The sequence below is a fragment of the Lepisosteus oculatus genome, chromosome 22 (assembly GCF_040954835.1).
Source record: "Lepisosteus oculatus isolate fLepOcu1 chromosome 22, fLepOcu1.hap2, whole genome shotgun sequence".
Taxonomy (NCBI): Eukaryota; Metazoa; Chordata; class Actinopteri; order Semionotiformes; family Lepisosteidae; genus Lepisosteus; species Lepisosteus oculatus.
The window spans coordinates 4,491,551-4,603,752 of NC_090717.1; the positions used below are offsets into that span (position 1 = coordinate 4,491,551).

General features: G+C 36.6%; 1 protein-coding gene across 5 annotated transcripts; it reads left to right on the forward strand.

Annotated features, from left to right (window-relative positions):
• The first annotated feature begins 2,088 nt into the window (after nt 1–2,088).
• On the forward strand, nt 2,089–104,013 carry ksr2 (kinase suppressor of ras 2). 5 transcript variants are annotated; one of them, XM_015366388.2, is made up of 22 exons: nt 2,089–2,912; nt 17,788–17,928; nt 19,201–19,351; nt 28,522–28,557; nt 28,874–29,378; nt 47,851–48,032; nt 60,045–60,114; nt 63,868–63,951; nt 66,383–66,450; nt 67,725–67,745; nt 68,057–68,175; nt 69,184–69,352; nt 70,045–70,086; nt 70,535–70,601; nt 73,297–73,345; nt 73,756–74,123; nt 80,170–80,266; nt 80,429–80,562; nt 88,250–88,384; nt 89,478–89,607; nt 90,286–90,419; nt 98,900–104,013. In XM_015366388.2, exons 1-22 carry the CDS (start codon nt 2,736–2,738, stop codon nt 98,904–98,906), a joined length of 2,886 nt encoding a protein of 961 aa, XP_015221874.1. In that variant the 5' UTR covers nt 2,089–2,735; the 3' UTR covers nt 98,907–104,013. The 5 variants fall into 5 exon arrangements, with proteins under 5 accessions (XP_015221874.1, XP_015221875.1, XP_015221877.1 ...); XM_015366387.2 differs by lacking the exon at nt 98,900–104,013 and having other exon boundaries at nt 2,090–2,912; nt 90,286–92,570; XM_015366389.2 differs by lacking the exons at nt 67,725–67,745; nt 98,900–104,013 and having other exon boundaries at nt 90,286–92,570.
• The last annotated feature ends 8,189 nt before the right edge of the window (nt 104,014–112,202 follow it).

Genomic DNA, 112,202 nt, shown 5'->3' on the forward strand with positions numbered 1-112,202 from the left:
AAAATAAAAATAAATAGCACAGCTTGATATGGAAGCGTTAACGTGCATGCGTTAAGCAGAAGGGATTTAATCATAAAACCAACAATATCCTCAGAAGAAGTCAAAATCCGTCCTACCAGATTAAATACAGAAAACTCGTGCGAGGCAAATCCCCCACCGATAATAATAAAATCGTATTTTTGATCCCTTTTCCACATCTCTTTGTTTCTAAAGAGTAAGTAAAGGCTTTTGACACAACCCCCCTCCCCTAAACCCAACCCGCCCCTGTAGTTAATTTCTCCACTTATTCCTCAGTGCAACATAACTGAATATAGTTAGAATTTTACAGTGGCTTTGCTTAATGACCTTGACACATAGTGCTTTAATTTAATACACGGTTTCAGATTAAAATGTTAATACAATATTTTATCTTATTTTTTATTTTAAAATTGTATTTTATATTTACCAGTGAATAATAATAAAAGAGATTAAGTTCCTTGCTGCTTTGTAAGACAATGCCTCACAAAAAGGTTCTTAGGTTCTGAGATGAGCTATTCTATTTTATCTTTTTCCAAGGGGGGGTTGTCTCAGTTGTACATTCATAATAAGTGTGGTTTCGCCTCACTCTGCAGGTGACAGTGATAAAATGTCAAAAGAATTTATAGCAGGAATAAAGCTCCCTCATTTGGAGTGACATGTTTATTTTGTGTCCCAAAATGTTTATTCCTCCTATCCTTCAAATACGAACTGTCGCACTGTGTCCACTGAAAAGGGAACAATACTGCACCTGTCCTAAACTGTGTTCTGTAGCCTCAATCACACAAGTTTGGCATCTGTTCTACAAAAAAACACAAATGATCTATTATCTTAACACAGCTGGGAATGACAAAAGCAGGCTCATTTTGGGTGAAAAAAACAATGTATCATTATTATTCATTTATCCAGAACAACTTGCATTTGTACAGGTAGACATTTTACTGAAGCTTCTCCCCAATCCATTTTCTAACCACTCCTTCCAATTCAGGATCGTGAGGGATGAGAAGCACTGGACGGGACACCAGTTTCCCAAAAAGCCAATTAACCTACCAGTATGTTTTTGGACAGTAGGAGGAAACCCACACGAACCCAGGACCCTAGCACTGCACTGTGCCAGTGTGCAGCTGAAATACGTAACTCAAAGGTGCAATGGAAATACTCCTGGGATATGAACCTACAACACTCCAGTTATGAATCCTAAACACTACTCCTCACTGCTGCACAATGGAATGCCAACACACAACATTACATACTCTATGCTTATTTGTTTTCTTAAAATAAGACATTTTCCTAGGGTTAACACTGTTTATATACGATTTTGTCTTTGTAGCCAATACTTGTATCACATTCTCTATTTTCCCTGTAGTTTTACCAGTATTTGTTTCCCTCTCATAACGTTTCATGTACATATAGAAGTGAATCATTTTGAAGTTCATCAAAATAAACGTGACACCTAGTTTTTCAATCTAATCAACAGAACCACATTCACAGAACAAAAACTCAAGTCCAATCAGTTCTGTAGCCATAATGAGGTCAATATCAATTACCACTGTAGTATGAAGTGATGTTTAATTACTATTATTTTCCAAGACGTAATGACAGCGTGGAGAGATGCCACTTCACGCTTTGTAAATGCGTCCAAATTAATTTTGATCTAGACTATCTAGCTAAATATGTTGCTACAGTATGTATTAAGCCGCCACAATATATTTAAATTCTTAATGGCAAATCGATATAACTACCATACTAACATTTCAAATATATCACCCTAGGTATTCAGCTGGATGTGTTATGTCAAAACATCTAAAAGAGAGCAAACAAGAGTTTAAAACAAGAAACTTCACTGGATATACAGTAGGTGGAAAAGCAGAATTAAAAAAAAAACACCGGATTGATTACATTAATAAGGTTGCGTGCAAATGAACTTGACGTCTCTCCTCGGAGACAGAAGTATGTGCCAATAAAACTATTCTTGTCCACAAAAAAAAATCACTTGACAACTACAGTAAATTTAGCTCAAAGGTTGGAGAGTTGAAACAGTGAGCTCACTGCGATGAGGGAAGCCTTATATCTCGCGAGAACCCCGCTCCTCTCCAAGCTCGCTCGGTGCTGCTGCCTCTGTCGCCGTTGCTGCTATTGCTGTGGATTTGATTGACAGGCAACATGTCGGTGTGGAAGCAGAGAGCCGGGATGCAGCTGTTGGCACGAGAGACAGAGAGCACCTGCACACAGTGCTTACACCAATAATATTAAAACGCCGTCTCGTCTCTGTCCATTGTGCAATGCTGAGCTAAATACTTACTCTTACTTATTTAAGCGTCCAAATACTCCATGGAGCCAGCTGAAGCAGACGCTCTGTTTTAAATGTATTTCTCCTGAATTTCTGTTATATTGTGTCTGACTGAGCCCTCAACATCAGTACCGCTGCCTACCTGAACTGCTCTGATGAAACCAAGCAGTTCCACTTCGGCAGGAGATAAAAAAGGAAGACTACAATGGAGTCGCCGTCAAAATAATATCTTTTTAAACAACAGCAACAACAAAAAACCATTTTGATTAATAAAATTAGTTTAATTTAATTTATTTCGGATTTAATTTATTTGGGAATTCTTACTGCATTTTTTAATCATTGGTGGGATTTTTTTTTCTCCCATCCGATTCTTTTGTAATTCCGACAAAATAAAACCAGAGTTAGACAAGGGGATCCGTGCTCGCAAACTATGGATGAGGAAAATATGACAAAAAGCGAAGAGCATCATTTGAGTTTGCAAAAAGCCTTGCAGCAGTGCGAACTGGTGCAAAATATGATAGACATCAGCATCTCCAGTTTGGAGGGGCTGAGGACCAAATGTGCCACATCCAACGACTTGACACAAAAAGAAATAAGAACCCTGGAGGTAAGCTTGAAATTAACTCGTGTTTTCATTATTATTGCAACCAAATTCGTGCGCATTGAAGACAGGAGGTGCTTCTGCTTATTCATTTCTTCATTTGCTGTTTTTCCCAGTAAAATAGTTCAGTGGATGGCTTTTAAAATCCCGGTTTTCGCCCTTTTGTGCCGATATTTGTTTATTTATCTGGGTTGGCGTGCAGTGTAATAAATTAAGAAGCTGCAGTCAGCCGATATGAGCTTGCGCATTCTGCAGGTGGTGGAGAAAGGTGGATCGAGCGTTTTATTTCTAAGCAGATTTTCTCTGCAAAACGCTGAGGCCTGAATTGTTTCTAAGCATTTTGCAACACAGACGACCGCATTACCTCGGCTGTACAGTACGATCTGTGGCAGCGATCCCAGTACAGCGACGCTTTTTTTTCATTTGTATTTCTTTTGAAAGGTTTGATTTTTTTTAAATGGTCGTTGACCCATTTGTAGCAAATGAGAGGGAATCCTAACAAAAACCCAGCGTTGCGTAATAGATGTGGCTACTGGTCGTGTGTTTATAATGTTGAAGCTGTGTGTTTCGTGAAAGCTTTGTAAATATTAAAGGAGTGATGCATTCATATTACACATGTTCTTGTCTGTTATTTAAACCTGCGATTCCCTAATGGCCACGTCTGTAGGCGGGGAATTTTAAAACATTCACAGGATTGAAGCGGGGTCGTGTGTCTCTGTACTTGGAGTGCATTTGTTTTACCACAGCTGGACAAAAATGAGGAAAAAAAACATTCTTGTATTTTTTTTAAACGCAACAGATATTTTAATGATCAATACAATGTGAAATATTTCTTAATATTTTTAGTTTTTTTACCGACCCCCTCTTGTACGCAAGATACAGCTTTTGCCGTTTTCAGATGTAGCAGAGGGGAGTACCCTCCCACAGGCCCCGTTTAATCAATGCCCTGGAAATGTAAATAACTTTAAATAACTTATTTTCATGCACACTCCGAACTTTTTAGCTCATGTTCATCATAAATGATACTCACAATATGTGACATTCAGTAGGATTCGTATTCATGTTGTAAACTACATGGCTGACTTGGTTTACACAAATACGTTTCTGAAGTAATACTAAGTAAGTTATGAAGCGTATAAACTCATCTCTTTTTATGATTTTCCCCGAATTATTTAAAAAAACGTTTAATTGGACAGAGTGTTTGCTAATGTAGTCAGAATACAGTTCTAAAGTAATGGTACAGACTCACTCTGGTTGTGGTCCAGTTTTGGGGTATTAATTTAAGTACAGTAGTTATCATCTTAACTGTACCGATTTATCAAGGATATTCATCTATGGAAGAAGTTCAACTTCAACAGCTGGATTGTGATTCTCAAAGTTTGCAGTTGCGCACATGCCATTAACTTATTTGGCTGCATTTCCACCCATTTTCACATCTACATCTACAGCAGGTATTTATTACTCAGTCTGGGTGCAGTACCTTGATCAAGGCTACAACCATAGTGCCCGGCCTGGGATTTGAACCCACAATGTTCCAGTGTCAAATACAGAGTCCTAACCAATACTCCTCACGGTATGCACTAATTATTTGTAGTTTACGCAACATCCACTGTTACTGTATTTGTGTTATCAAAGATAAAACGTATAAGAATATATTCAGTGAAGGTATACGTTTCCAGGGTGTTTTTTCCTTGTTTACAGCTTATTAATGTACTTTTAAGATGTTATTATGGGAATTATGAAACAAAGGGGAGGAAGATGGTATAAAGGAAAGTGAAATCACTGGAATTTTACAGTATGCGTCCTTTCTTGCTTGCTTTTTTCTTCATGCTGATTTCAGATGGCAGAAGTTACGTGTTTGTGAGTTTTCTCCTGGTACATGTACAAGTTTTAGTGTTTAAGTTGCACAGTGAGGTTGTTCACTGTATTGCTTTGTGCTTTAGTTATGTAACACCTTTATTTTAGTTAATACCTTATAGTTAATCACACTAAACTCTACTGCTTTGTGTAGTTTGCACAGAATGCTTAGTATATAACAATAGTTTGTAGTTTGCACAGATATTATAAGAGCTTTTTTTCACTGTAGCTGATTATTTCTTGTAGAAACATTAAAAGAAAAGAGCCTTTGACTATATTTTTATAGTAGCAACAATAGCAGTATTAGAAACTGAAAAGCTAAGGGAAGGATTGAGGCTAACAAAGCAACAAATGAGAACTAAAAAATTCAAGAAAGTTTAGATCTGTTCGCAAAACAGGTAGCTCAATGTTCAAAATATGAACATGACAAAATCTATATTAGTCACAGAGTCACAAATCTGGGCCCTGATATCCACATTTAAGAAGGGTTTTAATGGTCTCTTAATTTTAAAAAACTTATTTTCCGAACTGAGGAAAAGTGTTACATTGTTCCAGATAACAGAGAAATTCGCACACTTTGACACCCATTCACTTGTCTTAAACTGTTCATTTTTCTTAGGAAAGTCCAACTGTCCTCGTGACTCTACAGAACCTGGATTGGGCACCCAAAGGTCCAACACAATGTTGGTGAAAGCATAAAGCAATATGTTGTATTTCTTAAGCTACTATACGATAAAAGGTATCTTAATTGTTTTGAAACAGGATGCGGATTTCTATTTTTCTGTGTGTTTGTGTTGAAGTGAAACCAGCCTTTTGAAACTTACCATGTGGAGAATCAGGTTGTTACATGAAAGGCAGGATTCATTGTGCTACAGCGATAAAGATGGTGCCGGGACATCATGACAATGGTTCCTTCTAAATTGCTGGTGTTAAATTGTGTGTGCTATAATGTCAATTTAAGAATGGTTACAAGTGAGAGGAGTCCATTTGGTTCCTAGAAGCTAATCAATCTGAAGACCTCATTCAGCTGTTTCTTGAAAGAAGCCAGGGTCTTGACTTCAAGAACAAAGCTGGCTAGCTTATTGCAGATCCCCCCTTTGTGTAAAAAAGTACAGTACCTCACGTGCACAGTTTCAAAATACACAGCCCTGTAGTTTCCACCTATGTCTTCCAGTTTGCATATTGTAAATGAGAATACTGAAGTGTATATTAGCAGTGCCCCAGCTAGGATTTGAACCCACAGTCTCCTAGGTTACACATCTAAGGTGCCGGCCACTAAACCACACTGCTGTTGACAATGTAGGGAGGAATAATGAATACTGCTGAATGGCACAAGCCTTTTAGAGTCCCCTGCCCATGAGATATACTTTAAGATATACTTTTCACAGTAGAAGAAAACACATTTATTATTATAGAGCTTTTAGACTTCAGCCTGTTGTAGTGATTGTTGGCAAACAATTGTTCAGCTATAGGGTCTTGACCATGTATATGTAGACTTTATTGAAGCCATAACTTGTGCTACCAAAGTTAAAACGTACAAGAAAATATATATTTTCAGTGAAGGTATAAAGCTTCTACTTACTTTCCCGTGATTCAAAGTGGTGTTGAATTTAGGATTTCTCATCATCAGTCCATCAAGGCTTTCTTGTGTTTCCTTTCACAGTCCTTAAACATACTAGTAGGTTAAATGGCTTCTGGGAAGATTGGCCCTAGGTGTGAGAGACTGTGTTTTGTCCAGAGATGGACTGGTGTCCTGTCCAGGGTGTACCCTGCCTACCAGCGTCACCAGTTGATAAGCCTAAAGTATGATTACTCACAACAAACATTTGGGGGAGCAGAAATCTTTAGACGATCCTATGTTTTATTCCCATTTTATTTCTTATACATACTGTAACAGAGCCACTGTTGAGTTTTCATTTTGGAGAAGCAATAGGATGGTGATTTGAGTTAGGGGGCAGACCTGTGTCAAGCGGGTGTCAAGGGAAAAAAAGAAGATTGCATCCCTGAGTCTAAAAATACACACGAGGAATTGATCTGTGCTTTCTGTTGCATTCTGTTACAATTATACATCTAAATCTATGAACCAAACGATTAGTGTAAAGTACAATAAACAGATGGACTGCGGACCTAGATCACACTTGTCATACCAAAGCATGTGCTCAACTTCTCTCAGCTTAGATTTTAAATGGAAATAAAATGTCATTGGTTGCTACATACGAACTTTTTTAATAATTTAAAAATGCTTATGTGAGAAAAGATGAGCCAAGTTAGTCCAAGAGCCAAACAGATCTGGCACTGCCCCAGTTCCAAGACATTTGTGTTTGTCCTGAGGTCCAGGGTACTCTGCATATGTCATCCAGCTTGCACCAATGATCTAATGATTGCCAGTGACTGCAACAAGCCTCCCTTGGGAATTTCTCCCTCGAAAAGACAAAACTGTCCAAACATGGTCCCACAATGGAGGTGCAAGATGAGTCTCTGAGCCTCTGCAGACATCATCCTGCAAGTCACATAAAATCAAGTTGTAGTCTGCGTAATTAAGTGTTTATAAGGCAGGATGTCAGGAAGGTATGACTGGGAGCCCTGTCTGCCCTCTCATCTTTGTGGTGTTTTTATTTTTTTGTGAGTTTGAATGTGTTATCTGTGAGATGGCATTGTTGTAATGGTCCTATCTCTACTGCCATTCTCACAAATGGAAAGGTGCTTTTGAGCTGTTTATGGACCTTACTGGTAGAGCTTTTAATGGCCAAAGAAAATGGTTTAAACAAATTGTACTTACTTCAGTTAAGCTGTGGTGTATGCAGAACTGTAAAGGGAGGCATCAACGTGTAATTATCTCTGAGCACAATCTTGACAAGGTTGGTCATGCAACTGTACAGGCATTTCCTATTGAAACGTAACTACTGTAAATGTATTTTATAGGAAATCAAGCTTGCTGTTTTCTCTTTGCGGATGACTGGAGATATGCTTGGTTACGTTTGTGAAATGATGAGCAGACACCGCAACTTTGGTTGGCTGGTGGTTTCCTATGTGTATGATTTCACTTTAAGCTTCTGTTTTGAGTCTTTAAATTGTTAAGAGATAAAAAGAAAAGTCTTGTCTGGTTGTGTTTTCTGCTTGGTTTTCTGGTTGAGACCCTGCAATGCTCTCAGGCCCAACACTGTGTGTGCTGTCAGGCAGCAGACCTTTTAATATAAAGGGGGAAGAAGATCAAAGCTGCAGACAGTGGTCAAGTAAGATGAGGGTGTTTTGCTGTCTGTTGAACTTCTGATCTACCTTCAAAATGCTGCAGCAGCTCAAAGCTGGAAGGTTTTGTAGTTTCTCTTTAGAAGTAGAGAGTTAAACTAAACAGTTGCATAGAATGATGTTACTGTCAACTATCTGTAATGAAACGCAGTAAAAAAATCATAGAACCCGGGTGAAGATGTTAATCATGAATTTACCTTTCTCTTTTTTAATCATTTTATTATTTATTTTAAAAGTCTCCTAATTTCAAGAAGTTGCAGATATTAAAGGTGCACGTTTCATACTGGCCTGTCTTCGTCAGCCTTCTTCATACCAAATCTGCCTTTAATTTATGCCCATTTGTACAAGTGGGATTATTAGGCAAGTAATCTAAATTAAACACAACAATGTACAACAACAGTGTCCCTATCCAGGATTTAAATCTACAATCTTCCAGTTCTGAGACTAGCAGCATCACCTTTCTCCGCACTGCTGTGATTGAAAGAAATGTTAAAGCTTACATTATGTGACCCAGGCATGCATGTGCTTAGGAAACTGTATAACAGATCATAAGGTATCTGTGGTCTTATGAGCAATCGTCCCATGATTAAGCAACTGTTTTTTTTCATTAGTTATCAGCTTGTAACTATTATAAAGTAGAAAGTGGAAAACATGTACCGTGAAACAGTGGTAGAGTTTGATATTTTTCAGAACTAGTTCTGTTCTACACAGGGTGGCACAATGGCAAGCCGTTAGGGCTGCTACTACACAGTACTTGAGTCTGAGTTGAAATAAGGCTGAGGGATCTTCTGTGTGGAGTTTACTTATTTTCCATGTGGTTTTTCTTTTGGCATTCTGGTTTCCAGTCAACTTCTAAGACATGTTGGTTAATTAGTGAGTCTTAATTTTCTGTCTGTCGGTGTGTGTGTGTTTGAAGTGGCCACTATGTGGCCTCTGGGTAGACGTGCTTGCTGTAACCCTTACAAGGAATAAATTACATTCATTTTATGCAGACACTTAAGCAGCAGGGTTATAGAGAGAATCTCAATCTGATTTGACTGGTGCTAGTTCACGTCTTTAAAGTTAAACAAGCGGGATTGGTGGCAGTTAACTTTATAATGAAATTCATCATGACACCATCATGACATCATCATCAAGGAAGAAAAGCAATCCAATTTGCACAGCACATATTCTTTTTTACAATCCTGGCAAGACGTGCTTCTGATGGCAGTATTTCCTGAAATATTAAACAATGGAAGGATGTACTTAGATGACACTAAAAATTATATTTCTTTTTTTTTTAATTGACTCATTAAAAGTCTTTGGAGAGTTCTACGTAAGTGTAGACTTGCTCATATACTTTACATATGCTGCCGATAAAAAGACATGAGCACTCTGAACCCTGAAATGCTTATGAGAGAGATAAGTAACCAGAATGTTTGTGTTAATGCCTTCTTTGCTGACCACCTAGTAAAATCAACATGTTGAGATTGAAACCTGCAAATTTGTGCAATATTTAATTTTGGTTTGAATACATCATTTTTGGATGTGTTTCTTCCTATTCATGTGCTCAGTAACTTAACCTTGTATTTTGTGTTGAAATAGAGACCTGAGCTGTAGTTTATATATTTTATTGTAATTCAAATGTTTTAATCAAAAGCAATATACTGTTAGAATCCGCCCTCGGTAACTGTGACCCTTGGTCCTGCTCATACTCTAAGACAATACAAATATAATGCCAGTGAAGACTTTTGTAAAAAAAAAAATTCTACTATCTATATTTGCATCTAGGTTCTCTGAAGTGGACAGTCACTCTGTCTAGGAAATAGTCACACCTTGTCCCCACTTGCCCCTACTGTCTCACTACCAGTCTCTAGCATTGGATGTTACTGAAAATGAATAAACTCATTGACTTTTCAGGAAGGATGCTTCCTTTGTTATACAAGGTTTCTTTAATTATTTCTAGGAAATAAATATTTTTAAATATTTATGTTTCACTATTAAACAATAGCAAATAAGCTCAAAGGTTAGGTAGAACTATTTTGGTTTGCAGCAAGTACAACAATGTTTTTGAATTGTTTTTTACTGTTCAAAGGTTATAAGTTTTTCAGTATGATCCCAGCAGCACAATGTCTCTGATGTCAGAAAACGTATGCTGGCAGTTTTAATTTGTGTAGCGAAGTTCTAAAAAAACGTTTTGTTGTATATTTCCCACTGTTTGCTGATAGTAGTTTTCTAAGTCTGTTTTGCAGAATTTGTAGCTGGAGACTGTGTTTATTTATATTAATTCATGTAATATTTAAAATATGGACTGAATGTGTATACGTGTAACATTTTAAAAAAAAATAGAATGTTTACTATCATTTAGCGGTGCCGCCCTGTCTTGAACACTTTGTTCAATTTAAACATATAAGTATATCAAGTAAAAGGACAGCATACAAAAATGTATGCATAACTCATTTTTAACTTTAAGTGTCCTTTGCAATTGTTTTTTTACTGTGTCTAGACAGATCCAGGGAATCTCGGATTTTGTCTTTTCTTACTGGCAGTTTGTGGATGAATGCGTGCTCTTTACCCTGTAAACACAAACCACAAATGTACAATACTATTTCAATAAAAAGGCATTTGATGACCCCTGGCAGTTGTGCAGCTGTATATAGCAATATTTTTAAATTGAAGGATGTTCCTCTTCCAGTAAATTATGAAAGGGGAATAGATTAAAAGGCATTTTATTGAGCTATCTGTTTCTGGGACTATAAATGTAAGCACAATGTCCAGAGACATCAGACAGTGCACTTACTTACTGAGTTAGCTTCTGCCTGGTTGTCTTTCACTTGCAGATAAAGATACCATCTGAGCATTCATCCAAATTCATCTTTAATAAGGACTCAAAAGAGATTTAAATCAAGCAGACTCTCCCATGTTCATTGTTTTACCTCTTATTTATTATTATAAAACAATGTCTGTGTGTTTGTGAGTGTTTGTGAGTTCAAACACATTTTAATTGTGAAATCACTGCCTTGTTTTCAGTTTTGTCTGTTTTTGTCAAAATAAATCTTGTACAGGAAATTGGTAAGAAAAGCTTTTTTAGCTTAAAAGTTTAATGTTCTGAGAGTTGAACTCCCTTTGGGACTGTTCCACCTGTAACCAGCTGAGAACTGTGTGTGTGTGAGAGAGTCATGGAGATTGGTGCTTTGCTACTCAGTGTGACTGTCTTTGTGGATAAATGAGCTGAGCAATTTTATATTTACTTTACTATGTTATTTTATTAATCAGAACAAACTGTATACAGTACTATGTATGTATCTCCTAGCATCCAGCTGTACTGTACATTCCTAAAAAATACAGATGTAATAAAAAGTACACTCCTTACAGAGATGCCATAAATATGTTTATTGCAACTATGTCCAATGATATTAGTTGCAAAAGCCCAGGCCCAAGTCCAGAGTAAAAGCTCAGGTAATGGTAATAATAATGATGATAATAATAATAAACTTTATTTTATATAGTGCCTTTAAAGGTGGCTCCTCAAAGCGCTTTACAGAAAAACAACAGCAACAACAACGATGAAAAAAACAGCAACAATAAACAAGTACACAAGATAAACACGATGAGGATGTGTGGTACTAAATACAGTAGGAGCAGAGGGGGTAAAGAATGGACCCAGTTAAGTAGGGGCTCGTCTAAAGAAGAAGGTTTTAAGTCTGGGTTTGAAGGAGTTTAGAGAAAGTGACTCTCTGATATCCTTGGGGAGAGAGTTCCAGAGCTTTGGGGCATTACAGGGGAAGGGCTTGTCAACCATAGAGTGTAGATGGGCATGGGGGAAAGACAGGAAACCAGAATTAGAAGATTGAAGGTTGCAAGGTGGGGAGTAGGGGGATAATAGCTCAGACAGGTACTGAGGTGCCAAGCCATGCAGAGCCTTATAGGTGAGCAGGAGGATTTTGAAGTCGACACAAAACTTGACAGGAAGCCAGTGCAAGGACTCCAGGACAGGAGTAATTTGATCACTTGCACTAGACCTGGTCAGGATTCTGGCTGCCAAGTTTTGGACATACCGGAGTTTGTTCAAAGTGGATTTAGACACCCCAGCGAGTAGAGCATTACAGTAGTCAATTCGGGAGAACACAAATGTGTTGATCACATTTTTCAGCCACAGTTAGTGATAACATAGGGCGTAGTCTAGCCATATTCCTGATGTGAAAGAAAGATGTATTGACAATATGCTGCACATGGTGGATTGTATGTCAAGCCTGAATCAAATATCACCCCAAAGGTTTTTCAATTTATACTGAAGCTCAAGTACAGAACCATCTACAGATAGGGTTACGGGATTGGCTTTACTAAGTTAATGGAGGGTGCCAATAAACCTGACTTCAGTCTTGTCACAGTTAAGATGAAGGAAATTTTGAGTCATCCAATTTTTATGTCAGAGATGCAATTAGAAAGAATAGAGACAGCCACATTAGTGTCAGGTTTGGTATGCATGTACTGTATATTTGAGTATCATCAGGATAGAAATGATAGTTGAGGCCATGTGATCTTAAAAGCTAACCAAGTGGAAACTTGTAAATGCTGAAAAGTAGGTTGCCAAGTATTGAACCCTGAGGAACACCAGACTTAACAAGACCAATTTCAGACCTAAATCCGCCAAACACAGTCTCAAGATGAGAAAGTAAGATATCATGGTTAACAGTGTTGAAGCAGCACTGATATCAAGAAGAATGAGAATAAAAAGAGAACAAGAATCAGAAGCTATTAGAAGATCGTTAGTGACTTTGACCAGGGCAGTTTCTGTGCTGTGAAATTGTCAGAAAACAGATCGGAGGGGTTCGAAACAGTTATTTGCAATGAGGTGGTTATGTAACTGAAATGTGACAGCCCGTTCTAGAATTTTTGCAAGAAAGGGGAAGCTGGAGGTGGGGCAAATTTTTTTAGATTGTCCAGAGCCATGTTAGGCTTTTTGGCATGGGCGTAATGGCAGCAGTTTTGAGGACCGTTGGTACAACACCAGTGCTCAAGTATTCATGTATTATATTGAGGACAATAGGGCAGAGAGAACTGAAACAAGGCTGAAATAAAATGGAGAGAATGGGATCTAATATAGAGGTGGTGGATTTCATATGTGAAACCAGTTCAGTGAGGGACGCAGAGTCAGGATGAGAGAAGTTGGAGAGGAGTTAACCAGAAAAGTTGGACAAGCAGGGAGAAGGTGTGGAAATTATATGCATTTCGGAAAGAATGTGATGCAGGATGTTGTCGATCTTGGAGCTAAAGAAATCTAAGAATGTGTTGCAAAGTTGGGATGAGGCAGGTAATGTGATGGGGCAGTAAGGCTTTAGCAAACTGTTGATGGTGGAGAAAAGGTGTCTAGGGTTGTTATGGTTATTTTCAATGATGTGAGAGAAGTAGGTGGATCTAGCAGACTCTATCGTATCCTGATATTCAGACGTAAAGTAACCTTTCCAGGCCTGATAATGTACATTTAGGCCAGAAAGACACCACCGACGCTCAAGTTACCAGTGTGCTCAGGTGTATTGTTAATTTAAGATGTTGTATATTCTAGCTGTTGAGAGACATTAGGAATTGACAAATATAATATAAAGTACAATGATTGGTCCCATCACCTTTAAGATTTACATTTGCTTTTTCAACTCCAAATTAAGCCTCAGGTTGGTCAGATACAACTGTCATGGCCTTTATACATTTTCCTTACTCTAATGCTAGGAGGATAAAACAGAAAAAACATTACTGCTGTATATAGCGTATGTACTATATATAGTGTATTTATTCAAATCCGGCATGTGTATTCAACATGATAACTGTTAATAAAAGTTCCTGTTTTTATAAATATTGTTTTAATCTCTGACTCTAGGCAGTTTACTAGATTGAGTTTGCATTTTGTGTTATACAAGTCCTTCAGAGGTCTCAAACTAGTATAATGGATTTACTGGATCTGAATACTCAGGGTAAAAATAACTTTGTTTACTACGCAGAGAACGAGGGGCCTGAATATTCTAATTAAAATTAATATTAATGAAATGTCAACAGCAAAAAACAACAACCTTTTGTTCTCTGCGTGCTTTTAAAGAAAAAGGATTGCCTCTTTTGGAAGTTTCAAAACAATATCGGTGGTATTTAACAATATAGAGAGTATTTATTAATGTCAGAATCTGAATGCTCCAGTCTTTCCACATTATTAATTTATTTAGTTCTTGATAGTCAATTTAGTTCAGAGCACCATGTTGTATTTTGGAAATGCAATACACATAAAAGAGCAAACTGCAACTGAACGGTGCTATCATTTCTTTAAGCGTACTGACATTTTCTTATTCATTGTGCATGAAGAAAAAATTTTACAGGCTTGAAATAAATAGTGTTTTGGGAATAAGTTTAGGACCGTTACTGAAGTGTGCAGTGGAAAAGTTTTCTGAATCTTTGGACTTGTAGTATTGAGTGATATACCAACTTACATGTTTTCTATAAACATTTGTACTACAAGATATGGCCTCATGGTCAATCTTGAAGTACTAATGATGGTAAAAAAAGTACTTTAGTAAGTACTGTTCCCTTTGCATGTACAAGCTCTGCAGTCACGAATTATCTATATCTTCGGGGAAAAAGTCAACAGCCTTACAGGTAAATTCCCTTTTGCTTGAAGCTTATTAATCTTTCATGTGCCATTCTAATTAAATTTTAATGTGCTCTAAACCAGTTAAGCAAAAAACAAAAATGAATGTAGAAAATAAAATATGAAAAAGGAAAGATGAGTTTTTAGTAAGAGGTGCATTTCCCCCTAGATGCTGGGACTACACTCTGACCAAAGGGCTCTTATTCAGTCTGCTACTGTACCTTTGATTGTGAAACCTCACTTTCTCTTTTTCTAGTACTGTATTTATTAAAGTGAAAAAGGTTAAAGGGGAGGTGTATTCTTTATCCATAGTACTTAGGAACTAAATGTGAACTTAGAAGACAAACTTGTTTACTTGTTTTTCCCCTGTTTGTGCCTATTTGAAAAATACATTTGTGTGAAATGTAGACAAAACTGCTTTCGGCACCTAGTAGTCTAAGTGTCTTGTTTCTAGGAGTCCTTTCATAGAAATATGTTGTAGCCCATGCCAGGTAAATGTGTAAAATGACATGCATTTCTTATGCTGGTTCTGTCTGGGGTGTTTGTTTTCTGTCTGCTTTGAATGTCACCAAAAATGTCGAAAAAGTACAGAACTGTCCCAGCATGAATTGTTTCTTCAAAACATTCTCACAGCTGACTGCAGCAAAGTGTGTGAAGGCACTGTCCCCTCTAGTACTGTACAGATCTCACACAGCTGCTTTCTTCAGAATATCAGAAAGGCCACAGATGACAACAGGATATTTGGCCATAAAGCTCACCTGGGTCTGCTTCTCTTGTCTTACTGCTATTGCAGGTTGTTGCTAGGATCACATGCCCCCCAAAGTACGAAATAAATTCAATGACCTCATTCCCCCAGCCTAGAAATGAACACAGGACCCTGGGACAGGTCCATATCATGTATGGAACATGCAAGAAATCATGCACAGTAAAAATCAAATAAAAGCTATATTCATTATTTTGTACTTAAATATTCTAGTACCGATTAAAAAAAAATAAAACAGCTGTGGCTTATTGCATCACTTTATTGTCTGTGACATACCTGCACATATAATACTGGGGTAAGTGATCCATTTTTACAATACATTTCAATTGTAATAGTTCAGCAAAGCTTTGAAGAAAGGGTTTTTTTCTTTGGTGCCTAATACTGGAACTACATTTTTGGCAAATTATTAAATGATCTGGGGGGTTTGTGACTCCTCGATACCAAAATTACAGACATTCTGTAAATCTAATTAGGATATATTACTTTTAAAATTAAAAGTAATTCTGCTATCCTCTATTGGATTGTGACTTATTTAATAGGAACAGATGATGATTTGTAAGCAAATTAATTAATATTTTTGATTTACTTTTGTTATGTGATGCTGATAAAAAGGCAAAACATGTTTTTTTGCATTTTTTTACTTTAGAACTATTGTGCTTTCACTCATGCTAGACAATTCAAAAGTTTTTAAAGAACAATGTCAAGAGTATTATGGTCTGTAACCTAAGCTCAGCAGATCCACACGGGTTTTATAAAGGACTGCAGCACTAAGAGACCAGCTGTCATCTGTTAGGAAAAATAGAACAAAATGAAAAATATTTAGTCATCAAATTGCATTGCCCTCTGACTCATGTGAGTTTATTATTGCCACAATTGTTTTTTTCCAAATTCAGAAATGGATTTATTGTCCTTTTTTGTATTCTGTGTATGAAATGCCATGGATTTACTGCAGTGGAAAGTAAAATTAGTCCTGACTCTAAGCATTTACAGCAAATTACATTTAAAACCTTACCTTCCTGACAAAAATATTAAGACTGTAGAATATAAGCAGTAGAGTACTTTGTGTTTCACTCATTTACACAATATCAGATCCACTGATATCCAGACGGCAGAAAGACAGTCTCTGAGGTTTCGGCTGCTCTTTTTGTAGCTTAACTCTCCTTTTTTCAAGATTCGATACCAGCACAACAACCAGGTATATTCTAAAATGAAGCTTACTTTTTTAATAAATAATATATTCCTCTTTTGTATATTCATTCCATTGTGCAAGGCTAAACACCATATCAGTTAGTACGTCTTAATGCTCAAGAGCTTAATGTGAGAAGTTGTAGTCCGGAAAGTCCAAGTTGTAGTGACCAATGTTCGGTTCCAGTGAAAAGTAACTTTGCCATTTCAGTCTTTTGTTTTCGATCTCTGTCTTTAATTGTCTATTTTTGTAAATTGTTTGTGGGTTAAATCATTAGAAAGAGAAAGAAGCCCCTTTTGACATAAACTACTAATTCAACATTGCATTTCTGGCTAAAGACTGGTATTACATAGTGAATCCAAGAAAAACTCACCTCCTGTGTATCGGTTACGTTACTACAGACTAGTTTGCTGTTGTCTGGATGTTTTCATTTTTTGACAAAATTTATGTTTAAAAACAGGATAAAAAGAAAAACAAACTAACTGAGTGGAATGGTAAGAATGTGATTAGAATGGTAAATTGACCATTTTTGTTTAAGTAGTTGATTTTTTAGATAATTTCTTAGAAAACTTCATATATTGTACAGGGTTGAAACTTGTAATATAACTGGTATGTTATAATTAATCACTTTTGCTCCTGATAAATTAATTTCACTAGATATTTTTATAAAGTACAGTACTGTAGTTCATACTGTGTATATTGTGTGTGCCAGTGTGTTGGTGGTAGGCTTGATACTGTTTTAGTCGGGGAAGAATTAACCTGTATTCTTTTAGGGTTTCTGGCTCCCTCTCGTGGTTGGAAATCTTCCATACAGTTTTGACTTCACGCAAAGTTGGTTTCAATATGACAAGTGCTTTCTGATTCTTTACCAACAGCCATAAAAACCCAAACCAAGATGTTGCATGCAATTTTTTTAAAGGCTTGAATCTTAAAATATTTTGATTTTCACTTACCAAAATGCTTTTTTTAATGTGACCTGCTACAAGAGTATTTTCCCCCAAATGCTTTACAAGCAGTGTTGAAAGGAAGTGCTTATCACAACAGCTGAAAACAAAAAGCCGATGAATACTAAACCAGAGCACATAGAGTATATGTTCTGGGAATTGAAATGGGAGAACACAACACAGCCTGGAAATGCAGAGCTGACGTATGTTGCAGCAATATTGCTGCTGTGTTGCATCAGTGAGTTTGTCCCACACTTAATTTCTGTGTATTTCAGGGCAAGCTGGTGAAGTACTTCAGCCGACAGCTCTCCTGCAAGCGCAAGGTGGCCGCACAGGAGCGCAGTGCTGAGCTGGAGGGGTTTCCTCACCTCCTGCACTGGTTCCGCATTGTGGACATGCGGAAGGAGGTCATGGAGGTAATGGAGCAGTAATCACCCAGCTTGCTGTGCAGATTTGCTCCATTTTCTTGACAAAAACCAGCTTTTACACACCTGCACATTGCAGCTGTCTCGTTCTAGAGCTGTTTCACTCATCATGAGAGCCAAGGATGTCCCATTTATTAGCTGTAGAGGGCGATCTACAGCTTTGGTATTCAAAGAGCTGCGCCCTTTACATTTGAATAAGCTGAACAGGTTCTCACTCATATTCAGTGGATATCAAAAGTCTACACACCCTTATTGGAATTTCAGCTTTTGTGATGTAAAGGCTGAAATCTAGACAAACCTTTTTTCACCTTTCATAAGATCTTGTAACCAACAATATTTAAGTGAAAAACAAATGGATCGCTTTTAAGAATAATGATTTAAGATAAAATAAAACCTCCAATGCCTTGGTTGCATAAGTGTGCACACCCTTTAGCCAATACTTTGTGGAAGCACCTTTTTGCTTTGATTACAGCAGTAAGTCTGTTTGGATAGGTCTCTAGTAACGTAGCCCACCTGGATTTTACAATTTTTTACAATCATTTGTTTTTCACTGAAATCTTGTTGGTTACAAGATCTTGTTACAGGTGAAAAAAGGTCTGACATGATTTGTCTTGATTTCAGCCTTTACATCAGCAAAAGCTGAAATGTCAATAATGGTGTGTAGACTTTTGATATCCACTGTATATCTGTACAGGATGGATGTGCACTATAGTCATTTACACGCTCTCCTGTGTTCCCCATGTTGCATGAGAAGGTCTTCTCTCACACTTCTCTGCCCTCTCTTACACTGTGAAGAGAGTAAAGCCCCTTCAGTTTGGGACTTCCCATGTTGTTCTGTCTGGGGGAATCCCTGTTTGACTCCTTTCGGTTAAGCCTCTTAATTTAAAGAAACACAACACTCACAAAAGAGGAATTACAATAAAAGACATAAATGATACATACCAGAACTCTTGACGAAAGATTATGTGTTCCTGGGAATTTCCGTCATTCAAAACAAAACCTTCCACTTACAGTATTTGTAGAATTTTCCAAGGATAACCAAGACTGTGGTGTTGGCTGCCGTAATGCTCAGGTGTAAATGTCTGCAAGTTTGAGAACATTACATACATTTCCATTGATTCTTAAAGGGTTCAACAAAATTGTCCTGTTGGAATAACAGCACCACAGCTTTTCTGACATTTACCTGGTGGACACTAAGGCTGAGTTTGGGGGCCAGCGTGAATGACGGGCTCTGTCCACTGTCTCTCCTCTGTGTGGCTGCAGGAGATCACCCCTGGCCAGCTGACGTTGGAAGCTCTGCTGGAGATGAGCGACGAGCAGGTGTGTGAGACGGTAAAGAAATATGGCGCAAACCCTGAAGAGTGCGCTCGGCTCAACGCGTCCCTCTCCTGCCTAAGGAACGTCCATAAATCAGGTAAGAAATATTTTGCCACTGTGTGTTCACGAGTCAGTTGTGAATGTTTGGGCTGGAGAACTACTGTAAGGGCTTAAGTGGTGGTGGAGGGGAGTCCCCATTACCTGTAAAGCGCTTTGAGTGGAGTGTCCAGAAAAGTGCTATATAAGTGTAAGCAATTATTAATTATTATTATTATTAAGGACAGAAGATTCAACATGAGGAGTGCTGAAAATGAACATGAAGATGCTGTCGGAGGTTCAGTGGAGCCCATCCATGGCCCTTTCTTGCACTGTTTTCAAATTATGGGGATAATTTCAAATTATCTCCTGTTAATCTTGTGCATGCGCACCCAGGTATAATATATATATATATTCAAGTTTTGCATTTTTGTCTTTTGTCAAAACATTGCAGGACTAGTTTAAAAGGATTATAGATTTGTTCCTGGCTAAAATGTTTTTTGTTAACATGGCTTACATGTTGAAACTTGTCCTGGTACATATTCTTACCATTCAGCAAGCACTTAAATAGAACTGTTTTCAGTTCTTTATAATAAGACGAACTGAATAAGAACAATAATTCCACTTATACATATATATTACACTTATATAGCACTTTTCTGGACACTCCACTCAAGGCGCCTTACAGGTAATGGGGATCCCCTCCACCTCTCCACTTGGATGATGCGACGGCAGCCATAGTGCATACAGTACAGATTTAATCAATGTTTTTGAGAAAAATATGATTTATTTTAATCATTATTTTAATTAGTATGAGGAGTGTTTGACAGTGTCTTTCCCACCTATGTCTATACATTTTTATTTAATAAACAATAAGAGCTCTTTAAAAAGTAGGAATATTATCAAGTTGAAACAGGTTTACTCACTATATTGCTTGAAAACGTCCCGCATAAAGAGATTGTGAGACTATATCCTGATTGCAGAAAACAAATAAAATAGTTTCAATTAAATCTTCAATAAGCTTAATCGAGCAAGAGGTTAATTGGGATTAAAACGTAAATGTAGAGAGGTTCACTTCAGTACCAGTACTTGGAATCATCGCTTGTATTTATACTTCATAACAGCAGAGGGCAGAAGCGGCAACTGTATCACTAGAAGGCCGTTTAGTACTGTATTTTGAAATAGACACAACTATAATTCAGATGCAATACCCCTATACTGCCAGCAGATGGAAGGGTAACCTTTTAAATATAAAAAATGCTTTATTTACATGGTCTCAGAAATAGAATTACGCATTTAACCTTATTTATGATCTCAAATCACCACTCAATTTGATCATTTATTGTTTATAGTGTATTCATTGAAAAAAGAGAATGTAAGTGTATTATTTTTTAGAAATATAATTGGACAGCTGCATGCTTTAAGATCACTGCAGTCTGCTTCTTATAACATGTTCTTTTATATCTCATTGTGAATTAAATTAAATCTCTTTTTACTGCTTTGCTTATTATAATAAGCAAAGTTTGATGCTAACATGATTGAGGTAGGTGATTTAAAGGTTTATTTTACACAGCACTGTGAAGGTGGTGTTGTTAATAATGGCAACAGTCTGAATAAGTAATGTAGAAAAACTAAACATAGGACATGAGAGGGGAAATTGTTCATCATGTTGTCTTCACAACAACTAATACAAGTTGGCTACCAACAGCTTGTCCTAGTTCAAACATATTTTGTCATTATGCCTTAAATGCACACCGTATTCTTGTGAATTTAACAAGTAGTGTACATGTTATAATGCTTAAAGTTAAAGTCCACAAAATATTCTCGCAATAATATAATATATTAATCCAGTTATGTGTGTTTGAATAATAAACCATATTTCATTATTACTGCACCACAGACTGCTTTTTTTAATAACAAAGGGAGAAAAATAAAGAAATCTTATTGGTTCATTGTAGTAAGAATCATCCCTAGAAAAATATTGAAAAATGACTTCAGTTCAACTGAATACATTTTAAATATTTATATGTGGCCTTTTTCAATGCAGTATGTGAATTAAATATAATTATTTTTTGATTTTATTAATTAATAGAAATTAATAAAATTGAAAGAGATAATGTACTTTTTACCAATTTACTTTTCTAACTAAAGTCTAAGCTGTATTTCCTCACTGGTTCAATTTTGCAAACAAATAAATGTTGCTTGCAATGAAGGTCTTGGTATTTTATGGCAATATAAGATGCTAAGAATAAAGGGGGTATTTAAAAATCCTCACCTTAATTCCAAGTTCCTTAGAAGACTGGCATGTTGGAGAATAAATGTGACAGTTGGGGCACCATCTTTGATAAAGATGTGCCCTGCTTGGAGACGATGATCATTGATGTAGACACGCTCTGGGAGAGTTTTGAAGTCTCGGCCAGCAGTTGCAATATTTTTTTTTACAAAACTGGGCCACAGCCCATGTGCTTCAGTAAGGTACCCCTGTGAATAAATCCTACTCGTGCTTTGCATTTTTCAGAATAAGTGGATGGATGTTCCAGGCTTTGCTGTCTGTATTTTTGTGACCCTGTGTTTGTTTGGGGGAAAAAAAGAATTACGACAATGGACTGGCATCCCATCCAGGGGGTCTCTTCCCCATTATTGCCAGGATAGGCTCCGGCTTCCCACGACCCTGAATTTGATGAAGTGGGTTGCAAGTGGATGGATGGATAAACATTTTCCAGTAAATGTAGCTTGGAGTGTGTGAAATAAGTTTGTGTAGCCTTTATATGTCTTTCCACCTTCTTTACGATGCTACCTACAAATCAGTTATTGCTCTGCAGCAAATATTGTCCCCTTATTGTAGACACAAACAGCACCCATGACATTTACACCACCTCTTATGGTCTTTTTTTACCTTCCTTGCAAAACGCTGTGCTTTAGTGCCATAATTATTAGTCTTTCTTTTTGCTGTAGTAAATTGAAGGAGAATGTCATATTCCTCCAAAGAATGCTCTCATCTAATTTTTTGGTCTTTAAAATTCCTCATGAAGCCCAGAACATCCTTTAACATCCCCCCAAACATTTTAATTTTAAAACTAATTGGCAAAAATGACCATCTATAATGGGTTTACCCTCAGTGGGGAATTTGTGTATGAGGTCGATGGAAGGGCTGGATTTAAGCCATGCTGTTAGTGGAGAGTGGAAATATAAATCTCTACAGCTGCTAGGCCTAATTTCAGATGAGCAAATATTTGAGCTTTATTTGAACCAGTGTTGAAGGTGTTCACAGCAGAGATCCTGCCATCTGCACTAATGACATTGTAGTGTATTTGCCTTGTGATTCAACGTTATAGACTTTGTGGAGTCGGTCAGTACTAATGTGCCTCATCTTTCCCCCCTTTCCTGAAGATCTGAATGTAATTAGGTAAAAAAAAACATTCATCTAATGCATAGCCAAGTAATTTGGTTTAATGAGGGATTAATGAATGTCAGACTTGCTCATATTTCAAAGCTTTAACATCCCAGACACTTCAGTACTAACCAAAAGAACTAATTGTACGTGATCCCTAACAATACTAACAAACACAATGAAATGTTTTAGAATTTAAAATGGAGAACTGCGTCAAATCAAATTCTTCATTCTCTTATTATATCTGCTCTGAAAGCCATGCAGTTTTGAAAAAGCAGCATTCTGAAATTTGACATAATCTTCTGCAATGTAAGATTCTTACAGTCTTTTTAAAGCATGCTCTACAGTGATAACAGTGTAGATATAATACTCTACAATCTAGAGTGTCAATTTTCAATCTTGCAGTCTCTACTGTTATGTAGTGGTAATAATAATTCTCTGTATTCATATATAGCATTTTCATTCTCAAGAACCTCAAAGTGCTTTAAATATCCTGTATGGAAGAGCAGCCAGTACCTGGGTCATGTGCCAGCTGCTCCACTAAACAGCACATTAGGTAGAGATCAGGTGAGAAATTGTTTCACCAGTTTGATTAAGAGGAAACTTTTAACACCCTTTCAAAAAAAAGTGGCTTTTTTCATGACCCTCATACAGCATAGTGTCTTGTCCAGAGCAAAGAGTGCCACCTACTGATCCCCCAACACTACCTACAAAAGCAACTTGACTGCTGATTATACTGTATATGGCTGCAAGGTGACACCTCTTCTGCCACTAATAATAATAATAATAATAATAATAATAATAATAATAATAATAATAATAATAATAATAATAATAATAATAATAATAATAATTGCTTACACTTATATAGTGCTTTTCTGGACACCACTCAAGGCGCTTTACAGATAATGGGGATCCCCACCACCACCAGTGTGCAGCCCCACCTGGATGATGCCACAGCAGCCATAGTGCACCAAAAACACTCACCACACACCAGCTATTAGCGGGGTGGAGAGCAGAGTGATGAAGCAAGTTCATAGATGGGGATTATTAGGAGGCCATGAATAGTAATTTCCCATGATGGGGAAATTTGGCCAGGACAACTGGGTTATACCCCTACTCCTTTCAAGAAAAGCCCTGGGATTTTTAATGACCACAGAGAGTCAGGACCTTGTTTTTATGTCTCATCCAAAGGACAGCGTCTTTTACAGTAAAGTGTCCCCGTTACTGTACTGGGGCATTAGGACCCACACAGACCGCAGGGTGAGCGCCCCCTGCTGGCCGCAGCAGCAACCTTAGTTTTTCCCAGGAGGTCTCAAGAACCAGACTCATACCTGCTGAGCTCCAGTGGGTTGCCAGTTGGGAGTTTCAGGGTGATATGGCTGGGTGATAATAACCATAATAATAGCAATATTAGAATTTCATTTATAAGTGCTTATCAAGAAACTCAAAAGTGCAATAGTACAATAGCATTCATGTAATACACAATGGGAGAAAAAAGAAAAGCTTAAGAAACTGAGGAATGAAACCAGTAATAAAACAAAATTAAGACCATAAGAAAGGTTACAAATGAAGCCCATCTAGTACATTTGGAACACAGTAAATAAATGATCAAAGGATTTTATCCAGCCTTTCCTTGAAAAAGTTGGATAGTTTCACATTCCAACAGTCACAAATCATACTAGACATAACCTTTAGTGAATTTTGGTTCGTGTTGTGCGGTAGTTTAATAATATTTATATTGTCTTACCTACTTCTATAAAGAAATCAGTCAGCCTGTATAGATTCTACCTTTGGTCATTACATTCTTTGTTATTTTCAAAGAAACCAGTTTTTACGTCAGAAAAGTCAATAACAAGATCTCTGTTGATTCTGTTCATTTTCACCACATAATGGCAAAGTTTACAAACAGAAACAGCTTTTCATTTGTGAATTGGTGAATACATGTCGGAATGATTTTTGTCCTATGAGTTGTAAAAGCTTGCATTTTTGCGAGGTGAAGGGCAAGCCCATTAAAATGACAGCTTTTAAATTGATTACTTCAAAGTGGTCGCATTTTAACCTTTTCTGTAATCCTTGTATATCACGTCAGTAATTAAACCAGATAAAGGCCCAAGACATTTCACTGCTGATAAAGGAACAATGGCGTCGGCTGTAGAGTAATTAAGTGTCATCATTGTTGCAAAGCTGTTCTTTTGGGCTTTTTCTTGTATTTATAGTTTATCACTAATTAGCATCTAGTGTACCTGGTAGCAATTAACATAAATCATTCTATAAATGTGTAACCATAAATCTTTTTGACTACATTATTGTTAAATTCAGACTTAGCTTATAACTTCACACTTAACCGGTGGGTTTCGGTTTATAGCAGTGTAATGAATAATACCAAGCACTCTTGTGGGCCATGCTTTGGACCATAAAATAAAAGCTCACTTTTCACTTTATTCATGATGATCCTTCTAAATCAAGACAAGTCCTTATGATCTTTTTATACCACTTCTTATATACTGCTATACTTACACTGCTAATTTCTGTTATAACGATCAGCTAAAAAACCTGAACAACAGAAGACAAACTGTAGAGATATTGTTTGTATTTTGTAGTGAAATAAGGATCTACTGTGTATGAAACAAAGTACACCTCTAATTAATGAAATCATGGACACAGTGTAATTGTTTTAAATAAATTATTTGTGTGTATTTATAAAACAGGTCTCCAAACAAGATCTTGCAGTCTGACTCCTCCAAAGCTTCTTTGGAAGTATCTGATGTTCTACTCAGAATAGTTTGATTATGTAATTTGATCACATTTCCATTGCTCGAAACTCTTGGTTTAAACTGGCTTAGCTTAAATGGCCTCTCTCCTTGACATCTTTTGTCTTGAGGAAAAAATGAGGCACTTTGCATGTTATATCTGTTTATTGCTTTATCTCTCAAACGTCTTAAAATGATATGGCTCAGACACTTAAATTTCTTCATCATTAAGCCCTCAAGCCTGCACATTATTCCAGGGCTGTGTGAATGGGCAGTTAACTTGTCAAATGCTTTAATAAAATTTGATGTGATCTTATAGATTAAAAAACAGATAAGGGGCTAGAATATTTCGAGTTGCCAACTGTAAGCTAGAACTCCACAGTCCTTACTTATGGGTGCCTGGAAGTAACATTTATTCTGATTGCAGTCATTGTAAGACTGGGTATTGCAATATCATTCACCATCTTGCCATTTGTCATTTAAGTGTATTGAAAAACAATAAATTGCGTGCAATGAGGTGGAGCAGCATCTTCATGCATATATGTGAAGACTTCAAAAGAGTTGTGCCATAATATCATAAGGAAAATAATAAAAAATAAACAATTCAAGAACAGAAGGCAGTGTTACTTCCCACAGAAAATTTCTCTGTTCAACAAATAGTTTTCAAAGTTTTGTGGCAGTATATCAAGGGTGATTGCCAAATTAGTTCTGGACACTTGCTAATTATACTGTACCTCTACATGAAATGTTGAGAATGTGAAGAATTCTCAATCTTTTCTTTTAAAGTCATGATGGGGTCAGAAAAATGTGAACTAAAAGTAGTGGGGTGAGTAGAGGGAGAGAGGAAGGGTGACATACTTTGTCATTAAAGGAGAAAAAACAACTTGGATTTCAAGTATTCTGTTTTTTCACTGCTGCTAATTAAAATGCTCAGATAAGCATCATCAATTATGAAAAGTCAACCAGTTAGGAGCATGTCTGGGGCCTCTTCTCCAGCTGCCTTGCACGGGCAAGACATCAGGCACTTGAGTTTATTTATTTCAGCGAGGGGGGGAGAAAAAGACATCTTCTGCAAGAGTGTTGCTTCAAGGGAATGTCACTGCCCTAGTGGTAAACACAACTCATTTCTCGAGAGTGCTTCATTAGGGCCTAATGGTACCCACAAAATTCCCTCTGCAGTTCAACATGAGTCACCCCCTCAAAAATGTTTTATTCAGGAGAACTAAACAGTGATGTCCTCGTACAGCTTATTAATCAACGTGGAGCGGAGGGAAAGTTGTACACCTGGAGACCGCCGGAATGAGAAGCCACAAGAGAGTCGCCGTGATTTTATGCAGGATTTGGAGTAGGCCGTGCGAAAGTGGAGCCTGAGGAAAGGTCACAGGTGTCACCTCACACCAGTGCTTCACAGGGGAGAGTCAGCCGATGAATTGTCACCTGTACGGTGATGGCCAGGCAGATAAGGATCACCACACCTCGTGAGGACGCATATCAATTCTCCATCTGCGGCCTGCAAACTTGTTCTTCAAAGAGACACTCCTTCAGCACCAGAGAAGTGCCCACATTCTTTAAAGAAACATCAGTGTGTTCAGGATTAGTATATTCTTAAAGACTGCAGTAAGAAATCCTTTGTAATGGGAGCAGGCTAGATAAAATATTTTATTCTATTTATCAGTGCTGACAAGCCTTTTAAAATATATCCCTCACAATTAGCGTAAACTAAGTGGTAATCCTAAAGTGAACAATTATAACTTCATCTGGCCTGGTGTACTCATGAATTAATGAAGAACATGTGTCCTCTGAAACAGAATGTTTTTTTCTTTTGCCTTTTTCAAACACGGTTCCTGAAAAAAGAATTGTCTTATTACAGTACTACTACAGTCTTAATACAGACAGTAGAGCTCTCACCCTAATGTTGTATAAAGTACAGCCTAGTCCACAATATAATAATATACAACAAAATTGGTAGAATTACCTAGTCCCTGAGTGCAAGTATCAGCTCACCTTATATAGTATAACAGAGCTTGTTTTCCAATGAGAGTCAATGTAGACTGGGTTCCTCTTGTAAAAGCTTGCCAAGATCAAAATCCAGTGCTGTTGGGGATCTCAGCTGTCAGTGTCATCTTCACTGTTGATTGCGCTAGGTAGGCCTATTATTTGAATTGTGCATCTTCCTGGCCGAGATGACATTAAGATTGTCTCTGGAGGGTAACTCGTTCAAGCAAATTCTTCAATGTTTGAAGAGTAATTTTGCAAGGGGCCCACCTGAGAATCTGGGGATTAAGAACAGGTTCATGCGTTTTTTTTATTCAACAAACTTTTCCTATAACATAGAATAATGCTTTGTTAAATGGTTCGACATGGATGCTTTATGTTAATCAGTAGCTTTCTGTAAAATTATAGTGAAGTTGTTAAAGAATACCTCACAGAATTGTATCAGTAAATACTAATGACATGAGATTGTTTTACAAGGCAGTTGCTGAAGAAGATTAGTTCTATGTGATTTGTGTTAATCATCTGCCTACTTTACATTGATTTACGTGTGTTCCAATTTCACATTAACACAGAGAGCTATAATTGTTGTCATATAGAATATGAATCAAAACATTAATAGGATTTATTTTGATCATTTTGAAATTATCCTGATGATTGAAACATAAAAATATGATTTTATTTTTCCCTCCAATTCCTACAATGATCACACATGTTTTTTTTTGCAGAATCGTAATATTTTCCTTAGCTTTATGACAGAGTTAAGTAGATTAATTTTGTCATTCAGGCTTAACATACAGACGGAATTAAACATATTTTAAAAGAAATTAGAATTTGATGTTTTCATGGAAAAGAATGCAACCCTCTTACTTGTGTTAGAACTTTTATGTTCCTCTCCTAGTGTCAAACCATGAATGCGTTATATCTAGAATTTATCTTGGCCCATGATGTTTACACTGTACCAGATTTCGAATCTTGGTATTGAAGTCAATGTTTCCCTTTTGGTTATTTGTTTACTTTTTCTTTTTATGTTTTTACCTGAGTACATCAAAGTAAATTCAAAATCTTAAAAATGTATTTTTCATTTTTTTCGAGAACAACTTGAGGACGACAAATTGCACAAAAATGGAGGTGATGTATATTTTTTTGACGATTTTCATGTTTTTTTTTTTGTGCTATTTTGGCATTTTCCCATCGGGATTGTAGCGTTTCTTGTCGGCAATCCCATTTTCAATCTCCCATTACCTGTTCATTTATTCATCGAGATTGTTGGATGGTTGTTGTTCTCAACGTCACACAGCCTCATTATTATCTGTATCTTATTTGACACATTTGACACAAAGTCCAGCAGTTCTGTCATTTTCCATTTGCAATTGCATGTGGTGTGAATTTGGAGCGACAGTTGTTCGCTCAGGAGTGAACAGATGTTATGCCGTTGCATTCACAGGAAGTAGCCACTCCAAGCAGGACTGGATCATCCAGTGGCCAGCATCTGAGATGGGAAAAGAGAACAACCCTGTGTGCCAGCCTGAGCCCAGCCAGTGGATTCGCTTTCACCTTTCCCAGAGCCCTAAGGTCCAGTCCAAGTACAACCAGCAGTACGGCCACAGCCCTCAGACGCTGGCGACCTCATACACGCACGTAGACCGGCTCACAGTCGAGGCCCACCTTGGACTCTTTGCACCCCTGGAGGCAGGGCATCGCTCTTTGCCCCCCTCGCCTCGGCAGAGACACTTTGCCCACACCCCCCCGAGAACCCCCCCCGTTGTGACGACGATGACGCCCCCAGGCACACCGCCCGTCAGGAGAAGGAACAAAATGAAGGCCCCGGGGACCCCGCCTCCTGCCTCCCGCAAGCTGATCCACCTGCTCCCAGGGTTCACGGCTCTGCACCGCAGCAAATCCCACGAGTTCCAGCTCGGGAACCAGGTGGATGATGCACAGACCCCAAAGTAAGGCAGCCCCGTCTGCTCCCTCCCATCTGCGCCCATCCGCATTTCACCAATGCACGCTACTGAGGCAGATGCACACAGTCACGGGCATCTCGAACATCTAGGGGAACCGCAACCAATTTCTCAGACCGGTTATTACATCTTAGTAACACAATTATTTAATTGAAAGTATCGCAAAATTTTACAAATTATGAGCTAAACACAAAAACACAAACTTTGTGATGGTAGTGGAAGTCACCATGTTGTCGCGAACCGCCGGTTTCCTCAAGAGTTTGTGCGAATTATGATGAGACGTAGCCCTTCCTGCTCACTAGTCCCTGTAATGACTAATATAATGTGATGTACGAGCAAATAAGTAAAGGTTGTGCAGCAGGCATTTCACTGCAAAAAATGTTCCAACACACAGTTAACAAGTACGTTTTTGTCTGCAAAACTGTCTCAAAGTTAAGAGCAGTATTTTTATTGGATTAAAAGAGATGTATTCACAAGCCTGCTTGCAATAAGGCACTGCGCATACCTGGAAATTTGGTCTATTTTGTGATGTAAATTGGAGGTTTTATATATATACTGTATATAAATATAAAAACATTGCAGTTCCCCTTTAAAGAGTGGCATGTTCATGGTTTTTAACCTTTAATAATTTTTTGCCGTCATTCTGTTTGTATTTTCACTTTAAAACCTTTATACAATACTAGGTCATCCAAAACTAGCAGACATCAATATACTAAATGTATATCTGAAAAATCAATATCAATACATATCATTATAAAAGTAATTTCTCTCATTTCAGAAGAGGAATGTAGATACTGACATATTCCTCTTTCAAAATGGGAGAAATTACATTTTAAAAAGGTGGTGTGAAAACGAACGGAAAAAAAGGACTTAATGCAGTAACCAGCTCCTGGTTTCCGAAGTGCTGTTGTCTGTGATTGAACTACAAGTGTTATAGAATTTGTTTTAATGTATGTGCCAGAGGCCAGAGTGGGAGCTGAGTGAGATACGCAGGTGAAGAGAACAGGCCCTGGAGGAATGGAAGCCATTTTTATCATGTCATTAGTGACATTGCCCTAAGATTGCCCACATGAAACAAGGCATCCCTTGTTGCAGCCATCTGTTTTTTTTCAGTGCTGCCATTCATAGTCCTGAAGAGATGCACTGGGACAACTCAGGCAGCATAAAAATTGATTACCAGTCCCGGTGCCTTAAGACACTACAGACAAACGTTTCTGCACAGTCATATGTGACTTCACAGACAACACTTTGAAGATATATTCTTCACATTACAAATGAGACGAAAGTCAGTTGACAACATATAATTTTTTATATGGTTATATAAAAAATATATGTGGTTATATATAGGTTATGTGCCTCAAAACAGTGAAAGATTGATCGAAACAGAGTGATTTCTTACAGAAGCTCTACATTTTGTTTCCTTTCTTATAAGGGAACTTAAAAGTTACAAGTATCCTTGCTTAGGTGAGCAAAGCAGAAAAATCCTTGTCTGGTAAGTATAGTGGATGATCCACTCTTGTGGTACTGCTTCAGGGAGTTTGGTGCATAAACTCTTGACATGGATGTGATCAGTGTTCCAGGATGATTTGTGATTATGAGTTTCTTTGCCATTTCCCCAGCTTTCCAGATGAAATTAAAAAAAAAAATCACAGCTCTCTTTGACCTCTACCTGAACTATGGACATTTATAATAATAGTGGCTACCCACCCAAAGAGAGTTCCCTGCTCTCTTGTTTACCAAATTCTAAGCACCAGTATATACCAATATACTACCAATACACAGCAAACACACAAACCCCCATGTGAATATTTACTTACTCTTTTCAATCCAAACCATTTTAAAAAATCTAATTAATCACAAAAAGACTGGACAGTTTTTACAGTTTTGATCATTTTTTCCCATTATTTATTTAAAATGTATGAACAATAATTTAATAATTTCCCCTCTGTTAAATTAACGTATTTGTACTCAAGTTCAGCACATAATGTTGAATTCGTGAATCTGCTGACAATTGTCCTCTGAAAGGCATCTGTTAGTTCTTTAGATTTCCTCCTATGTGTTTTTGAAAATGTTTTGGGTTCTTGAAGTGTGATAAGAAAATACAAAAATATATTTTTTTACTTATTCAACATTAATTTTGTTGGTTCGATAGTAGTGTACAAAATACTATTTCCCTGCCACTGACAAGCTCTTGGTATGCATTGCTACAGGTTGATTTTTCACTGAGGCCTGACAGGTAGCCCTTTAGACCTTATGTGAAAAAGTTACATATCATTAAAGAGCCCCATCATTTTCACGCTTAGCTTTGTCTTTCATTTGTGATACTGTAGGTTTCAGTTAATATAATTTTCACAGTGTACCCACAAAGCATATATTTTTAATAGCAATAATGTGTTACTGCAGAAAACATTGCTAATGTGGATTAATGCATTTCTACTCCAGGGGAAAGAATTGCTGTAATTCATTCGCATACATTGCTAAAAATTTAATTTAAAGAATAATAAAACGTTTTACTTTCCTTTGAAGGTTTAACAAAATAAACTTGAAACAAAGCAACGTTTTGAGTCCAGGAGTAAATTGCTTTTATACAGTATAGCAGAAAAGATTCATATTAACTAAAATTTTGGCACAGATTCAGAAAAGCCAGTGTTTTTTTTAATTATGTTCATGCTGTAATTAGTTCAGTTTTTTCCAGGAGTCACTTTGTGCTTGTGTAACCCGATTTCTCCCAACAATACATACTGTTCTTTATATTCTTTGCCTGAATCTTCGCATTCTTGGAATAGATGCTCATGTGTAGCTTCAGAACAAAGCCGCATTTATTTCTAGCTCTCCATTCGTCTCTTAATTAATGAGACTAATGTGCAAGTCTCCCTTAGCCTTTGTCAACCTTTGGCATCTACATTTCTTTATAATGAGGTCTCTTATTACAATAAAAGCACACAGAATATTAGTTTAAATGGGGCATTTTATTTTTTAGTTACTTTGAATGCAACATTAAACACAAAATTAAACAGCTTCCAGTCCAGATAAACATTGTAAATATAAATATCATACTTTCGTATACCTGTTTATTTAACTTGATAAATGTATGTATACAGAACTCCTTTAAAATGTGCTACATCAGCATTTTTTACAGGAAGTAAAACATTCAAAACTCAGCTTTGTGACTCTTTAAATTAATAGCAGTGTTCACATTCTCTGACTTTCTATCAAGAACAATAAACCCTAAGATAGACTCAGGTCTATGACATTCCCATTCTAAATGAGAATATTTCAACAGATTTTGGAACAAATATTTATGTAATATTTACTTAACCATAGTATTAAATCTCACAAATTCATGTGTTCAAATAACACAGACTGCATTCTTTTCCACCTCCTTATTTGCTGTTCTTAAAGGGGTTGTGGCTTTTAAGAATTTTTTATAAGAATTTAAGGTATAATATTCTCTCTTGCTCTCCTCAGCCATCACTGAAGTGAAATGTCATCCTGCATGGTGATTTTTTAGAGTTATTTCAGTATCGGTCATGGTGACAATGTAAGAAAATCACCAGAGCAATATGAGATCAGTGCACTGCATTCTATCAATTGAATTAATTTTCTTCTTTCAAGGAATGAAACATCTTATGCTTAACTGCAGTTAAACTGCGTTTAATGTAAAATCAAAAACAATTTACATGAAAAGGAATTAGTTTCTAATGTGCAATACCTGAGAAAAAGGAATAGCCCGTTTTTGTAAATTCTTTCACAATTACTCTTTTTTTAGCAGCAGCATTCTTGGAGCAGAACAGTGCTTATTTGGGAAATTTTACTTTGCTCACTGATAACAAAGGCCTTTATCTGGTTTTCTGCCTACAGGAAAATGGGAACCTGCAATGCCTAATGAAATAGGAATTTTACTCATTAGTTTTCTTTTTACTCCTCTTCAAAGGAGAGAAAGACCTATCGGAATGAAATACATTTCATAGCTACACCTAACCTGTAACATTATGATTCATTAAAAAATTGAGATTTCTGTTTTTTTTTAGTCATTTCAAAATGAAGGGAACTGTAGTTTATTAGGGGTACTGCTTTTATATAAATCTGAGAGGCAACTTTTGTTTAATTTCTCCTTGCATTATATGAGGATTTAAAGCTTTTCTGTATATGATGCCCAGAAAGAATTGTTCAAGTCAATTAAATTCAATTCGATTCAATTTATTTGTATATAGCGCCTTTCACAACAAGGTCCTGTTGATTAAGAAATACTGTAAACCTTCGCATAACATAGCACTTTTAAAACCATAGTTGCTTTATTTTTTTACAACTGTGCATGTCTTTAGGCAGGAAACTGAATCCTCAGAATCCTTTGGTAAGGTTTGGTCATTTTTAGAATTGTTTATACATCCCTAAAAATCCTAGAATGCATCTGTTTAAATAACATTCCGTCAAAGCTATTAAAATATTGATAGGGTTAGGGGCCCCATGAATCACAGTATGTAAAGCCAATATACAGAATCCCAACTGCGGCTTACTATAGACTACGTTAGTATTCTCTTAATTTTCTGAGTTATATGTGGAGTGTACACTAAATGGAAGTTTTTAAGTGAAGTTTGGGAGGGATGATGACAATCAATCCACTTTCACCCCAGCTGTTCTAAATAATTTCTTAGTATATAAACTTAAACTACAGAAACTAAAATTATCCTGCAGCTAGGATCACACCTTTCCCTTTCCCTCAACGACAGACTCATTTTCTTCTAAATTCTCTTTATTCATTGTAGGATTCATTTCACACCTCTCTTCACCTCTCCTGACTTCACACTACCTGATTGGTCACTCCGTCTGTCCCCTGCTCCCACCTCCTGCCCCTCCTCTCCCGGCTTCTGCTGCTACATTACCTTTGCTTACTGGCCTGTCTTTCTCACACCTGAAGAAGGCTCCACGGCCAAAACGTTGTGTTTTCTTTCTTCTCTTTTCACCATGGAATAAACCTATTACTTGTTACTTATATCATACGCAAATTCCTCTTTTTCACATTTTGTCTGATTCACCCGTTCCACTCCATCTCCACCTGTGATTCCTCCTCTCTCTGCAAGGGGTTGCATCCCCCTCGTTCTTTGGACAAATACTCAGATATACATCCTCAAATGCATCTAATTCTTGGGTGTCATTGTTCCCAGTGAAACTCATTTGGAATGGCCTGGGTTAATCAGGTACACATTATATATTTTCTGTCTCCGTTCTTGTATGTCAGTTTGTAAATATTACTTCTACTCATGTGACAGCAACATGCGTTACTTATCCCAGTACTTTGGAAATACAGATATCAAGAGCACTGTGTGGAGTTTTAACTGTGCACAGTTTATACAATGCTATGGTAAAACAAGCTGCCTTCCAACTGTTGTTCAAGCTTGGATATTCCTGTTTTAAGAATTCATTAGCAGACAGAGACGTAGGCAAGTGTGTAACCCACAACCACTTAAACTTTTGAAACAAATAAAAGTGGAGTGTCTTGCATTCATTTAATTATTTTGTTGTACGCTATCTGCTCTTGTAATCCTAGTGCTTTCCTCAACATATAGTAAGTGCATATTAATGAAGCTCAATTGGTACGCAAATGAGGATGAACATTTTTTACATTTCATGGTATTGGCTAAAGACACCACCTAATGCATGTCATAATAGTGTTTATGATCCTTTTGTTATGTAAAGGAACAGATCAAGAGTGAATATTAAACAATTTTAGAAATTCTTATAATTTGTAACAGAATAACACTGAGGGATTCTGTATTGCCGCTGGACAGTCAAACAGTTGTGTGTAGGTTCAGGTTAAACAACCGAATTTTGTGTTTCAGCCAAATCTTTGCAAGTTCCTTTTTTACCATAGGGTAAACATAGAGTGAAGAAAAAGAACAAGTAAAACTGTCTGATTTATTGTGCCCAAATAGGCAGTTTGTGTTCTTTAACTGTTAAAAAAGTAAAGACAGCAGTTCTTTGCTTTGTCTTCCGATACGTTTTAGACAATGCAGAGAAAACAAAAACTTATGGATGCTTTCAATGATCTCTAAAATATATTTTTTTGAATGATTAAAAGAAAAATGGAAAAATACAAATTAATCACACTAATAAAGCAATAAATGCTAATCTGAGCATCATATTACTCTTGTATGAAATTCTTACATCTCCAGTGTTACAGGCTATCCTATATCACTTGTAGGAATGACAACTCCATTTATATACACTTCCATTTTTTTTTATTTGGTTACAATATATAATTTTCTGTGTCTTTAAAATACTTTCTAAATATTCCTTTTTGATTTGCAGTGATATTTCATCATGAATTTGCTCTCAGACAAAATTTGTAAAGGATTGTGGATTCTGTATGTTCTACATTCAGCTTCAAAGGTTCTCTGCAAGATATATAAAATTACATTTTGTGGAACAGTCATATTAACATCTGTTGAATTCAGCTTCAGGGAAACTACAAAGCAGCTATCAACTACTGCTAATAAGATTTTCAGCAAAGAAGCGCTAAAAGCAGGAAATAGCTGGTATTAATTGAAAAAACAAACACTGATCTTTTGAATTACTTCAACCAATACTTCCATAGAAAAATAATATACATATACTGTATATAAAAGTCACTGTTAGTGATTTCACAAAATACTGATCTTTCTCAGAAAAATACCTATTTTGCTCATAAAAAATAAAAGTTCACACGTCTCACAATTTTTAATGCTCTTCAAGAAACATGGAAAACCTTTTACAGCACATTAGGTTCGGCGAACTATAGTGTAGCATAATCTTCCCTAACTGAGTTAAACAAATGGTCACATCTTACACATCTTTCCCTTGGTCTCAGATCACATTTTCCTTAAAGTGCCTACAAGGTGATATGAATGCAGTCACAGTCCTCCTGGGTAGTTTCTCAGCTTCTCAGTTCCATCTCAAAGCAGTGTGGGAAGAGATTAAGGTAGCTTTAATAGATTTATTTTTTGATCCAGGTTCCTGCAAGCAATTCATAGCTGCTGTATATAATCTTGATAATATCCTCCTAAGTATGATTTGTACTTTATATATCTTCAGGTGTGAATTTTGTGGAATACAAGAATCCTGAAAAATGTTCCCATATTTACTGTATTACAAGGGTACTGAAAGCACTTTAAATGTAGATCTGCCTTTGTACTTTTATTATTGGAGTAAATAAAAAATTTGACCTACCTTTCTGTTGCTAATCACCGATTTTGTATATGATGGTGACTTTTTATTTCCTATTTAACCCACTGGGGAGATACCGTTGTGAACTGGTCTCACAGCTTATGAGTGGTGGGTGGGCTAAATCTTAAATTTAAAATGGGCTTTGGTTCATTTCACACACATTGTCTCACGTGCCTTAATAATTGCTGAGACAAAGCTGAATAGAACATCCACTCATGCTAATAAGACTGGATAAACTTAAAAAAGACAAAATGCAGTAGAAAGATGCAAATAGATCTCCCCCTGTTGAATTTGATTTACAGAATAGATTTTTAAAAATGTTATCCTTGCTTCAATTGTGTGTTCATCATCAACTTTCTAAACTTTGGCTTTACTAAGATTAAAAGCAGCAGACAAGCGTATGTTCAGACACACCAGGATGCCTCCTGGGGGCTAATACAGACCTTATTTTCCCTGCAAAATCCACAACAGAGTGACACATGACAGTTTTTACTGAAGGATTCGGATTCTTTAACCTGACATATTCGTTTCCTCCTTCTGGGGGAATTACAGGAATAGATGCAGGCTGTCAGACAGGTCATAAAAAATAGTTACATTTTTGGAAGGGAGAGCCATTTAGCAGAATGATGTGAGTGCACGCAGTCTGCAGCAACATGACACTTCATACCAGTTAGAGTCACTTGGTCGTGTTTGATGCTCCTAAGGAATCGCATCAATGTTAATTACTGCATTGGCATTCAGTCTTTAATAATAAGGCAGGGTAAAGGGGTGTTAACATGTGCTACAAAGAACCTAATGCCTAACACACTCTATTCCCTTTAATGAAAAGCAATGCTCCTCAGCACGGTTACAAAATTGAAGGCATGATTATGAATTTATATGAGTGTTTAGGTGTCTGCAATTTCGGTGTCTGGAATTCTTTTGTTGCCTGTGCGTAATTGATATATTAAGCCCCAATGCCTGTGGAAATGACAGATGTGTTGTTAAATATGCAACCAGAGGGACTGAAGTGGGTACAGTGAAGTCATCCATAACTTTGGATGGGCAACTTGAGAATTTAAATAAAAATTAGTATTGTTCTATTTTTTCTATCACTCCCCCCTCATTTTCCTGCAAACCCAATAGCTACTCCTTAGTTACCCCAATGTTGTTAAAGCCCCTGCCATCCGTACCACTTGCATACATCTGTAGTTCCGTACATGTCCGTATTTCGGACGTTTTTGTTCACTTGACTGTAGTTGGGAAAGATAAAGATTTTCCACAAAAATATTTTTACCTCTTTTCTTACATTTTAACATTTTCTCAATATTTAAAAAGTTGTAGTTGCTTCAGACACATTTTCATAACTTACTGATTTTCAGCATGCACACTGAAAGCACACTTTTACTGTGCTTTAAGACCCAATGAAAGTAATCATATTTTAAAATAATAAAAAACTCATTTGACACTCCACTGAAAAGCCATTTTCTCTCTGCACAATATGCAGTGTTCCTATTGCTTATATTAAAGAGTGTTGTGGTGTGCTGAAAATATGAGCTTCATTTACCTGAATCCCCATATATTCAGAAATGAAAAATGTCAGCATAGCATTTACTCATCTAAATTATTACAGTGCTCCCTGGTGAACCCAGATTTGAAGAGCACCTGCCACATTTTCCCTGAATATACTTCTGTTTTTTGGCTTTATGAATACATGATGCTGCTTATGCATACAATTAGTCAAAGTTTAAGTGGCTATGATACTGAGGCAAAATCAATAAACCCCATGCAATTAAAAAAATAAAACATCATGTTAATTTCTAGCATGTTGAGAATTTGTAGACAGACTAAAAAAATTGTATCACTGCAAATCTCCATCCACACATCCTTTACTTTTATGTAGCTCAAGACTTTGAGCTTAAAATCATAAGAACGGGCACAAAAGCGAAGATGGCATTTGACTGATCTAGCCTGTTGCTTGGTAGTAGGTAATAGGTCTGTGGAACATTCAGGTGTTTAATGAAAGAAGACAGAAAATGGAAAAATATGGCTGGGTAACTGGAGCCAGACTCTTAGACCTTTTGTTAAACTCCTCTTCTGAGTTTGAAATGCATCTCCCTGTGGTCTCTATGTGTGCCCTTTGATTCACGTGACACTGCTGGTTCTAAAGAAGTTAATTGAGTAACTTCGTCAATGCCTTTGAGGATTTAGAGGACTTGTATCATGTCCCCTCCTAATCTTCTGTGTTCAAGACTAAAACGGCTATGTTCCTTCAGCCTATCAGTGTAGGACATTCTTTTAAGCCTAGGTACATACTGCAAATATACATACACTTCTCTAGACAGATGTCAGAACAGCAATATGTTTTTTGTGACATGGTGGTCAAAATTGTACACATTATTCTAAATAAGGTTTTACTCGTATTGCATTGTACCACTGTGCAGTTTTGACATTCAGTAATATCCTTTGATTTAACACATTTACAGTAAAAATACTTCTATTTATACAATCTGTCTGGCATTTTATTGCTTTACAAAATAAATTATAAATACGTATGCCTTTTTCATAAATAATCTTCAATCACACTGCTGTCCCACTTTGTTTATATAGTTTGCATGTAATGTACTTGTACACTTATCTACATCAGATGTGTCCTGCCAGGTGTTTGCCCAGTCTTGAATTTGGTCTGAGTCTTTTTATATTTCCAGTGCAGCTTTCACAGTTTGCTAATCCTCCTTTTTGTGTTGTTTATTACATCTTGTTACACGCCATTGTATCATATACTATATACTAAATAGGAACAAATAATAGGTTTAATCCATGCTGAAAAGGGAAGAAAGGAAACACAACATTTCGGCTGTGGAGCCTTCTTCAGGTGTAAGGTGTACTTCATATTGATAGATTAATGTATTGTGGAACAGGACGTAAATTGGTTACTGGCTGGCAACTTTATTGAAAAAAATCAAAAATATAAAAAGTTGTCACCATAGCATCATGAAAAGTACAAAAATCTAAAAGCAGCTTCTGTATTCTAGCTCATTTGATCCCGATGTTTAAATTTCAATGTTGAGTCCCTCAGCTGTAACGAAGTGATGAGCAGGGATCTGTGAAAAAACTCTCTTCTGACGGCAGCACAGCTCATTCAGATGTGACAGAATTTCAAAATGAACCTTCTGAAAAATAACTACACAAGCACTCAGCTACAAAGAGCCAATTATGGGCATCAAACTTCAAACATCACCCAAGCTCATGTTCCTCTTTACTACATGAGAAATCTTTATGTGCAAGACAAAGTATACCCAAGACAGCATGTCTAAATAGCCAAATGGATAGATAAAAAATTAGGATAGTTAATCTGAAGACCCACAGAGTCATTGTTGGGTTATAAATACATCGTGTTAAGGCCTAATAGAAACAATGTCCAGAAGAGATTATTCCTATTGAAAGGTTTTAGTAACTTAAGCCTATATGAATATAAATGTGAATGTATTTGAATAAAAAAATGTATTCCTCCCTTGAATTACTTCCTTCTCTTTAACCGTGGCTGAAACATTTAATAAACTGACCCCTTACTGAGCCACTAGAAGAGTATAAGCCACCCTTGTAACTGTAATGCATCATATCATGAAGCACTAACCCAGCACTCAGCCAACCTCCTGTGGCAGCGGTTTCTGTCATCTTTCAAAGATGTTTAGCTTTAAATACATTCAGAAGCAGAACTGAAAGCTTTGTAAAATGCCCTTTTCTCTGACAGGTTTGACATTGGAAGAGATCCCATGGGAAGTGTGTTTTTACAAAAAAAAACAAACGGTGCCAGTCATTTAAAAAAAAATAAAGATAGAAAAAATGATTCAATAATTCCTAATTTCCATAAATCTTCAATTGGTCATTACCACAGATTATACCCAGCAGAGAATTGTAAGATTCTACAACTGGACATTCTCCATTTGCAATCTGCATGAAGGAATTGAAGTGACTTTTTTCAGAAAAACATATTCTCCTTTATTTCCTCAATTTATTTTTTTAAATTAATTTTGTCTAAATTGCAAAAGTAAAGTATGGATATCAGATAATCACTGATGATAATTGATCAGTAGCTGAAGAATGTGTACTGGGACTTGAATGACTGTGTTTTTGAGCACAGGAATACTACTAAAGTAACTGTGGGGCACGTTAAAAATGTTGTGGAATTTATTGGAAAAGTAGGTTAACATTTAGATATTTTAAAAATAATTGTATTATTTTGGAATGATGCTTTATGATATTATATAAGGTTATAGTTATTCTGTTTGGAGTAGTTTCTGCCAGGAATGTAATTCCTTCACTCAAGGCTACAAATGTTTATTTTCACTCACTTTTGGTCAGTGTCAGTAACTACAGTCTGTTGTTATTTTTAGGTCTTTGAGCTTAACAAGGGAATTATTTGAAATGAAAGTGTAATGCAATGTAACATGAATAAACAGGAAGCTAATTCATAGCATTTACTGTAGGCTTTTTTAGGCATGCTAGATGACTCACTTGATTGAAATGAAATTTCACATTTCTGTGAACCTTTGATCAAAGCTAATGGACACTATTTTGGTGAGTTGATGATTCCAAGTCAATTGCAACCCCCTCATTGGTCTTTCATATAAACATGGTATTATGAGATTTGGTTTTTAAAATGTATGATTCCCCCCATCCATAAAATGTTTTTTCTTTCTTCAATGTTTGAATGTCAATAGCTTTCTATGGAGAAATAACACTTAAGTGGAAGAGTAAAAGCGAATTCAACACTGTAACATTCACTCCTAATTGTTATTTGCTACTCTGCAGTGTTATTTAAAATAAACATGTTTTACATACAGTACAGTATTTAAAGAAGCTATATCAAAGTGTTAAAAAAACTTCACAGTAGGTGCAATTAAAGCTGAAAATGGCATGAGATGAAAGGATACAAAATGCAATATAGATATTTTTTGTGAACAGTTTCTTAAAGCCTCAACCAAAGGTGCAATTACATGAAATTTAATTGTAGATTAAAAAGGTTTTAAAGAAGACAATAAAGAGTCTTGTGCAGTAAGATAAAAATATAAATCAATGCTTGTGACCAATACCTTTATTTTCATTATAGTCTTGATTTGGGGCTTAAATTGTCTTCAGTTGTTTAGAATGCTGATTTTTAAGAATCATGTTAAGGAGTGGTGAGTTCAAGTGCAGCCTGAATGCATGCATGCCCAGGGTTTCTGCTAAGTATTCCTGTCTAAGACTTCAAAATCCCATTAGCTTTCCCTTAAGAGTACTTCATGAAGTTTGACAAATGCATTTAGGGAGGCAAATAGAGACTGAACCCTGCATGACACCTAAAGCAATGGCATTCAAACACCAGTAAGGCAGAAACAGGTACTGTACTGTGCTGTAACGTCAGTGGTACAAAAAGAAAACATTATTTTTATGAAAGAAGTTAAAATTCTACAGATCGTAACTTAAAATTCAAGCTGACATTACTATTACAGCATTGAAATACATTTTGCTTTCCTTTTATATTGAACACCCTAGTGGATAGTGCCCTGCTTTTAGCCAACTACAGTAGATTTACAATTTTTAGGTGCCTGGACAGATTTAACAGTATTACCACTCCAACATTGAAAACCAGTATTGGAATGTTTTTGTCTTTGTACCCATGGCAGTGTAAGTGACTTTAGAACATTAGAGCAAAGCTCTTGGTTTTTATGTGCAATAACTTGCAATTCCAAGTGAGTGCTGTGACATCTCAGACGTGACGTAACTTTTGCTGGGATGAAACATTATCGTTAAGCATCCGCAGTGAAAAAATGGGATTTTGAATTTTTCAGTTTTGGCAATCTTTAGAGCTTGGTGGGAACACATCACTGTCTGTGATATGTTAGTTACCTGTCTCTGATACATTTCACTCACCAAACAAGTTTTTGCCTTTATCTCTTGGTGATCTATGTCCACTTCATTGCTTTTTTTGTCAAGTCCTCCCAGGATGAGAGGCCCCATGTTCAAATACAGTAGACGGCCCAGGTACTTCTGTAGTATTGGCATTTGCAATGCTAGTGACTTCTGTATGTTTTTTACATAGTGGAGTTGAACAATTAATACAAATGTCTTAACCTTAGCTACAGCATACAGCATAGTAAAAAAAGGGACAGAAATGTCCTATTGAACTGTTTATTTTGTCCAGTACCATTAGATAATACTGTACTTCAACACATTGTTTAATTACAGAGGTCAGGCTCCTCATTAAAAAGGTTTTCCCTGAATATATAAGAGGAAAGCACACTTTTTAGAGAGTGTGGCAGAATTATGTTCAAAATCAAGAGTTTTGTTTTGATGGAAATGTCTTTTGTTAAACATGGTGCCTTTTAAATTAATATTGCAATATCAGCAGTATTTGAAATTCTGTTAAGATATGTGGAATTTTAGGTACAGTAGATATCCAAACCAAATGGGCTTCCTATTTTCGGGATCATAGATATTGTGGGATTCATTTTTTTCAGTTTTCCTTTGAAATTGCTGTGAATCATTTATACCACATGTCAACAAAGAATTCTGAAAGCATTGTATGTCCTTATTTTGTTATCCATTTCTTTACTTTGAGAATTAAAGTGTTGCGAGGTGTTTATGAAAGCCTTCAAGATGGTAAATTTACGGTAGGAAAATATAATTAAAAGACAAACATAGTTATTATACAGGTGCTAGACGTTTTTAAAACCACAGACTGTGTTGGGCAGATGGGTTTAAAATCTATCAATGATGTAGGTATCTGTACATCCACTTAATAAAATTATTACTTGTTAACTGAGCATACAGTGACCAGGCTTAGTCTTCACTGTTTATAGATACTTCTAAGACTTTGTGATTTCTGTGTTTGGAATTCTTAACTAAAGATCGGGTCAAGGACAGACCCCAATTCACTCCAATCACCCTAGTGTGTAAATTTAGGCACGCAGACCAGCATTTCTCAGAATGCATCAAGCTAAAACTCTACTATCATCCACATTATGCAGAAATCCGTTGGTTTAGAGTTAGGGGGTCCGACTCTCACATTCTCATTCAGAGGATGATCAGGTAATCGTAGCCCCAAAAAAGTGGGTTATATCCAAACATAACAATACATTACCTTCCTGATCAGATCACGTTATTGAGGTTTGTTTGATTCTGCTGGCTGGGTTCTTAAGTATCTGAACTCAGTGCTTCCTGACACTCACAGTCAGTCAAGGAAATGGTCTCCAGATACTGGGGTTTCATTTGTTTAAATCTGACAGGACAGTTTTGTTCCGGTAAGGGAGAGATATTTTCTCTTATGGTGGCAAACAATGAAATAAATTTGTCCATCATGCTATCTTTTTCTATCAGGGTACTTATCCATCACTTGCAGTAGAAAGAAAGATGGAGAAAGATAAATGGGCAAAATTAGATTTAAAAATTTACGTAATGCAGTTTTATCTGAATTGTAGTCAGAACAATTTAGCAAAAAAACTGATACCCTCAGCCTGCTTCCTTATTGTCTAAGTTTTTTAAAATGAGTCTGCTACTTACAAAGTATAATTGCATGAATAAAGTTGAAGAAATAACCCAGAGGCATAAAACTAACAAAGACTTAATATGCTGGATTCCTAAATGAGCTGTCTAGGATGAGCTAAGCCTCAAATCTTGATCAGGATCAAATAAACAAGCCTGCTTATCTAAGAATTTGTTATTTAAGGGAATATAGGATGTAGAAAAAATGTTAACCTTAACCCTTAAAAGTTAAAAATGCTAAAGAGTAAATGAGGAAATGACTCCATTATCTTTGTAGACTACACATATGAAAAATGCAACTAAAGGTAAGGCATTTTAGTTCCTGTCTGTATTCTAAAAGCTCCCTTTTTTCTAGTTTTTCCACTCTACTAAAGGTAGCTACTAAATAGCTACTAAAGCATCACCCGTATATTTTTAAGTTGAATTTGAAGGGAATAGCAATTCAATATACTCGGCAACTGTAGGGCAATGGAAATTTTACAACTACAGAGCATTGTCTCTTTGCAGGTTGCAAAAACTTGAACTATACCTGTATATAATAATAATAATAGCTGCTTACACTTATATAGCGCTTTTCTGGACACTCCATTTAAGCGCTTTTACAGGTAATGGGGATCCCCTCCACCACCACCAGTGTGCAGCCCCACCTGGATGATGCGATGGCAGCCATAGTGCGCCAGAATGCTCCCCACACATCAGCTATCAGTGGGGAGGAGAGCAGAGTAATGAAGCCAATTCAAGATGGGGATTATTAGGAGGCCATGATTGGTAAGACTCAGGGGTTACACCCCTACTCTTTTTGAGACACGCCCTGGGATTTTTAAAGACCACAGAGAGTCAAGACCTTGGTTTTACTTCTCATCTGAAGGACGGCGCCTGTTTACAGTATAGTGTCCCCGTCACTATACTGGGGCATTAGGACCCACATGGACCGCAGGGTGAGCGCCCCCAGCTGGCCCCACTAACACCTCTTCCAGCAGCAACCCTAGTTTTTCCCAGGTCTCTTCCATCCAGGTACTGACCAGGCTCACACCTGCTAGCTTCGGTGGGTTGCCAGTTGTGAGTTGCAGAGTGATATGGCTGCTAGCATTGAAATACAATCTGGCTTGAAGTGATATGGCTGCTGATGTTGAATTACAATCTGGAAGACACATATAGAAACCATATAGACACATATAGAAAATATAAAGGCAAAAACATTGAGAACAAGAGGTACTTTTCTATGCAATGAGTTGTTGGTGTCTCAAACAGTCTCTACCCAGTCATGTTCTTAAAGCTGTTCCCCTATCTTATTTCAAGAAACAGTTAACTCAGAACTTTTGATCACTTAACTACTAACAAACAAATGTTCTTATGTGAGGAACATAAGTGAGGAAGTATTTTTCAAATAATGTGAATATGCTTTGTTAAATTCAAAAGACAAACAGTGCTTTCTCTAGTTTTATGATATGCCAGACATAAGGTGCAAGACAGACCAAGGTATGAACTACTGTTGGAGAGAAAGTAAAATATTTGTTAATACAAATACAGTATACGGTACAATAATACAGTATAATTTCAGTATCTACAGAAAAACATACTTTATTTGCCAAGTGGCAGAATGCACAAGAAATTTGTTTTGATGCTGCAATCAGCCTTTCATCTCACTATTAGGATTCTTACACAACCACTGCTTTACAACATACAAGCATATTACACATACTTGCAGACTGTTACAAACATGATTATGTAAACGTCTGCTAGACGAACATTGCATGGCTGAAGGATACTAACTATTCCTGAAACAGCTAGTAATAGGCCTGTACAGTCTTCCAGATGGGAGAAGCTCAAACAGGCTGGGAGAGACTGATCATCAACAGTAAACTTAGGTTCCCTGGCTTGTCAATTATACAGTAATTCTTTGTTAGACGAGCTTAATATGTTCCTCAAAAACTGCAGGTAAGGTGAAAACCTGTATAACAGAAATTAAATTCCCATTACTTCTCTTGTAATAATCTCTGATTAGTTCCAGAACTCAAACACCCAAACCCTATGTTAATATACAGTAGCACAGTATAGTACCTGAGTATGAAAACAGCACATTCCTGATAAATCAATCAAGTAACATGCTTAAGGTTACCAATGCATAAACAATAGGTAGAAAAGCAACAACACTCCAGCTCATTTGTGGTACAGTAGTTACGTTATTGTAGTCATTAGAACATTAGGTATTATCCTGTACTATATACACTTAAAGCACACAAACCTTTTTTACAATCAAGTAGTAATGTAATAAAAAATAAATACCTCATATTTCTTGAAACAAAAAAAATATAAACTTAACATCTGAAAAGATGAGAGAAAAGATTAATCTTGGCAGTGCTTTATGAGAGCTGGTAAGAGTGAAAATCTGCTCGTTCTTTGAGTAAACAGGTAGGAATTGCTACTACTCGTATAAAAGAAACCCCAATAGTGGTTGTTTATATACTGGAACAAGATGACAAGATAGAGTGGCAAGAGATAGTATTGTAGATCAAAGCAGTGGTTTTATAAACTGTAAATTTCCAAAACCAACATCACTTTTTGATGCACCTCCAAACCATACTGTGACAGAAACTCTTCGTACTTGCTCCATAATTATACAGTGAGACCGGGTCATGGTAACCTGTACTATAATGTACGAGATATACAGGCTTTTATATTTTCATCTGTATACATCTTCTTTTTGGGGTTATTATTAGTGCTTGTAGTGTATTTGAAAACGGATACTTGTATCTAATTGATGTATTTTAATTAAGCAATACATTGCTTCATTGTAATAGTTAGAGTAATAATAATAATAATAATAATAATAATAATAATAATAAAAGACTTCGGTTTTACGTCTCATCTGAAGGACGGCACTTGTTTACAGTGTAGTGTCCCCATCACTATACTGGGGCATCAGGACCCACACAGACCGCAGGGTGAGCAACCCCTACTGGCCCCACTAACACCTCTTCCAGCAGCAACCTTAGTTTTTCCCAGGAGGTCTCCCATCCAGGTACTGACCAGGCTCACACCTGCTGAGCTAATACTAATACTAATACTAATAGTAATACTAGTTCTTTGTAATAGTATTAAAACCTGGTCTTCCAAATTCATCTCCTACAATGCTGAGAAAAATAATTATCTTACAAGAGCTGTGGAAAATGGGCTGGTAATTTTTTTTTTACTATGGATTTGTACAATTTGGCAATAGAATATTTCCTAACAGTTGAATTTTCTAAGGTCTTGACGGTCTTTTGTAAAAGAACAATGTTAAGGTCAGCAAAGATTGTGAGTGCTAATCAAAAGCAAGCAGTGAAATGGGGCCAGGGCATTGTAAATATGGCCAAGGACAGTTTGACTGAACCTTCTCCAGTCAGGTTAAACTGTTCTCGCAGGCCATGTGCTAATTAAGCTTTCAGCATTGTTGTGTTTCACATTGGAATGAGTCATGGTGATATGAAATAACAGCTCTTAACCACCTGAAACGTGAAATTACATCTTTACCAATTGTTACTCAGATAGTGAATTGCTTAACTCTTTAGCTTTTGGGTTTTCAAGCAGATTGTTTACTTACAAAAACGACTGCACAACCTTATATGCCTTATAGCTGCTGTACCCCAATCTTGCTTTATTCCTGCATTCAGTTCTGTGATGTTCATGTAGCTTTTGAAAAAGAACATGCGATATTTCATGTGGTTCTATCTAGTCATGTGGTTGACACGTTGTTTAATTTTCTGTTTAGAGCGAAGAAAAAGAACAAGCCCCTGAACCTCAAGATTCACAACACTGTTGGAAGCTGTGAGAACATTCCATCTCAGCGCTCTCCTCTGCTCTCTGAGCGCTCCCTGCGCTCTTTCTTCGTTGGCTACCCATCCTTCCTTCCCTCCACTCCCCCTGTTCACACCGAAACCACGTTCTCTGCAAGTAAGTCCCCAATGAAGTCCTGGCTTCTCTTTTCTCTTTGCATTCTTGTCCAGTAGACCTTTGGGTGAATGGTATTTTTATTTAAAAAAATGATTTCACTCTTCAAACTGTAATTCTCTAACTCTTTTAGGCTAAATGTGCTGCTTTCTTCTCTAGAAACTAAAAATAAAAAATAAAAATTTTAGGAAAACAGTATATATCAAGCATGGGGGTTAATTTTATTGGGAAACAGTCCCTGATGAAGGAATTTTTAAAGTTTTCTAACCGTATGTTTTAGACCACTGCTCTGAAGGGTACATCAGTCTCAATAAGGGCAAAGGTCAAAACAGAAAAGTTACACGTTAGATGTTATCTTGGACCTATTGGACTACTGACGTGAATGGAAAAATAGGACCATGCTTCCCGAATGTATGCTTCACTCTTCTGAATGACTTGCTGTGATGTATGCGAAAACTTGTACACATTTGCATTTCTAATCATTTTCTGTGGCAGCATGCCACTGCGTCCAACCTGCTAGTCTGGCATAAGCTTATTACTACACTACGGAAAACAATAACATATCTTCCTCTCACAAAACAAGGCTCCGATGGCAGGCGATGTGAGCCGGCTCTGAATGATAGAGACAGTATCAAAACTAAAATACTGTCACTGATTCTTCAGTAACAGTGGAATGTCATAGACCTGGAGTAATACACTCTAAATGACTCAGTATTTTTATCTCACCATCTGGATTCATGTGATGACTCCAGTTTTGGATGCACCAACCTCCTCCCTTCCCCCTCTCTCCCCTACACGTCCCCTCCATCAAACCAGGGAGCAACTTCGGCAATTAATCTTTCACAAGACAAGAAGCAGAACCGCGCACGTGGATGTGAGTGTGTTGGTAATGATGCTGTTTATTGAAAGCAGCCAAGTTTTGATAGCAATAATACTTGCAAAAGCATATGTGCAAAAAAAGCACAAGAGAGTGGAAATGCACTTGCAAAATCTAATTTTTAACCATCTCTGTTGAGAAGAGGCTTTGCTGATTAACTTGTGTCAATCCATTTATTTCTTGATTTTCATCTTTTTAATAGGATACATTCCAGCCTTGCAGACTGATATTAATTTACATGCAGTAAGCCTGTCTGAGCTTTCTTTATTAAGAAATCATCACTGAATATATTTAGCGATGTCAATGAAATTCCTGCAAAGCTCTCTGTAAGACTATCAAAGCATTGTACAATCCATAATATGGAAAATTGCCCCTCAATGTAAAAAAATATTTCTGAATGTTAAACAAAGGAAGCCTTAAATATCAGACTCCCTATATGTTAAGTCACCTCCATGGTGACCTAATAAATCATATACAATTCCCACATCTATTAGCACCTAAATGCAAATAACTGTAATATGATTCGCATATTGAGTTTTATCCGGGTAACTCACTTGGCTGAGTAGAATGACAACCCACCATTAGGATCGGGCTCTTGGACCCCCCAGGTCCCTTTAATGAGGGATGAGCCACTCTCTAAGGGTGAACATGAAAAAGCAAACACAAGTGAGTAAACAAGAAGGGTGATATTTATTTGAAGATAAGCAGAAGTAGGTGTGACCTAATCACGAACATTGTGAAAGACCTTCTTCCTAAAAGTGAGAAGAATGATGTATTGTGAAATGCCTGTAAAACACATCCTCCTGTAAGTCAAGTGTTACGCCAGTGTGCAACCCCCCCGTATGCATTTTAGGGTGAAGGAAGAGTTTACATTAGTAACTTATGTTACTTACCGAGTTGTATTAGTAGTTACTGTTTTACATTTAGGAGCTCTTTTACATGCTGTGGTTGAAAAGCCTTCTGTTGAAAACTACGAAGATAGAGATTAAGATGAATTCTTGTTGATACAGAGACCAGCAGCAGAATAATTTCATTCAGCAGTGTAAGTACTCTAAATAACATTACCGAACTGCAGGAGTTTTCTCTTGGGTACCAGTCAGATTCACAACAGCATTTACCAGCCCTGTTTGTTCCATCAAAGCGTATAATTTGTCTCTGCTTGGACTGTTCATGGAAGGCATCAACACCCTTAATCTACTAAACCTTTTGGCCCAATAAACAATTTTAAAAGTCTGTCTGGAATCGATTCTGATTTGCATTACCCTGCCTACGATGCTTAACGAGCGCGTGATTAACATGCATTGAAGCCATGGGATTATGATTAACTTCATTCACAATCCCATTTTCAAAAATTGTATTCATCTGGCACCGCTCTGTCAGTATGAACGGGGTGAAAATGTGCAAAAGGGGGACCGCGCATCATTCTTTAAAGATGATTGCCTGGGCTAAGTTTGAAATCAAGCAACAGACGTGTTTAAACAACATTACTCTCAACATTTTCGTAATAACACAGACAACATTTAAAGTATTGGTAGAATCATTTGTTTCAAGATTTCATGTATATATTTCACGTGCGTATATGTATTTATATACACTTTATGTATGTATTTTATGTAATTCAACATGTAATTAAATGTATAGATTCCACCTACCTATGTATTTATTTCAGCCAACATACACTACATTATGGATTAGAAATATTCCTTCCAAGTGTTTAGTTTCCTTTATTATTTGTAATTTAAGCCCCATACCATCTTTACACTTACAAATTACAAACCCCATCATAATTTGCGATTTGACAGATTTCCTTTGGAAAGAAGAAAGCTTCTTGCCATCAAGATCTAACATTTCTTTCATTTGAAGGTAACACTTAATTTGGTCTGGGCTTAATTTATTTTAGAGATTCATTTACATTGTTTACATTTGTTACAATTAATATACATTGTTAATATCACAGAACACCCTTGATCTTCTAACGAGGGTGCTTCCTTTTGTCTGTTGCCACTAAACACAATCTTTTAGATGGGATTGACTTCAAAACTGAATTCAGTCACAGCAGTGGGAGACAGGAACACTGTACAGGTGGCCTTGAATAGTTTAAATCTAAATTTTCACTGACAATGAGAAATACCTGCTTTTGTGATTTAGACACTGGAGCACCTGTTGTGGCTGGATAGCCTTAGGACAGAAGAACACCTGTTGCATTTTGTGTGTAGCTGTCAGATCAAACAACAACAAGTAAGACACCTGACTACATTATCCTGACTGGTTTCCTTCTGAACTATTTTGTCTAAATATTTTTTTTTCTTTTTGCTTCCAAGGACTAGTAGACTGCCAAAGGAGCAAGACATTTTATGCATGTAGAAAAATGTTGAACAAACATTAATGTTATTTTTCTTTAAAAAGTAAAAGGTTTGTGAACATGTAAAGTCTTACTTCAACTAAGTGGATTGTAGAGGTGCATCTTCATCTCTCACTAAACTATAGTAATGTTTTGTGGTGACGGAGAAAATCTGCTTCTGATTTATCTTGCGCAAGTATTAACAGAAAACAGTCCAACAACTGTTTGCAGCCGAAAAGTGAGTAAGGACAAATATATTGCTTTTGCAAACATGTTTGAGTTAAAATCATTGCAGAAATGCAATTTTGAGAAACAGGTTTCATTGTTTGGAAAACCTCCCCCAACTATTGACCCAAGCCTTATATTTTTTCTGGGCTTATACGTGTTATTGAGATTTGATCCAATATATAGATTCCAAAGGTCTTAATAAACACACAACTGCATTTGAGACAAATTGAAAATGATTAACCTGGGAATTTTCCTTGGCTATCATAATACATCTTTGTGACCTTTGATCTCATATTCTTTAATAAGTGGACATTGATTAACTTCATTATTACGCACTTTTTTAAGAGACTGCTTTTTTATAACATTCTCTCTCTTCACATAAATAATGATGACAATGTATATCCGGTGTTATCACAAAAATATTGTGTGTGTTTCAGTACTTAGTCGACAGAAAGATTCATTTGAAACAGTAAATCTTATGAAAGGCTTTTTGTGTAAAGTAGGAAACTACTAAGCATCTTATATGTAAAATCAACCAAATTCAACAGTAGAAAGTATCACAACAAAGGAATCTTTGTTTCATAAAATATGGATTTATGCCTGCAGATTCTCATGATTACATCTCAGAAGTATGGGATGCAAGGCAGGACTACATACTGGTCAGAATGCCCACGGCAGAGTACTTACAAACACACTGCTACAAACAAGCACACAGGGAGTCCCAATCCAGAATCAAAACTAGAACACATAAACTGTGAGACAGGCAGTGCCAGCCACCACTGTAATGTGGCATTTACTTAAATTGTGATTAAATTGATCATTTGTAAAGGCCAAAGCAGATGTTTATTTTTTATGAGAGGCGAGTCAGAAAACAAATACTTATGTGCTTTAAATTCTAGTCAGTTTAATTTCTTGTGTCAAAGATTACTGATTTTTCAAAATTACTTGTCTCTGTATTTCAGAAAGATTAAAAACCCTATGGTGTATGGTTACCATAGTGACAGAACCTGCTAAAGCTCCTTTATCAGAAGAATCGCCCAAGAAGTTCTTGTAATAGTTAAAAGAACAGTTTGATACATAAGATGACATTCATAATTCCTCGGGAATATATGGGCCTTTCTTCCAGACTGAGTACTTCTGTGTAAGCCGTAAACTATCATACTGTGCCATCTAAAAGAGCATGTGTACTTGGAGACAGAAATGAAATCTGATCAATCTGTGAATTTGTATTTAGTCTTGGTTAATAAAAGGGTAAAAGACAATAAGGACAGCTGATTTAGCCTCTTTAGTTTGCCTTTTTGAGTTTCATAATTATTTTTTTTGTAAACAGCATTTCCAGGAGCATCTTGTATTGTTATTTGGTCTTATTAAAGACATTGATGGAGCTTTTGTGATTTTCCTCTTCTAACCTTTAAGCATCTTCAATATTCTGGAGCTCAGTGTATCTTTTTATTGTTTATTTACCTACTGTATGTTTCACATTGCAATGAGTTTTCAGTCTATGTTGTGTATCCTGAACTAAAGTTTAATTGTTGAAAGTTGTCAGGAAAGCTGACAAATGACCTCAGCTGTCATTTGCCCGTGGTGAAGAAGAGAAAAAAGGTTTGGAATGATAGACAAATAATGATACCTGCATTGTCTTCAAGTGCCATCGCTGGGGAACACATTCTGTGCCCATTGTCAGTAGAGCAGGGTCGGGACTTCGGCAAATTTAACATTCACAAACTTGCTTATTTGCAAATTGGTCTATCCAACGGGCTCTGGTGTGGAAGAAAAGGAGAGTGGTACAAAACCGAGCTGAAGGTTGTTAACTGCAGCTTTGAAATTAATGGTGCAACAGTCTACGATCTCTGTTGGCAGCTCAGCGAACGGCAGGCAGGAGACGACTTCACCGGCACACGGAAAGTTTGTTTGCCCTTTTCAAGTGGGGTGTGTTAATCATGGAGCAAGGAAGGCAGAGAGAGAAAGAACAGGCAGCCACTGGATGCAGAGAGTGGATTAGTGTTGCTTATTTTTGCTGATGACTAAACTGTAAGTTTGTGATTACTGTAGGTTTCTTTTAGTTGATCAGTCTTATTTTAATATGCCAACATAGTCATGATCTATAGAATTCAAAAACATTTATAGGCTATGTCAGGATTTTTGTCTTCGTGCTTGAAGATAGGGTTGTGGGTCATGACTTTTTCACAGAAGTCATGCACATTACTAAAAAGAAATCTATCACTATTCCTCGCAATAGTGAGGGAGGGTTTGGACATCCTTATCCTCACAGCTAGGCTGCCATTCTCTCAGCTAGGCAATTTACTCCAAATACTCTCTACATATTTTGTCTCTATCTCATTTATTAGGATCTAACCAAACTACTGAACTTGCTTTTAGCAGAAATGCTCTTTTGTCTTCATTTTTTGCTGCAGCTACTATATGTTAATTTTGAATCTGGTCTATTCGGCCACGATATAGTCTTAAGTTAGAAGGAGGTGGAATTCAGTCAGAGCAGGCTTTTAGCTAAAAGATTTATTTCTGATAATTTGGCATTATGCAGAAAGAAGCCTCTTGATGATAGGTTTGGTGATTAGGATGTGTTGCCAGTTGAGTTGCGTATGCATCGCTGTAGTAACTGTGATTGTGCAAATAATTTGGCTTTTGCTCCCTCATGGTTGCGAAAACATACACAAACCATATAATGTGCTGTCATATTGAGCAGCATGTGATTGAATCTTCAAGGTTTAAAAAACCTTCCCTCTTGGAATGCAGGGACAAGAAAATTTGATTTGCCTGTAATATTGAAATTTACCAACCTGAATAAAATGGAAGGTGGATTGCTTTAGAAAACATCATGCAAAATGATTTTTTTATTTATATGGAAATCCTCCTGGAATTGTTTGGGCGTGTTAAAAGCACAGTGTGTCTATTTTCAAAGAACTCTGAGCAAACAGACTGTTGCATTCATTAAGTGTGTTAACTTTTAAGGTGTCATGTTATTGTGAAAGAGGGTTCTAAATATTAGAAAACACTCAAAATTCTTTAGAGATTACACTTAGAGTTCAAACAATGTTTTTGCATGGTAGCTTTATTTATATTGTGAATTAATTTAATTCATTTAGCAAAATAAATGAGTTAAGAAAATTAAGCAAAATAAAAAGAACAATCCTAGAAAATAACGCATTCAGTGCCTAACAACAAATGCTAAGAAATAGCAAAAGAGCATTTATAGTATATTGAGTGTCCAGTAATGTCTTCATAGACAAACACAATTTGTACTTGCAAATACAGTATAATGCTCAATTAAGTACCTATACAAGGGCAATGGTTCACCAAATTCTGCCAAGGATGTAGATACGCACTATTCATGGCAGAAGTACTATATGCTTCTTTCTCTGTTTTATCATGATTATGTATTTCTAATATCTAATTTGCAGGATGATTATAGTTCATGCACTGGATGTAACCGAATTGCTCACATTGAAGATTCATGAGAGGCAGAAAGTGATGGGACTGACTGAATTCTGTGCGTTTCCATAGAAACTCTACAAACTGGAGGGCTTGGGTTAGGCTAGGTGCTATGTGTCACATAATAATAATGCAAGGTTGTGGGAAAATAAATAGTAAATCATGCACTACTGGTTACGTCACCTGATATGGCTTTGCGAGTATGAATTTAAAAATGTCATTGAACATATCTCAAGAGAGGAAAACAATGCAGATGGGAAGTGTGGTTTCTCAAAGGACTGTTCCTCAGCTCAAGTGCTCTCAAAAAGATGATAACATCCCACCTTTGTCTAAAATTCAAAATACTACCTCTCTAATGGACAACAGAGGTCTTAGTCATAGGTTCAATTAGCGAGAAAACAAAATAACTTAATAGGGCTTGAACATTCTTTTTGTCTGTCAGCTAAAAGGTATTGCTAATTTCTTTCAATCTCTTTTTTTAATTAAAGCAATTAACAGTCAGTCATGCTATTCTTTTTTGAGAGCATTGCATGGTGTAAAAGAAATATGAGATTTTGTGGAGGATTGGAAGAGAATAATGAAATCCCTTACTCCACCCTGTAGTTTCAAATAACTTACTACAATTTATTTTAAAAAAACATTATTTGTTAAGTAGCCATGTGATACAATCTCCATATGGACAACATTGCTTATAATTGGACTGAACCTTGTAAATTATCTGTCAGACAAAACAGGTATGTTTTTACTGTTTTCTGAAATGTCAATCAACTTTATTCATTTAATTTCATGTAGAAATTCTCCTTCTCATACAAAATATGTGTTGTCACTTGGAATCATACCACAGAGTAAGTTTAGTCCAACAAAGTGGAAAGACAGGGAAGACAACACAGTGATCAGCATTGCTGCCTCACAGTGCTTGGGCCTTGGGTTCACTTCCAGACCTGAGGTACTGTCTGCCTGGAGTTTGTGTCCTGTGTCCCATTCAGGGTATATTACTGGGCTCTGGCTCCCCTGCGACCCTAAAATTGGAATAAGCAGCTAGAAAATGGATAGAAGGAAATTCAGAGAACAAATGTCTAACTTTCCTTTGTGTGTCGGAAAGCTTTTATGCAACTGCTCTGTAAATACAGAGAGCTCTGTGTTGCACCCCCCCACACACACACAAAGGCCTGTGAAAATTTGTTTGTTTGGTCTATTAACCTCCAAGTGTTTTCTTTACCTATGGAGCTCTAAAGGGAGGTAAACTAATAGATGTGATAAACCACATGAATAATTTAAGGTGTCGCATCATGTATATTGGTGAGAGTTTGTGGTGGTGCATTTGAAGATCGTGCATAAGAGGAGCTATTTTCAAGGTAACATCATGGCTCTGCATAAACAGTGAGTCAAATCCCATTAGAGCCCAGCTATTAAAAAATGTGATTTATAACCACTACCTACACAAAATAAAGGACCATTCTAAAGAATTTTAGGGGAATCACTTGCGATCTAATTTAAAATAATCTTGTCAACAAAGGTTAAAGAGATCCCCATTCACACTCAACACCCAGCAAGCTTTAATAACTACTGCAAGAAATCCCTTTGCTGCTGTATTCTAGGCCTTTAACAATTAATTGTACAGTAGATTATAATTATAATGGGGCTAGTGTTCAGCAAGGCCCTTTTAAGGTTTTATCAAATTTTATTACCAGTAACTAATGGAGAGTCAGGAAGTCTGGTGGCATTCAGTGCCAAACATATTAGTGCCCAATAATCACGCATTAAATTTGGGAATCATACTTTGCACAGTATTTCAGCATCAGCACTAGCAGCCAATGGTCAAGAGCTTGGGACAATATTTAAAAACTGCAAGAGCATATCCTAACCAGGGAGGAGTTTCATTAAAATCCTGGTTTCCCTAGACTCTCTATTGCAATTAATGACATTAATTTGAAAGTATAAGCACTGTTTCAGATTAATTACCTTTATGTTAATACTAAATAATTCATTCTGTTAATGTGCATACTATTAGTATAATATTGTTTCTGTGTATGTAATAAGACAATTTCAACATGAATCATTCACTGCAACCTCTAATTATATTTTAATGCGTGATGAAGTGTTTGTAATGATTTATATTCAATGGATAAGGATATCTAGTGAAGACACAAACTTACATGTATTATTATTGTTGTTCAATGTAATATTATTTGTTATTTGTATTTGAAATGAACGCTCATGCACAACAAAACAATCATACAAATATTACAACTGAAGTAAAAAAGGTGTGTATTAATAAGGATATGATGAAATATTGACTTGCTGTGAGAGCAATGTGGTGTGTCATGTATATCTATTTTCTTAGCTTCCTCCCACTGCTACAGCTCAGGCTCTTTCACTTGAGATTAATGCTGTACTATCAAAATCTCCTCAATATTGCTTCAGGACTCCGAAACATTGGGCTACCAGCATTTTCCCCCCTCATTCATGAGTGATGAATGCCCAACAACTAACTGGCTTCATAAAGTGGCTAATGTTTGTGAAGTTAGTGAATCACCTCCCACTCTGCGGTTACTGGTTTCACACAAACACCTGATTTCGGTGTACAGGGCACTGATTTTGGTCTTTGTGTAAGCCTCCATCTCCGAGGCTAGTGTAATGTTTGGCATGGGGTCTTTGTCCTTGCACCCTGGCTATCAAACTCTGGCCTACCCTTTTCACATCTGTGTAACAAAAGTCTTTGTCTAAAAAAAGAAAAATGCTTTTGAAATGCTCGTAGTATGTTTCTGTTTTTATTTGTGGTAAACCCTCTTGACTGACAATATTTTCACTGAGAAAGGTATACTCCTAATAGTGTTTGTTTTTCAGAACAGCGCTGAGAGTTCCATTAAGTGTAATGCAAAGTGTACTCTGCTTATATTACCACACATCATTTATATTAATGTGATTTTGTGTCAGTCACATTTTTTCTGTTGCTATTCAGTCATAAGCATTAAGACTGGAGTAATTTAAAGAAGCTGCAATATTCTTGTGCAGTAGTTTTGATCACCATCTGATCCTTCTTTTCTTGAATGTAAGATATCAAAAAGAATATATATTTTATAACTGAAAAGCAGGAATTTAGTATTTTGTGGCTGCTTGAAAACAGCTTCTGTATGAGAGATTTAGTACACCAATTTCAGTTTTGACTAAAAACCTAGGAGAAATCTAATAATTTAATACATTTGGATATGTCAGGATCTACGGTATTATATCGTGAGAATGTAATGTAAATTACAGTACTATTGCAAATCAACTTAAATTCATTTATCAACTAAAAATCAACTAAAGCTCAACAAAAGCCAGTTGTACTGTATGTTCAGTGTTTCTTATTTTTGTAATCAAAACAATAAATTAAATTTAAGATTTGTGTTACTTACAATATTGTATGTACAGTATAAATAGAATATCTGTATTGTATACATAAACAGAATACCTATCAAAATATATATGTTTGAGAAATACTGGATGTTCAGATGCATGCCAGTTATGCAGTAGGTTACTTGTGAAACCTCTTCCAGCTTTGATAACCTGGAGAAGTGTATCCTGTATCTTGTATACAGCACCTCTTCAGGTCCCCCATATCACCTGATATCACCTATCACTTGTGATCTGCTTCCTTCAGTTCATACCTTAAATGTTCTGTGATTACATGTCAAGAACATTGATTTTTGTGCTTTCTTTTAACCACATTGGCACATTGAGCTTAGTGCTGGCTTTGAAAATTAAGGCTAGCACAAGCTGGGAGCACAATGCAGGTGCGACTGTTAGCAATTGAAATAGGGCGATTTAACAGTCAATGAAGACATGAGTCAGGTAGCATGTATTCCAGGCCCAGGGGGAACAGGAGCAAAAAGCAAATCACACCTCCAGCCTGAGAGTCAAGCACATACTGTGAGCTGAGTTGTAATTGAAGACTAAATATAATTGGACTGGTTGAAGCTTCTTTCTGAGCAGTTGTTCCTCAGTCTTGAGCAGGCCCCTAGAGGTGGTAAGAGAGTGAGTAAAACCGATTTCTGTGGAAAGGAAATGTGGAGAGGAAGGAGAGGGTGTGAGGGGGTATGGGAAATCTAGTGGAAGGGACTGAAGCTGGGTAGGACAGTGGTAGGCAAGGACAAGGTTGTGAATGGGATACATATGGCAATATGGAGAAAGTAGCCTGGGGTAATGGCATAGCCTGAGTTGCATAATGCCAGCAGCCATATCATCCTGCAGCTCATAACTGGCAGCCCTCTGAAGCTATGCAGGTGTGAGCCCGGTCAGTACCTGGACGGTAGACCTCCTGGGAAAAAACTATGGTTGCTGCTGGAAGGGGTATTAGAGGTGGCAGTAAGGAGTGCTCAGCCTGCAGTCTGTGTGGGTACTGATGACCCAGTCTAGAATGGGACACTACACTGTGAAAAAAAGGTGCCTTCCTTTGGATGAAACATAAAGCCGAGGTCCTGACTCTCTGTGGTCATTAACAGTCATTAACTCTAGAAAGGAGCAGGGGTGTTAACCCGATGACCTGGCCAAATTTTCCCCTGGCCTTTACCAATCAATCATGGCCTCCTAATAATCACTATTTATGAATTGGCTTCATTACTCTGTTCTCCTCCCTACTGATAACTGGTGTGTGGTGAGCGTTCAGGCGCACTATGGCTGCCATCACATCATCCAGGTGGATGCTGCACTTTGGTGATGGTGGAGGGGAGTCCCCATTACCTGTAAAGCACTTTGAGTGGAGTGTTTAAGGAATTATTATTATTATTATTATTATTATTATTATTATTATTGGAGTACAATGAGAAAAGCATGTAAAGATTGGTAAACAATTCGAATAAATTTACACCATTTATTTAAAGCATACAAAGTATGAACACAATTTAAACATTGTTTACTTACAAATATATTTTATCATCCAGACATTAATGTATTAAGGATGTATGCCTGATAATGATTTGCTAACTCAGTCTTTTTCTGACAGGGTATGAATGATTTGGAGCCTAATCTAATAATTTTTCTAATGCATTTCAAAATAAGACATGTCATTTTCTTCAAATAGGTAAAGAATCTCTTCCCTCTCTCTGATCTAACGATTTCCTTACTATCTTTTCTGCAGACACACTTTCAGTGCCTCGATGGTCCCCACAGATACCCCGCAGAGATCTGGGAAATTCAATAAAACACAGGTAAAAGTCAACCTAATACGAGCTCTCCTCACACAGAATGTCAGCAAATTTAAATGCTAACAATTTGGGTTCATTGTTTTTCTCTATTCTCAGTTCAGTGACTCCAAATGACTTTAATGGACTTGAACAGTTTTGAAGTATTTTACAGTGGAGAAAAGAGCGTGGTTCTTTTTCCACTAATATGCTATATGTAAATTTCCCTTTAGGTGTGTTGCCTGCTGACAGTCTTTCATCCTACACCCACAGATATCCAGTTCAGAAAGTAGAGGATTGAGGCTGTTCTGCTGCCTCAGTTGTTGGCCAGTATTAATAATCACATGTGTAATTCCCATTAAATTGTAACACTTACATCCTTTGTAGAATTCAGGGAACAGTTTGCGGCCAGACTTGAGGGTGCGGTTGTGACAAAAAGGATATTTTTGTTCTTTCTTTGGAAAATATAAAATGCTGTTCTATTAGCTTGATGTCCATTTAGATGGTCTTATCTTTACCCTAAAAATAAAATATATGCTCTGTTTAACTGTTACAATTAGTTTAAATGCTATGGTGCTCTAGTAAATATTTCAATAGATAAATTAAATTTTAAAAGTTAAATCATGAATGTGAGGAATACTAGATAGATAGATAATACTTTATTAATCCCGTAGGGAAATGTATGTGTTACAGCAGTCCAGCCCAAGACAAGCAAAACAGACATCAGAATAGTTATAAAACAAAAGACAAACAAGATAAATAAAAATAAATAAATACATAGGTGTGTGCAAAATGTGCTGATCATAGTCACTGTAAAAACAATAAAATATGTGCAAAATGTGCATAGGTTTATACAGACTGATTGTCCAAAAAGTACAATGGAGTAAACATGCTGTCCATAGAGGAGCAAATGAAGCGCTAACAGTCCTAGCCTAGGGCAGCGTTATACACCCTGACAGCCGCCGGGAGGAAAGACCTGCGGAAACATTCCCTTGAACACCGTAGCTGGAGCAGTCTATTGCTAAAAGTGCTCCGCTGCCCAGTAACAGTCCCATGAAGCTGATGAGAGGTGTTGTTCACCTCCATGGGGTCAAGGCTCATCCCCAGCACAGTGCCAGCCTTCTTGATGAGTTTATTGAGCCCATTTGCATCTTTTGTCATGATGCTGCTGCTCCAGCACACCACAGCGTAGAAGATGGCCGCCACCACCACTGATTCATAAAAAATGTGTAGCAGTGTTCCACACACACCAAAGGACCTGAGTCTCCTAAGAAAATAGAGTTGGCTATGACCTTTCTTGTACGGGTCATCAGTGTTACCAGACCACTCCAGCTTATCATCCAGGTGTACCCCTAAGTATGCCCTCTATGTCCTCACCCTGGATGGAAACAGGGTTCAGCAGAGACTTATTCCTTCGAAAGTCAAAGATCATTTCTTTGGTCTTGCTGGTGTTAAGCTGCAGATGGTTAAGATGACACCACTCCACAAAATTGGTAATCAAGCTCCTATATTCCTCCTCCCTCCCCTCTCTAATACACCCCACAATTGCAGAGTCATCTGAAAACTTCTGCAGATGACATGTCTCAGAGTTGTACCTGAAGTCAGAGGTGTAAAAGGTGAACAGGAATGGAGAAAGGACAGTCCCCTGTGGAGCCCCAGTACTGCTAACAACCTGTCTGGACACACAGCTCTGTAGCCGTACATACTGTGGCCTGCAGGTCAGATAGTCTATAATCCAGGACAGCAGGGGAGTGTCCACCTGCGCCGCCCTTAGCTTATCTCTCAGTAAAGGTGGATGGATGGTGTTAAAGGCACTGGAGAAGTCAAAGAACATAACTCTCACAATGCTCCCCGTCTTCTCCAGGTGAGAGTTAGCTCTGTGTAGCAGATAGATGACTGCATCCTCCACTCCCAGGTGTGACCGGTAGGCGAACTGCAGGGGGTCCAGTGCTGTACTCACCAGGGTTCTGAGGTGGTCCAGTACAAACCTTTCCAGAGTTTTCATTAGGGGTGATGTAAGTGCCCCTGCTCTGTAGTCATTCAAGACTTTAGGGTGCCCCTTTTTGGGTACTGGCACCAGGCAAGATGTCTTCCAGAGCATCGGAACCTTTTCTAATCTCAGGCTGAAGTTGAAGATGTACTGCAGCACTGAACCCAGTTGGTCCGCACAGATCTTTAGCACCCTGGAGCTGACACCGTCAGGACCCGCTGCCTTCTCTGCATGGAGTCTCCTCAACTCCCTTCTGACTTGGTCAGCTGTGATGGATAGGCCAAGGAGGGCAGGGGAAGATGGAGTAGGAGTAGGAGGGATCACATGATGGGGTGACTGAGGACATGAAGAGGGTGTCTGGGGTGAAGGCCTGTGAGGTGAATGGACAGTGGACCCTGTATCGAATCTACTATACCAAATAAATAAAATAGAATATGTACGGTACTTTTAATAGTACTTATGTACATTTTTTTCTTTATTTGGGGAAAATTCTGTTTTCCAGGGGAGGTACAATTATATACTTGTATGTTTCTCTTCATTCTTAGGTAAAATTGAATTTATAAGTATGGTTCACAGATAATGTGGGTCCATTTATAATGTTATTGTATTGCACCCCCATGATAATGATGTCACTACACCCAAGTGCTATTGAATCTTTTTGGAATCCATTGACATTTAAGTTGAACAAGTTTAATGGATTGCATTGCACACATCATACTGCTTTTGCTGTTACAAAAGAAACATATCTTTTTCATTTTGGGATGAAATTGTACTGAATAAAAAAACAGACTAGCAGGGAAGAAGAAATAAGCGCAAGTTGAAAAAGTGGTCTGGTTCACTTTATTTTTGTCATGTCATCTGTTTTAATATCATTTCCGAGGAAAAAAATAAAGATTATTACATTTTGTTATAACTGCGATGAGGTGAAATGGAGGGTCTAATGAAGATACTTTGTTCTGTCAAACAACATTTGTCATTCTCTATTACCTGCTGGCCTTTAATAGCATTTAGGTGACTGATGATAAATACACTAGAGTCTTGTGCTGTCACTCAGGCATTCTTGAACTGAGGTGCTGAATGTTGTTTATAGCTGAGCACAGTTTAAATGTGTTTGTAATGGAGTTTGTACGTGGATGGTAAATACTTTTGAAAGACTGTTACTTTTGTTTGTTAACCTGTGCAGTTGCCCTTTCTGATTGTTCCAAAATTATGATTAGATATCTTTGATTGCACTGTTCATGCTGTTTAAGGATAAAACTGGAATTAAATGACATAGTAAACCAGATATGAACTATCATGCTGAAAGCAAGTGAGTTAAATATTTAAAAAGGATATCTGCTGAGGATAATACTAAAGCTATGGCTTTATGTTTCTTTATTTCTCCCATCTGCTGTATTTTACATATTAATAACAATTATTAACATTTGCATTATGTTTTATATAATCGCAGCTCGGTATCTTTTTCTTTGACTTTATATCTTTGACTTTTACATCATCTTCTGCCCATGTACTGGAAAATAATGTTTTGTAAAATGCTAAAACATGTTTCACTCTGGGTCACTCTTTGTCAAATTGCAGAAATGATTTTCTACCTGATGTAGTGGGATTAGGAAAGATGTCAATGAAAGAGGACACAACTGCACACGATACAGTAGTTTGGTGTTTTGGTGATCCTCTGGAAGAGAAATACATCTGATGATACTGTATATTCCTGAATTTGATTAACACTTCTTCAGCAGAGCTGTATTTCTCTTGATTGGATGTTTCTCTTGTTTCTCTTTTTCTTGCAGATTTTCCACCAAATACTGGATGTCTCAGACATGCACAGTATGTGGAAAAGGAATGTTGTTTGGACTAAAATGTAAAAACTGCAAGTATGTCCCTGATTTCTTTCCTGTCTTGAATGGAAAGCTATAATTCAGCAGAAAAGATTTGTTTTATTAGGCAGACATTCTCTTAGGCTGTTTTCAAATGTCAATGTTTTTTTGTCTTATGAAAGTTGTTGCAAGTTAATAAAAAGACAAAAATGTTGGGCATTCACTCCTTTCAGAACTTTATGTATGTTTCCATTTGTGTCGAGACATTTTACACATAAAAATTTACTGAAGGAATTGAAGTGATACATTAAGGTATCTCAGTAATGACATGCATGAGAGATTATAGAATTTATGTAAAAATGCCCTTGATGGATACAAACTCTGAAGTGTGGAAGTGCAGGTTAACACAAAGATGAAGGGTTCTTTTCTTCCCTAACTGATAGGCTATTATTGAGGGTCATTCACCATCATTTTGAAGAGAATCCATGCATGCATGGCCTGTCATATTCTCATCCTCCGTCTTAGCTCTGCTCTCTAAGAGGTGGCAGCTGAAGGAAGGCATTCATTAGCATCGCCTGCACGAGTAGTCTCATGGCATGCAATGATACTAAAGCCAACTAGATGGCATAAATGTTTCCTGTTTCATGTATTCCTAGGTGCAGAGGTGACATTCATGCTTGGATCTAGTTTCCCCACTGTCTTGGCTGCCTTTATTCTTATGTTAAAGGATGCAAAGCAGGGCCTTACAGTTTCCATGAAGGATAGCAGCCCTCAAGCTCTTCTTGAGTTGATATGAGTGATGTTGTAGGGCATAGAGCCTCGAGCTCCGTCGAGTGTCGCATTTCATCCGGTTTTATCACATTCTTTCTCACGAGCACTTTCCAACATGAGTTTTAGACTGCAAAAAATCTGGAAAGAAAAAGTTGATAGGTCAAAGGTCCAATGGAATAAAAAAACATATGAGAGCTTTTTTTTATTGATGGGTGAAGAACTTTGATCAACTGTTAAGATATTCTAGTTTTAAGGTGAAGCATCAGAAGTTGTGTTCTTTTGGTTTATAGTGTAGCAGCACAACCTTTCCAGTGACCTCCTCCACATTATAATTTGTGACATGCCCATGGGCATATCGTAATGTAGGCAGGTCCCAACACAACCTCCTGAACTGGTTGAGCACCTCTTTCCCATGCGAAATCTGTGGAGTGTGTTCCCTATCGGTGCTGTGCTCTCACAAGTGTAGATGAGCCAGCTGTGATGTTACTGATGTTTCTTTTTGTCTTGTTGGCAGTGGAATAAGTACTGTGAAATAAGTAGGGACATAGGCCTGTTTTGGTCTAACAGAGTAAAGAAGAAGCATAATGGCTTTTTAGTATGTCACTGTTGACTTGGAATTTCAAAAAGTAACATGGAAATATTTGATGCAGTAAACTTTCAAAGCGTTTCTGATTCACCGTATTTATCTACACAATTTAAAACAAATTAACTGAATAAATGACCCATCCCCTGAAAAGCAAAAGCTAATAGTTTCTGTATTCCCTTTTGTGTGTGTTACATTAAACCAGCGTCATCTTGGGTTTAATACGTTTTTCAGCAAGAGCTAAAACTCTTCTAAAGCAATTTTATCTTACAATACAATGAAAACTTTGAAACAAATTATGAAAAGATGTCATGGATTTGTTATTAGATATAGGCCATGGTTAATAATACAGTTTGCTGGATCTTCAATCAGTGGAAAAATAGAGTCATATCTTTTCAATAATAGAAAATGTAATTAATTCAATTAGCCGTTACAAAGGAGACGTTTCTCAAATCCTGTTTTAATAAAGCAGGTTAGGTGTTTGAGGAGTCATATATTTATTAGAATTATAGTTGGTATTGCCCTCTAGAGTCTATAAATATTGCTAGCATGCTAATTACAATCTGGAAATGATTTTGTCATTACTTTAACAAGAGATATTATATTATAGTTACATCCGTCTAAATTGGTAATACTAATTTCCAAGTAAAGGTATTATTGGGTCTGTTGTGTTTATTTATCTTGCAGAGCAAGAAAGCTTTTCATAATTCTTACCTAATGAGCAACAGCTTTTGGCTTAAGGCACAGTCACATTTTCAAACAGATTGAACATGTTCCTACTTCACTGCACAGTGTTATAAAGGCAAACATTTCTGTCAGCATCAGTATTTTTATAATCCATATTTGGAAAATCATCTTTAGTTTTATGTTTGTTGATTAGCCTAATTTTAATTCTTTTTTAGTTTTGTAACCATTATGCTATCTTCTTACTTCTTACTGTATAGTAATTATACTTGTTTCCTAAGCTCTGTCATTCAGACACATAACTGTTAAGTTATATTTTGTTGCTATGGCAAAAACTGTAAAAAAAACGGTTGTACCTTTACCACTAATAACCTTTGAGAAACCACAATTCTTTCTAAATGTTTATTTGCTTAGTTATGAAATGAGTAATATTTTAATTGTGTTTTTTAGGTTGAAGTGCCACAACAAATGCACCAAAGAAGCTCCACCTTGTCATTTACTTATTATTCATCGTGGAGGTATGAGGGGTTGTTAAAATACAGCACAAATAAGCACCGCGGGTTTCTGGCTTTAGGGTTGAAAAGAAACATTCAGCTCACCGCCCTTTCAAGTGTTTTTCTCAACAGGAGAGAGAGTGACTGATGTGATAACAAACTGTTAGGGGTCTGACAGGGAATTCCTCTTAAAATCTCTTCCTCCAAATCAATTACAGTGAACTGTAACTCCTGCCTTGTTTAGTAAACAGCGTATCTAAAGTGTCAGATACCAAACTTGAATAACACACTATGATATCTAATTGGAACTAATTAGTCTTGCTTTGTAACCCCTGTGGACTGAGCCTGATCTTAGTTTTGCCAATATTGAGCTTTTTAAGACAGGTCTTTCAATGGAGAAACCACATAAGCATGACATGACTTTTTATTGCTAGTACGTAAAAGCACATTGTACACAAAATTAATCTTGCAATGTGTGCGCTGTACTAATCCGTACAGTCATGTGTGAACAGTGACATAAGGAATGGATGTGCGTCATGAATTCTGATGTTATAGCATACGGCCTGATAACCGCTGGTAAAAGAGTAAGCGTTGGTTTGTTTGGTGTTGTTGGGACTTATTGTCTCTTGTGTCTAGTACTTTATGCCACATTTCAAAATCAGCTTTAACCAACAGATGCAGTTATGTGCCAAAAGCATAAGTGCAAGTAAAAACGGTCAAGTGGGTGGAAAAACAATTATTGAAAATTACATTCAGACGCACCTGCATTCCTCATCCGCTTGGCTATCAGAAGCTAGCATTAAACTGATGCTTATACTTGGAAACCATAATGCTTGATCACCTACTGTATGTGTTGTGCCTTTACAATGCTGTATATGATGTCAATTTGACTTTCAAGGAAATTGACCTCTTTTCACAGCTTTTTTCAAACACTGATACAATGATATATTTAAAAGTCATGCTGAATGTCAATGAAATTTAAAATGTCATGCTAAATGTCAGTTTTGTTTTATTTTGTCTGACATCGTTTTAATTGTGAGCATGTCATTAGCCTGTTACAGCTGAGCGCATATTTCTGTAATCCATACATTTTTTAGTTGTGCCCAAGCTTTCTCCAGAATGTAAAGTAAAATAAATCTTTTTTTTGTATAATGCAACAAAGTAAAGAGTATGCTGTGGCTAATGCTTTCTGACAAGCTAGGTCATACCTGTGTCACAGTTATATTAATTACATTAAGCAGACTTTCCGTCCTCTGAAGTGCATTCTTTAATCCTTTCTTTTTCATTTGGCTCGAAAGATCACCAAGGAACAACCCAAGGTAATGCAATAAATTAATATAAGAGAATGCTTATGCACATTGCACTTGCAGGAAATAAAATAATATACTTCAGAGTGATCATTGATCAGAACTGACATAATTATTTTTTGTAAATCAAGTATTTGTATTTAATCTAGATTTTTTACACAGTGAAAATACCTGTTTACCCAGTAAAATGTTTTGTTTCCAGTTTGTACAGATTGAAAAAAATAATACTAATAACTCTATCACTGAATATTTACGAAGAGATCTCAGGGATGTTGTGTTACATTTGTACACTGAGTATGTCTCCTCTGTTTGACTGTTCGCAGCTCGTCTTGTTCGGACTGAATCTGTGCCATGTGACATAAATAACCCTCTCAGGAGACCACCCAGATATTCGGACCTGCATGTCAGCCAAACACTCCCAAAAACTAACAAAATTAATAAGGTGAATCTTTCAATTTTTCATAAAGAAATTAACAAGATAGTTCTTTGTATATTTTTATCAACAAATTTGAAAGTATGTTGTTCCATACTTCAAAATATATTAAAGCTATATTGTTCATGTATGGTCCAGGTTAGAATTGGTTAATTTTGTTGTGAAGTTCACTAAATCAACTCATTGGGTCTTGTGTGATACTTCATGTACAGTAATAACATTCAGTTAACTTGCATATTACGTAGCTGTCGGTTGAATTAAAATACTGTGAACTGGTATCCAACTTTTAGAAAAACTTCTCAGGGAAATTAGTGTTAGTTTAACTAATTAGGAGCAATTTCTACAAGTTTTTACTTCGTTTATAGAGTTGGAAGAGTGAAAAAAACGGAAAATAGAAAAACAAGCATCATAATGAAAGCTGGATGGAACATGGTGTCTTTAATACTCCATTCTCAGGAGAAGCTTGCCATTAGACATCAAGCATTTTATGTTTCATAATGAAGAAGGAAAAGAGCAAAAAGCAAAAAAAAAATCTGAGTAATGAGGCTGTGGTAACTCTAGTGGGAGGCTAGAAGTGTATGATAATAAAAGGCCTTTGAATGAGAGGGTTGTTTTTTCTTATTTTATTTTTTTCTTTTACTGAATATGCTCAGAAAATAATTACAGAACATGGAAGGACTGTTGTTCCTTTGCATTTGGAGAGAAAATATTGCAAATGAGCCTTAAAAGGGAATATATTGCCTACATCTTTCTGAGTGCATGAGACCTAATGAATTGGAAGTCTCTGAGCAAAATACATTTGATGAATAAGACAAATCAGGATAGACACAGAGGCCAGTGTAAAATCTAGTGCCGGGGAGTAAATTATAATTGTTAATGAAAGTTTTCTGTAAATAAATAGATATTTTACCATCTTTATTAAAACGTTAACCAGTCCACAAATTAAAAAAAAATATATATTGCCGTTTTTATCTTTTTCTGTGTAACATTTTTCTTTCTTTACACTTGTTTTCGCAGGACCACATTCCGGTTCCGTATCAACCAGATTCCAGCAGCAACCCCTCTTCAACCACTTCCTCCACGCCCTCATCCCCAGCGCCCCCCCTTCCTCCAAGTGCTACACCCCCCTCTCCCCTCCACCCCTCCCCACAGTGTGCCCGCCAGCAGAAACAATTTAACTTAACAAGTATGTCATCCCCATGTGCTTGTACGCCTCAAAGAATTCTTACCAACACATTATGTAGCTTTAGACAGGAATATATGCGTGTGTACTGTATATTATGCGTGTACATTTTTTTATTTAAATTCGTAGCGTGAGAGAAGATACTAATTCTTGTCTGTGCCAGTGATTTTACTGCTGTAGTTCAATAGTTAACTTCTGGAAATAAATGCTTCCAGGCAGCGCTGTTTAAGCTCTGTCACGTTTTTTTTATCTGAGTGCCATGTAAAATAAAATCTTGAATGGCTATGGTTTGGGGGGCTAGTTTGAGAGAGCATCTCAATAAAACATTGTCCTTCTAAATGTTCCTTTTTCACTAGCTGTGGAGTCAAACTTTTAAAATAGACTTCACTTACTATTATTCTGAATCCATAGAAAAAAAAACAGAGGAATGTTTAGAAAACTCAGTATTAATTTTCGATCTGATATATGTGTCAGAAAGTAATCTCGAGGTATTAATTGGGATTTATAAAAATAATGATATGGTCAAACCACATGAGAAAAATATATTTTCCTGAAACTAGCATTTTTTTTTTAAATTGAAATCTTAATTGAAGTCCAAATTAAATATACCTTAGATACAAGGAGATTACTGATAGATTGTGGCGTACCCCTTGGGCTGATAGCTCAGCTTACAGCTGTGTCCTCTCTCTTTCTAGCTTCTCATTATTTCAAATACAAGCAGCAGTTCATATTTCCAGGTAAGTGAGCTGTAATTGGCCATTAATACTTCCCATAATGCACCACAAGCAAGCAAGAGCTAATTCTTTTGATGTTACCTACTCCTAGCCACATTCAAAGTCCCACCATTTTCTTAAGTCAGTGTTTTTTTGTTCCTTAATTATTGACATTTGGGACTTTGCAGTGATAATGAAGCAAGTTGCGTGACTTTCTTTGTCCCGTCTGTAGCTTAACAGACATCTCTTTGATAAATATTTGACTAGAGAGGATATGAATAAATTCATACACTTTCGGTTTAATTTCCTGAGGATTAAGGATTCTTGTTAAATAAGTGGCATGTTCCTCCTTTGAGGACCCCTGAGAGAGTTCATGTTTACCATTTGATGTAGAATTCATGATTACCTTTTAATTCCCTGACTGTGACGTACAGTAAGTGTCAGCTCTCCTTTTCTCTTTCCCTGCCTCCAGATGTTACACCAGAAGCACCAAGTCGTGCACCACAAGTTATTCTGCACCCAGTCAACTCTGATTCAGCGTAAGATTCACGTTCTTCTGTATTTTCTTGGGTTTATTTCAAAGAGCTAGTAATCACAGTTCTTGCCAAGCATGGGTCTAGGCTAGGCTGTCAAATGACAGAAGGGTGATGTAATTTCAAACAGTTTATAGTTCACCAAGATTCACTATTGATTCCTGAGTTTAGAATACTAAAGGAACACTTTTTTGGAGGGTTTTGCCAGTCAGGAGTTTCCTGGAATATGCTAAAGGTTGGTCGTGATTGATGTTTCAAAATATTCCAGCAAATCCATTGAAACACCCATTGCAATATGTATCCCTTTAGAGCTAGAATTCATGTTTCGCTTGCTTGTCTGCTCGTACGCACGTTTACCTGTGAATGCGGGGATGTAGAAAATATTTTCCCAAAAAGATAGTGCCTGCTGACATAGAGACTTATTTTAAATCTAAAAGCTCCAAAACTTTTTGTTTTAGATCTTCTGTACTTTAGCCGTCTGTCAAGACTAATGTCAGCAGGAAGAAGGGTAAAAAAAAACAGGATGGAGGTCAAGTGGTGAGACCCCCACATAGATAGAAGAAGAAATATGTGTTTTCTCACTGGGTGGTGAGACAGGGGAGGTGGGAGTATTCTCCTTCTAATTTAGGTCTGGCTGTGGAGAACTTCTTTTGGAGCTCGTGTTTAAATGGCTGTGAAGATGCCTTTCATTAAATGGCGAAACCAGAGGCCTGCACTCTGGACATTCAGACACGGATTTGAAAATAATCTTTCAATGAGCCTATGAAAGCCTTTAAAAAAAACTGGAAGAAAACGTGACAAAAGAGCTCGAGAAGGGTGTTGGAAGCGTGTGCGCAATAGTACACAAGGAGGATGTGATGCTTGTGAAGAGAAGCATTCTTTGATGGAAACACTTTCTCTACCAGGATGAGTCATCGGATGAACTGAGATTATGAGGTGAATTAGCAATACGGTTTCTTGGGTTTGAGCCTCTTTGTCTGTGCTTTTTCTTCAGTTTAGTCGATTTCATCAGCCTTTCTTCTCAAAAACATATGACAGTGCCTTTATGTCGTGGGATGCATAGCAAGGGAAATCAGCAATGTGATTTCGTACTTGCTGATGCGGTACTTGAACTGGTGCAGCTGTGGCATGTTTTGTGAAATAAAACGTAGCATATGGAATGGAGAGCTGCAATATGTTCCATATGGGATTTATTAACAAAAAAGCAATATATTGCAAGGAAATTAGAAGCAGGAAGTAAAACCAGTGCTGGATACACCTGGAACAACCTGAATGCCACCCCCCACCCTCCCCAACCAGAAAAAGTTCCAAACGTTGAAAAGCTATTTTTTGTACATTTTCTCATTACACATCCACCCGGTATCCCACACGCACTGTTGCATATTTAACACTTCCTTACAAATGACTTCATTTAAGATGGATTAAATGTTACCATTTTGCTCAAAGTTCTGAGTAAAAAGCCTGTTTTGCTGAATTTTTGCAGGATAATGATACCCTCTAGTAACTAATAGGTCTTTGGGTTATTAAGGATACAAAGGCTTCATACAGTCCTTTTTCTTATATAGTCAATTCCATGTATAGCCCCTGTTTGCAGAGGTGACATTTAAAAACCCTTAGAGTATCGTATTGCTGCTAGGGTTTGAGACGTGTCTGTTCACAGCGGAATTATAATGGCTGGTAACATTTTGATGTTTTAACATTTTAAATCATGTCTGACTAAAGAATTCTCTCATAGATAAGCTTGCTCCTTTTGAGGTTTTACTTTTTGTATTGCTCACAAAATACAATGATGAGACATTCATTGTTTTAAGATAGCTTTGACACCTGTTAATAGCACTTTCTATGTGGCCAATGGAATGATAAGCTTTTCTGTTCAAAGTGATAATTTATCATTTATTTTTATATTAAAAAGTTTTATTTCTAAAACTATCATGGCCTTAAATTATTTTATTTATTTTAATTAATCAGGAGTGAGACCCTATTACCATAGTTCAAAAGGGTGTCTCAGTACTTTTAAGATGCATTTTTAGCTAAATAAGCACAGATTGTAAGTTACTAGGTGCTCCTTTCGCTATTTACAGTACTCAATAGATAGAAGACTGGCGTTTTGTGCATCATCTAAAACCTTAATGTTGAAGAGGGGCTGCATCATATGCTGCATTTATTCCACTCAGTTTTCTGCCACTAGCTTTATATATATGAAAATACTGTGAGACAATAGTATTGCTACAGTAATATTAAACTAAATTCTAGTGACAACACTAACCAGACCAAAGTGACAGATTCAAGATTACACCACCAAAATTATGTGTTCTATAGGTTAATGAATGCTCATTTCAGGACCTGACTGACTTTAGTTCTTGATAAGTTGAAAGAGCAAATCTGAGTAACACTTCTACTGGGGAAGCATCACATTTTTTGACATACTTTCGTGACATAAATCACACATAATTGTAGAAAATCCTTCCCCATCAATATTAGTGGAAAAATACAGGTTGAATTTTGCTCATTTGGATGATAGGTTGTAAGATCATTTTGTTTAAATTCCTATTAATTTATACAGCTATTTACTGTATAGGGCCTGCAATTCAAATTGACTTTGAAAGATTTTCATAAAAGTACATTTTGTTAATCATACAATTTACATATGTTTACTGTTTACCTGTACAGTAGTACAATAATTAATTTTATTTATTTATAGTAAAGAAGGGAACCCCTTACTACAAATTGAAGTTGAACCTACATCAGAGGTGAGTACATTTTTTATCTCTCCTTTTTATTTGCAATAGAATAAGGCTGTCTGGAGCCAATACCAAAAATATTCCCATATGCCTTCATTTACAAAGTGCTGGGTATTATTAAATGGATTCTTATTAATATTTCCAGGCTGATTTTCATCCTTGCAAAAGTATAGGCTGTTGTTCGCATCATTACTTATATCAGTTCATTGTATAACATATTTGTTTCCTATTTAATTGCTGAAAATAAAAACAAAAATAATCTTATATCATTTTTGGAAGCTCTGTGTTAGAAAACAGCACTCAATTTTTATGGGACGACACACTGATTCTTCTTTTATTTTGACTGAAATAAACAACTCTTGCAAAAGTCTTGCAAGTTTTCCTTAGCAATTGCCTTGTTTTTTTTTTCCCTTTGGCAGAATGAGGAAGGGAACGATGAGGCAGAGGACTCGGAGGATGAATTCGAGGAGATGAACCTCTCTCTCCTCTCTGCTCGCAACTTTCCCCGCAAGGCCAGTCAAACTAGCATCTTCCTCCAGGAATGGGACATCCCCTTTGAGCAGCTGGAGATCGGGGAGCTCATTGGAAAGGGACGCTTTGGTCAAGTTTTCCATGGGCGCTGGCATGGTGAGGTAGCCATTCGCCTAATAGACATCGAGAGAGACAATGAGGACCAGCTCAAAGCCTTCAAGAGAGAGGTCATGGCCTACCGCAACACCAGACACGAGAATGTTGTGCTTTTTATGGGTGCCTGCATGAGCCCTCCTCATTTAGCTATTATTACTAGGTAAGAGAGCAGTGGCTGCTGTTTCATTATGGTCATGCTTCTGCTGTCATTTCTTCGCTACCTTCTGAACGTACGGGCATTTATTTTTCAGCATGTGGTTGCCTTTGGTGATGCGACAGAATGAAACTGTTCAATGACATATTAAGCATTTCCCAAATTCATATTAAGGCACAGACAGCATGGTGACAAACTCGTTAGCATTGCTGCCTTACAGCTCTGGGTCCCTCGTTTCCAATCCTGGGGTGCTGTCTGCCTAGAGTTTGTATGTTGTCCCCGCTACCTCCCTGTTCTCCTCGGGGTTCCTCCAGATGCTCCAGTTGTCTCCCGCAGTTTAAAGACATACAGTACAGGGAGGTTCATTGGCTCTGGGGTGAGTGTGTTTTTGTTTGGGTCTATGTGTGCCCTGCGATGGACTGGCATCCTGACTAGGGTGTATTCTGCTATAGCTTTGCTTGCTTGGTTAGTCTCTGCCTTCCCTTGCAGCTCTATAAATAGGTTTAGAAATTGGATGGATGGACATGGTTGCAAACATAGCAAAATTAACACCGTTCTCTATGTTCATGTGTTCTGTTTGGTTCACTATTTGATGTACTTGAAATTTACAGAGTATAATTTTCATTGGGCTAACAAATTTTTTAACAAATCACCATTTAAGTAACTATTAACTAATACTTTATTAGCTGAACAAAAACAGAGAAATACTAAAGAGACAATATGAATTCACAGCAGGTACCCAGGGCAAAAGGTTGACTCTACCCTAAGGACTAGAATCATTAAATCTGTGTTCTAGTGGGAGATGGCTGACAGGAAAAGAAATTAGATGCACATAACAGTCATTTTGTCAAAAAATGATGACTTTAATAGGCATTGCATTTAAAAAACTGTCCAATATTTACCCTCTAGTGTCAAAGGCTATGGATCTGTAGAACTAAATAAATCTGATTTTAGGTATTCTGTATGTCCACTATTTTGTTATCATCCTGTAAATAGTATGTGGCATCATTACCTACACAATTATTGAAACATTAACAGTTATTTTTATTTATTTATTTAACACGATTAAAGTCCCAAACCACATTATGTTGTCACAATTAAGATAATATTAAGAGGTTAAATATCTATGTACATAATCTTTTACGTTATTACATGTTACAGACATAACGTTTTGCCTGTATCATGTCATATTTCAAAGAGCTATTGTACAATTTAAAAAAAAAGTTTTGTTGAGATGTTTTAATCTTATCAGTCATGCACACACGGATGCAGCTGCAGTTTCCGAAAGCAAAGTTCTAAATCACAGCATCGTATCTGTTTGTCAAGAGAGAATGTAAAGCTACATAATTGACGTGTACCATCAAATGTTAATTGATGACTAAAAGAGAGTTACAGAGAACCAGTTAATGAGATCTTCAGTGTGATTGAGGTCTGTTTGTGGGAAGGGGGAGTGTGTTCTAATGATTTCATGTTAACTATGAAAATGTCAGAGTCCTCAGAGCTGAAGAGGATTGAGGAAATGCCCTTCCTATGAATTACTGACTGAAGCTTATTGTCATATAACTGGTCTTGTAACTGTGCCTGCTGTCACTGCGGTCTTATGATTGTGTCAGTAGCTACTGTCAAGGAACCAAATAGGATAGGCTAAAATCAAGTATTCATGCTCCAGAAAGATATGGACCATATAGAGTAATGACTCTCAGACTAGGCTATGTTTCCAGCAGTGCTCAGAATACTTGATAGGATGTAAAAGCCTTTGCTCTCTCTGTCAAGCAATGCTAGTAAAATCGTCTAAACAGTCTCGAATAAGCTTGAGAGCTGTACGATTCTTTCTTTAAAAATCACGTTTTAATTTCAGCTATCTTTGATTCAAATTCAAATATGAGCTGGTAAGTTGTCCCAGGAGCATTTCTTTCAGGCCACGCAGATCTGTGGTGGTTGAAATTGCATGCGTCTTCTGAGATTGCACTGCAAAAAAAGTATCTCCGCGATTTGCATTTTCTGCTTCATTCGTCATGTTGAGAAGAAAGAGTTATTGTATGTAATTTAGAAACAGAATGTTGCATATGCTAGGAAAAATTGGATTGCTTTGCTATTCACAAATTGTAATGTCTGAGTTAATGATTCGCAAGTTCACCCCTTTTGGCCAGGTCAGTTTTACACTTTAAAAGAGCATGACCAAGCAAATGCACATTCTACGCATCAAATCATATGTACAGTATTGTAACGCAAGTCTTATCAGTCTGTGGGAAGCAACACACACAGCACATTATTAGAGGAAGGAGCTTTTTATTCAGTTGGATCCAATTTGCAGTTGCGAAATAGCAAAATTAAATTTCCCTGTGCTGATCATTATTTTGTCTCACTGTGGTGGGCAGCTTTCCTCCCAGTCACTTCGCATCAGGAGCCGAAGAGTCCATTTATTCATTACAGCAGAGCTTGCTGATGGAGCTCTAAGTCATCTGTCATTTAGTATAATTGAGCCTGACTGAGCTTGAGGTGCCATGCAGCATAGACTGGGTTAACGAGGACAGGTATAGAATGCACAGCTACAAGAAACAAACTGTGCCATATATTCTTTATCTACACTTTTCATGTAGACCTGAAAGCACAGATTTGCTTGAAATAGTTATGGTTTGCATTAAACATGAATTTGTATACTTGTTTAGAAAATATGGTTGAAACTTCAAAAAATTGTGGACATGCTCAGAGCTCAGAGACCTCTACATAATTCTGTTTTTCCTAAACTGAGAGGCTCTTGTTTATTTCTTTTTATATTTATTGGAAAAGTGAGTCAGCAGGACATGGATGAATCATTTTCTCAAGTGCATGACTGAATCTTGCCTTTTTTAAAGAGAAAATATCCCAATAGATATTGAGCATACCGGTTATCGTACAATTAGATGAGATAAGATAAGATCTATTTATTAGCCATATACAATTTCTTGCATTAGGAATTCGTCTTTTCGCATACCCCAGCTTGCTCTCCATGAGACACAGACACACAGGGAGAGAAGTTTGGGGTCAGAGCGCAGGGTCAGCCATTGCATGACTGGTGATGTCAGAATTCACTGTGAGCAGATCTCCTCTGCAGAGTTATGTCTTCCTTCCGTAAAAACCCATCACTGGAGTCAATTGTTCTCTAACTTGTTTTTCCTCTGACATGGACCAACAGTCACACACACTCTGCCCAGTGCAGGCAATGCTACAGTATACAGACTGTACAAGGTGATTTACACATGCAGCCATTTAATTAAAAAGTGTCAGACAGCATACCACAACAAGTGCAGCAGCATAATGAACTACTGCATCATACCATTTTTGTTTTTTCAAATAATCTGATGCAGAATGCACTGCTCTGTAAAACTGCCAGGTGGTGTAGTAAATCCTTAAAGTACTGCAGCTGCTTACTGTATGGTTGTCAGACAATCTTATTTTAATAAAAGCAATATATAAAAGGGTTTTTAAGGAAACCACACCTTGGCCACAGCAACACCACAATATTTATGACAAAATGCCTTTGATTTATAATATGCTGTTTTTCAGAGCATTTCTCAGTAATTTCGAGCAGTTTTTTTTATTTGTATCGCTTCATTTGGAAACAGTTCTAAATGAAATGGACTTTGGGTCTGTTTGGTTTCATTTCCTCTGCAAGCAATCATAACATCAGTGTTTTTAATTATTTGTTGTTTGAATGTATTTTTAATAGCTGCATCTGTATGGCACACTACCAGTTAATGATTAGTTCCAAACTAACTGTGAAACGTGACGTGATACTTTCCTGTCCCATTAAATTGTCAACACAGATGCCCTGGCCTGTGATTTAGCTGATCTCTCCTCCATTTTATCTTTACTTCTAGTAAAAAATGGCAAATCAATCTTTGCAGTTAGTGCAGATGCATAACCTTCTGTGGGGACAAACAGAATACACAGGTACAGTAGAATGAAAAGCATAGTTTTGTCTAGGGTGCATTCAAAGCTTTCTGGAGTAATTGTATTGCACCATAGCAGGTACAGCACTTACATAAACAAGACAATTTAGGGGTGTGTCTTGTTAGATGGCTGTTGGAATGGGCAAGCTTCCCCTGCTTTTCATCAAGCAAATTGAACTTGATTTCTGGGTGATGAAGTACCTGCCCTCAAGCTTGTTGGTGGCTTTTATTCTTGAGTGTAAGGAACAAAAAGCATAATGGATGTTAGCATAGAAGGTGAATGTACTGTTTATTAGAATGCCTTCCTTGCATTATTTGTGTGGGATTAAAATCCTAGTCATTCAATTCAAGTCATTTATCCTGAAACGGGTCTGAACAAACATGCAAAATTGAACTTGCATTTTCATGCGTCAGAAGGTTGCATTTGAGATATCCGAATTGAGATTTATTGATTTCAGACATTCTGTTTATAGTAGTTTGCTGTGCATTTGGCTGTTTTACATGTATTTTCACAGCATGGAAAATCATTTGCTTTTTGACTCACTCTAAGGAAAATAAAATATGAACATTTCTGGGACCGAATACGTTGAGCTATTATAATAATATATTTTTTAAGCAGTTCAAGTCAAGTAATTTTTCTCTTCTCAAAGTTATATAACACCTGTCTTTTCACTGTTAATTAATGTCAGAACTCAAACACTGTGAACAGAACTGAATATTTAGAAATCCTAAAACAAATGATCGCAATAATGATTACTGAACCTCTGGGGTCTTGCTTTGTGCACTGAAATGCATGATGTGCTGCAATGGGACTCAACTTTTTTTATCTCTTTGATTCATTTCAAAAACAAAAAATCAAGACAAGAGTCAAGGAGGTTAAGAGTTACTCCCCTTGGGGAGTGGTGATGTCTTTCTGAAAGTGGTGCTATCAAAGAAGTGGAAAGGTAGACATAACTACAACAGCAGTGTATTATCATTTGTTATAATATTTTAAACCACTGCCAAGTACTGATTTTGGAGCTACTGTATGACTTACTATAGGCTTTCTTCCTGATACATACTCACTTATTACCAAAGGAGTATAGGACTTATACACATTCCCTTGCAGTTTTTTTTATTTTTGCTTGTCCATCTTTCCTATCTTGTTGAGCATTTTCAAAATATCAAATTTCGAGTGGGCTTGTGTTTTTCTTGTACTTCTACCAAATTCTTTGAAATTTCTAAAGCTCGGCATACTCCAAAGTCTAAAGTTTCTCAGCTGTATATGAATATTCTTGTGTCTATGTCAATCTATCCTGAGGTCATTTTGAGATTTCAGCAGTATGCTTCAGTCACCTGTCACAAAACTGAGCAGTCAGGTTTCCAGAAGCTGTCGTTGAACTACATTTGTAAAGAACTTAATTTATCCCTGTGAAGGTTATTCTGCAAATTAAAAAATAGTGCTGGCTTTCATAGGGCTACAGATTATGTACTGTAAAATGTCTCTCTGTGGATTAAGCAGCATAAGATAATGATGTTATTAGCCTTTATTATTATTTATTCCATTCTTCATTACATGTCAGTGGTGTCCTTTACTGTCCAAAACACAAACAAGTTTTGTTTGAACACACCTTGAAAATTTCACCATTGAGTTTCGGGACAACCATACAAATTGTCTTGTGTATGATGTCATGTGTATTATGCCTATTGCTTTCAATAATGTATTCACAAGGATCACAAAAGATTATTTGCCGATTTCAAACAGATATGGCAAATATTCTGTGCTTTTTTATGAAGTTCAAAGTAATTCTATTCTTAGAATGTAATTATTTCTTTTACCAATTCTTATAATTCATTCCAAGTCACAAGTCATTCAATTTCTAGGACAATTCTAAGTGTTTTGACTGTTGCTGTAATCAAGCCTTTGAAACTCTAGAATGTTGAACAAACATGGTGTGTACTATTGTAGTAAATCAAGTTATTTTGTTTTGAATAATGTCTTTTACACAGTTATCATAAATGGGTAAAGGATCCAAACATATTTTGTCAAGGTTACTTTGCACAATATAACACCTATTCAATTGTTTTTATATCTAATTCGATTACTGTCTATATTAATTTATCCATATTTATTGTTTCAGCTTATGTAAAGGAAGGACCCTTTACTCAGTTGTGAGAGATGCCAAAGTTGTCCTTGATGTCAACAAAACCAGGCAGATAGCACAGGAAATGGTCAAGGTAATGTAAACATTGGTTTGTAACTATCTACAGAAGAAATTAATTAATTCTTAAATGGACATTGTGCTCTTAATATACAGTGTTCTCCTAATTTTGATTCAATATCCAAATGAGGATTTTATTAAGTTCCACTTAATTTTCTTTTTTTCCCATTTATTTTAGGGGATGGGTTACCTCCATGCTAAAGGAATTCTTCACAAAGACATGAAGTCTAAAAATGTATTTTACGATAACGGCAAAGTGGTCATCACTGATTTTGGTCTCTTCACTATATCTGGAGTTTTACAGGCGGGCAGGTATGTTTAAAATATATAGATAACTTTCAATATATATAGATAACTTTAGTATGACTGAAGAGTATTAAGTTCAACACATTGCCTTTTCATTCATTAAATAATTCCACCATTTTTTCTGTGAACTATTCAGATAATATGATACACTTAATCTGCCATAAATTCTAAGAGTGTTTCAGGGAGGTAGTTACAAAAAACAGGAATTTTAATAAAACACACCAAATACGTAACATAAGTCAATGTACAATTTAAAAAAGTGTAAGTAGCTGTCTAAGTGTTAATACAGTAGAAACATGGTAGCACTGGAATTGAGCTTGAATAATACAGTTTGGCATAGTCTTCAACAGGACAGTAAAACATCAAAAATTGCTCACTAAAAGGTTTTCCTCTTGCTTGAGCAAGATCGATACTGTGACTATCGGTCTGGAAAGGTGGTTCAGGTGCCTGGAAGTTCTTTCCGGGATTCACAATCATCATTTTCTCCCCTTGTTGAGAAGTGTGTGGATTTGCCTTAAGGTTTGGGTGCTCTCAGATAATACATGTTGTCATTTTGCTGTTTCCTCAACAGCAGAAAGTAATACCCATATCCTGCCGACAACTCAACAACAAAGTGAATTGATCCGAGTTTTGCTCTTTAACTATCAAAATATTTGAAGGACAATACCACTGTATTCTTTTATATGGATTCACTTGTCAAAAGTAATATATGATTATCTGAAATGGCTTTCACTTTGTCCTTTCTTAACAGCATCTTCCCTTAAATAGAGCTGCTTATTCCCCTATTGGCAAAATGCTCACATTATAGTACGTGGAGATGGGCCCAGTGCCTATTGCTTTCCCTCAATGAAAACTATGCTCCATGGGCTTCCCACATTATTGAAGGATGTGATAAAAAAAATATTTTTTTATTAAACAGCAACTGTTTTTATGAGTGATTTACAAACAATAGAAGAGACTGATTTATTTATTTTTTTCTAAATTTATTAGAACTGTTTAATGATGTATATACTGTATGCGTTGTCTGTAACGTAATGTCATACAATGCAGTGTGAGGCTTAAACATCTCTACTATTTACAGCTAAACAACATTGTTTCAGTTTTAGAAATTGAATATAACTTTTAATTTTTACAGCTGAGTTTATCTGGTACCCCTTATGTTGAAAGAGAGCAATATGTAATATTGAAAAAAAGTAAATCAGACACATCCAAAGTTTTCTGAGATATGCTTCTGCAATGCAAAATTAAGGAAACAGGCAAATCTGGTAGGTAAGCTCTTTCCAAACGTCAGAAACCGGGCTCTCAAGTGATGTAGTCTGTGAAACAGGCTTAATACTATCACCAAGCTTTTGGAAGACGGAGAAAGATGTCAGTAACCCCAGTGACTTGTCAGGGTGCCTCTGATCTTGTAGTGCTCTTAGTGACAACAGCATCTCTCCAATCTCCACAGACTTCTGGCAGATTTGTGAGGGTTGAGGTGAGAATAAAAAAGTGGTAGCATCATAGCAGCAAAGCTGAGTTGACTAAAAATACTTTATATGAGGAAGAATAATTCCTAAGAAAAACATAAAACATAAATGTGCTTTGAGACATATAAACCAGAACAATGAGGTATTTACAGCCCCTCTGGTCTTTGTTTTTTGTGTTCTGAATGCATTACTTTGTAATTAATTTATATAATGAAATGTAGCCTGAGGGGCGTTCACAAACCTAATTGATTCATAATGAATGTAATATCTGAGCATTAAATCACAGTGATTCATGGCATAATGACTAAATACCTAATTGAATTGAGGATTTAATCTTTTTTCTGGTAAAGCCATTAAAAAATACTGTATTAACATTTTTTCCTCTGATGCAAATTTAATTTTGATTTCAGTTCATGGAGCAGCTCATTATTTGGGGGCTTAGAAAAAAATCTAAAAGCTTACTAAAAAAATCTCTCCTTTTGCAACTAAACTGTCTAAAACAAAAAAGTCCCACAGCTACAGTATAAACACAGAGTGGGAGTTTAGGATTTAGAAATCTCCTAATATGCTCCAAGCTTTCTTCAACAGATTGGATGCTGTTCATAACCACAGCAAGCAAACATTGTGGGTAAGAGAGATAGCAGTATCTCTTTAGTACTTTTTTGTTCTGAAGGGCATTTTTTTATTCAATTGCAAAAGTGTTTTAGCTTTGGTCTGGTTTGCCTAAAGACGTAGAAATAGAGTTCTGAACTTAACATTTCAAGAATTAATCTTCAAAGAACTAGCAAAAAAAGCCTTTTTCTTAAATGTGTTTCTTAACAAAACTTTATTTGGCATTTTCTTTTTGTCAAATGGACTAAAAATGTAAGTGCTGCCGGAATTCCCTGATATATTAATAGAAGCTGAAGGCTATTTATGTAACAATAAATGTGATTTATCATAACTAGTCACTTGCAGTTTCACATCTTTAGTGCCAGTGAACGTTTTAATTCATCATAATTTTCATTTTAGCTTCCTTCATTTATGTAATTCTTATACAACCGGTTTCTTAATGGTGACATACAGGTACAGTATTACAGTTTCCAGCTCAGGTTGATGGTGTGTTTGGCACCTGGCTATTCTTTACATAACGACATGCCAAAAAACTAAAACATATATGCGGTCGCAAATTATTAAACATTTTACAACAGCATAATACAATTTAAAAGCAAAGGCAATAAACAAAATCAGCTGCAGTGCCAGACCTGACCAGCAGTACAAGGCAGCTGATCATGTGTATAAAAAGTAGGATTCATTACTTCTAAATAAAAAAAGAATCTGTAATTTTACCACCTAAAAATCATCAGATGTCAAAGACTTGGAATAAATAATATTTGCTTTTAATTGAGGTCATTTGCAATTTTTTCAACAGAAATTAAAGCTGGCCATTTCTGACGTATTGGAACAACTTACTTGTTAAATTGATTAAAAAGGCAGAATGTTTTTGGTTATAAATTTGAAATTAAGAGCAAACTACAAGAGCTGTAGACCTGTATACCAGAGCACTTCTTTAAATAGCATAAGTTATAGTGAGACACTAATTTAATAGCCTTTAGAATTTCATATTGTTACTAAACTTGTGTGGAGCTGTGGTACCTCAGATGGCAAGGGTGTCTAGCTTCTGACCGGAAGGTCCCAGGTTCAATCCCAGGTAGGGTCAAGTGATATAGCTAGCGCTAATTCCTCCCAGACAGCTACCAGGTCCACTCAGCCTGCTTTCCAAATGAGTACTGGGGGAAATGCCCCCCATTCCCGATGGGCCTTTATGGCCTGAAAAGGGACCTACCTACAAAACTTGTGTAGATCAGTTTGATATAATTTAATTTCAGTCTTTATTTGTGGATTGTTGTATTTCAGTCGACTGGGTATATCTGTTGTATGTCCGCATATATAACAATTCCTTGTCCAGATGTCCAGAGAAGTTTGTATCTCTGATAGTGGTTTACAATGACATTCATTTTGAAATGTATTCTAATATAAAGAAGCTGCCTACTTTTGAAAAGATTTCAATATGATTTGATATTTATGCAAGGCTCAGTTATGAGTGCTCCAAGACTATTGTCCTATACTGTGCATGTGTCTTATCCATTAGCATATACATGTACATAGTTTATGTAATTTTCAATAGAAAGATGTATCTGAGTTTTGAAATTGTGTAAGCCTTTTGAAAAATTCTTATGTATCCTGAAATATGAAACTTTCAGGATGCACTGTGAACATTTCGTCTATCTCATATGTACTATATATTTAAAATGCCCATAACTAATGTGACCACCATAATATACTTCAATAGCTGCATTAAAAAATAGTATTTCTACATATCTACACATAATCACATAATATACAACTTATTTTATAACACATATTTCAAGTCCTTAACCTTCTGCTGTTCTCCTCAGGTTTATTAGAAGGCTATAGATTTATCACAACCAACACAACATACTGTAGAATACTGGAGGACATTACTGTACTGTATGTGGGTTAATCTTTGTTAAAAATGAAAATACATTCACTTTTAAGCTATTTTTCTATTAGATAAATAAAAAAAACTGCATGCAGGGAAGAGTTCTCTTTTATTTGACATTTCCAGTGATTTTGTTTTGAATTATTAAGTAATTACTAATTGTAACAATTGGTTTTCTTGGCATGAGTGTTTGACTGCTGGCACGTACTCTTGTATGAATTTGGAAGACAAATCCCACAATTGTGATTGGTATAAAGGGTAATCATATGAATGTTAATCCAGATGGTTTCCTAATTGGTAGGGGAGTTAGAGTTAACATGATTCGGAACACTGGAATCAAATGCTCTTGAAATCTGTATATATACATTTACAATATAACACAAATACTGTAGGCTTTGCCAGTGATCCTCTTTAATGTTTTGATTGTTTTCAAGTTTCAGCAAATTAAATATTATAGTCTATCAATAGCAATAGCACTTGTCGTGTGATAAGCTTTTCTAAACTTTTATTATTTACCATAATGATACTGTTATATGTTAAAGACAGGAATGTTTTGTTATGCAAATGCATTTCGGTTTAATACCACAAGAGCAACAGATGTATAGTATGCAAAGGAACAAGTAATAGGTTTATTCCATGCTGAAAAAAAGAAGAAAGAGAACACAACGTTTCGGCCGTGGAGCCTTCTTCAGGTGTGAGAGAGACAGGGCAGTAGGCAAAGGTAAAGTAGCTGGAGAACAAAGGTTGGGAGGGAGGAGGAGTGAGAGGCGGGAGCAGGGGACAGAAAGAGAGGCCAATCAAGAGGTGTGAAGTCAGAATGGGTGCAGAGAGGTGTGAAATGAAACTTCCAATGAATGGAGAAAATTTAAAAGAACAGTAATCTGTCGTTAAGGGAAGGGAGAATGTGTGATCCTAACTGCAGAATAATTTTAGTTTCGGTGGTCTTTCTGATGTATGAGTTCGGAAAACCGTCTTTGAGAACACAGACGGAGAGATTAGTGTGGTCGTGGCCGTCAGAGGTGAAATGAGAAACAATGGGCTTGGAGAGATCTTTAATCTTCACAGCCCTGACGTGTTCTCTGAAGCGGTCTCCGAGTCTCCTTCCTGTTTCACCAATGTAGATGGCTGGGCATTTACTGCAAGAGATACAGTAAATAAGGTTGCTGGAGGTACAAGATGCTGGGTTTATAAATTGTTTGAATATATAAAGCAAGTGTTTTATATCATTGCATTAATGTTATATACACATCTTATATTATATATAGAGACAGAGTGGTTAAGAAGGAACCAGCAAAAAAGAAGATATAGTGATTTTCATCCTTTAATTCTGTTAAAAAGTCTCAAGGCTGTAGTAATTGGAAATGTTAAATCCCACTTGAATTTCTGGGGTGATGAATAATGATGCATTCAGAGAGAATTGTAAATTCCTTTAAGATGAAGTACAGGCTTCTCCTAGGCAACTGCTGAATCGATTGTCAGAGAGCCTGGATGTACAAAGGTTCTTTACTCATACGAGAAGTGTTATGGTATATTAATTACATATGTACAGATACTTAATCATGTTTAATGAGCTTCTATAGGATCTAAGCAAATGGAGTTACCACAATCTATAACCAATTCAGATACTCAATGAAAGTATAACTTGGTTAAACCACAATGCAATATTCATTAATTCAGTCTCGCTAAAATATTTTTCCTTTTTATTATAAGTGATAATCCCATAAGTAATTGTTGTTCTGAACACAGGACTAGATTAAAAACAGCAAGGAGAACTGGAGCGATTCTAAAAGTATTGTAAGACTCCACTCAGAATTAAGAATTGCCTTCTTGAAAATCTTGACATTTCTGAGTCTCTTCTCCATCTAGAGCTTGTTTCCTGTCACTGTGGGATTTAAATTCAGGCTTGAGAGGGTGTACTGTGGCAGTATGAATAGAGTTATGATGTGTAAAAGGTATAGAGCACTTCTTCCCCCTCTCATTTCTTTCTGTTGTGTCCGCTAAATAAATCAGATTTTAACGATTTACTTTACCAAATAGTGTGGTCTCTCACAGTAAAAAAAACAATGTACACCTCACAAATGTTTTCCCTGCAGGTAAGCAGTGGGCTAAGGACTAGCTCAATTAGGCACTCATTTCTCCCTAGCTATAACTCTTTACATGGGTACGTGAGAAGTAAGGATATATAAAAGGCCAATAGATTCAGATCATTTTGATTAAATTGTTAATACTGAAGAAACAGGTCTTGACACATCAGGACTAACAGTGAGAAGACCTGACTTCTGAATGCCCAGAACAGCAAAAACGAAGATAAAACAGATAAAATTCATACTTTCTATTCTTGAATGCCAAAAGATCTGTGTGGTTTTATACAGTATATATTGTCAATTAGGAAAGAAGAATGAAGTTATCATTCATCAAAACAGTTTTAATGCAACAGGTGAGAGTATTCGCTTTGATAAGTCTTTTGAAATCACTGGTTGTTCTGGCGAGCACAGCAAAAAAAGTTTTAGCACAATTATAAGTTACGAGCTGAAAGTGAACAGATCTCACGCAATCATAAACAACTGGCAGCAGGAGTCAGTTGTGTCAAACACGGGTAAATGCTACTTCCTGACAGCTTTGTTTTTTTTTACTGTACCATTTTTTCATTTTCCCAGACAGAAGCTATGTGGGAATTTGAAACAGCACTTCTAGTTACGTAGAAATTGAAACCTTGTATTTTAATAAAATGTTTATGACAGCTAGATACTGTACTGTAACTGAAGCAACACCATGTACCTACAGCTAGTGCACATTGTCAGGTAAATCCATTGTATTTTTTTTTCCGGTTCCTTAGTTCTGGTTCTGGAATCCACAATTACATTACAGAAGAGGCAATAAATGCATTAGTACTCTGTAATTATTTTAAAAAATTAAAGTTTTATTTTATTTATTTAACATGAGTCATGACACCAGATATTTCTTAATGACTCATCCTTCTTTTAGATAGATGGTTATACTCCCACTAAAAGCCAGGTTAAGGCAATGGAAGATTTGTTTTATGCTTAACAACAAACTCTTCTAGTGTTTCGTACAGTATCTCATATTGCACTTATTTGATTGATAGGATACACACTAGAAAATGTGAAACATGTCAATTAAAAAATGGCATGTCAAGCCATTTTGGAGGGTAGATTACAAGCAAAATGGATGTCTCAGAGAAGTTTGACATCAACAGTTACTGTACATGTACAAAGGTTCATGTGCCTGTTCCCTCACGAGTGAAGACATATTAACATAAGTTTAGATATTTTGATTTTGTCTCGAAATATACAGTAAATTGCATTTAATGTTGACTTTAAGAAAAAGACGTTGGCATTATATTTGATGTTAGTAATTGCCTGAACCCAAGTTTCTGAGGTCAATTGAAAAATGTTGTTTTGTCTTTGAGTCAAAACATTGTGTTCTTTACAACTTCACAGGCGCCAGGGTGGTACACCTGAACAGTTTAGTGGTATTTTGTTTTGTTTTTTTCCCTCTGTTCAGTTCTGTGTTTGCTTGTTTAAAGCAATTAACAAAATAAATGTATCCATTTGAAGGAATCTGAGAATCATTTCAATTACACATTTTAAATCAACAGCCGTGAGTCCAAACAGGACCCTGTTCGCTCCAAAGTCACATAGCTCTGCACTTTGAGATGGTATTTTCAAAATGTTCTTTCTGTGGCTTCTCGCTTCCCCAGCAGGAGGGAAGACAAGATACGAATCCCCAATGGGTGGTTGTGTCATCTGGCTCCGGAAATCATTCGACAGCTTTCACCCGACACAGAAGAGGACAAACTTCCGTTCTCTAAACAGTCTGACGTGTTTGCATTCGGGTTGGTGTTCAGACTTCTGATGTTTCAGATTTTGTTCTTTTCAACTTTCCTCAGAGCTTTGATTTCATGGCTTGACTCTTAGCAAATTATGGTAGTGTTGAGTGGGCTTGAACGCACTGCACACCAAGTGCATTGAAATGCCACTTTGACTGCAGGGAAAAGAAGCTTACCAGGCAGTGTGCACTGATACACTGGTCTGTTGACTTCTAACACAATTACATTTTCAGATGTCACCACATATGGAGGTTTGTGAGTCTGAATGACACTCTAATTGGATGAGTCAGTGAACTCACATTCTGTTCACGGCTGTCTTACCTTGAGGTATACCCTTTGGGCACCTGGTGACAGATTTTTATGTTATTCATTAGCTGTGTTTACATGGAAGAGATGTTTTTTGGGCACGTAATTCCAGTGTCTTTGAAGTTCTGGATTCACGTCCGTGCTTTTTTTAAATAATAGATAGTTTTCACATGATCTTTTAAGTGCCCTGATTTGTATTATATGGTAGTAAAATGTGCAGTTTTTTTATTGAAAAATAATCGATTGTTGCCTGTACCATGTATATTTGATTGCATTTTAATAGCAAATGACAATATTAAGGTATTAGTGCTATAGAAATATAATTTGAACCATTGTTTCTACAGTTTATAATTTGATTATTTCACTAATGCTAAGTTAATTAACAATATGTATATTTTGTAACGTATTCATAAATGTTTATATTTATAAACATTTAATATAGCCATATAAATATCATATAAATTAGTCTTAAAGTGATTTTGTTTAGAAAAAATGATTTTTTCATCAACTTTAAAGGAGTGGACTAATTTCAGGGTTGAGGCTTTTACCTTTGATCATGGGCTTTCCTGTCTATCCAGAGGAAAAATGAAAGGCATGTGTTTCTCTGTTCTTTCACATCAGTTCTATTAATTTAAGAAGTGATATGTTGACCAATGTGGACGTATAGATGCTGTAGGTTAGTACAGGTAAAATTAAACAGGTTTACTGTCAAGGAGCTAAAAGCTAGAGTTGGGATTCTCTTGACCTTTAGCATGCATGGTTTGTCACATGGGGATATGTTTATTTGTTTCAGAACTATATGGTATGAGTTACATGCGCGGGAGTGGCCTTTCAAAAATCAACCAGCAGAGGCAATTGTTTGGCAAGTTGGAAGTGGAATGAAGCCAAATCTTACTCAGATAGGCATGGGGAAAGAGATTTCTGTGAGTACTCCAAACACGCCTGTCATGATGCTTCTGTTCAAGCTGATTTTCTCCTAGGGCAGGGAGAGTCCACATTTCCATTGTCGTTTGCACTCTGACCAGGAATTTTCACAGCTCCAGTTCTGGAATAAGCCAGTTCTAGAATGCAAACAGTCACTTCAGCATAGCTCTCGGACATCCTTGGAGGTCTAAGCTGAAGCTTGAAGGTATAAGAAGACCTGTTGAATTGCAGCCCTTTAGCTCTGGAATTGTGTCCCTTAAAATGAGAATTACCTTTCACAAAAAAAGAAACGATTGATAAAGCACGCAAATCCTACTTTTAGCTGTTGGTATAAAAGTGAAAAACAGATAGACTGAATTAATTTCTAGCCTTTACAGATGTGTTACAGGGACTACGCTGCAAGCGGACTCTGTTGAGATAATTGTACAACTTGTAATGATGCAAAGGAACAAGTAATAGGTTTATTCCATGTTGAAAAGAGAAGAAAGAAAACACAACGTTTCGGCCGTGGAACACACCCCTCACACCTGAAGAAGGCTCCACGGCCGAAACGTTGTGTTGTCTCTCTTCTCTTTTCAGCAGGGAATAAACCTATTACTTGTTCCTTTGCAGCCTACACATGAGCTACTTGTGTGATGTCTTGTTCTTGAATATAATGTATTTTACTTGTTACCCAGGACATCCTGCTTTTCTGCTGGGCATATGAGCAGGAGGAGAGACCAAGCTTCTCTAAGCTTGTGGAGATGCTGGAAAAACTGCCAAAACGGAACCGTCGCCTTTCCCACCCTGGACACTTCTGGAAGTCAGCTGAGTATGTCAAATGAGTTAGGAACAAACCCTTTGAAAGCACAGACAAGCAGCCAATGGCTGAACTGCCTAGCCCTGGATTGTGTATATGATATGCATTAGATAATCAATGTCCAAAAGTTAAAATCCCAAACGGCCCAATGTTATGGACTAATGTTTAGCTACACCTGGGACATTGGTTTTCTTTACTTGACTGGTTTTCATCATTTTTGTGTTTTTGTTTATGCCAATTCTATTGTTTCTTTACTGTTACAAATCACTACATTATATCTTTTTAAATGCATTTTTAAATGCAAAGTTGAGTGTTTTGTTTTGTTTACAAAAATGTAGTTTTAGTTATCAACAGATCAATGTAATTATGTTCTGAATTCTGCAATGTATTTATTTTTACCATCTGTCCTATTTTTCACTGTGGTCTTTTTGACTGTTTTATTTATGTTGACCATGTGTGTGGATGTATGTGTGTCCCATACATTGTAATCATGAGGCTATACACCTGCAGAGATGTTATGAACACACATATGAAACACATTTACCTGCACACTGGAGGGGAAAGTTTTGGAATTTAAGGAATAATTTCAGTATTCTATAACTGACCAAAATGCCTTCAAACCTTTCTGAAAGTAACAGAATTTTAGCTACAGTACTAAAAAGCTGAAGCTGCTCTTCAGGTAGCTGGAAGATAATGAATGTGATATCACTTTGGCACTTGGTAATGAAATATAATAACTGTGACATAAATAAGTTTAATTAAACATTGATACAGAGCATATGAGGAAAAATATGTCAGTCCTACATTCACAGTTTAATTGAGAGATCTTGTTTTCTACAATATAGAGAGTTAACATTTTGTATGAATACAGTGTAAAAAAACAACAACATGTGATCATATCAGAATAATGATGGTGTTTAAGACCCTGGGCCTTACATTTGACAACTATGATTAGAAATAAACATATCCAAAATCGCTGAAGGGCAGATTATTGCATGCTAATAAATGTTGTGTCGAAAGTTTAAAATTATGGCCTGCCTGTGATTATGGGTCCTGTATTTTTTTAAGAATAAATTCTCACTCACATTACAATATTCTATTCAGAAATTTCAGCCTCAAATGACAGAATGAAAGACTCTTTAAAAGAAGGGAAAACAAGAGTAAAACAAGAGGCTTTCTGAATGACACAGTCATGCTTATTCAACTGCTTTGTATTTAGTCTTTTTTGATATCTGTAAATGCAGTGCCATTAGCAGTCAAATCTGACAATCCATTCATGTATAAAGCTGTTTCTATTATACATATATACATGCATAAAGAAATATTTTGCTGCTTTTTAGGGTATTTCAGTCTGTACTGGAACACAACTCACAAATCATTTAAATTCAAATATTGTAAGTGGATCATATATATATATATTTGTCAGTGTGTCCACTCTGATGTTTACAATTTTAAGTGCATGAAACCGTGTTTCCTTGCAGTTAAAAATCCATTGATGGTATTCCACAAAAAGCAAAAAGGATTAATTAATTAATTTAAAAGTTTGTGAAAAAAAAGAATGTTTCTGTACTTGAGTATTTTCTGAGAACTTGACCACCACTGTAGTCATAGAGCCATCATACAATTTGTTGTACTGCTACAGCAAGCTTTGTAAATCAAGACAAAAAACAGACTGTGTAAAATAATTACTGTAATGCTGTATTTGTACTATATCTTAATATAAAGCTTCATAAAACTGCATTCATTCTTGGCAAGGTGACCACATATTGGGTGGAAAAACCTGGTCATGTAACAATATGATTGAAACATCTACCTTAGTGCCAACTATTAAAAACATTTAGTGGGTTTGTTCAGCATTCCATGTCAATTTGTGTTGATATACAGGATTGCTGTTTTTTTTCCTCAATGTTTGAATTGTGTCGTTTTCTGTCTTATTTTTCGTTAGAATGTGTTGAGATTCTTACACATTTCTTTGTTGTTGTTTTGTTCAATTCCCAGGCTTGTAATTCAATCATGTATTATAGAGCATAGTGGTAACAGCCTGTAATTACAGCTGCCGTATGGTATGTGGCTTAGTGACACAGATGGATTGATCATGAGCTATTTATTTGCACTCATCTTCTTCCTGTGAATGACAATAAAATGTTTTCATTTTTGACTAAAGGTCTTTTTTGCCCATTTTTGTTTTATTTAAGTTGTCCATTTTATGTACCCTTTCCATTTTGTTTTTTTAATTTTGAGTTGAAAGCTGGAAAAAGACTAACACATTGCTTTAATTGCTGTTAGGGCATCGGCCTAACTTTCTACTTTCAGGCTCAGAGTTTCTGGAATGGTCCCAAAACCGCCTCCCTAGGTTTTAGTTTTATTGCATAAATGCTGTACATTCTGTATATTAACATTTAAAAATGATCCTTGGATATTCGCTGTCATAGTCTACTGAGTTTTCTCATTAGTCTTTTCAAACTTTTCCCCCTGCACAACAGCTCAACAGTACTATACATGTTCTTGTATTTCCTATTTAACTAACATTTGTGCATGACAAACAAATGTAGGTTCTTAATTTATTCAGGAATCACATAGCAAACCAATTTTGCATATTAACAAAGGAGAAAACCCACATGTCACTATCCTTGATTTCCTCTTATTCAAAATCGTGTTCATTTCATAGGTGATTAAACCACATCTTTGCTCTACCTGCCTTCTCTGTATTATAAGCTAGTATCTGATGGCTGGTCCTTGTTTGCAGACGTTTTCTTCTATTCAACAGAAAAAGCCCTTGCCACTATTTGAACTTTGCAGTTGACAGTTCGGTTAAAGCTTTGAATAAATCTGGCTTAAGGTAGATATTTAACTAAATGATTTTCTTTAAGTTATTTTCTAGTAGGAGTCTTCCTGCTTTATTGTTATAAGCCTTGATTTTTGTGTTGGCAGTTGACACGCAGGTAGGTGGGACAAGATCTGGCTGAAGACCCAAAGATATTGGTTTTAAAAAAACAAAGTGTTATACTTTATCGATAGAGCACTTTGCTTTTGTTTAGAAAAGGAAAGAACTGACAGAGCAGTCTCAGAAAAAAAGAAAAATGAAATAGATGGTGTTGCAATGTAACCCACCTACTGTAAATGTACAACACAGATCTTTTTAAGATTCTATCGCAAGAAAAAATCTGAAAAAATGTTATGTCCTTTTGGGACATACAGTATAGTCAGTATGTTATGTCACGTTATCAGTTTGTACGGGTTAAATAACTGTCACGTACAACTAATGAGGATGGCTTTATTTATTTTGTTTAATCTGTATACAGGAACATACTCTCCATTTTACTCTCAAACCCTGCCACAGAGCCTTCCCCATCAGCAACAACCAGTTCAACCTTGAAGCAACAGACACACATTTCTCCTAAAATACTGTACCTATTAGGTTATGCATATTTCTTGCCTATTTGGTGCTTGCACTTTGAAAAGTTTGTTTTGGGGTGTTTGGTTTCTTGCAATGAATTTGTTCAAGAGCAAATATCAACTTCCCTCAGATAAAATCATCCTCCAAGCCTTGCTCCTGTCAGTTCTGGCTCCCAAACACTGCACAAGTGTTGGTGCCTTTTCAATTGCTAGGATACGATTAAAACATCAAAGAAATTACATGTTAACGTTTTCAAGAATCTGAAATTATTATCTGTGTTTTCGAACACACCATTATTTGGCGCCAAACATTTTCAGTATTTCCTGATTCCTTGAAAACTGCTTCGCATGCAGGGTTCTGTGGACACCAGACTTTACAGCTTGGGACTTATTTCTCTTTTGTGTTCTGTTTGCTATTCATACCAGAAGTTAACTCCCATGGGTAACAATAAGCAGGAAACTCCTCAAATCAATAAGGTGGCGACGTAACAAACTTGGTCTAAAAACCAAGACTCACATAACAGGTTCTGCTACTGTAACTTATTTTTGTTTTGAAGTAACCTTTTCACTTAAAATGATGTTTTGCTTTCAGTCACATCACTTCCTTATTACTGTGCTTGAGCCCTGCTCAAGTGATTAGTACAAGGTCAAACAATGAATAAGAAGATGGTTGAGAGAGGACTGAGACCAAGGGTTTCGTGCTTCCACTCTTTTGACCTTAAACACCAAACCACACATGTGACTGAGGGTAATTACATTCGTGAGCTCTACATTGAAGCCTAAATGCAGCAACAACAATTTATTTCAGATTTAGGCTTTATACTGCTGTTGTTTTTATGGAACATGCCACAAAGCAATGCAATTAACCTTTTAGAATGTTGCCCATTATAAAAGAACTGCTATAAAATGTGTTGAGATTAAAAAAGGGAAGCACTCCATCCATGCTCTTCCAAAAACGGGGGTCAACATCAAGATAAAATGGATTCCTACACTTGATGACCTGGTAATGTGCAAATAAGATAAGTAAGAGTAAATCCAGGCTGTAATACACCTCAGTGCAGTACTGTACATAAGTGTTGTGGAAATGAAGACAGATGATCCCAACTAGATGACGACATTTGTAAATTTACCAGGCACAGAAGATGCAAAATGCCAGCACCTGTCATTTTGCGTCTCGTGTTGTCATTGAGAGTTTTCTAATTGGATTCTCTGCTTCTAACTTCAGAGTTAACTTAAATGTCTCTGTAAATGGTTACTAATTAGCAGTTGACATTTCTTTTCACAGAACAGAAGCAAATCATTTCCTAATTCGTCTCCATTGAATTGGAGTGGCCTGCAAACACAAGTAGGTCCCTGAAGACCCTCCTTAGCAATGCCAAAAGAAATTAAGTCTTGTAAACAAAACATCTAAGGAGAAAATCTTCCGGAGAAGTGACCACCAGTCCCCTAAAGATGTTCTGATATCTCTGTCCATTAACGCCAATCACTTCATGGTTTCTCTTTACTAGAAAACCAATATAATTCTTGTCTGAAGTGAATATAGATTTATATCAGATCCCTCTTGAGGGAAAGCAACCAGTTAACAAGTGTTTTTACATCCTATTTTTGCAAAACAAAATACAGCTTCAGAAGTTCATAATTTTTTCTGACAATTATCAACCATATATATGACAAAGGTCTTTTCTTCACACTTGCAGCGCTAACAATTTTACATAATAATGAGAGTGTGTTTTCGACCACCACTATTGTATATCTGCCAGCGACAAAGGCCAAATTATGAGCCTGGTGAGAAAATTGAATTTCTCACTGCAGCATTCATCAGTATGAAGAAGTTCTTATTCACACATATATGACATTAATTATTTATAAAGTTTTTATGATAGGTGTTTTTTTTAAAATGCTGAACATGTTTAAATGAATTTCAATATTAATTGGCACAGAGCTAATTTTCAAAAATAGTGATGAAGGTTACAGTACCATTAAATTTGCATTGAACTTCATCGTTTCAGATATAGTACTTTATAGATGGTACTGTAAGTACAACAATTACTACAGACTTTACATACATAATTAGGTATCACACGATATAATTTTGTACTGTATTTTCAGACTGTTGAATTAAAAAATTAAAAAAAGATTATCCTTATACTATGTAAGTTCCCCATATTTCTTTGGTTTTCCTGATGTTTTCACTTGAACTTTTGTTGAAACCCTTTTATCCTTCCATGTTTTGCAAGTTTTCTCTTTCTTTTCTGTATAATTTGTCATTCATAATGAATTTATCACACTGATTGAGCTGAGCAGAGAGAAAGAAGCCTCCAGGTAAAGAAATTTCACTTTCAATCCCAGTCATTATGATGTCAGATCACATCAATTCAGCCTGAAATTCACCTGTGATGATGATGATGCACCTGTAATCAAAGCCAACAAACAACTAAGAAATTTGTCTCTGTTGTGATAAGATTAACACTATGGTATATTTTGGTTCTGAGATTATTTTTTTATGTATTGGCATTTATATATATAAATTTGTAACAGGCACTAGCATTCAACTAACAAATTAAACTAATTAAAAATTCTTAAAATATAGAAATGAAACTTGATTTTTTTAAGTTGAGGAGGATCTCAATCTTACAAATACAATCTATAAACCAAAGTCTCATGGCAACCAGGGAATTCCATGCAAAATAAAACCCTATTAAATACTGATGAGTGCAGAGCTGCATCAGGGTGCATTGGTTTCAAAGGAACAAATAAAGGTTAATTCCACACTGGAAAGTAGAAAAAATAAGTAACATTAAAACCTTTCTTCTTCACACCTGAAGAACCCTTAGAGGCTGAAATATTGTGTTTCTTCTTTCTATTTTTTAGCATGGAATTAGCCTTGATTTGATCTGGTGCTGAATATACAGTAGATGCAAACAAGGGAAATGATCCCAGAGTTCTTTGAAGAACATTAAACATGACATTCCAGACTTCCATAATGCAATATTTAACATCTAGATTTATTGCATTGGTATTGCTAGAATAATGTTTCTGTAGTCTCCAAGCACATAATGTATTAAGGCAGCTGTCCCACCCTGAACAGCTGCTGGCATGCTGATTTCTCTTGAGAGGCTGGTCACTCAATTCCCTGCATAGGTCAGGCTGCTCAAGCACACCTGTAAGGTAGGTAGAGAGACCCACCAGTTAATGGAAAAAAAACCTGTGGAATGCGGCACACCTGATCTGATTGTATAATTTGCACTCAAGGGCTAAATTCCACATGGGGAAAAGGAGTTGACAAGATTGGCTCTGTGTAGAATTGGGCACGCCTCTGGTCAAAACGAGAGGATTTTAAGAACAGTTCCCAGGCAAAGGGTTTCAGCCTTTGTTTAGGCTTCAGTCAGTCAGTCAGTCAGTCAGTCAGTCAGTCAGTCAGTCAGTCAGTCAGTCAGTCAGTCAGTCAGTCAGTCAGTCAGTCAGTCAGTCAGTCAGTCAGTCAGTCAGTCAGTCAGTCAGTCAGTCAGTCAGTCAGTCAGTCTCCTGCTTCAATAAGGAAGTTATTTTAACTGTGAACAATAAGCTCTTGTTTGAATTTAGTGCAACTGAGTGAAACCAAGGAAGAAAAAGGTGCCCTTTGTGCTGAGAAGGGGTCTTAGAGTCCTAGAGGGGACCTGCAAGGTGAAAGGCACATCACATAAAATGTGAAGAACAAACACAACACAACCAGTGTTGTAATTGTGATGTGTGCTCTGGTTTAACCACAGGATGTGCTCTCATTTACCTTTCACTAACACCCTGGCACCACCAACTAAACCCATAGTGGGACAGCTGCCTGCCCAATAAGAGTGATACTTTCTAAATAACATGGGTGCTTCTGAGAATAGCCCTTGAATGATTAAGCACTTGATTCTTGCTATCAGAACTGGCCCACAGGATTATATTAATTTTTGCCTTAACGATGAATTGAGGTTCTTAAAGAAAAATGTCAAAGTGTCACATCATTTATAATGCTGGAGCAAATTGGGAGATATCAGAATCAGACATACTATTTTGGCTGAGAAAGAAATACGATGTGGTCCCACTGTCAAAAAAATTGTATCAATTTGGGAGAACTAAAACCTGGCTGATTCTTTGCCCTTTATGAGCCCCATGTTCTAGTTCTGGGAAAGAAGTAGCTATCTTGCTACAGCTGTGTGGATTTCTTTATTCAAACATGATTTCACATGCACTTCACCAGAGGTCAGTCTTGTTAGATATCAAACAAGAGAAAGTCAAATTTATATTAGATTTGACTTCCGACCTGAAAGACGGAGAAGAAGGGGTTTGCCGGAAGGCTGGAGGTGTTCTGAACCAAACACTGGCTAGCTCTCTCCTTGGACATCTCTTAGTTATCCTGCAGGCAACCCACCTAGTAGAGCTCCATATGATTCTAGGAAAACAAGAACAGCTGCCATTTTCCATCAGTCACCCAGCGTTACCTAAGACAAAACACGATTGCTGATGACATGGGTGCTGAATCAGTCATTTTTCTCCCATGTTCTTTTCAGTACCATTTCGATTTGGCCTTTAATTTTTAATTGATTCTGTTTTTTCAAACTGTGCATGGGCATGTTTTTGTAGTACATCCAATTGATCTCACTGAGTGAACCTCTAAAGAGTCACAGAACAGCCTTTGACAAGCATCAGGCAGACACACTCATCCGGAAAGATGAAGTTAATTATATGTTGACCCTGCCTGCCCTACAGCATTGCCCATCACTGCCCATCTGTCAGTCGGAAAAGTGTTTGTGCACAACCAATGCACTCTGTCCCTCGTTCACAAGTCTCTGCACTCTCAGGCGATTACTGGGTTGATAGTAAGGGTGGGTTAAAAAATACATTAAATAATATTCAACCAGTGTATTACTAGGACACTTTTTCAAACCCGATTGCCCGATCATCCTTCAACTTGAGGGCAATCTTTTATTTAATGTATTCATTTTTTATTTCTTCCCACAATTCGTTTTTCTGGTACTAGTTTGCCTGGTCTTCCCTGGGCTGCTGTTGTCTGCGGAGAAGCTGGAGTGTGAAGGCACTTATTGATGGGATGTTGTTTGTTTCTCTTGCTGTAGGCTGTGACAGATGGAGTGATGGGACTGTGCCTTTTTTGCGTGAGGCCCCGCCCTCCCCCTCCCTTCTTCTACTTTACTCTCTCCCCATCTGGCATGGAGCCTGGAAGTGGTGAACTAGCACCTTACTCAAACCTAAGGGTGCCATAGGCGGATTCCAGCACAGAGAAGCCTTTCCTCTCTGCCTAAAATGTTTCCAAATTGTGTGGTTTCTTACACCATGTCAGTTTTATCCTGTCTGTTGCCAATTAAATATAATTATAGACATATCTATTTTTCCCTCATGCTTTATTTTTACTAGTCTTTTTTTTTTCTAAATGAAAATAAGTGCTTATTAGTCAGGTGACACTTTAAATCATGGCTAGAAATTTCTACAGTTCCAACTTAATAGCAGAGGAATAACATAATGTAATTCCTCTGAATTCCGCATGCTTTCATGTTGAAATCAGGTCTATCTTTGTGACATTTTCTCCTCCATGAAGTACCAACAGAGGGCAGATTTAAACAGATTTAAAAGCGAATACTGTAGAATGCAGTGGAATTATTTAAGATCATCAGAGTTTATTCCTTTGCTACTCCGTTAGTATTCATTAGGAAGCTGTGGCTACTGAACTGTTTTAACTCCATTCTCCTGTGTCTTAGTTCTCTCTGCATGCCTGTGTGCCTACAATGGCATGAACATTGCACTACTATTCAGAACTTCGTGGACATCATCAGCACCTTCACTGTGAATGAGATCGATATTACTGTTTCAGTGACATTAAAGCACAGTAATATATGAAAGGAATGTTTTCTCTCATTTCAGGGATTTGTTCTGTTTATTTTTTGCCAATGTGTGTTAATTATAATTTTGCATATTTCTTAAATTTGTTTTTCATACTGTATTTCATGTGAGTCTTAGTGTGACAGCCTGTGTGTCTTCTTAAGTGGTTTTGAACACAACTGTGCGTCTTTTCTTCGATCTATGGCTTTGTTTGCAAAACAAGGGATAGTAACTTTTATACTTTGAGATTAAAATAAATCTCTACATTAAAGGAGACAGATTTTTTTATTTTAATTTTTTTGACGCGTTGGTAAGGCTCCATTAGGTTTTCAGAAATTATATAAAATAATTGGCATTAAAAAATAGATTTTCTGCGTGATAATGAACACAAAATGGACTTCATCTGCTACAGGCTCATGTTACAGTTGAAAAACAGTAAAGTTAAAATTCCTCTCATTAAAAGACAAAGAAAATGACGTTAGAGCCATAAAACTGCTTATTTTCTCGTTAGCATCAATGCACTTATTGAACTGCTTGATTAAATAATTAAGACCAATCTGAATGTATCAAGTCACCCTGAATTGAAAGAGTAAAGTAGAGCACATGATTCATCTTATATATCTTACAAAGGAGGCATCTCAATATAAGCTAAAGGAGTCTGTCACAAAATCCTATTTGCTGGTGTTGAAGGTATAGCACTTGCATCATCCTAAAGAATTAATGTGTTTTACTTCACATAACTAACAAAATACACATTCTTCAACTGAAAGCAAGTGCAGTAACTTCACTTTAATTTAGAATAGCAAACATACAATAAAAAAGCTATAAAGACCCAAAGACATTCAGTTACATCTTAATTTCTTTCTTTGTTTTCATATAAAAAGTGGGTTGATTAATATTCACCACTTGCACTTCAGATGTATTTAGTAATGTTGGTTTTAAGATATAATTTGAGCTGGTGGGATTTTTGGATTCATTACACATCAAATGAGAAGCGCACGTATAAAATGCTTGAGAAAGTGAAGTATGAGTGGCAGTTAATTACACATAAGTGTGTGCCAACCATTAGCAGTCCCTTGCATGTGAAGTACCTTATTAGTAGGAACTTGTTACCCCTGTATTCATTTCAAAATAATACATTAAAATGGGCAGACCAAACATCAAGCAAAGTATTTTTCAGGATTTGTATTTCATATGGTGGTGTTGGAGGTCCATTTGTTTTCATCCCTCTAGAAACCAAAAATCCTTAAAGAAGCCTGCACAGTACATTTGCAGGTTACTGAAGGACTTCACTTGTGCGTTTTTATTCTGGAGTGAACTCCATAAAGAAAACAGTTCATTCTCTAATACTCTTTATAACAATTGTTATGAAGATGATTTGGGTCAAGCAAATTATTTTGCTGCTCAAACAATTTACTGGTTTCGTAATGAAAGGGAAAACGGATTCCTCTTAGAAAATATTATGAATCTATTATTGCAGGGCTACTTTTTGATCCTTTGTCTTAGCTGAAATGACTGTCCTCTCACAATATGTATGTACAAACACTCAGTGATGAGATAACTTCATGAGAAGTGTGAGAAGTTAAGATTTTAGTCAGATTGTATCACCATGCTACCATATCATCCTGCCAGGTTTTCCACTTAAGCCATGGCTGGTTTCCTGGTTGAGTCAATTTTTCCAAGGCTGGAATTGCCATTAATTCCTGTTACACCCCCGAAAATTTGAAATCCGATGCTGTTAATCAGCTTGGTTTGACTAATATAGACCTCGCACAGGAGGAACATGTAGGAATGTCGGTCATTTTCCATGCTGTCAGTTTTGCGTCTCCCACCTGTTGAACCAGTCAGCTAATGACCGCTCAGAAGCAACAAATGAGATTCAGATTGCTCCCAAATCTACATTTACTGGTTTGGCTGCTCAAGAACATGAGAAATAAAGTCACAGTACAATAAATCCGTATACTTACAATTTGATCAAAGAAAACTAAAATAGTAACAAATATTCCAACCTAATTATAATATTGAGAGCTGTGCTTAACATGCTGTGGAGTCTGAGAAACGCATTTACTAGAATGGCCACATTGAATGCTTTCTTAGTCACATTGATGTTCAGTGTGACACAATCATTTTTAACTAAATTTCTTAAAATCACAGGATTTGAGAGATTTTTAAAGTTTAGACCTACCTTGTTATTTGCTTGATCTTAGAGTAATTCCAAAAAGTAAGGAAGATCAAAAAAATTATATTATTAGTCAATATTTAAGTTACCATTATTTTAGGTTACGGCCTAAAATTAATGCTTTTTAGTTTTATAGTACAATAGCTACTGAAAGTAACCTTTTTGGCAAGGCAAAGTTTCTAATACTTTAATGGACCATTCTAAATAGGGATACTGGATTGTTTTTTTTAAATCTCACTAACTTATTTTGTCTTATAAATTTTAGAATTTACTGTGAAAGACTCACTTTAATATTATATTGAAGAAGTTCCAAAGCAAATTAAACAAAGTACAGCTGTGAGAATGTGCTTAAGCATTAGCATTTTGAAGGGTTAAAATGATCTCCCCTTGCACAAATTAGGTTGCACTGACCCATGTGAGAAAGATTAAAATAAGGCAAGATAGGTGATCTTATCAAACACATGACTGAGCTAATCAGAAATCCCTGTTGTGGTGCTGCTTTTCTGATCATTCTATATATATCAAGAAACAAGAAATTCCAAAAGTATTTAGTTTTTTATTAACAGAATTTTAAGTTTTTGTGAGAATTTTTCATTATAAAATGGTCTTTGCCCAATCCCAACCAGACTTTTCTATGTACCCTTTCATACCAAAAAGCTCTAGGTTCATCAGCTGTGTTGAAAACGTTTTCTGTTTTCTGTGGCTGCATTCTTGATACCGAGAGTGAGCGTGGGCTGTGACCTGAAGCTTATCAGACTTGTTGTTTCAGGCTTTGTCCCTCTGCTTCCCATGTGCACATTACTAACTCAGTGTTGTCAATTTAGAAAACAGCATATAAAAGTATGCACAACCCGAGATACTGTGTTTGCTAATTCTGTCTTTTCACTGAGGGAAGCACGTGGCATAATGACTTTACCAGTGACAGGACTTCAAAAGCAGATTGTTTTCTTTCTAGCAAATTGGCAGAAATGTAATCAGGAAATGTTTACAGCTCCTTAGATTTGCTAAATGCATATACAGAGGGTTTGTAAAATGAATTCTGTTTACTAGTCACAAACTGTAATGTGATAGAAAATGCGAAGAAACACAGAGGTGTAATTTTATATGCTAATTTGGATCTAAGGCACCGTTGTTTTCCAATAATACACATTGCTGCACCATTTTGGGACTTGAATAGATTCAGAAATGGGAGACACTTCTTTTCTCTCTTTTTGAAAAATGTCTGCTTGTTAATGAACAGCTTATTGAACGAAGGACAGTATACAGTGTAAACCTCCCACTATACCTGTAATGAACACATTGTGAGTGCTAAAATACTTCATGGAAAACAATGGAAATGAAGTAGGTACACACTCACAATTCAGACATCTGCAGGCCTCAACGCATAAAATATTCCATCGTGGTAATTTTATTACATGTGTTCTGGAATCATTGTAACTTGTCCTCAAAATGCATTAAATCAGTACCACTTTCCAATATTTGGAAATTGGAATACTACAACCCACTGATGTCATTTTCTTAATGAAAACTAGCATCATGCATAGTAATAGTTTGACTCCTACGACCAATCATGTAACTTTTCACTTCCTCTGATGGATCTTAATTCCAGCAAAAAAAACAACAATAATGTATTGATCAATGTTCCCTTTGTTGTGTCCATTACTTTTTGAAGAAATGCCATTGGCTTTGATTTGCTTTGCGAGTCACTGTTTTAAGTCACAGGTGTCAGTAAAGTACTGTAGCATGTTTTTTTTTGTGTGAATAGTGACATTGAAAGCTTTGTCAAATGCAAAAGGCAACCTCTGTAAACTACAATATTACATTTTATACTCTTAGCCTGTATAATACAAAGAGCTTGATAGGTCATTGTGTATTTTCAGTGTTCCTGTTGATGACTGTTGCAGAATGAGCTGGGACTATTACTTATTGTAAATTAGTTTGAAAGAGCACTTGTTTCTGGTGCAGACATACTATATGATGGGTCTACTCTTGTAAATTTGTACAGTAACATTTATAAAGTTTTCTACACTTAAAAAAATATTTATAATTTCAGCTAATCTAATGAATGTCAGCTCTTTAAACTGCAGATGCTGTTACCTTTTTGTGTTTTGTGCAGCGTTTGGTGGGGTAATGATGTCAAAACTTATTTATGCCAATAAAGAATTTGAGACCTGTTGCATTACACTGCCATCTTTTTCAAAGAAATCAGTGACATGACTTGTGCATATTTAGCAGAATACCTCTTATGAAACATCACCAACAGATTTTTATCAGCAATTGCACTGTCAAAAAACAATGGGTCAGTTTGCAATTGTTTTTTTTATTTTAGCTTTGAATTCTTTATATATTTTTTAGTATGTTAGGTCTCTAACGCCACATAACTTATTTGAATATAGATCTAAAGCACATTTAATCATTTTAGAGATAATTTTCAATAATATCTTTTTGAATAACATTGGACTGCTATATTTTTTTTATTTTACTAATTACCATTAACACTCTAAAAGTACTGGGAACATTTTAATGGCTCTTTAAACTGGATCATGAGTGGATAACTACGATCTTCACTATCTTGACAGTGAGTGAGACTGAAGTGAAATGTTTGGTATCTAAAATTTTAAATTGTAATGGCAATGAGGATGTGGGTGCAAAGAGCAAAATTAAACAGACTCTTGACAGAAAAATCACTATTCCTTATGAAATTGATCTAACTTACAGTAGCCCTGTTTGTGTCATGAATCATGGTCTATTTTGCTAGTTTGAATTTACAGTAATTCTGATGGAAGTCAATTATCGAGTCTTTAATGGCATTCTTCTGGCTTCTGTGATATACTTACGTAATCCTGGTTTTGTTGTGCAGCAGAGTTCATGATTCAAACTCTAAGCTGTATAGTTTTACAGCAGTAGCTCTGTATACAAAGGCTTAGACTGAAGAAAACTACTGCCTAATTGAAAATTAGAAGTCTGGTGCTTGATGCTGGCTTTATCTTAAAAAGAAATTCCCTGTCTTTATTAAATGTTGGGCTTGTAATTTGTATGTTGAGAATTTGTCTTAAACCAGACCTTGATGTGATTTATTTAACCTGGTTATACAGTCTGTTGATAGGGGAATTAAAGTGATACAAAGCCAGTTAATGGAAAATGTAAATTGTTTCTTATGGTATGTCTGTGATCAGCTTTAGAAGAGTTTAGTTATTGCAAAGAATATCAACATTTGCTAATCAGAACCAAATTCCTGAGAAACCAGACGTGTCAAGAAGTGTAAATCAGGACCCTATACAGACGGCAGAGTCCGGAAGGGAGTGAAACAGACACGGGGAGGAGACGACTAGGAACTGGACTGGTAGACGAACATGGGGGGCGTGACGATGGTGCGCTGGTGTTCGGGGGGGCTTGGTCCAGGGGAACAAGTCCAAGGGAGTCCAAAGGGTGTAAAGCAAGAGTCCAGAGCCGGGCAATCCATCCAGGACAGACAAGACAAAGTTTAAAAGGCACAGGGACGGGGAATAAAAGGGTTACATAGCCAGCCGCTCCCAGCCCCGGACTCAGGACGCCGTGGTAAGCCTCCAGGAGAGACCTGATGGTAGACGAGCTTCTGGGCGTCCATCTACCAAAGCTGAGTGCCAAATGGTAGAAGCGACTGGCTTATATAGGGAGGGGCTGGATAACAGGCAGGTGCACAAAATCAACTAAAATGGAAAAACCCGGAGCGCCCATTAAGAGGAGGGACTTACGATCAAACATACAAAACATGTAATGTGGTGGTTCTTATCTGTGTAAAAACTGTGTGAAAGTTTAAAGCTTTTTTATTTTTCACACATTTAGAAGATTAAATTCATCCTGAGTTAAATCTCAAGAAAGCTGAGCTTGAGAAAGTCCTTCCAAAGGCTACAGCAGCAATTCAGTATTGTGAAGAATAGTACAGAAGGTCTCCAAGGTATTCGAGTGTTCTTAATTCAGGGTTCAAGGTAAGAAAAGATGTAAAAGCAGGGTCTCCAGGAGGTATTGTAAAGAATATGTGTGGTGTCTGGCACAGCACAATAACAAACCAATCAGCAAAGAAGTCTTTGATTAAGTGTATTGCTTCACAACACATGAAGAGAGTTCTTCAGCAGAAAGTGTAGGGAAGCCTGAATCATTGCATTAATATATACAGTAAGTGAAATTGGTGTAGTTGTGAAGGGGTTACAGCTTTAAATCCTGTTTTTAACAGCCCCCTACCAAGTTGAACTCCCCTTACATATTTATGCAAAGTGTTCAGAAGAGATTTAAGGGTCACACCTGTTCTTTAGAAAGTAGCAGTTTGTGCATGAATCATGCTAGGTAATTAAATCGATATGTTTTTGATGCTTTTTAGTAGACAGTTTCTCATCTAAAGCTTACGTTTATAAAGTGTTTCTTATTCCAAAATAAAAAAAAATGACAAAAACAAAAGCTTTTAAGGTGATTATCTCATAATAAGCAAATATACAATTTGATCTTTTTATTTTGCTTTTTATCCCTTTGCATTTGTACAAATGTAGAGCAACCTGACGTGAATTAAATCTACACTAAAAGGTTTAATTCAATAACATGTTTGGTGCATTTATTTGTTGGGAGCCTTATACACAATAATTACATGTTTGCACATTGTTGCTTTCTGATATACATACCATTCAAGATACACTAATAACATTGCCCTTTTCTTGATTATTGCCATGTTAAACAGTAGCAACATTAGAGGTTTAGGAATTTATTAATGGAATTTATTAATGCCTGTTCAAACTGACATATTTAAACTTTACAAGTCTAAAATGTTTAAATATGTTAGCTGCTTGAATACAGAACAATACGTAACACGATTGAGACCCTATTTTTGTAATTGGCCTAATCTTTTTTCAGCAAATTCTTTAGAATATGGTTAAATGATCCTTTTTTAATTTAAAATAGTACTCAATATGCTGCTTTTTAATGCTGAATTTTTTTTTTTAATGTTTGGAAAAAGAACAACATATATATGTTATGCGGCTGCAAGCGTTATATGGCACGGTTACAATATAAATTAAAAGCACACTGAGTTGAAAACCGTGATTCACGAATTCTGGAGTTATTACTGTGAAAGGAAATACTGTGTTGAATCAAAGCAAACAAGGGCAGCAATTCGCATGAGAAATTGTTCCTCTGGTAGTATTTTATTTAATAGGAATTATATTCTAATTGAACTTGTGGCCCCAATAATAGGGCAATTTACATAATTCACATCTTTTAAAAAAATATGTTCTCTGACTGGCTGCCTAAAATCTTGGCATAAATTATCTCACTACAAACTTCTTACCTCTCATTATACAGTATAATTTAGAACTCATATTCTAAAATTGAACTCCTGCAGTATGGTCACTGTGGAAACCTGATGACAAAAATCTGTTTCCTTTAATCCTGATGGGAATTGGACAGTGAAGAGTACTATATTTTACAAAAAAATAAGTGACAGGCAGTGAAATCTAATGGTCTTTTTTGGGGTTTTTTTTGGCAGTCTCTTGTTTACAAAAAAATGAAATATAAATTTTGTTTGCAATGGTATTCCATACTGTATACTGTACGCGCTGTACTGTATAAAATTAATATATTTCTGTTTGCTGGAAGCTTAATGCTTATTGGCATGGTGCTGCAGGTGTTAGCATTGCTGCCTTGCAGTGCTGGGGCTCTAGGCTCAATTACTGGGTTTCTGCATGGAATTATACTGATGGAAAAAAGAAATGCATCACATCCTCCTCCGGACTCTGGCCCTCCCGTCTGCGTGGAACAAGCGGGAGAGTGACTCACCGTGAAGAGGACCTGATACCACTGCTGACGAGCCAGGTGTGACGTCTACTAACAGGTCGCCTTGCTCTAAGGCCAGCAGCATGGAGACTCACTGTCCTGTCACTGATGTGGGCATTGTGTCTGCCAGCAGCTTCAGCAGCAGTACGGGTGGCAGATCTGAAACGATCTCTCAGATGGACCAGTCTGATGTGTTGGTCCTGCTCTGGTGTGGTCACTCGAGGACAACCAAATCTTAGACGGTCATCTGTCCTGCCGGTCTGCTGAAACTTTCTCTGCAGTTGGTTCACAGTGGAGTAGCTTACTACATAGTGTCTGACAACGCTGGCACATGTCATGCCTGCCTGCAGCATGCCAATGGCCCTCTCCCTTGCTTCTGGTGACATTTGAGACATTATGGAATTCACAGAAAACTGACTAAGTGTGGCCTTTTTCTTGCAGTGACCTAAGCTTTGAATGAAGGCCTTTTTAAAGGTGACCTGATCAGGCATTGTTCCACCTGGACCTCCTTGGGTAAAACTGCACCTAGCAAGCTTTTGTGTGATTGGCAAGTTGCAATGTCTCACTGAACAAGCTGTAATGCTGGTTAGAGGGGTTAAGACAAATGGACAACTTTTTGTGAAAGTACATAAGCTATAACTATAGTATTCTCATTCCAGAAAATGTTGTGTTTCTTTTTTCCATCAGTATATATGTTCTCTCCATGTTCTTGTGGGTTTCCTCAGGGTGCTCAGGTTTCCTCTCACACTCCAAAGACATACTGGTAGGTTAATTGGTTTCTAGGAAAATTGCCCCTGTGTGTCCTCTGCAATGGACTGGCATCCAGAGTGTACCCTACCTTGAATATTGCTTGCCAGGATAGGCTCCAGCCCCCCTGCAAACCTACTATTGGATAAAGTGGTTAGAAAATGGTTGGATGGAAATTTAATGCTACCTTAATGCTTAGAAGCAACTCATTATCTACAGCAGATTATTTTACCTCCATGATCTAACATCTGCTCTAATTCCCCAGTATCTATTTCTCATTATTAGGTTAATGTGCAGTTTTTTAATTTTTCTGTTTGTTTGCTTATATAGAAACTGATGGCCAGGCTTTTCCTTGAAGATTTACTTTTGCATTGCAGTTGTCCTAAGTCTAAACAAATAGTGGTAAATGTATGGAGTATTTTTAGGGGGTTTATATTTCTTGTGCTGTCAGCACTCCTTTGAAATTTACATAGAAAACCAGAATTAATTTCCACAAAGCCATTAGTGGTGGCAGTAACTTTCTTAAATTAAACATAATTGGACAATGTACTGTATGATGAAAAACAATGTTCTTTGACATTAGTTTGCCTGCATGAAATGTTTCTTATGTGAATACAAATATATTTCAGAATTAATGTCCCAGAAAGAATAACATGAACTTCTCACCTTGGCTGATAGATCATCACAGACTTGGCCCTTGAACATTTCTCTTTCAGTGGTTTCACTGGTTTTCAGCTTCAATGTGATTAGCCTTTACTTTCTGGGAACTTCTAGCACAATATAGCTCTCACAGTTCAGACAGGTCTGACCTTTCACAAGAAAAGAAAATTATTCCTGTTTTTTCACTACATTGCTCAAACCCAAAGTGGTTGTCTGTCATGTAACTTTGTAAGAGGGATTTTAAAACATGCTGTTAGAGTAATTACCTTTTGAGTAGTCAAATTCTAAGCCTTTTTAAGTTCTTCAGCAATTTTAATGGCTTATGCCTGAAATAAACCTTTTGCAATTAGAAAAAACAATAACCTATTAAAACAGAAGACGTGTTGGCCTGTTATTAAGTGCAAAATAATTAAAACTGCATAGATATAGTGTTGAAGAATTTCACACTTTGTTTGATTTTAGATTAAAAGTCCATAATATTGACTTTATTAAAAAGCAAAATACTGTATGAATAATTTGGAAAAAATTGTTGTTCTGTCCCACGAACAACAAATGCCCAAGCAAGAAACATGTACAGTATCTACTGCATAAGCCCCCCTCCCTCCTCTACCTATGTGAAATTATTTGGCAGAATCTGAAAGGATTTTCTGAAAGAAGGTTAGAACATAACACGTTTTATACGAAACGTATGTTAATGTGGGAATCAAGCAAATGGCCTGGTGATATAGGATCCAGCTATAGGTTACTGGAAGCAGAGGAGATGTATGGGTGGAAGCTATGTACAAAAAATGTTAATAAAATACAAGTGACTTAAACAACGAATGCTCAGCAACCAGATTAACTCAAGAAAAACATGTTCTTTCTTCTTTGTAAAGGCAGAATCCAAACAAGGCAGATTTGCATTTTTAAGCTTTTATACGTACACAACCAAAATATACAATACGATATTGTTCACAAAATAATAGAATAATAAAAAAAAAACATTAGAAATCCCCTGTGGAAATGGTAAAATGTGTTCAAAGTATTTTGATGTATAGCAGGCATGTGCAATAAAATATGATCTTCATTTTTAGTTTTCAACTCAGACTGGCATTTTGAATACAGGTCATTATTTGTAATAAATGCATCATGATAAACAAAACTAGAGCACTCCATATTACGTAGCCTGCTTGTCTCAGAATATGATTAGATATATATACCAATACAATAATCTAAAGTGAATTAATTTTTCATTCCCAAATAACCTGGACTGCAGAATACTGTATTTTTGTATATATAAAAACAAATGGCATTGTATCTTATTATTTTTCTACAGTGTTCTCATTTACCAGACTTCAGGTGCTAATAATGTTTAGATAATGTTTTAAAAATGTCAGGATGTAGAGTTGCAGTTTATAGTTTAGAATCCAATATTTTTAAAGTTTAGAAAGCAAGAAAATGCAATACGTTGAAGGCCCTAGAGACATGTCAGGTGCTTAATTCTCCCTGTGGTGCATTCTTTTCATTCACTTTGGGGTGCGCCACTTTCCCTTAAGGACCATTTGAACCTTGGTCCTTAAATTCATGTGGTAACAGCCTTCCATAATCTCATTCCTGTAACACTGGAAATTTCTGTTTCAATGGGGAGTTGCAATTTGTTACAGCTTCTGACACTGCATGAGGCCTCACTCACCATCCACCTACTTAATATTTTTAAAGTTTAGAAAGCAAGAAAATGCAATACGTTGAAGGCCCTAGAGACGTGTCAGGTGCTTTATTCTCCCTGTGGTGCATTCATTTCATTCACTTTGGGGTGCGCCACTTTCCCTTAAGGACCGTTTGAACCTTGGTCCTTAAATTCATGTGGTAACAGCCTTCCATAATCTCATTCCTGTAACACTGGTTCAATGGGGTGTTGCAATTTGTTACAGCTTCTGACACTGCATGAGGCCTCACTCAGCATCCACCCACTCTCAGAAACACTACACATTTCTAGCAGCAAAACTTATCACTTAATATCATGCTATGATTAAAGATCAGCTTAATCGGTGCAACCAACTATGAATGATGTGCCCTTTTCTGATACAATGATGTTGAACCATTGTTTGTGGTGTATACATTTCCCATTGTTATTTCTATTGCTTATTTATATTACATTACATTGTTATTTATTTACGGTTCTTTTGACTATGTGAGCAGTTGCCAAAAACAGTTCGGATGTATACCCCAAATGGGCACCGTATCCTTTTTTGAAAAAACGTATGTCATTGTGTTATTTGAGACAAAACGCACTAGAAAAAAACAAGTAAAAAAGTTTTTTGGTACTTGCCCATTAAAGGGTTTAGATTGTTATTTATATTGCTTCTTTCCTTACCTCATTGCTCAGAGCACCCCGGCTTATAAAATTAAAATGACTAGAAAATTGATAATGGCCAATACCGTTTAAATATAGCATGTAAAAATGTGTCCTTCTGACATATTCTGGAATTTGTACACATCTTTTTTTAAGTCTCTGATAATGCCCACTCTTCAGACTGGTGATTCTATAATGCCAGCTAGTGCATTCACCCGTCTCCCTGAAAGATTGTTCAAATTAATTTCATGATGAAAACATTTCTGTACTGATCTTTTTTAATATCGGGGAGAGGAGTGCGTCATGCATTTATTCCATTCTTTTAATTTTGGTAATCATGCTAAAATTCATCTCAAGCAATTATTGTTGTGGGGCATGAGGCCAGAGAAACCTTCGGCAAACTTTTAAGTTTTGCGACAGAGCAGAGCAAAGATGCAGGGCGATAATTTCCAATTTTGTTATGCTACAGTATGCAACTGCAACTTTCATTTGCAAAAATTCAATGGACAATGAAACCAGAAGTCAGGGTCTCTTCAAATATAGCTTTGGTTAATCCAGTTTTACACAAAGAAGGTCAAACCCTAATCTCACCCACTTCCAGCCTCCTGCATATAAAAATCTTACTTCCAGAGCTCCCACTCACACAGCCTCTAGCCCTGCCTCCACACCATCATCACCCTTGCAGCAGCTCTGTGGCTCATTCCTTGCGGAAGGAGGGGGAGTCTGTCATCTTCGTCCTTATAGTCATGTTGCCTTTCCCTCAGCCAAAAGAGTTAAGCCAATAAAGCAACTAATCCAAATCATGCTTCGACTTTATATTCATTAG

Excerpts from the sequence above, each read along its gene's own strand:
- ksr2 (XM_015366387.2), top strand. The coding sequence starts at position 2,736 with ATGGATGAGGAAAATATGACAAAAAGCGAAGAGCATCATTTGAGTTTG. Across the intron at positions 2,913-17,787 it reads AAGAAATAAGAACCCTGGAG|GGCAAGCTGGTGAAGTACTT; the intron begins GTAAGCTTGAAA and ends TGTGTATTTCAG. Across the intron at positions 17,929-19,200 it reads TGCGGAAGGAGGTCATGGAG|GAGATCACCCCTGGCCAGCT; the intron begins GTAATGGAGCAG and ends GTGTGGCTGCAG.